Genomic DNA, 134,898 nt, shown 5'->3' with positions numbered 1-134,898 from the left:
TTCCATAATTTGCTTTATATTATGTATGTTGATATTAATGTGCCTTCGTATAAAATAATTATAGCTAGTCTATGAAACCACGGAGATTCAAGTTTTTTATAGACACAAATAGTGTATCTGTAGATTAAGTGAGCATTAACCCTCCATATCTTGATTCTAGGATTGCCCTTGAAAGGAACCTGTCTGATTTCAGGACGCGAGGTGTCGGATAAACAACCTTTCATATACCGAAGCAATGATCGCACGCGCACCACAACAACACCGCTACTTGATGCGCGCGCACGCATGTCGAACAGCGCGAACGCGACCGGACCGCGAGATATGTGACTTCGAAATTTAAATTTTGACAGTTCCTTTTTTAAATTTCAAACACAATGCGGTTTGTAGTGTTGTGTTTCAGTGTTTGTGTGTTGACAGTGGTGGGACAGGACATCGATGCGATGCGGAATATGCCCAAATATGACTCGAGATACGATTACTTAGATGTAGATGCATTATTTAATAGTAAAAGACTAGTGAGGAACTATGTTGACTGTTTGATTAATAGTCGCAGGTGCACACCTGAAGGAAAAGCCCTGAAAAGTAAGTTTTACTAAAGAATAAACTTTTAATACTGCACCAATACATACACAATAATAGTATAATAGAAAAGTTATAAAATATAATAATCGTGTATACACACTTAACCCTTTATTATTACTAGTGGTCGCACAGTGGTCGTGATTATCATTATTATTGAAAATATCAGAATATACTTTCCTATTTTCAATTCTTAATAAAAGAAAAATGGACTACACTGCATTGCTTTGCCTATTTACTACAACATACAGTATTTATATTTCTCTGCAGTTTTGAATTTATAGCATTCAATACAGAGAAATTTTAGGAAATTAAAATGAAGTGTCTCTCAAACTTAAACACATTATAAAAATTAAATAAAAAGTGCTTGAGTATAATATTACTTTAGAAATATTAAAAAATGTTATTTGACGAAGCCAGCTCTAAGACAAAATTAAATAAAATACTTATATCTTTAGAGAGCATGAATAATATTTATTTACTTGACCTTACACTTGACCAATTTCCGATACTACTAGACGGCGTTGTAGGAAAATGCTGTAATGATCGACGTAATTAATAAACACGGTCCGTTTTGATTAACCCTGTTCTTCCCATAAAAGGAAAAAGGTCATATATTGTACACATAGGAATATTAATTCATCAAATTTTATATCTCATAAAAAAAAACTGAATTTTAAACTGGCGGGAAAAATCTGTTATAATGCAACGCGTTGATGGCTAATAAATAGTACGTCTGCTTATGAATTTCAATGTTGATATAAAAAAAAATTCGTATTTAAAAAAAGTTAAATTTATAAATGTATACAACAGACAAGTATTATAGATAATTAAATACGATACATATGTACGTAGAAATAAGATAATAAATCTATTGTTCATAAAAAAGGCTAACCACAACTTACATTACTAACAATTTCTTCTCGCAGGGCCTGATTTGATGATGACAGGGGAGAGCAATCAGGGGAAATGCTATTCCCTCCACATGAGAGGGGCAACAGAAATTCCGACGTAATACAATAATAAAGATAAATATATACAATACAATACAATATGTAAATTACTTATAGCTTACTGACAGAAATTGAAATATTCAAATTAATTATCATTAATATAATTGTAAGGTTCTCCACGACTCTGTTGCTCCAGGACCTCAGATTCTGAATTCACGTAAAATTTAAAAACAGCTTTCACTGGTAACAAGAGTTCTTGAAACATTAACTCGATGATTCGTATATTATTTAAACTTAAAGACTAAATTATTTGAATGTTTAAAATAAAAATCATATTGTATTTATTTTTATATAAACTTAAGTCTGATGAATTTATTTTATAGTGTGCCATTAAAGGTATTTTAATTACTAAATAAATTAAAATGTAACAAATTAAATCTTTGATTATTTAAAATTAAGTAAGTCATTAAAGTAAAGAGAGAGCGAAATAATTGAGCTAGGTTACATTATGTAATATCTTAAATAAGTATAAATATTATCAAATAATTTTAATTTATACATATTTAGAATAATTTTATATTTTCATACGAATATAAATTTAGAAAAATATATAATACTGCGGGTTGGTTTTCTTTCGTGTTGTATATCGATAACAATATTTGAAAAATTATATATTTCAAATTTGAAATTCGCGTAATAAATGTTTTAGGTCGAAATAATTTAATTTAAAATAATATAACAAACTAAATCTTAAATGAAATAGACTATACTGTTAGAAATACTTCTTTATTCTAATACATTTAAATTATAATTATATACTTATTAAACTCATAGTGTATCCGTTTTCGTAAAAGTGTAATCAATTTTAGAACGTCATTGGTATGGCTGTATAAAATAACACAAGATGCTTTCCCGCGCAAACGATTATTAAAAAAACAAAAGAGAGTCGCGCATGGAACGATATTTGAAGAAATATTGTAAATTTCGATTTGTTAACTTCAGGGCAATAATATTTTATAAAAATAAATACATTTTACTGGCGTATTTATTAATACGAAGGTAATAGTGTATTCCATTCGAAGTAAAAAAAGATAAATAAAACATTTGTTTACTTATTCCATTTCTGTTAGCTCTATATACACGTGCATTAACTAACAATTCTTGATTAATATATTTTTATTTATAACAAGTCTAGTTCACTTAATTATTTGTCCGATTGCAGTTTCGACGACATCCAAAAGGCCATTTTTTCGCAAATCCATATCGAATATAATAGATTATTCATGCTCTTGACCAATATTTTTTTTGATTTGATGTCAAATGTTAAATTTAATAATGTCAAATTTGGCGTTTGTTTTCTTATAATTGGCTATACCTACATACCAGCCTTTAAATGGTATTTAAAATCACGTTGTGCTTACTGATATAATTAATACTATTACGTTAACTGTAATATTATATTATTATCTAATTATTATGTACTGAAAGGCAAGAAACAGAACGCATAGATATTTTATAGTCCACGAGAAAAAAAGGCGGGAATTCAAGCTTCGCTGTATTCGACCACAGATAAATAATACAACTGTTGTAAATAAATATATGTTTTGTAATTCAATTAATTCATCAAGGTTATGTTAGCATATGTATTGCTAAAAATAATGCAATACATTTGCGTAATACTAAACTTAAATAAAGTTTATATAAAATAAAAACGAATGATTTAACATTATCACAAATTGTAATTAAATCTATAAAAAGTATAACAATTTATTTAAAAATGATTTTGGAAGGATAAATTATTTAGGTACTTACCAATAAATAAAATATTTACCCACACATGATAAAAGTGTATTAATAATTTTTTTTTCACTATCTTATACCCGCGACCTTGTACGCGTTTGAATTTAATAAAAAATATTATGTAGCCTAAGTTACTCCTTATTATATCAGTTATCTTCCTGTGAAAGTCCCGTCAAAATCTGTCCAGCCGTTCCAGAGATTAGCCGGAACAAATAGACAGACAAAAATTGTAAAAAATGTTATTTTGGTATATGTGCCATGTAAACGTACATATGCATTAAAAAGGGCTATTTTAATATTACAAACAGACACTCCATTTTTATTTTATGTAAAGATGGAAAAAAATGATTATTCACAAAATATGTATATGTTTTTATAATATGCAATACAAAAAGAGTAAAAGTAAAAGTTAATTTCGGAATTATTTCAAATGATTAAAATTCTTTACTATTACAAAGTAAATCAATAAAATCAGATTTTTTTTACCAGTGAAAAGAAAACGGCAATTTACAAGAATATTGTGTCCCCTATATATTTTGTGTTTAGAATGTCTTGAAGAAAGAAGTTGATTACTTTGAATTACTTTTAATTTATTTCATTTTAATTTTTCGATTATTTTCATCGATCCATTGAGTTCCTTAATATTTCAAGCTGCGAAATCAAATTCGCTCTTTTGCATTATTTATATTGTGAAACACAAAGTAACAATTTGCATTAACTTTTCTATAAAATTAAACATTAAATTATTCATAGTCACTATATAATTAAGTTATTTAATTGATTACGGGAATATCGACATAACATTACTTATTAACATTATCATATATAAAAAAGTATTGTTGAAGGAAAATATTAAATAATTTAATTAATGTAAATTAACTTGCTTATTAAAAAGATAAATTATATGTAAAATTATATGGAAATAACCAATACGTTTTCCCGTCAATAAATTACCTACGACTAGGAAACAGATCACTTTAAATTCCGTGAGGTACGGTCTGCAAAATAATGGGTGCTATTTTTAAGATACCATAGTCGTGTGTAATAAATAGCGGCACAGGTGTTATTAACTAATCCGTCTTAACGATAACATAAAAAAAACTACTACATACCTACCAAACATGTTAAATTGATTTGTGTAGGTGTATCTTATTCATTTAAACCACACTATAAACAGAAGTAAATGATAATTTCAAAAAGGTCATAAGTTACTATAGCTTGTTCCGACTACCTGTATATAGTTCCGAAAAGAGATTGCAGGTTTTAGTAATGTAATAATTGAGCCCCCTCTTGCGTTTATCGATAAGTGGATGCGACTTTCACAAACGTACGATTTCGCCAGAAACTAGTAACATTATAAGTGGACTGGAACTTCTTATCTTGGTCACCAGCCAAAGGTACGTTTTTATTAGTTTCGGTTGATTTCCTTACTATTTTTGATAATTTAAGAATACATTTTGTAAAAAAATAAAAACATTATCAATCAATCTATAATAATTACGTATATTAGATATAGAACAATATTTAATTATTATTAAGTCCTGGTCATTACATGTCAAAAAAGTAATAAAAGATCTTTCGAAGAAATTGGTCCGCACTCTAGTGATTTAATAGCTGCACCTTAATTAGCTAAAAGACTGAGCCTAGTACTTCCGAAACGTCATAGTCTTTCAGCGTCCCAGCGTCCTGAGAATTAGATAAAGGACAATTTACATTGTTTTTCGATAAATGTCACAATGACAGAAATAAAAAAAAAAACAAAATGGGCAGACGTTTTTATTATAATGCCTAACTGAAAATCAACTTAATATGCATAAAATTTGAAGTGTGATTGGGAGATGGTTTTATTGTATAATATTGTTACATAAGTAACTGCGCTTCACAGTTTCATACGCTTGAAATTTAAACTATCGACGTGACTAGAGTGAATTTCATGTTTTTTCTAATGAAATATATTTGTAATAAACAGCATTTTATATATGATAACTTTAAAGGTAAAGCTACTATTATCGTCACTATGTATTTGTCAAAATATTGTCTCACATTTTTTTTTTAAATTTGATATTCTTATTGTAGCTAGTGTCGTACACGCCTGTAATGGTGTACCACGCAGAATAAGTCTGATGTTCTATTATTAACTACTATTTTTATGTGTGTATGCCGATGGTGTGTCTTTTAAATAAATAAATATAAAACAAAGTCCCCCAGCCGCGTCTGTCAGTCTATGTTCGCGATAAACTTCAAAACTACTGAGCCGAGTTTCATGCGTTTTTCACTAATTGACAGAGGGATTCATAAGGAAGGTTTAGGTATATAAATTATTAATAAAAAAGCAACAATAAATATGTATGTATAAAAAATGATGTCCACAAATATAATTTAATTTATGTATTTATCATAGAACTCACTAATGCCCGGTATGTATGCAATGTCACGTTATTTTTAAATATAATATATTATCCACGTCACGCTATGTCAGAAGCAATCAAGCAAGTTCCTATATACAAAAATTACAGACTATCAATTCAATCGGATGAACCATGTGTAAAGGCACAGAATAGGCAAAAATAATATACGATATAGAAGTCTATGGGTTATATAAACACTTTCATAATATTAGGCTATAAGTAGTATTTATTTAATGTGTTTTAATTTTAAATACTCTTTTACGATCAGATAAAATACATAACGATAAAATAATCGTTGAATCAAATTATTATTCAATTATTGCTCTGAATATATAAGGCAATCATACCTATTTTGATATCTATTTACTTTAAGGTAAGAAAAATTAATGTAATCATTAAAAAAATATGTGACAAAATAATAATTGCAGTTACTGTAACTTATCGTATTTATAAATCGCGTTAAATCCGACCGACTAAAAATTAACTTTCTTAAAATATTATAATTACTGTAGCCAAAGTCGCATATTACTTTTGACATTTCACGATCGGGCTTGTTCTTAGAGATTAGGAACATGTTTGTACATGGTCACTTAGACAGATCACGTTCGATATTTAAACTTGTCTGAATTGTCAACGTCCAATCAACATCCTTTGCCGGAAATGTGCCTATAGCACGATGCATTGAAGCTCTGAACCTCAGCTCTATGCCTTTCATATCCAGCCGGGTCCCACCTCCTACTTCGGGTCATCAGTCCACTTGGACAGCCATATGATGCGTTTATCGAACCCCGATTTCCAGTTTAGGATCGCTGTTCCAGCGGCCATCGGTTTTTCATAATAAGTTGCCTTCCCACTGCCACTTTAGCCTACTAATTTTGCAAACTTCTCCGGATATTCTCATTGCTGATTTTATCCTTTGATAGATAGATTACAGAAGATTTAGTCACAAACGAAAGCGTATTGTTGTAATCTAATAAGTAAATAAGTAACATGACATGACATGAGTCGTGGTCCCGGGTTCGATTCCCGGCCGAGTGAATGTCTTTATCAATGTCATTATCATTAGTTTTCTATGTTTTCTTGGGTCTGGGTGTTTGTAGTACCGTCGTTACTTCGGATTTCGATAACACAAGTGTTTTAGATACCTACTTTGTTATCAGAGTAAATGTATGTGATGTTATTAAAGTTATTAATTTCGGGATATTTACCATGTTTTTTATTTTTGTTCGGTGGAGCTCGATATTTCGACATTGTCTACGAATGTCTTGTTCACGAGTCTCGTGAAGACTAATAAAAATAACCATGTTAATTTAAAATTCTGTATGTGATGTTGTCTCATATTTATATTTGTAGCAGCTTACTATAAATACACAACAAATAATAAAAAATATAATTAAAACTGATGTTAGTTTGTTACATAAATGATTTTATTAATCAATTAAGGCGGAATAATAAGCTTAGGCAACAATTAAAATAGAAATACATCCGTTAGAATTGATAAGAGTATTGTAAAATAAGATAATTATGTTAAAAAAATATAATTACAAAGTGAAGGCTATAATTATGGCAATTGTAATTCCAGCATATACATAAGTAAAGTCTGTTCCCGCGATAGTTACGGTTCCTCTGTACATTTTCCCTCGGTGAAATATCATATGACAATTAATTTGGAAAGTCGTATTTAAAATAAGGTTCTTATTCAATTCAGATATAATACGGTATAAACAAATATATATCGTTTATTCGGAGGAAGACCACAGAGGCGTGCACTTGAAGAGGCCTATGTCCAGCAGTGGACAAGAACAGGCTGATGATGATGATGATGATGGTAGAAACTAAAAAAAAATGGCAAATATATCTATAATTTTGCACATGTAATATACCTATATGCTTTAAATAGCTGTTTACTGCAATCAGCATCAAGCTTCTCTTGATGTCGCAGCTGGGAGGTAAATAGTGGCATCGGCTGAATTTTATAAATCAAATGCTACAACAGTTATATTATATGCAAGTATTAACCATGGAAACACAGAGGGAAAAAATGACGTGATATCATAATAACAACGAGGAAATATACAATTTTTATGATACCTGGAAAATACACTAGCTATACATATGTATGTATCTGATAAAATCTTTTACAAAATAAAATAATGAACTGATGACGAAAAATGTCTAACAAACTTTAAAGATTTCTTCCTTATAGTGTCTGATCTATTAGAACGGTCGTGATCATCATAGCATGCTATTTTGTTAGAGCAGATGTTGTGTGCCTCAAGACCATATATCACTTTTCTGCTGGCAGAGAGTCAAACACAAGTCACAAACACAAGCCCTCGTATTTTTTTCCAAAAAACTCTTTTTTTTTTTTTGTTGACGCAGGGTAAATCTTCATAGATACCCGAACCGGATAATTTAAAAAGATGTCGCAAAATTAGGCTATAGGCCTTCCAGTCAAAATAGAAGTACATTTTCTGAAGATATTTAAATTTAACAAAGTTTCACATTGCTAGACAAATGTTTTGCAATAAATGTGTATATATCATTGCTTATTTGTTTATATGTACATATGTTTGTGTTACATCGGATTAAGCGTTTTCACAATTAAGATAATCAATATCTTTTGTTTTCTTCTACTCGCGTTTGTCTATTATGTTTTGTTTATTTAAACATGGGTTTCTTGATTGACATTATTTTATCTTAAAAACTTTTAACTATTTTAAATATTTCAAAGTATCTTGCTGGCCACTTGATGAACACTGCGTATGCTTATTCTAGCTTATCGATACATATACAATACAGCATTGTAATAATATCACTTTAAATATTAAACTGTTACAATGTAGGTTTAAATAATCTGAGGATCATTACTTATGCCTTTTTTTACTCATAGATGAATCATTTTTATTGTCTGATATTAATTGCTGTACAGATAAATATTTATTAATGAAGATCTTTTTTATGTTCGTAACAATTTTACTAAAGCCAGCAGTTAACTTTGAAGCTTCCGGCAATATTTTTTTTTCTCATCCTTCTGTTAATGAAAGAAAATGTATGTGACCACATTACTCACAAACGCCACGCTCCATTAGCCGGTAGTATGTATGTTAACTTAAAACGTTATTTCATATATTTTCTCTCTAAATACGTATGCGATAGGAGTTACAAAAATAACTAAATAAATATTAAATAACAACAATTAAATGTATAAAAAGTACACATGTTATATTATATTTACATCCAGGATAGTCCCCATACTTAATTTTCTTCATCATTTAGATTTCTTCGACTTAGATAAACCTGACAATCATTTTTTTTTTAATATTAAATATACAACAATTGCCAAGGATAACTTGCTAGTAACAAAGAAATCTTTATATCTCATTATATTACCATCGCAAATGATCGAAAAACATCAGGTGATTAAACTTGACCTCAAAGCAGTGATATGTTGAAGAATATTTCAAGTTTGGATGTTATTACTTTTTTAAATGTTCGAATGAAAATATATCCACACACTGTGCCTTTTCTATTTAAGATTCATTTAATTTAATTTGAATATTCATTATGACAAAAAATGCCACTTCTATAACATGCTAGGCAGTATTATTATGTACAATGCCTTTAGTTCTATTATTGAAGTAACTAAAATTAAAGATATATTAAAAACATTATAATATTTTCAGTGTTGAGCTTAATATTTTCTGGCTTAATCCTCATTATTTCCGAAGAAATTCGAAGAAAAAAATTACCCCTAATCCTTGGTAAAATGCACGTACTGTAACAAATAGGCCACTCGACCTCTTTTACTGAGTACGGGGAAAAGCGGTGGGTTGAGGTATAGCTAGGGATAACTGTACACTTGTCACATGCCCTAGTTAACAATCAAATGAACTGGTAACAGTGCTAATGTTTAAATATACCGTTGTAAATACGACTACAGTATGATAGGAGATGTTAATGATTTAACACATTTTTTTATAACACTAGCTGTGCAAAGCAAGTTATTGTTGTAGCCTAAGTTACTCCATATTATACCGGCTATCTACCAGTACAAATCCCATCAAAATCGGTCCAGTCGTTCCAGAGATTAGCCGGAACAAACAGACAGGCAAAACTTATAAAAAACATGTTACTTTGGTATATGTACCGTGTATACCGTAAATATAACAAACAGACTCTTCAGGTTTATTATTTTTATAGATGAATATTTTAACTGAAACTTTGGTAAATTAATTTACTTTTCATGCGATTTCAATTAATTTATCAATGTATTGTCTTAATATTTATAGAATAAACTCTTACCCACTAAAACCCTTGCGATGGCCGTAATCTGCAGGTAATGAAAACATCGAAATAATTTTGTTGTAATGCATCCATTGCTTTTCTTTTTTTGTAGAATTCTACACTGCTGCCATACTACACGACTACTACACTGCTTCTAACTCAGTAGAAGGGGGGCTTTCATCTTTGTCTGCCGTTTTTTAGATTGCTTAAAAAGTCGCATGAGGCTCGAGTCTCAAGACATAAAGTCATCTCAGACAAATTGGTTCAGACTTCTACTATGGCTACGTCTCCTGTAGAAATAGATAAGGAATTCTTGCCTACTCCCTAATAGAAAGCTGTGACAGAGCCATACAGTCAATTCTTCTTATTGAAGAAAAAAATAGCATGAATTGTTTGTTATGGCCTCTGAAATGTGCATAAAAACCTTACCAGCCAAGCCCTCAGTATACCACGAAGAGGTCAGTGACCTGTATCCCACGTTGTAACTGATAGACCATATTGGATCTGTACTAACTGTACTGTATTGTACTGTATTGTACTGTATTGTATTAGTAGTATAAAGAAAAAATCAGACCAGAGACGAATGACTTACTTGCTTAAACAATCAAGAATCAAATATGCATGACTATTTGTATAAGATTGTCAACTTGTAAGGTCATTGAACAGTGAGATGACCTTTTTCGATCTTGATCGAACAATTAACACGAAATATACGCAAAGATGTATGTAGGCAGATAGAACTACTGACATATATTTAACTGTTTCGACTTACAGTTAATCCTTTTAAAATACACACAATTGTTTAAGATGAGAGAAAAAAATTAAAAAGGAAATTAAAGTGCAAAAAAACAAAAGGTAGGTAACGTTGTACATCTCTATGGGTATCTATATGTGTTTACGTGTGTGTAAGCACATAAAACTTTCTTTTTGGTAAAAACATTTCAGTTATAAGTACCCGCAACTCATTTATTTTAAGTTAAGGTAAAAGCTAAGCTATAACAATGTTGAATATAGTTATATCATATTGATAGGAAATAAAGCTTGTATTAAATGAATAGGTGATGCGCAAATGATTCAGATTACTAAGAAAGTGCAAATAGATAAGCGGCGTATCAATCAAAGGCGTGGGAGGAATACGTAATGGCGACCTTGTGTTAACTATGTCATCTAGCGGGTCCCAGCACAGAACACACTATCACAAATGGCACCGAGCTCATTTACAACAAAAAGCACATCTACACATAGCATAAAACTTAGTCGCTTACTGCTGCCTGTCTCTATATACATATGCTTAGATCTTTAAAATTAAACAACGGATTGTTATGCGGGATTTTTTAGTAGAGAGATTGACTGAAGGGGAAGGTTTATGTGTATAGTAGGTACATGCACAATATAGTAGACAAGCACTGATAATTTTAGAGGTCTCAACATTGCACCTGTGCGAAGCCGGGGCGGGTTGCTGGTTCATAATTAAAATGTCATTATTATATTTAATTTAAAAAATATATTACATGCAACCAGTATTGTTTTCGGTTTGCGACGAATAGTAATAAAAATTTAAAGGTCCTATGTAAATATACATATCTCACAAGCATGATTTTCCCGAGAAGGCTATAAGACCTTTTACTTTTGCTTGAAGTTATAAATGTATTTATATAGAAACATACTTTGTTTCATAAGATGCAGTTGCATTTTTTTATAGCTCCGACCTTCATAATTAATACGCATTTTTAGTCATATGTTTTTTGTTAAAATTAAAACAAACCAAATGTTGTCGATGAATTTAATGGAACAAGTAACATATATTTTTTATATCGTTGTATTTTAATATTGAGATTTACATTTATAATGTTTAATATCTGTCCGAAACGGTTCATGTCAAGACCGATTCCTGACCTCCGAATCTCCTGACTGAATTTCAATCACAGTGACAAATCTCAAACATAATCCAAATAATTTACTGCCATTTCATTTGTATTTTTTACTCTGTGGTCCCACATATGGCGAAATTGTAAACAATAGTTTCGTTGAACAGAATGCGTGGAATTTAGACTTATAGGGCATTTCACTTTTTATACGTGTTATAGTATGAAAGATCGGTTAAGTATTGTTTAGTAATAATCTGTCGCAAGACGAATTGCTAATACCCGTATAGATTGTTTGTAGTGATGAAATGAAATAAAAAATATGAAAATTGCTCAATTCGTAGTAGTGTTAGTGACATTATCTTCTCGTTAGCTTTGACTAAGACAGAATCGCATATGATTCAATTATAAAGGACATGTTATTATATGTGATATAACTTTTTCTGTCTCTTTCTTTAGCTGCAATAGTAAATTTCGTAATTAATATATAAAAACTGTAGGTATATATAATGCGTTACATTAGTAAATATGATTAATTTCAGCGCCCAGAACCAGCGCCCGTTGGTTGAACAAATAGCACTTTTTTTTTATTGGAAAATATATTTTTGAGAATTAAATAAAACCTCTGTAGTAATAATAAGGTATTATTTGCAATCCATTACGAAGGTCAAGGTTGAAAGAGTCGCAACATTTAATTTTGTCATGCGGTCTTAAATTTTAATACTAAGTGGAGCTATTGATAATTGTGGTACGTAATTTCTTTTAGATAATAAATAAATAATAAATAATAAACGTTTATTTCATCAATAACCAAGACATTACAATAACATCTCAAAGGTTGACTTCCTCTTTTGAGTGCCCTGAGCTCCCGTGCCAGAAGAAGTCGCTCTTCCTTAACACACTCATACTTTAATTCAAAGTTATAAGATGAAACAAGCTAAGAATTACAAAAATACATATATATATATATATATATATATATATATATATATATATATATATAATAGCTAAACGTAGAGCGCGTTCGCGTGTGTGTGTGTGTGAGAATGTGTGTGTGTGAGATAAAATCAAGTGATGAATAAAATTAAATAAGTTAAAATAAGTACGGTTATATAACAGTCGAACAAAATTCAGTCATTAGATAATTATTATTATTTTAAAAATATTTTTATATCATATACATACAACTCTTCATATATAATAAAATAAAACACAGCTTGTATTTTTTACTTCACTTTAATAATAATATTATTGATGTTTGTATGAAAAGATGGATGTATTTTACACAAGTGATTGTAAAATAAAATTACAATAATTTCGATAACATTAAAATCCTTGAGAAGTAACGGGACGATTTTAAATACAATTAGTTGTATGTGTATGTATTTATTTATTTGTGTTTACGTATGTGTTTGCGAAATACAATATAATCATTACTTGAATATCACTGCGAATGCAAATCGACCAGTCTAGAAGAATAGGTATTCGCATGTTTTTTTTTTTATAAATTTAACGGTAATTTTAAGATTCTTTGTATTATCTGTAACATTTTGAATTAAGAATCTTAATTAATATTAAAAAGAACTTTTTTGTTTCTTTACTTTTTTGATCGACGTTAGTTTTTTGTGTTTTTTGTTCTGAACATACAGAAAAAAATTAATTATCCTTGCTGCCCAATCTCAGGTATCAATCTTATATACAAATAATAATCTCACGTTAATTAATAATTATTATAACTTATTTAAAGTTAAAAATAATATAAATATATGTATCTATATGGTTTTAAGACAAAACATTTTAATATATTCTATGCCTTATTCATAGTAGTGATTAACGCGAGTTTTGAAAATAACTTGTAATCTGCATCTGAATTATATTTACAGTTCTATTATATACAAATATACAACTAAATATCACACTATTTATGCGATTGCCTAAAAACGGAGTGTTATATATATTTTCAGAGTTCACGTATATACCTACGTACTTTCTTCACCTGTGTCATTTTCCACCCTAACTTTAAAATGCCTGCATAGCGATTCTGTAATAATTATCGTCGTAATTCACTCATGTAATGTTGAGAACAGTCTTAACGTGATTAGTGATACGCCATTTTGTAACGTATATATATCATAATCAGTGTATAATTTACAATGATAATCAATGTCGCATAACACATTTTGGCTCGCTGCGACGAGTTTCGAGTTTATGCTTACAGAATATCTATACCTGCTAACCTTATTTGTATGTGTATCATTGAAATCCTTAAAAACCAAGGATCGAGAGTAGATGTATTTTTTTCTGTAACACTATTTAGTTTAATTATTTATTCTTATAATATAATATCATTCCAAATTACTAATCGAAAAATTCCTCCAAATTATATTCTGTTAAATATAATAATATGATCAAAAAAAAATTAAATATTTGATAAATTTACAAATTGCTGTATCGTATTATAATTGCAAATAATTACCTATATTATATAAAGAATAAAAAAAAATTACCTATATTATATAAAAATCGATGGACGGTCGTAAACGATTGAGATAATCATTTAATCAACAATCAAAATAATCTTGATATGAAGTTAAAATTTAAAAACAATGAATTATATTTTTTTAAGAAAATTTTGTAAATAGTAAACAACCCATAAATGTCATTCTACTGAGCAAAGTCCTGCTCGGACAAGAATATTTAGAAGTTATAATTCCATCACACTATGCTACGTAGATATACAAGTGTCCGAATGTCATCCGATATACATATAAATAGCAGTGGCGCCTACCCAGCTTTGAACCTGCTTCAGTCAAAATACACTTGTACCATCCAATTTATGTGTTACACATTGCGTGGCCATCTAATTTATGTGTACTATTTATACAACTAATAGATTTATAGATTTTAGTAACACTATTTAAAATATTTGATTGTATCACAATTACACGTGATTTAATTAATCGGTTTACATTTTGACATATCACAAAAAATTGTTTGCTAATAAAGGGTTAACACGTAAATTAAAAAATAACTGATATTAGTGAATTATAAACTGTTCATTGTGTTTGTTTATGTAATCTCACCTAATTATCGAAGCATTTGCAACGAGATGTTAATTAATAACAAACAAAAAAAAAACACTATTGAAATGTCTTAAACGTGAGACAATGCGTAGTTGATACAACGCATACAGGCAATGGTCCTACTTGAATGCTCAAAGAAGGTTGTACTTAAACATTTTTTTAGGAAGTATACTCAAATTCCATAACCGTTGAATCTAACAGTATATTATTTCTATAAGGTACTGGGTAAGTGAGGCACTGGCATAAACAACAGTTAAAATAATTCTATGACATGACGCGTTTGACATATAAAGTAGGATGTACAAGTATTATGAAACAAAATATTATGGAAATGTTACTCATAAACACTATTACAGCTTTAGTATACTTTTTAATTTTGTCAGGATGTCCGCGTGACCGACCGAGCTCGCTGTATACATTTTCCATGGCTCCATTTACCAAATTTCGCAGGACACATTATAGTGTACAAATTCTCCCGCCATTTTATTCAGGTCATTAGCCCCTTTAGGTCATCGGGCCGTATTATGTACCAATAAATAAAATGTATGTTTATATGTTTGTCCTCTGTGCGTCCCTAAGCCATTGATCCGATATTGATAAAACATGACAGGTTCTTCTTTGTACATTACGAGGGTTTTACTGGCCCAAAAAAAAAAACAAAAATTGTTGTTTGTATATATTTTGTTTCTTACTAATATTATAAATGCAAAAGTGGCCACTTGTTATACTTTCACAGCTAAACCTTTGTACGGAATTCAATATAAAAATTGGTATGGAGCAAGCTAGAACTCCAAAGAGTCGTATATACTTTTTATAACAAAACCCTACAATTTCCTTATCACGCAGGCGATACCGCAGACGAAACGTTATGCAAAGTGCCATAAAGCATAACGATTCAGGTAGATACTTACGTTTTCATACATCGCATTAGAATTTGACGTTTCATCCGCACCACCTAGATGTCCGAAACTCCATCACAGCGCTATTTTTAACACATTTTCTGCATCGCTACCGGCGTTTCCTAACAGATAAGTAAACCTTGAAGAAAAGAGCCTACACATTTATAAAGGCTGCAAATGTCTGGATGATGACTACCGCCATCATATGAGGCCTCGGATTATTTGCCAAAAAATTACATTAAGTTGTAATACAAGCTAATAAAAATAAATTCTAGGTATTGTATTGATGCCATACCATTTCTGCGAATATTCTTTAATCGTTGGGAGCGTAATGAGATGTGACTGATGTGTACGCAGTTTCTATTGTATTATAATATATTCGAATATCATCGGTACTTAACGCCTTGCTTTGTGACGAGGTCAGTAGATATTTTGGTCATCCAACTGTTCAATGACCTTACAAATTTGCAACTTAAACGATGTTGTCAAATCTTATTATATATTTGTTCCGCTTTATCGATTTGTCAATTATATGTTTATTGTTATTGATACAAATAATATTTTTAATGTAAAAACATAAATTTGTTATTCAGATATTAGCGAAGTTAAAATGCATTTGCATAATACCTATTGAACCAAACCCGTCTGGGCAGGTGCCACCCACTTATCATATATTCTACCGCCGAGCCGGTTTGAGGGGCGATTGAGCCAGTATAACTACAGGCTTAAGGGACATAACATCTTGTTCCCAAGATTGGTTTCGCATTGGCATTGGTGAAATTTTCCTGCTCATAGACACGGCCAATGTATAATAATATGTATTTGATATTTTTTACTGGGATAATAACCATTAATTTAAACAACCCAATGATATAAGAATCATAGACAAATTATAGTCCACAGGATTGAAACACAAAAGAAAAAGAAAACTTAGAATTATAATGGCAGCGGTAATACCTACCGAAAACATCTGATAAAAATTTAGATACAGATTTGGTTCCGTATATTTAGGATCAATCGGGCATTTTTAGGGAACACACGTGAAGATTAATTTCATTCAATCAATGAAATGACATGATGACAGTAGGATATTATCAGGACTTATGGTACGAAGGTATAAAAGTGTAGAATAAAAAATCTTTTCTAAGTCATTTGATTCATTTTGTCTTTCTGTATCCTTAAACTGAGAAGTCGCCTCTTGAACACGCCACTATAAAGTAGAAGTAGAAGATTAATCTGTTGCAAAATTTATTGTTTAAGTTGAGAAGTCGCTCGGTAAATACGTCACTGTTTCAAGTAGAAGATTAATCAGTTGCAAAATTTTAAGTAATTTTAAAATAATTTAACAAAATTATTTTTTTTAAAAAAAGTTTTATTAATATGAGTACTAGTTTTCGCCCGTTTGTCTTCCGATGTTGGGTAGAATCCTTGCTCGTGGTTCAAGCTTGCTTCGTCCAAGTTTCAACAAATTCGGTATTAGGAATTGGCGGCAAAAATGTAACTGATCGCAGACAGATAGACATAATTACTTTCGTATTTATATTGTAGAGTAGACTATCAAAACAAATATAACAAATACGAAGCAGGAAAATTTAAATAAAATGAACTAAAAACACACAAACGAAATATACAAAATTGGTAAGTTGTAAAGTTTTAATTGTCAAAAAAAAGGAATGATGTCGGAATTTTCTTATAATTTGAGTGGCGCCCCAACTTTAAGTAAGCGGGTATTTCCTTATTGCTAAAATTAAGATAAAAAAAGTCACAGTGACATTGAGAATAGTCTACTGGACAATTCAAGATCATATTATACCTACAAAAGTAACCCCAAAGAAATTGAAGATCGAAATAAAGGTATAAATAAATAAATAAATAAATAAATATTAACAATCCCTTCAGCTTCACCAATAACCAAAATAAGCCAGGTCCCTAGTCTAGTCCCTAGTTATGTCCCTAGTTCCCTGTCCTTGAATTACATTAATTCACTCACTTTTTCTCTTCTCCCGTTATTATGTACATTATTGAGTGGTAGAGTCAATTATGTGTGCGTATTAAAAGGTAATTCCTTAGACAAGATTAGACCATGTAGTCAAATTCAATTTTAATCTTTAAATATAGTGGTGTGGCAACTGCATACTAATTTCCATATAATACAGTGTATATGGAAAATGAATGGGGAAGATGGTCATCAAATTGTAAAAAATATATTTTTTGCTTGCTAATAAACAATAATCAGCTGAGATGGATTAGTGATGAACATAAATTAATTATAAACGGAGATGCACGCTCACACCCCAAGCATGTACCAGTGAATTAGTATTTATAATTGATTCTTTAAATTATCCTCTTTAAAATACTCAGAACCAAATCTTTTTGTTTCATTATTGCTCATTTTTTGTTACTTGTTTTATAAAAAGAAATAAATTATAAAATCTGTCTGAAAAATGCTTTTGTGTCATGAATAATTAACTAGAAAATGTAGAACTCAAAATTAAATTTTATTTTATTTGATACTTATTATAGACATTATTATCATTATATATATTAGAAGATAAGAAATAATTTATCAGTAGCTGTTATTTTTATAGTAATAAAGTTCTTCCTGTCCTTATCCAACGGGTATTCATTTTGTATTTTAATATTATATGTCGATTTTATATAATTTAAGATTATTTCAAATACTCGTTCCTCAGAATCGTGACGGCGATGTGAAACCATAACCTTCCTCAATAAACGAATTATGACTAAATAATGCAAAACGAATTATTCAAATTAGCCATTTGGTTCCTGAGGTTAGTGCATTCAAGTACAAAAAGAAGAAGTTGCGAGCGTTAAATAATTATAGACTATCAAAAATTTTGATTTTTTTTTTTTCATTTTGAATAGTTTTAACTTATTTAAGTAATATCAATTTAAAACAAAAGACTTATGTATGAATATAAAACGTTGCATCAATTATTAAAATACTAGTTGGTAATTATTGTTTTGACAATCGTTTGGTGATTGTTTAAATACCGAATTAATTAAAAATGCCTTAATTATATAATCAATATTTATAACCACGATATTAATGCTAGCTCATTAACAAGGATACCTTGCATTTGCTTGTTTTATAAAGGCCCAAGAACAATCGTTATTATTTTAATATTATTTAAAGAATATACTGCAATCGAGGTCGTTAGCCTGATCTAACTATAAATGTTTTTGTTTGAAAATCTCGTTGGTTACCATCTTAATGTTTTATGATCTTATATATCATTTTTAAACCAGAACCAAAAAAACAACTGTATTCTACCCGGTCATAAAATTACTTCGCTTGAGTTAAATATAATATGTGCAAAGTTAAAACGTTCTAGCTATTATTGGGGCCGCGTACATCTCAACTTAATAGCATGGAAACTACGTATAGCCTATATATATATTTCAATAGTAGGAATTGGTGCTTAGTGCATAATATAGCAGAGCTATTCGCATTTTTTTATATTTATATTGGACTAGCGATTCTGTGAAGGACCATATTGATCATACATTCTTTGTACAATGTATTTAAATTACCTAATTGGATTAGGATTAATGCTGTATTGATTAAAATCGCTTCAAAAATAAGCCATTATTCTCGTAAAATGTAAATAAAAGATAAAACAATGGTTATTGTGGGTTATCCGTAAGAGATAGACACCATTGAGGACTTTTTGAATACCTTATACGATGTACAATACTGTAGTACATTATTTTGATATTTCTCGTAGGGTTCAGTCAGCTTCACAATTTAAGCGCAAAAAAATGCGTTTATTACAAGATTACTTTAGGAATCGCTAAAATTATTTGGGTCTCTCTACTACATATACGGTGCATGTATAATATATATTTAGACTTTCCTATTGATTCAATCTATCTATTAAAAAAACCGCATCCAATAGCGTTATGTTATTTTAAGATGTAAGCATACATATGTAAATAAAATCATAAAATCCACAACAGCGCGATTTCTCAGACATTTTCTGCCTCGCACAACTACTTTGTGGAACCAGCTTTCGCCGGCGGTTTTTCCGAACCGATACGACATGGGAACCTTCAAGAAAAGAGCGTACTCCTTTCTTAAAGGCCGGCAACGCACGCCCCTGGTGTTGCAGATGTCTATGGGCGGTGGTAGTCACTTTCCATCAGGTGAGCCTCCTGCTCGTTTGCCACCTATGCCATAAAAAAAAAAAAAGAAATATATATGTAGAAACAGACTGAGGTATACGACTTTGTCTTACACTATGTAATGATGATATTATTTGTAAATGGAACCTATGTTTACCTTTATTCCGCATCTATTGGATTATTAAATAGATTCGATTAACAAAAGTACCATAATTCCATATTATAATAATATTATTAATCCTCATTAATAATTATAAAGTGATAAAAAAATTTGTGTTATTAGTAATAATTTATTTGCTTTAAAACTAACCATGAACTTTAATTTTTTAATTAAATTGCAAAATAAAATCTAATTTACGTTTTCATTATAATTGCAAACATTTGTCTCTGAAATTCACAAAGAAAATCTTCAATATTTTGAACTTCTTTTTAATATAATGGAAGGCTTTTTAATACATACGATCAACGATGGTTGATAGAAATGGCTTTCTGAGCGATAATTAATTAATAAATAAATCAAAGTTTGCAACGGTAAAAAATATATGAAGAAAAACAATATCAGCAGTATGTTAATAAATTATCATACTTTAAGGAAATAACTTTAATATGTACATTGATTGTGTCCAAAAAACATATATTTAATTATATAACACAATTGTTAACTCGAAGACTTTTTGTGCATATACAGTAAAGATTTTATTATATTTTTGACTTAATGATTTCAAGATTTAATGAGATAAAAACATCAAATTACGTTACCTACGTAATTACTTAATTAATTATTTGTTGTAGAAATCATGTCCGAAACGAAGAGATCTAATGTTGTCTTAGTTGTCTTTTTCTTAAATACTGCATACATATACTGCATACTACTTAAAATTAATATTCATGAAAGAATAAACTTTATTCATTTATAGAGTTGGAAATAATTATACTAGTTATTTTTAAGTGTATTTTATATTTTAATCATACGCGAAGATCTCAGAAACTAATCTAGACAGCCACTTCTTTAGCAGAAGCTGGGCTGTATACAGGTTATTTCTTATCTCTATAAATAAATGAAGAAAATATAGATGCTTAGATAAATATTCGTAATATAATATTATTTGTTTATGTTTGTTCTAAGCTCAAAACAAGCTTAGACATTTAAATAAAACTAGTTATTACGGATTTTAATCGCGTATATTAATTATTTTGGACATCCCGACGTTCCGAGCACTTTACAGCGTTCGTGGTCACGGGAGTCTACCCGTAATAGTAGTAATAACTAGTTTTATTTAAATGTGTAATAATCGCGAAAATTTAAGACAACATTAAGCTTAAACATGTTTGTACGTAAGATTTTTTTTATAATTTCTCGATAAATATAGTGTCAACGATCATTTTGAGAAAAATGTTATTAATGTCTCGTAGATGTCGTAGTTTGTAAGCTAACGTGGAAACTTCTGGAACAATACTCTTCGTTTCTTGTACAAGCGCAATGTTTGTCAAGGTGGAATTTTTTCACGTGTTTTTGATCACGTTCCTAAAGTTATCTTTCTTAAATCTTCTGAGAAAACGGTTACCAAAGACTCATATCTTATATTCTTGTATTTTGTTAATATTCCTACGTCCAAACACAAATAGATTAAGAAAAATAAAACAAATTTGAACGAACGCAGATAAAAAATATGCTTTCAAATATATATTTACGTCGCATGAAAGGTAGCTGGTCGATATTTGGCTGACTTTACTGACCATTCAAGGTTCCTCAGATCTCGTTATACTTTTAACAAACATGTTTTTTTTTTCTAATACAATAACGTTTTTTTATTACTTATATGTTCGTGTAATTGCCTAAGCATTTATAAAAAAAGTACATCGACATAATCGACATCGTAATATGGTGCCATTCCATCGTAACAGCTGGCAATTTCATTGTCACTGTTTGCAATTTATTATAATTTATTTATTATACCATTAATTCAAATCGAAACAAATCAAATCAATTTTATTCAAGTAAACTTAACAATGAAGCGTTTTTGAATCGTCGATAATTAAATACGAACGTTTCGGAAAGCAGCCTCTAATGAGAAAAAATGGCAACAAACTCGCATAGTTGCTTTTTTCGAATAAACAGATTTATAATGCTGTTCTTTACAATAATTAGTGTCCTGTGATGGAGCCCGAGCCTAGCTCCAGGCATTTCTTTCTAAAAAGTACTCTTTTGTTGATAAAATATGATTTATTTATTAGTCTAAGTAGTCTTAATGAGAGCAGAGATGGCCCAGTGGTTAGAACGCGTGCATCTTAACCGATGATTGCGGGTTCAAACCCAGGCAAGCACCTCTGATTCATGTGCTTAATTCGTATTTATAATTCATCTCGTGCTCAGCGGTGAAGGAAAACATCGTGAGGAAACCTGCATGTGACAAATTTCATAGATATTCTGCCACATGTGTATTCCACCAACCCACATTGGAACAGCGTGGTGGAATATGTTCCAAACCTTCTCCTTAAAGGGAGAGGAGGCCTTTAGCCCAGCAGTGGGAATTTACAGGCTGTTGTTGTTGTTGTTGTAGTTGTAGTCTTAATAATAATTACCTAATTAATCAAACCGAGTGTACCGAAAGTGACCAATTTCCTTCCACAGAGACGCAGGCTTACATTCCAAGTTCAAGTTCAATACGATTATTCAATCGCGAGACTATTTATTTTCGTGACTCAATCGTGATTCGTATGCAGGAAAGAAACAATTAGGTTCTCAGATATAATCAGAACAACTTACGCGACAGATTTATTTAGTTGACAGAGCGTAACATAACAAATTTTATTTTAATAACCGTTCGTAATGACTTCGCATGGGTTTACTCAATTAAGGCAAGGCATAAATGATATTTTTTAAATTAAGAATTGTACCATAATATAAGAATATATCTATATAACAGCCTGTAAATGTCCCACTGTTGAGCTAAGATCTTTAGCTAAGAGCTTTAAGGAGAAAGTTTGGACATTATTCCTCCATTCCTTTCCTCCTTCTTGCGTATTGATTGCGACAAGATTTCTTTGATATTACATACAAGTATTCTTTTGATTTTTTCCTTCACCGGCGAGCACGTGAAAATTTAATTGTAAACTAAGTTAAAAACTCGCAATAACCGGTCGCGATATAAGTATTTTACCCATAACACCGCTAACTCTACGGGGCTATAATTTGTCATGTAATTTTTTAAATATTTTGTATTGTTTTGTTTAATATATCAACAGAAATCTTCATTACGTTTAATTTTTCCTAAACCAGTTAAACTTAAGTTTACAAACGAAACAAAAAAATATAGAACAAGGAAATAAAACTCACACATTTAAAAACACAACATATTTAATTACTGTTAATAAAATCTCGCAAAAACTGAGTTAATTAAATGATATATTGTATGTTACGTGTTTAGACGAAGTCGTAATATATGTCTATTTGCAAAAATTTAATAATTACATAATAAAATAATATCCTATAAAACTCAAATAATTAGCATAAATATCAACGAAATAAAATAAAACTTCTGTGGTACAGTTACTTACGTCAATTATTATTTTCGAATGAACACTTTTTGAAAACTAAAATGAATATCGTTAAAAAAATAGTAGAAATAATGTTTTATTTTGTTATTTTTATCAATAAGGCTTTATTTGTGTCTTATTTTTTCATAAATTTATCTTTGTCTGAGTGTTTTATTCATTAATATGCTTTTAGGTTATAAAAATGTCAATGAATGCAAAAAAAACATAATAATATAATAAAAATAATATTATTAATAAGTTATTAAAACTTAAAAAAATATCCTTTACTCTTTGAACTCGCCAATTTAAATTTATGACAGCTTTTATTATATCACTTCGTTTTATAGCCTTCAGGAATGGCACCAATTTACCACAAATCGGTTTTTGATTATTATTTGAGCAATCACTATAAATATATATTTTTTTGTTCGCAGGGCTTTTGCCAGAAGCGTTAAGGACAAAGTGCATACGATGCACGGAAAGCCAGAAAAGGACAGCTGTCAAGATAATCAAGCGGCTGAAAAATGAGTATCCCGATGAATGGGCGAAGCTGTCTTCGAGGTGGGATCCAACGGGAGACTTCACGCGATACTTCGAAGTGTTCCTGGCTAACGAGCAGTTTAATACAATATCTGGCAACGGTAGGTAACTCGCCTCGGTTGCTTATCGAATGGCAGAGCATATCAGAAAAAAAAGGTTTAATAAATTAAGTATATAAAATAGAATGATTAGCTACTTCTGAGAGCCTAAATATTGTAAGTAGATAAGTTAGCTTGCATAATACCAGATTTTATCAAATTCGGTTCAGTGATTACTTTCGAATTTATAATATCAGCAACAGATTATACAGACATAACATATAATTCTGATTTCATACACTTCTATATAACTTATAACATCTTAAAAATAATAAAATACTTAAAAAAGGATTAACAGAAATCAATAATAAAATATCTAAAACGTTGAAATACGACATAATGTTTCATCTAGAACGTATACTTAAACGAAAAAACAAAAACGAAACCGGCAATATAACCTTCAGACATTTAGGAAATTTCCAAATTGTCCAGAGGATAACAAAAACAGATTAATCTGTTACACAATTTTTACGTGTATAGAAACCCACTTTTTTTGTCTTACTATAAAAATTACTCATCCATAATACCCTTATATTAATTTTTAACTGACTTCAAAAAGGATAAGGCTATCAATTTCAAATTCATTACAAATTCGTCTGTATTTTTTTTTATGTTTGTTACCTCATAACTTTTGACTGGGTGAATTATAAATCGACTTTTAAGTATTCTATTATTTTTCATTTTACTTAGGAGAACTCTACACAATATTTTGATCACGTAATTATTTTTTTAATTTTTAGTGCATATTTATTTGTTATGAAATAGTGTTTTGTTTGAAGTCGGTTTTTCGTTTTGTTAATTTTTTATTTATTATTTATATACTAGCTTTACCCGCCCGCTTCGCTGGGCATTAGTCTCAGAGAAATACATTTTTAATTTCGTAATTAATTACTGCTCATCAACAATGAACAAATAATAAAGAAACAACTCAAGAACATGCGAGATCTAATTCATTTAATATTCGTCATCTATTTCGTCTTCTTCAATGATGTTCTCGATAGGCTGCAGATAGGTCATAACACCCATAAACTTATTTGTCTAGATCACATCTTCTTTTTGTTGAATCCGGAAACAGATATGATTTATGAAAATATTTTTATGGTATAATCTCGATGTAAAGTTGGTACGATGAAAATTTTAATTAAATTTCTATAGTCTGTAAAAGTTTGCGTCACACCAACACGTCCTCTTTAATCCGGTAAATTTACCACCTTCTCAATACTTTCGAACGTACGTCAAAGTATCCTGAGCATATTCGTGCATACGTTTTTGGCTTCCACTGTATGAAGATCTGTACGAAGAGCCTGTCGTGAGATTATTTTGATACAGTCCGAGATGATGTCCATCTTCTGCTCGCAGAAACAGAATTGTATAATCGTAATAATTGTCATACGATTGATGTGTTTCAGCGACACCTTGATTGTTTTTGTGTCGCTTAGTTATAACATTACCTCGTTTTGTAATTTCTGTGCCGACAATTACAACTGTTAGTTCAGGGGCTATGGGAGCATTAAAATGCCTTTCATGCTCTGCATTCAATGGCGTTCTCTCTGCATTGATAATGACTTTGAATCATTTGTTGTTTCACCTTCTAGAACAGTTTTAAAATCTGTAACTAAACAATTATTTTCTTAAAGCATAATCCTAAATTTAGCGATGATTTCTCGATTAGTTGTGGTACTGAACATGCATCGAAGATCAATCTTTTTCTACATTGTCCATTAAATAAATGTCCAGAAACTGGGGATATTATTTATGGTAGATAATGGCAGAAGTGAACCAATCCAAGTGTATTGTACAATATTTGTTGCTCCAAATGATGTCATTTGAAAGCATGAATTGTAATATACTGAAGGAAATATTGAGACTCCTTAGTAGTTCCAATAACGTAGATAAGAAAAGATTCTGGTGGTTCAACAAGTTGTGGTAAATACATTTTGCCAGTGGAGTAGCACATACCAGCAGTTTATTTTAAACATCATAGCATAACAATGGGCATACTATATTAATTGAACCAATGATCACATCGGGATGCATCTTGTTATCATAACCTATATCGTAATTGAAGGCTGATTTATTGAGATTAGTTCTAGTTCTTGACTTAGTCTATTTTAATCGTTGATCATCCAGTCGTTGGGCTCGCTCGTCAGGTTTTTCAGTATCTCTTGATGAAGATGCTTGTTCGAAGATCTGAAACTCGATCATTACGTTGACCAACTGTTTTGGCAGCTCTCAAAGTAGAAATTTGGATTCTATTTGCTTCTATACGTATTTCTTGTTGGTGTGTTGTTTCCGTAGCTCTTTTGGATGACGCTGCGCATATATTTGTTGATGTTCTGATCTTTTGTTTCTTCAATGGCATGTTGGTTTCTATTTATATAAATAAGTAGTTTTTTTTGGTTATTTGTCTTAGGTTTACATTTTATACTAAAGATTCATTGTTATTGGAGCCATGAGTATACTTACCAATTATGATTATTGTTTACTTTCTTATAATCAAAACAGCTAATCACTTCTTTCCGTATATGTAATTTATAATTATTTTAAAATGACAATCATTATAGTTGTGATCATTTTATGTTTATTGAAATATGACGAAAATTAAGTTTGTATGCTTTTTGAATAGATTTCATTTCATTATTTTTTTAATATTTTATAATTATAGAAGTGCATCGTGATACACGTAAGGGCCATCTGTTGGTTACTTTTAATGTTACGGATGAAATAATCACTTTCTCCATACAAAAAATACTTGTACGTTTATTATTTTCATGACAATCGGTTGAACGGTGTAGAAATTTTTATATCGCAGCGCCATCTGGTGGTGAGTTACATCGATGGGGACATCATAATCACTTTCTCCATAAAACAGTAGATAAACATACCAATTTTCATAATACAAATACATCCACTTTTGTATATATAGATAGCCTATGATTTGCGCAAGTACATGTTTTTCCTGTATAAAAATTTTATAAAGATCGGTGCAGCTGTTCTCGAGTTTAAGCAGAACATACAGACAGACAGACAAAAATTACGTCAGTCAATCATGAAAAGAATACTTATGACGAATTACGACAAAAATAAGTGTACAGACAGACTCCAGAGATTTATATAGTAGTATAGATTTAGTATTCACGTGCGATAGCTTTATTATTAGCGTATTTCATGTATAACTTTGGTGTTTCTATACCGATTTCTATGATTCTTTAATATGGAATAGTAAATACTGTTAACTTTTTTTAATTTGGGATGATTGAGAGTGTTATAAACATAGGAATAGACAAATATAATCAGAAAGCTTCGAACTACTAAGCTATTGGGAGTGTCACGCGTTATTGTGAGTCAACCGTAAAAGATAGACATAGGCTGTCGTGGGTAATTTTTTATAAGTATAATTTTAAGGAGAACATTTCCGTAATACTTGATTTCTGTGTACCTTTAACCTTAACCTGAAGCTTAAAATAGGGAGTAATTTCTTCCGTTTTCCTAAAATCCAGGCTCCTACTGATTTTAGCGAGATGAAAAGTATACTATAACCAGATCAGGAGTATGAAAAATAATTGTACCAATTTTCGTTAAAATCCGTCGAGTAGTTTTTGTTTCTATAATGGTTATATGGACAGACAGACAGACAGACAAAAATTTTACTGATTGCATTTTTGCCATCAGTATCGACCCCTCATCACCCCCTGATAGTTATTTTGGAAAAATATTTCATGTACAGAATTGACCTCCCTACAGATTTATTATAAGTATAGATAGATGTACTTGGGTTCTTACTTAGTAGTAGTTGGCGCCAATCTTTTCAAAGCATTCTCATCTCTTATTCAAATAATTCTAAAGGAATTTAATTTGGATATAATCCTACAATACATAAAGGTTATATATAGATATTTAACTTATTTATTCCATAGGGTAAAGTTGGAAAAAATATTTTTTACCGGTAGTTCAAGCGTTGTGGTTATTTTTAAAAATCAGACGTTTTTATATTAGGTTGGGGAAAAAGTCTTTTCGCATATAGTATGTATGAACTTGTAATAAAATCTATTTGGCTATACCATTTGTATCTGGCTGGTTTTGGTATCATTAAAAAGTTTTAATTTTAAAGAAGGCACTTCCAAATTAAAATTAGGAATTTGTGTGATTTTCATTTGTTTTTGTTGTTGTTAAAATGAGTGAATCTAAAGAAGAAATTCGATACATTTTAAAATTTTACTATAAAAAAGGTAAAAATGCAACTCAAGCCGCGAAAAAATTTGTGATGTTTATGGACCTAATGCAGTATCTGTGAGAGTAGCGCAAGTTTGGTTTAAGCGTTTTCAAGCCGGAAATTTTGATATCAAAGATGCATCTCGCTCTGGTCGCCCCGTTACGGACAAAATTGATGCCATTTTTGAAAAAGTGGAGCAAGATCGACATATTAGTAGTTACGATGTAGCTGAAGTACTGGCAATTGACCACAAAACGGTTTTGACTCATTTGAATAAAGCTGGGTACACAAAAAAGCTCGATATATGGGTGCCTCATGAACTCACTGAAAGAAACCTAATGAACCGTGTACTCATTTGTGATTCTTTATTACGACGTAATGAAACCGAACCATTTTTGAAGAAGCTGATAACTGGTGATGAAAAGTGGATCACATACGACAAGAACGTGCGAAAAAGATCGTGGTCAAAGGCCGGTCAAGCTTCACAGACTGTGGCAAAACCCGGATTAACTCGCAACAAAGTAATGCTGTGTGTATGGTGGGATTGGAAGGGCATCATTCATTACCGCCCGGCAGGACCATCGATTCAGAACTGTATTGCGAACAATTGATGAGATTGAAGTAAGAAATTGAGAGAAAGCGGCCAGAATTGATCAACAGAAGGGGTGTGGTTTTTCACCATGACAACGCTAGACCTCACACATCTTTAGCCACTCAACAAAAATTACGAGAGTTTGGCTGGGAGGTATTAATGCATCCGCCGTATAGTCCTGACCTTGCACCTTCAGATTTTCATCTGTTTCGGTCTCTGCATAATTCCTTAGGCAGTGTCAGGTTAACATCACGAGAGGACTGCCAAAACCACTTGTCGCAGTTTTTCGATCAGAAGCCCCAAAATTTTTACAGCAATGGGATCATGTCACTACCAACAAGATGGCAAAAAGTTATGGAACAAAATGACACCTACATACTTTAGTCAAATGTAAATAAACTATAAAAAAAAACTTTTTGAATTTTCATATAAAATACGAAGAAACTTTTTCCCCAACCTATTATATCAACAAATACAAAGTATGTCATCATACTGTCGTTTTATGTACAATTGTTTTTACATATAAAATATATGTTTAATTTTATAATTTGAATCAATAAAATTTAAAATTTAATTGGAAACATGCAGTTCATATTTTGTTAGTTAAAAAATATACGCACACTAAGAGTAGGTAGTAATTAAATAGGTAAGTTATGGTTTTTGGTTGCCTTCTTTGGTTGAAACACGAGGTCAGCAAAAATTTGCTGCGTTTTACTGTTGACATCATCGTGTTATTCAACTAAAACATTGTTTTAAATTGTAAACAATACATCCATATCAAAACGTGGTACATCATCTTAAATTGTTTTATTAAATGTAGTTCTCGTGATCGCATCTCAAGTATAATTACGACACATAAAGAGCATTGTGTGTTTGAATGCCGAACGTGTTTTGTCGCAAAAAACTGGATCCGCCTAAAATAATGTATGACAATTTATCTTCTTTGTAAATAGATTCATAATTATGTTAAAGTTACAACAAGGATGGATAAACATTACTTATTATTAAGACAATAATTGTTTTGTGTACAAGTTGTATGTACTGGCTTAAATTAAAAAATAAAACTTAAAACAATAATAAAAACCGCATAGCAAGCAACTGGCATTTAAAAGAAGATCTACTTTTAACTACGATAACATGAAACAATTTTCTTTTTTTGTTTACAGCACGTTTTTGCACTAGTTATGCGGTTCTTTTTTTTTTAATAAGACGCCTAGCGAGCTATGGACCTGATGGGCCACTTGGCCAAGAATATGGTACACAATACAGGTGTTCATTAATATAAATTCTCATATTCTACCGATTTATCGGTGTGCAAAATATTAAACATGCCATAAATAACAATTTATATAACATTAACAAAAGCAAGACTACCATAAATTCAATCACATTAAAATAAAATAATAAAATAAAATTAAGGAATAAATAATTTAGATTAAAAAAAATAAGGATTACATAATAATACAAATAGTTTCAATATTTTCATCAATTTTTGTCACATAAATATTCATTAACGTTATAGTACAATTTATTCAAAAGCAAATCAAATACCTTTTTTTTAAACATAGTAAATGGTAAATCCTTTAAGTGGTCGGGAATATTGTTATATATGCGTATCGCCATACAGTATACATTTTTTTTATATAAAACTAACTTTTGTACGGGAGCATAGAGCTTATGTTTATGTCTAGAATTTGTACCCAATACATCACCATTTGTCTTAAATAAATGTCGATGTTTTTGGACAAACACACTTACTTCGTATATATACAGACAAGGAAAAGGAAGAATTCTTAATGATTTAAAGAGCGGTTTGCAACTGTCTAAACATCCTACACCACATAGCGATCTTAAACATTTTTTTTGAACTTTAAAAACTCTATCTGAATCTACGGAATTTCCCCATATTATAACTCCATATCGAAGATTGGAAGATACATATCCGTGATATGCTAACATTGCGGCTTCTTTAGTGGCTACTTTTTTGAGACGTTTTAAAACGTATACAAATTTCTCAATTTTATCACATATTGCATTCACATGTTCTTTCCAATTACAGTATTTGTCTACATGGACCCCTAAAAATAACGTTGAATTAACGTTTTCAAGTTTTGTATTGTTCCCTGATACATTTATATCTAAAAAATTACTATTCGATGTTTGAAATTGTATAATTTTAGTTTTAGATAGATTGATTTGTAGATTATTATTATCTAGCCAGTTTATTACTTTTGTCAAAACGGTGTTGGCTTCCCGTTCAATATCCTGTCTATTGTTACATTTTATATTAATTGTTGTATCATCAGCAAATAAGATACATTCGTGATTTAACGCATCTGGCATGTCGTTTATATAAATAAGAAATAGTAAAGGTCCTAGAACACTCCCTTGTGGAACTCCATAGCGATTTACCAGATAATTAGAGAAAAAAAATTGCCTTTTAGACTTGCAAACTTTTGTTATCAGCACACATTGTTCTCTGTTATATAGGTAACTTTTAAACCATTCGAGCTGTTGACCTCTAACACCATACCTATACATTTTTTGTAATAGTAAATTGTGAGATACGAAATCGAAAGCCTTTGTCATATCTAAGAAAATTGATAAAGGGTATATTTTTCGATTTAAACTTTCAGTTATACTTTTTATGAGTGTAAAGCAGGCTAATGTTGTGGAACTTTTTTTCCGAAACCCATATTGACAATTCTTTAATATCTTGAATGTTGTTAAAAAGTTATATAATTTATCACTCATTACCTTCTCGAAGATTTTTGAAATTATTGGTACTAAGGTAATGGGTCTATAACTACCGGTATTAAGCGGATCACCTCTTTTATATAATGGTTTTACTATAGATTTTTTTAGTCGTGATGGAAATATACCTTCTTCTAAGGATTTGTTTATTAGATGAGTCAATGGTTCAGCTATAATATAGGCGCATTCTTTTATAATTCTTGTATTTAGTTGATCGTAACCAACAGATTTTGTGTTTTTGAGTGCGGATATTATTTTAAGTATGTCAGACACATTTACTGGTGTAATGAACATAGAATTATTATTTATAGGTATATTTGTAGTATTTTTTGTCACTTTACAAGTTGTCAAATCTTTATTAGTTAAATCTATAAAATAATTGTTAAAATAGTCAGAAATTAGTTTAGAGTCAGTACATTTTTTATTATTAATAATTAATTCATTTATGTCATTCTTATCAATTGTATTATCAAATGACTTTTTTATGATATTCCATGATGATTTACATTTATTTTTAGAATTTATTACATGTCTTGTAGCTGTGATTTTTTGTGAAAGATATATACATTTTTTAAGTATCCTGTTGTAATTGAAATACTTTTTTTTGTTGTAATATTTATTACTCGGCGATAAGAGATATTTTATGTATATCTGTCGTTTAATTATACTACTTTTTCTTATTCCTTTAGTTATCCACTTGTTACGGAGTGCTTGGCGAGATATTTTAATGTATATAATGGGAAAACACAATTCAAATAATAGAGTTAGCCAGTCGTGAAAATTTGAAAATGCTTTATCAAAATCGGTTTCTGTGTAAACGTCTGTAAATGAAAGGGCTTTTAGATATTCCTTAAATTTCCTAACATTATCTTTGTTAAAATCGCGTCTTGTTTCAAACCAAAAAGTGGGATTTTGGTTAAGAGATGAATCTGGTAATACCTCTATCAACAGGCTCTGGCCAGTTTCATGATCAGATAAAGCAAGGTTATGAAGGTTAGCTATAACTTTATCATAGTTATGCCTGGCCACTATCGTTCATTAGCCACTTCACTATAAGAAATGTTTACTTTTAATTGTATTATGAGCTACGGACGTTAAGGCATACTTATACTCACTTTTGAAAAAGGAATCACGACTATATAAATGAATACAAGTTTTATGGTAGGACAGCTAATGAGGTTGCTTGCAAAAAGGTCTACAGCGTGTCAACTTATCTGTCGAAAAATTAAATTACTCGAAAGATAAAGAACATGAAAATCGAGATAAGTCAATGTTCTGATCGAACGAGACGATGATCTTTGTTTTTTTATTTTACCATAAACGATTTTCATTTTTAGTTTTTGTTGTTTATGGAATTTTGCATATCCAACTCGATTAATTCGATTGTAAAATCAATTTTGCATTAATCGAATTATTAGCTTTTTTTTGTCTTCATCGCTGTAATCGTAATAAACGTAATGAAAATTTAATGATATATTTTTTGGTTTCGCCGGTCAATGACATATCGCGAGTTTGTATTGGGTCATATTGGCTTCGATGGTTCATTATTTTTTAATAGTATATTAATCATAAATATTTTTTAGTGTAATGTATCTAAGATTAATAGTTATACACGGGAGTACGTTTAAATTATCTTTTTACTGTTCATCAAATTAGAAATGCACTGAATAGTTATAATAACATTAGACCACATAGCAATTATTTATTGTATGTACATGTAAATAAAATTCTTCTTCTTCTTCGAGTGCCACTCCGACTAGCGAAGGTTGGCAGTCAGCTTGGAATATTCCTTCTTATTCTTCGCGAGGCGAAAGAGATCGGCAGCACTCGCAATTCCCGTCCATTCTCGGATGTTGCACAGCCAAGACTTTTTTCTGCGCCCAACAGCTCTCCTTCCGGCAACTTTTCCCATCATAATGAGTGGCAAAAGTTCATATCTTTCATGCCTAAACACATGTGTAAATAAAATAACAGCACTCAAATTTTCGTCCGTCCGTCCCGTGACTCCTTTCTGCTATCGGACGATATTTTGATAATATTTTATAATTTGTGATAAATGAGCTAATAAGATCATTAATTTTTATTACACATAGGGATGCGTACTGTAAATTAGTTATAAAAGGTAGGTATGAAGGCATTTTGGTGACTTACCATTGCCCGAAGTCGCGACGAAAGTTTCTGGACTAACAATTTTCTCTCTGAATTTGTCATCGTCATATAAAACTGTATCTCTAACAATATTAATTAACATATAATAATCTAAGTCCGTTTAAAACAACAAATTAATAAATCAAATCTCTAAATAATATTTATTTCAATTAATTATTTGTGCCAAATTACAAAAAACTACCACTTAATATATTAATACCGTACATAAGTCAGTAGGTATTGCCTCCATTAAAAATAAACGATATAACATATCAAACATTCTTATGAATGGTAGGCAACGGAATATAAAATATATGGGTATCACTTAATCACTATTTATTCTGGTTAATATAAATACTCTATATTCATGGATTTTGTGGTATGTGCATGGTAAGTGAGCCAGTGTAATTAACACAATTATGTACTTGAGAATGTTAAATATAAAACATAATAAGTTCTGGTCGAAACTACTACGGTATATCAATTTATATATGATTAATGCGTTCCATTTACATATTATTATGATTTCTATATAAACAACATGCTGTACGGTATTTTTTTATCTAGCAGCGTAGTAGAATTATTGTATTTATCACAATCCAATCATACGTATGTAGGTATACCGCCTTCATGGAAGAATAGCGCTGCGTACTAACTTTTTTCCTTTTTGTCTATTTACTTAATTTTAATTGAAAGATTATTAGTAAACTAGTTAATAATTATATATTCGACGACCTCCATGGTCGAGTGGTGTGTACACCGGTTTTCATGGGTACGCCACTCCGAGGTCCCGGGTTCGATTCCCGGCCGAGTCGATGTAGATTACCATTACTTTTGTATGTTGTCTTGGGTCTGGGTGTTTGTGGTACCGTCGTTACTTCTGATTTCCATAACACAAGTAATTCAACTACCTTTATTGGGATCAGAGTAATATATGTGATGTTGTCTCATATTTATTTATTTAATAAGTAACCATCTCAAAACTAACGGACGCTAGACAAATGTTGTATTTTTAATATTTTAAGCTAATCGATTTGATCATAAACAGGTAACGAAGTACCGATGTCCCCGCCTACCTTACGACCAGTGACGACACCTGCTCCGACCTCTGACACCCCAGTAACGAGTGCCACTCCACCCCGACCTCTTCTTCTTAATAGGTGAGTTTGGATATTGTTTATCTAATAAAAAAACATTATACAAATACAATGTTTATGTAAAGTAGCGAAGAACGTTTCTTGGTGGTAGGGCTTTGTGCAAGCCCGTCTGGGTAGGTACCGCCCACACATCAGTTATTCTACCGCCAAATAACAGTACTCAGTACTGTTGTGTTCCGGTTTGAAGGGTGAGTGAGCCAGTGTAACTACAGGCACACGAGACATAACATCTTAGTTCCCAAGGTTGGTGGCACATTGACGATGTAAACTAATATATCTTACAGCGTCATTGTCTATGGGTGATAGTGACCACTTTCCATCAGGTGGCCCATATGCTCGTCCGCCAATCTATGTTATAAAAAAAATAATAATAAATTCATCAACCACTTATCTGAATGCCAGCTTTGGTGGTCATTCTCTAATAATATACATTTGACCAAGATAAACTATAATGAACTAATGCCCTCTCTATACTTACCCTCACTTTGTCAATCTGATGGTACGACAACCCGATATAACCAGTTAAACATAACCTGCAGGACCGGCTTTACTCGCTTTCTTAGGCACGGGACTTAAGTAAATGTTAAATAATATTTAAGTAGTAACTTGATGTTATTTTAATCATGCAGTTGTGTTTCAAATAATTCAAAATTCGAAAGTCCAGCGAAGATCTGATAATTCCAAAATGTACTAAAATAAAAGTCCATATTGTAAATGTAATTTTAAAAAATCCAATCCAACATGATTCTGTTGTCCTAGTGGTGTACCAGTACTTATCTTCAGTTTAATTACCAAGGCCGTCAAAATTAAATGTTTTAAATTTTCTAGCATTGACTTGATCCCGCAATAAATAATAATCCGTAAAAAATCACATGTTTTAACCACTGGAACATTTTGGCTTTTTTGCTGAGCGTACGTTAATTTAATTGTTTATCATTTTAGTTCGTTAAGATAATTGAATGTCATTTTTTTTCTACCAATTAAATGTTGTTTATCTAAAAACCACACAGTTGAAATTAAAAACATTAGGTAATCAACTATATTTTAACGATCTTGTTTTTCTTGTACAGATTAATCTCAAAATTTACGCAAAGTTTATACACATTCAATTTCCAAGTATTATGTATCTATACATATAAAACAAAATCACTTCTAGACGTCTGTACGCTGAGATTTGATCAGTAAATAGTATGATTCAAGAGATAGATAATACCTATATACATGTCCTATCCGAAAAAAACAAGTATAGTACGACACAACTTAGATGTCGGCAAAATTCGTAAAACTGATCACATCCGAATTGAGTACGCTATCCCAAATTATCAGTATTTATTTCTCATGCGAATATGATCTTTGCACAAACGTAATAACTTGTAATATCATATGACCGTAATATATTCGTCAATTTGACACGTCAATTTACATGCACTTGCTTTCTCTGACGCGAGAATCTATAGCGACGAATAGTGTCGAAAGGCGCGATAGGGAGCTATTTCTATTGGGTGTAAATCGGCAGTAATCGGATTTATTTTCATTCCATTAAATTTTCTGATGCTACATCTAATTTGTGTCGTACTATATTTTGCTTTGTCTGTATTTTCTTCTATCTAAAAATTTATATAGACGCTTATTGTACGTGTGTGAATCTAGCTAGCTAGCTAGCTTAGCTAGTATATTCTATATATTACAATAATACCTTTGACGTAACCCATCGTATCATGTACAATCACTTACATCGACAAACAATTTTTCATCAAATAAATCCTTGATATCGTTCCTTTCTTAATTTACAAGAAACGAGATTTCTCGCGCTAAGCTATGACAGGTTTTATTTTGATTACATCTGAAAACAAAACCAACCCTTATTAATATATTTTTTTTAATAATTAATATAAATTAGTTCAGTTAAAATTGGAGTTTACCGATTACAATTTCATTTTGTTTACGTTTCTATTTTTTTATACAGACGTAAAACCGCTCTCTTGTCGGCCAGTATCTTAATTCCGCTCTCTAAAGTTTAATTATTTGTTAGTAAATTGCAATAAAGAATTCTTCAAAATGAGACCAATTTGTAGTTGTTTTTTTTATAGCTATTGTTGTACAATCAAAATCAAATCGCCGTCGCCAAATATATAAGATGTGTATACGTCATACTAGTAACTCGTTAATGAATAATTGATATAGATAAAATATATATATTACCTTGGAACGATGAGGATGCGAGCACAAGTGCACCCTAATGAGAGCTGAAGGATTAATCCTTGATTCGTTGCAACCGGAAGGAGCCTGCTTAATGAAGATATCAAACTCATAGAAAGATTAAGGCCAGGACCACGTACGGGCAAAATTAGTGATATGGACCATAATATTTTTTTAAACTGCTTGTATTTACCTAACATTACCAAATTTATCATCAAAGGTGCCAACGATTTTTTTTTTATTTTTTTCCTCCTTTTGTAAAAAATGGTGAATGCCGAATATAGCATATTACTATCTAATATAATAACTATTATTTAATATTACCATTCAGAATATAAATAAATTTATAATATTATTTGAAATAATTTAAGTTGTCTGTTTTTAAATGTTGGTCGAAATAAATATTTTTAAAACAAAAATAAATATTCTGAATATCTATAATGTTATTTAATTATTATAAATAGCTAGAGAAGTTCATATAATTAAACAACATTATATGTTTAAGGAATTGCATGCACTTTTGAAAATACTACTTTTTGTCAAGTACTTAATCGTAATAATAATGTAAATTGATATTCTGTGAATGGGAATAAGTGGCTGACCTCCATATTACATTTAGCCGATAAGTTGTCCTTCTTTAAAATAAAACTTTTACTACAATACGACCTCAATAAATCTATTGACGATAAAAATAAATTACGTAAAGAAGCGCATTTAAACACTATTTTTAAATATTGATGATCGATGTTACCAAATTTTAACCATTTAAAAATTAATTGGTGTATTTGGTAACAAGTAATATTTTAAACTTCCATTGTCGCATAGTGTCCATTTTTCATGAAAGGTAAATTGTTTTTTATTAAAAGCAAAACGACTTCAAAATAAAATATTGAGTTACATACGATACACACACAAGAGAAACGACTTCGGAGGCCGTTGAATTCTAAATATATACTTATACATATAGATATAACCAGAACAACATCTATAATTGTTACATAGTCATGGGTTCAGATTACTCGAAAATATGTTATACTCAGATACTCGAAAACTAAGCTTGTTGCATAACAATTATTCAGATTGTATAGTTTAAAATCGCGTGCGTTTAATAATAAACAGCGTGAACGTTCTGTTACCTTAAAACACAATTCAGTTTAACTGGTTTTATTCAATAAGTTATTATCTGTTATGTGTCGATTACGACATCTTAGTTTTGTTGATAACACAAACACTATCGTATATTTTGTTTGTTTAACTTTCCCCATTTTATTTAACTTATGCTGTGTGAGTCAAATCAGCAACTGAATTAAATAACATTTGTAATTTCATTTTGCACACAATTTCTACTAACAATATCTACTATCAAAAACGTATTTCTCAATACAATATTAAATTAAAGATAAAATACTTTATTTGTTTATTGATGTCTGGGCAGGATATATAAATATTTAATTGTAATGTACTCTAACTATGTTATTAAAATGGTAGAAAATAATAACCCCTCAGTTTCTTGTCGATTTTTCACAGCAGAATCTGCTTTCCGAACCAGCGGTGGTAGCTTTACATTTAATTTTACACTGTAACATTACGATTTAAAAGTGCTTTTTTGAGCCCACTTAAATAAAGAATATTTTGAATTTGATCATAATATGTTTGTACACGATTTATATAAATCTAGTGAAGACATATATTTTATTTTAATATTTCGAACGTACGCAGACTTCCGTGCACTTTCTGAGATTTGCTTTCATATATCTCGAATACTTTTCGATTCAAAATGAATCAACACAATTAATTTATAGTTTAATATGGCCTATTGTATTGAAGCACGTCACGGTAATGTATTGTATACTATTTCATTAAGAACAATAATAAGTTTGAGCAATTGCTTACCTATTTCACTGGGCGTAAATTAAAATAACAATTATTTAATTATCTGTTATAGTTCATACCTAAGTTAGTGTCCAGTTTCATTTGAATAACCTAATAGTATGTAATTTATGACGCATCTTTTGCATATATGAATGCAATAAATTTACACTGTAGACTTTGTCTGGTTATTATATTCCAGAATTGATGCACTTACGAATAAAAAATGAAGCATTTATATGATGTATACGAATGACTTTAACAGTTCGATAATTGTAACCCAAAGTATATCTAACTAATGTACCTACTTAAGATCGATAGCGACATTCAGGAGACAATTATTAAAAGAAAAAAAAATAGCTGATTCTTTCGTTAACTTTTTTTTAACTTATTTCAACAGCTATTTTAATTTCGATCATACATTTTTAATAAAATCGGAATAAAAAAATATAAAAATCTTTGAGATGGCTATGAAAGGAGAAAAGACAACGTTTATCATGAAATAGTTCGAAATGTACATTAAATACAGATTTAAAAATACAGTTTTTTGAAAATTATTTATGCGCGCTTTCTCCATCTATTTTAATAATTCAGAACTGCCTCGAGCTAGAGTCGATATATGTATCATTACACAATCACAACGTTGTCTTGCAAAATATCTCCTTGATATTTACAAAATTGATTGAAATATTTAATTCATTTTTATTGAATTGATACCCAAAAATTTAGTGAAATTAATATGTGTTTTAGAAATATAAAACATACCATTGCTAAACAAAATAGTTACGAAACCTGTCTAATCGGGTAACAGACGCAAAAAGGCACAAATTTATGGTTGTACATTTAAAAATATGTTTATCTTATAAATGAAATGTATGTAGGTACGTCACAATTTATGAAAAAAAAAGGTTTAAATGCTTACGCAAAAAGATAACTTAATTTTTATTTATTTATAAAAAAGCCTTATAGGACGAAAACCGGTGAAGTAATCTTTTATTGGATTTGATGCGATATGAAATATAAGTATTATTGTTAAATGATTTATTCTATGCTGTTTCTGACATCCATGTCTAATATGAATAACGAATCTATGACAGCCCTAACAGATAGTGCATAAACAATGCATTATAGCAACGCATTCCCACGTCGATTGCGTGCGAACGCAGCGGTGGAGAAAGATTGATTACTCAATAAAGAAATTATTATTACAATGTTTATATTCTATCACATACATGTTCCATTTAACAAAGAACATACTTATTATATACTAGCGACCCGACCGGCTTCGCACCGGTGCAACACTGATAATAAATATACTACAAAATTTGTTTGTATACGACATCACATTAGATACTTCTAAAATTGTCAGTGTTTCTTTACTATACTGTCTATATATTATATACAAAAACCTTCCTCTCAAAATACTCTATCTATAAAAGATATATCTAAATCGGTTGCGTAGTTTTAAAGATTTAAGCATATACTATGTAGTCATTACAGAAAGTTAATTAGAACTACAAAATTTATTGTCTTCGTAAAGTTCGCTATTTTTTATTTACGTAACATAAATATTATAACACTTACTGCAAAGATATGATAACCTCGAGATGATACTCTAACGTCATTTATATTTCGTTATTTCTCGGTTAAGTTATTTTTCCTTTTTTTTTTTAATGGGTAGGCAGACTGAGAAATGATTTAGTATGTGGTCTAAACCCATATATACTATCGATGTGATAGTAATATTAACTGTCCCTTATTACTTTATTATTAGCGATCGTCAATGCGCCAACAACTGATAAACCTAAAATGGTACTGAGTATAACGATAGAATAAACTATACATATGTATCTCATATGTATCTATACTTTATGATATAGCTGACGATGTAAGGAGTGATTAATATTTCTTAGCTCGCCATTGTCATTTCAAAGAATATGTTCTTGTTACGTGTGTGTAAAAATTATAAGTTACATTTTAAAGAATTACATACATTTCACTGAAAAAATACTGAATTTAAAATAAGTGTACATCATAATATTAAAGTTTAACTGTTTCCCTAGCTTTTTATACTTTCTGTTTTTGTTTTTATTTATTAATATAAGTCGTTATTTGTCTGCATCAATTTTAAGTGGAAACTTAATTGATTTATGTTTTTCCTATATTTGTTTGTTTTTACTATAAAATGCAATATAGTGTTTGTGCCTATAAAATAAAAAAATATTATTCATTGAAATAAAACTAGCTATAACGGATTTGAATCGCGTATAATAATTATTTTTAACATCCCGACGTTTCGAGCACTAAAGTGCGAAAATTTAAGACAACATTATATTATTCATTTATAGTTGGATAGATATCTTCCATCCACGTAGAGTTTTAAAAAAGATTGTGTGTATCAGGGTACTAGTTCAGGCAATATAATATTATATAAATTAATCAAATTTACTTGCCATTATAATAGATGTAATATGTTGTATTGTTGTATATTTTAAAATTTTCAGGTTTGGAGGCGAAGATGAGGTAATGGTCGGCAGTCCCTCTTCAGCTGTCACGACTCCTCGACCGACCCCAATTCTCACAACTAGACCAAGCACGATGAGACCAACTGTGCCACCGAGGTAACTAACTGTATAAGTAATAATTAGTAAACATACCTATCATTATTTAACCAAGATTTATGATAGTGAATACTTAAAAATACTTTTAATATTGATTTATTATCCAAACGAGTATTGATACGAGCTACGCCATGAACTCATTGGCAAATGACAAAAAAATAATGGTACTGGTCTAATCGGAAAAAAATACTGGTCTTTTATTTATTAGTGAAACGAAAAAGCAAATTAATAAAATGAGACACCATATGTAAGGATGAGGGCTACGTGTTTTTTAGAAGTACGTAACTAATAATAATAATTATTTTAAATAATTAAGTAGTATTGAAAAACCTAGATGGTCCAGTCGTTGGAACGCGTGCATCTTAACCAATGTTCAAGCCCAAGCAAGCTGATTATAATTCATCCCGGTGGTGTTAGTCCAGTCATTTCGTCCGAAATAAGGCAAATAAAAGAAAATGAATTTGGGGGTCTAATTTTTTGATATGTTGTAGGGGGGGGATACCTAAAAAAGCTTAACTTGTGCTTAAAGCTCCTAGGAAATCTTGGTCCAAAAACTCAAGTTAAGCTTTTTTAGGTATACAACATATCAAAAAAATTAGATCCGCAAATTCATTTTCTTTTTTGAATGTACATAATGACTGGACATATGTAGGAAAACATCGTTATGAAACCACAAATTCTACCACATGTGTATCAACCAACCTGCATTGAAGAAGCGTGTTAATATGCACCAAAACCTTCTCCTCAGGAAAATTACAGGCTGTTAATGTTGTTGTAGAGTAGTATTTACTTATAAAGAATGAATTCGTGTTAATACTGTAATAACATTACTGCTTCTTAGATATATTTATAAGATTTTTCTTTAATACTCTATAAGTAATATTTTCTAATTGTTTTCCCATAATTTTAATTTGTATAATATTTCCTGTTATTAGCATATAATTATTTATGATCTACGTATTATGTTATATAATTTTCCGAATTGATTATAATAACACTAGCGACCCGCCCCGCTTCGCACGGGTGCAATACTAATACTAAATGTACTACAGAATTTGTTTAGTTACGACATAACATTAGAAACTTCTAAAATGGTCGGTGTTTCTGTACTATATTATCCATTTATTATATACAAATAGTTTTATCTCGAATCACAGTATCTATTTAAAAAAAAACAATCAAAATCCGATGTATGAATTATAAAGATCTAAGCATACATATGGACAGACAGCGGCAAGCGACTTTGTTTTATACTATGTAATGATGAGAGACCAATAATACATAAGATGCAGGTGCGTATGTAATCCGATAGTTATACCAGTTGAAGTCAGGTTTAAAGGTTATTTATTTATGCATAAAATTACGATTCTAGTTTCCATTAAAATTAAGACGCACATTACAATCGACAATAGTGGTTCGTTATGTGCTAAATACATTATGCGATATTGAAATTAAAAAATAAATCACCTCATATCATAAAATCTGATCTGATTTACAATCAGATAGTGCAATCATTTGATGCCCTTTCGTAGTTTAGTCTTTCCAAAACAAAAGAGGCCTTAGCCTGGGCATTATTATTTTTTATATATTAAGTTACTAGTCAATAATAAATAAGTTAGTACTAGTTAGAAGTATTTAAAAAAAAAACTCAATGCCATGTAGCCCTTGCTTTTTTAATAATTTGTAAGAAAAAAAAAATAACAATTATGAATTTACCTTAACCCTTTTCTGTAGAATGTTTTAAGAGCTAAGTTTTTCTAGTGCATTGATTTGATATATCTTCTAAGCTTTATACAACGTTTTTTAAGAAAAGTAAATTAACAATAAAAAAACCTTACAATTACATTCAATGATAAGTATTTTGATGAGTATAGATAGGTACTCCATATGTAAACAGACAAATAGTATCAGCTCTTAGACAATATAAATAGTACGTGATTTCCTTCCAAGCATTTTCTTGACTCGAGATAATCCAACGGAACATGATATTCTACTTTCCAGCACTCTACTCAAATATTGTCTTAATAAAGAAGTGTACCTATTTTGTAGTGTATATCTAGTTATTTTATTTATATATTTAGATATAGTGTCGCACTAAAAAATACCTAAATAAAACGAACGAGCCAACTATAATATAGTGTTGCATATCGATAGTCCGCATTCGATAAACTATCGATAGTATTTTCACGTGTCAACACTATCAATAGTATCCAACCGTGAGAGTTTAAAGTAATGGTTTTCGCAATACTGTTGATACGATCAATATTATTGCGAAAACCATTACTTTTAACCAAAACTATCGATACTTTCAATTGTGTGACTATCGATACTATAGAAAACTATTCAGGATATCGACAGTATCGTTTTGATCAATACTATGATAGTATTGCTAGCTCTCTAAGTTCTGCAACACAACTTTATTATGTTAACGAGCGTGAGAGCTAAGCTTGACACTTCTAATAATGCTTTACTATTTCGTGTGCGTGTACTTAGTGGCCACCGGCATCGAAACTAATCTGACTTAGACGTATAAATAATGAAATATGTATATTATATTTTACTAAAGACTAAAAAATAACATAACTACCAGAGTTGGATACCTATATCATTTTCTTTTTAATTTTTAAAAACAGTTCGTTAGATAATTTATTTATCACTGCAATCTCTTTTTTTTTCAGACCAACACCAATAGCATGGGCGAACGTCGGTACAGGAACAATGCCAACACGGTTTACGATGCGTCCTACAAAAGATAATCTACCTTTACCATATTCGACCGCCATGACACTCATCGACCAGATCGGCATCAAGATCATCAGAACAACAGAACTCGTAACCGACATACTGAGGAATACTGTTCGGGCAGTCGTCGGACGATAACACTCAGACATTATAAAGTTATTTTTTTATTTGTAAAAAAGTGCTAAAGCATTGTAGTCATTCGGCCTAAAAAGATAAAAAGTACCTATTTGTTATGAAAAAAAAAAAACAATGTTTTGTTATTTACTTTCGTAGAAAATTTGATCTTTAAAATGAGAATCCGATACATGTAAAAAATATTATATTAATTTAGTTAAGTATACTTTTTAAAATACGAGATTATTACAACTTAGCATCCAGCCACAATAAGAAAAAATATACTTAATTGCAGATCATAGTTAAGTATAATCAAATATATATTGAATCAAATAAATACATCAAAATATTATAAAGAAATCGTATGACGAAATACATAATTAAAAACCTTTATCCAGACATAAAACTTTAAACGAAACATTTTCTTAACACATAGAATAAGCTTATGTAGCGTAACTAAGTATAAGTAAATTTTGTTAGATTAAGTTTTAAATTATTTGTTAAATTAAGAATTTATCGTACAATACTAGGTTTTAGATGAATAAATAATAAAATTAAAATAAGAATATGAATTTTAAGTCGAGCAGTGATCCAATAAATTTTTTATAATTGTGTATTTAAACATTTTTTCATGATCTTTTATAATTTTATAATATTTTCCCTTACAAAATCTTATAATTAAAAATTATCTGTTTAGAAAAATCCTATTTCAGGAAATAAAAAAAAAAATGTTTTGCTCAAGTGTGTAAACAACCACAGAAGATATTTTTTCGGTAACCTGTCTGAGAATTGTCCAAACGCATTTCAAGTTGTCGCCGTCGCAAGAGTCAAGGAAGGACAAAATATCTTTGTTTTTATTACATTTTATTTATTTCTATATATATATATATTTATATATGAAGTGCATCGCACACGGGCGGCACGTCCAGGGGGCGGCAAATTGAGCTATACATCAAGTACCTAATTCAAGTCATTATTATAATACCCACAAATTCTTAAGTAAAATAAATTATTCAAAGCCTGGTAAATATTGTACTGAGTGAAGTTAAGAGTCCGTAGACTGTTATCCTATAAAAAACAGTACTGACGAAGTTAGGAGAATCCTCTTTAAGCTTCCTTCTCAATTGGTAGATTAGGTATCAGTTACTTGTAGTAGGGCTTTGTCGTAGTGCGGCTTGAAGGGTATCGCGCAGTCAGGTATATTGGTGGTCAATGGTAAAAGCAGAGCTACGGGTGACGTCGAACCGAGCGCAAAGGTCATACGTTCGCTGTCGCAGGCGCAACGGGCTCAACGCAAATTTGGACAGCTGTGGGCCGCACATCGCCAATTGAAAAAGGCGATAAGTTGTAAGGCGATAAGTAATCAGGGAACAAAGGAAGAGCTTAAAATGGGCTTGAACAGGATCCCATGGGGGCGCCCCCTATCGTGGTTTGCGAGGAAAGTTCCAGACACACGGCGCTCCTGTGACGGAATCGCTACCGCCAGACTGGTTGGAGAGCTATTTCCGGGAAAATTTCCTTCCAATCTCAGAAATCCGTTGGAGCATACTTCCAAGATCGGGTGATCCTTTGGGAGGATGCTTGTCCGGCGTCTATGAAGCTGCGTCGGTTCTCGGTCCAATACTGTGGAACGTTGGTTTTGACTGGCTCCTGCGGGCATTGACCTCGCTCGGGTTGATAGTATTGTCCTACGCAGACGACGCCCTCATCACGGCGACGGGGCGAACCTCTCAGAAGGCGGTCCTAGGCCTAGGCCTAGGCCTAGGCCTAGCTGAGGTCGGAGTGTCGCTCACGGTGGATCGAATCGAGATGCTGGGCTTGAGGGTCGCTGTAACTAAAACGGAGACCTCCTAATCCACGGCCCTCGCTTAGGTCTCCTCGAGGAGCGTCTGTCACCCTCCAGGAGCCTCGGACAACATTTTGTCCAACTCATCTTGAAGCTCATCAATGCCAATGTAGGGGGACTTTAAATACGTTACCTGCGTGCGCTCTTTGGCATTGTATGGTGCATCTATTTGGGTGGACTCACTCAATGTTGGTAACAGGGCTCTCATCTTACGGGACCGTGGGAACAGTACTGGTGACTCGCTTCACCGAAGAAGACCGGGAGAAAGTGTCTTCGCTATGGACGTCTTCTCCTTCCGCCATAAGTGTACCGTGTTAAGGGGTCTTTGTGAGAAATCCCTAGGAAGTGGAGCCCCGCAGAGGTGAGCCTACGGTCAGCACGTCACAAACGATCTCGTGACGTTAACCGAAAAGACGGAGTGGGCTGGTTTTTTTTAAAAAAATAGGTGTACCCCCCGCCCCCCACCTCATGTGGAGGAAAAGCGTTATGCGTTTGGCAACAAAAAAGGGCGGCATAATAAGTATTGCACGCGGGCGACAAAATTGCTAGCGGCGGGCCTGTGAAAAAGTAAGGATAGATCTCACTCCCATATTGATCAAAATACTCCGATCAAGAAAATATAATTGTTCAGTCTTATGATATAAAACGCGCACTCACGTAACCGATCTGGGATGTATGTAGAAGCCAATATAGGATACACGTAGACATTTAGTTCCTTTGTTTAACTACGTTTCCATAATCAACGATATATACTCATGTATGTATATTACCCGACATGGCATTTTGCAGCGACTTTTTTTCAAACATGAAAACATTAAACAAACGAAATAATATATGGGTTAATCCCGCTTGCACTGTTTATATTTACTTATCTAAATAAATTAACTTGCAACTAAATAGAATATAATGTACATAATAACTAACAAAAAAGGCTAGAGTGACATTTTGGATACTTTAAGTGAGGTGCATTGTTGACCTTGTTAAAAGGTACTTCAAAAAATTACAATGTTTATATGCCACTTATCATCATGTGACCCATTATCTACCTTCCTGTATATAATTCCTGTATAATAAAATATAATTCATTATGTTAAGCAGCGTGTAAGCTATTATATTCAGCTTTCATACTTACTATACACTAAATTATTGATTTTTATAGAATATATTTATATCTACATGCGTAGATATAAATGTTATTTGCCTGAATAACTTAAAATTAATCTATTATCATGCCAGGGCTGTCAAAAAACTACCAGGCCCGTCGTAATAGAATGCAGGTGTTGCAAAAGCTCATGGCGCCGATCGCTTAATAAGTCTTGTACCATCAGTGAGGCGTCACCAGAGGCGTTTCTTTAAAATATTTCTTGGGAACGAAGAGATACCTAGTTAAAACACACGTTTGCTGTATAAATACTGGATCTGTATATGAAATCTATGATGTGAAAATAATTCATTAATTTCATGGACACCAGTATTATTTATGGAAAATATAAATTTAAAAAGACAGACTTAGTGGAGTATAGATAAATGGAATATAGATATTCTTCATAGCAAAATTATTTTTTCTCTTCATAAGCTTATTTTATTTTGTCGAATCAGTTATCAGTTATCAAAGAATTTAATAAACTAACTTTAAATACCTATTTATAAAATGATATATATTACAACATTGTATTGTAATTTTTATCAATTGAGTAATATTTTTAACTAGCGACCCACCACGGCTTCGCACGGGTGAAACACTAATTCTAAGTATAGTCGAAAATGTCATACAAAGTTATAGCTTTTTGTCATTAGACAATACAAACCGCTATGTATCTGCCTATTAAAAAATCTAAATCTAAATCAAAATAAACTTTATTCAAGTAGGCTTTTACAAGCACTTTTGAATCGTCATTTTACAATTAAGTGAAGCTATCACCGGTTCGGAAAGTAGATTCTACCGAGAAGAACCAGCAAGAAACTCAGTAGTTACTCTTTTTTAACATTTAAAAAATACAAAGTCATGTTAATTAAATTATTATATATTAAGTATGTAATGTCTTCGATATTATTTTTTTAAAAGGCGTGCTGCAAAGGGCCTTATTAATCTATATTAAATGCACAATTTATTTAAGGTACTTTATTGCAAAAAGGAACATTCATTAATTACTATTGGATGAAAGCGAAAGAGTGGGTCTGTCAATAAACTTAACAAAAACGAAAATAATGTAAATTTTTTTCACAAACAAATATAATAAATATAAATAATGAGCAAATAGAATACGGATAGGACATGGACGTACTTGTGAGGAGGAAGAAAAAGACCTTAGTCGTAAGCTATAAGAGACAAAAAACCGCGAGCCGATTTTTTTATAATGTACTTTTGTATAAACAAGGGCAGCAATAATGTATTAATATTATTATTATTGCATAAGGATTAATGCTGTATCGCCTAAAATAGCTTCGAAAATAAGCCATTACCTACTGACATAAAAAGTAAAGGATAAGTTATGGTTATTATGGGTTATCCCTAAGAGATAGACAGACCTATAGGTAGTACCATCGCGGACTTTTTTAAAGGTGTACAACATTGAACTACATCACTCTTATAGAATTCAGCCAGGGTTTGAAATTTATGCGCAAATGAAATTGTCTGTTTGTGACATAAAATTAAAACCGATAAAATTATCAGTGTTTTTCTACTAAATAGTGCATGTGTATATTCTCTTGAAACAATATTTATTATAAAAAAAAGCACCACAATCTATTGTGTAATTTTAAAGATCTAATTATACACAGGGACACACAGCAGCGGTATGCGACTTTATTTTATACTATGACTATAATAATGATAATGAGCTTACGACATACACACATTCGTATGTTTGTAGGTACATTCTATAAGATTTTTAATCGGGTTATCAATAGATCATAGAGACACAGTAATCTCGAAATTTCAATATCAAGTTTGGTTTTATTATTACTTTGTTTTAAAGATATTATGTAAATTCTTAACTCAAAATAAGATCGCTTTCTATTAAAGGAGAAAGTGAAAGTAAATAAGAGTACTGGACTAAAAAATCTGGTTAAGTAATTCACTTTCATTTATCGCGACACAAGCGATTGTTAAAGTTAAAGCATCGATCGAGTTTCATAAAGATTAAAACAGTAAGTAAAGATAGAAGATACAGTCAGTGAATGACCCACTGAAGAGCTGAGAAGGATCGGGGCTTGGCATGAAATCGTTTATCAACACGATCAAACACAAAACAAGATTTGTTTTTAACCTATAATCTCCAGTTAAAAGTTAAAACTTGACACTAAATTATTAATTATTTTTTAATTATTCATATTTAATTATTTTTCCAGCAGTAAACAAAATAAATCAAAAGTAAATTATCGAGACCATAAAGCGCTTACAAAAAAATAAATGCGGGTATAACAAGTGCTAAGTTAATGGTTTTTTAACTTTAAAGTGATATGCATAAAGTTGAAATTCTTTTTTTCTAACAAGGGCCTTAGTTAATTACGAAATTCCATTAATTTAACTCCGGTTATGCGCTCAAGTTCCTATGTCGTAGGCTTGGGGAAATACGAATTGACAAGTGATATCGAGATTGCGTCAAAACTCAAGTAGGTAGGTACGAAAACCGCTATCATAGACATGTAGTAGTTTTTGTCATATAAAACTAATTCAATGTCATGATAGACTTTTGAATTGAGCGTATGTTTGTTTTTTTTTGTTTTATTAATTTATTTTTTCTATTATATTAAAATGTCCATTAAATTGTATAAATTGACTTTACACTATCAGTTTTGATTCATATCTATATATATTTTTTTTTTCATTGAAATAATTGTATTTCTTTTCCATTGAACGAATTGTAGTCAATACATGTATTAGTTAATTATATTAATAACTTGACTGCACATTATGGTCGAGGTCAAATTAAAGCCTCCACACGAAAACTATAAAATAAATTAAGACTAAAAGGGGAATTTTTGTTTCCACTTTACAAGGAAAATTTATTAAATACTATATACAGATTTATTTGAACCATTGTTTTGTGTAAAATTTGTGTATGAAAAAATGATTACAAATATCATAAATTTAAAATACATGGTTGTATTTAGAAAATGTAATTAACAAGGAATTTTAATTATAAAGAAAATAATTACTTGCTTTAGCATTTATTGTTTATATCACATTGATTTGTTATAATTTGTATATGTCTAATAAATATTTTAAATACAATGCTTTGAGATTGTTCCCATTTAACGACTTATACATCTTATTCTTATCACATAAAGACATAAAAAGCAGTTTGATAACCATTAACTTGAGCCAAAACAATATTGCACAACATTAATGATGAATATTGTCAGATCTACGATAACTTATAACATCATACATATAACTTAATAGATTTACTGAATAATTAAATCAGTAACATTGTCCTTTGTGACCAGAGCTACGAGACTACCGCTTGGCGGCCTTTCCTCTCCCTTTATCCATTTATCAAACAATTGAGCTACAAAGGTGAGGGGTGTCCATGAGCCAAAGTCTGCTTTCGGCATCCATTTCCTGTTCATTTCTGTATCCAAGGTAACTGGTAATATAGCAACTGCAAGGGAATTTTCTGGCAATCCAGAATCCTTAGCACCTAGAGATTTGGTCAGTTGATGAACCGCTGCTTTCGCTAAGCCATAACCAATCATTCCTGGTGTTCCTTCTAAAGCAGCTTTCGCTCCAGTTAGTGCAACAAGACCCCCTGGGCTGAGGTACTTGGAAGCAACAGTGGCAGCAATTGTGGAACTCCAAACTGACTGCCGCCACATGAGATCGGTTTGCTTGCTTAGATCCTTGGCCGCGTTACCTCCGGCCCAGCCGCCGGCAACGCAAATCACTGCATTCACTTTCTGGCCTTGTAAAGCTGTTTCTAGTTCCTTAACCACGTGTTCCTCCTGTTGAACCCACGAAGCATCTTTAGGAACCGTGATGTTGACATCCGCACTTTCGTTTGGGTTGAGATCGACGCTCGCCACCCAAAAGTTAGCTTTCTTGAAGTGATTCACGCAAGCTGCGCCTAAAGCGCCCCGTCCACCGTATACAACAACTCGTCCGCTAGCCATTTCGACGTCTTAATTAATCGACAGTTCTCAAGCGACTCAGGCAACGAGTCTGCGCAAGATAATAAGAAGCCAATAACGCCGAGTAAAGTAACCTCGACTCTCACTTTTTATCAAACAGCAGCACAGATGACTATAAAACCGCAAAATTAATACAGATTGTGTTAGCTACTAGAACGTGAGAAAATTTTAATTCAAATCAACTTAATTGACAAATCTTCTCAACACAATTAATTCAATTTAATAAGTTATTTATCAATTGATAGTTTTGCATTTGCATTACAAAGTAACTATTAATGTCATACAAGATCAAGATTTGCTAGTGAAGTTCATTTGAATCAAACGCTAGCTGTCAAGTTACAGGCGAGGGCTGCCAGCACAAAAATATTCTTTCGTAATTATTTAAAATAAAAATTAGATTTATTCACCATATTATTTAACAATCTTAACTATATAGAAAGTCATGATGATGATAAGTACGATTTATAATATAATCAATTTAAACCATACATTATTTGTAATTTTGAAAATGTGGCTTCGGTAAAACAAAACTTGTCTATATTTGCCTCGATATTTATCAAAGTATAACTAGAAACATTCTATGGGTTACTGTAATATTAATATAAAGTAACCCTAAAAATGTTACAGATTTGCCAACTTAAATTTCTATTGTTTTAAAATTTGATATTGAAAACAATAATCATTAATCATTTTGTGTTTTTTTTTTTTTGCTTAAAACCAATAAAATACACTGACGAATTCGCAAAGAGCTTCAAAGTAAAGGGTTTCTATTTTAACTAGTATCAATGATGTTCTAGTAAACAGGTATATCATTTACGCGCAAAAAGTGAAGACTAGAAAACGTCCTAATTGGGACGTTTGCCTTTAGTCGTTTTCATTATAATTATGCCAGTAATACGTTTTAATACATCATAATTATGTAGTAATACGTTTTGCGTAATTAAAACATCTAGTTATCCCTTTTACTTATTATTTTTATCAAGCTATCCTTTTTACTTGTAACAAAATGTAAAATAAACGGTCACCGGCGCGGCACACTTTTTTCTGTTGTTTAGTATGGGTATAACATATCTGTTTATTAGAATATCATTGACTAGTATGCAATCTGTTTTAGATTAAACTAAATGAAAATGTCAGACTGTCCAATAATAATTATATATTTTTTTCATAAACAGAATTAAAGTTGAGAAATAAAATGTAGGTATGCATATTCTCGAGCTTGTGTGTTATTTAAATCAATTGATTTGATTTTATTATTTTTTCATTTGTGATTTAATTTTTTCTTTAGGGCTTTCAGCACTAAAGGGTATCAATCACACGTTTAACCAGCAAGTGTTCCAAAGCTGCCTGCAGCTCAAAGACAAGATCGTTTAAGATTTGCGCATAAACATCTTACTTGGACTGAAGAGCATTGGACCTCCATATTGTTTCCCGACAGTTAAGAGAAAACAAAATTTTTGTTAAAATAAATTCATATATACAAACATGCATACAACATAAATTATTACGTCGCTGTTATGAAGTTAGCCAACCAAACGACGGATTTCAATTTCAATTTGTATAAAACGTTTGAATACTTAGTTAAATTTTTTTTTCAAAGACATCTTGAACATTGCAGAACATGCAACTTATGAGTCAGTCAGTGTATTTGTAAATCAGCTTTATATCTATGATAATAGTCTTTCCATGGTCCGAATAGGCTTTACTCTTGACAACATATCCGAAAGGGAGTAAATGTATACAAAATTTATAAATGCGAATAAAACACTGTCTGTCTGTCTGTTACGATTTCACGGTTAAACTACTGAAACGAATTAGATGATATTTTGGATAAAAGCTTGGATCCGTTAAGTTAAGACGTAGGTTATTTTGAGGAACATATACGATAGTAGTTTTGATATATTATTATTGCAAGCACAAAAACCAAAGACGCCATTTAATTGCAAAAATAAAAGGAAAGAAATATTTTTAAAACATTTAATAACTATATAATAAGGTTCATAAATTACAATTTACAGAAACAATACAATACAATATGAGTGAAATGTTCTTAATAATTATTATTATACTTGAGTATTATCACGTGTAACGGAATAATATTGATAACTTAGTTACTTTATTTGCTACTTAGTTAATATTTTAGTATAAAAGAGGCACAACATAAAATTAAAAGTACTAAAAAGCGAAAAAAAAAATCTAAAAAAAAAATTAAACAATAATCGTGGTGTCAAAAGCTATTGAATAAAAAATACAAATGACGACGTTAAGTGTGGAGGCTATAACTTTAAACATCAGGGAGAGATTATTCAACATTTCTGCTTTGCGCTGTTGAGGCTCGCGGTTGATATCAAAGATTAAAGCAAGAATTGCAGATGCTACTGCTGAAATAACCTAAAAAAAAAGCAAATCATAAAAATACTAAATGATAATAGGTGCAAGCCTAAACTTAACCTAAAATAAATGTTAAATCTTTTTAAACTATTAAAGTTCGCTAAAGTGATCCTGTTCGGAGAGTGCAGGATCAAGGCCAAATGTCATTTTGATGACGTCACAGAACACGACACAAGTCATCATACCCACTGATGTATGATATAGCCAATCTGCTATTCTCTTCTGTTTATTACTATGATCTCCATTCAAAGCCGATATGACTAAGGCCAGGACTCCCGCACTCACCTGCGTCAATAAAATTTCATATATTTCTTATTTTTAAACAATGGTCAATTCCAATTTTTAAGCGATTACAATTCCTTGTATCTATAGCCTATTCCAACCGAATGAAGATAAAAAAACTTTAGAGTTACCTATTTCATATGGTGTGCTTTACTGAGATTTTATGATTAATAAAACCTTTTTTTATTCCGATAATAGTATTGTTAACGCCTCAAACGCAGTGATATTCCAATAAACATATATATTATACCCATACTAAACAACAGAAAAAAGTGTGCCGCGCCGGGGACCGTTTATTTCACATTTCGTTACAAGTAAAAAGGATAGCTTGATAAAAACAATAAGTAAAAGGGATAACTAGATGTTTTAATTAAGCAAAATGTATTAATACATAATTATGATGTATTATAACGTATTACTGGCATAATTATGATGAAAACGACTAAAGGCAAACGTCCCAATTAGGACGTTTTCTAGTCTTCACTTTTTGCGCATTAATGACATATCTGTTTACTAGAACATCATTGCTGAAACGCCATTTTTTTCGCATATTCTTAGTGTATGTCACATATCAATGATACAGCATCAATTTGCTTTCAAATACTGTTTATTTGGCTTTACTCCTATTATGGTTGAAATAGATTATATAGACAATTAATTACAGTTTATTAATTAACTGTTTGTTTACCAATATTGGCATCTTTAATTGACAAATTTTGGCTTATCTTATTTAGAATTGTCATATTCAATGTATTATAAAATTCCTTACTATTAACCAGTTTCATTACTCTGTCTTAAGACTATAATAACCTAACGATTGATCAAGGTTCACTCAACCTAGATCTTTGAAATACTCTTGTTAAAATTTTGTTAAAATTACATTTAACTGGATGTTACATTTCCTTTCCTAATATATTCATTATTAATGTACTTTAACCGTTCAAGAATCAGCGGATTATTCGAGTATTCTATACCAAATGCTGATATAACTATATTCGTAACAGATATTACAAATATAAATATAACTATGACATCGTTGAGAACAATTGCTGAGGGCTGGTCGCTGTCGTCGTTCAGGTCCAAGCCGCCAATTACAACGAATAGTAATCCAACAAGAAGCTAGAAGGATCAATATTGATATAAATTCCAATAAAATTAAGATATTAAAACTATGAATAAAATGTTGCCAGTGGTATAACGTTAATATTTATCTAAAACTACAACTGTCATTATTATAATTACAAGTAAATTAATTTTATTAAATAGGTATAAAACATAATATCGTTAAATTTTAAATTAAAGATCACGTGTCAAATTATGCATACATGAAATAAATAATGAAAGTAATTATATGTACATTCTGTTCGCCCACGAAATGTTCTCCTTTCGGTATAACATTACGACCCGTGTTGTACTTGTGTTGTACCTCAGTGTTTTTATTAAAAATAATTAAATAAGATAGCGGTAACGTATCAACTACTGTAACTATTATAGGCACGCTGAGTGATTAAGGTTTTTCAACAATGCGGAAACGTAACTGTCAGTTCGAACCCGGCAAAATATTTAACAAAATCAATTTCAAACATAATCAAGTTCCATATATCTTGCAAGAGAGGAATCAAAAGCGGAAACAAGGATGTTCAACACGGTGACCACAAACGCAGTCGCTGTGGTTGCGTAATTAATATTAAGAGCAGATGTCCGATGCTGAGGCTTATGAAAACGGCAATCTCGTAGCAAGTTCAGTGTTAGCAGCACTAGACCCATCGCCACCTACAAATCTCTTATTTTACTAGACCTATGTCATGATAAATAGTATCAACTTTTAAATCGGTGTTGCCATTTTTTCGAATTTTGTTTCAAAAATGTATGTGTACATATTCTTAAATGGAAGACAAAAGGAAAATAGTTTTTAAACTTAATGGCGATGATAATGAAAATTATTTCCGTAATGAAGGAAATACACTTAACATAGGTCTATGGAAATAGAAAAATTACATCAAAAGTTACCTCACCTGTAATACTATAGAGATGGATATAAGAACAACTAGTAGCATATAAAATTCGTGCTTAGGACCAACTTGAAGCACGTATTTCAGTTGCGAAGCATTTGATGTTAACAAGGCAATATCCAGCATTCCTTGCGCGACAGTCTTCTTCGTCGCGTACCGGTTAGCGTCAAGCCCTTTAACCTGCAACAGAGACAAGGGCGTATTTAGGGGAGGGCAACCGGGGCAACTGCCCTGGGGCCTCCGCATGAGAGGGGGCCTCCACATGAGAGGGGGCCACAGTTTTCAGCAAGTTAACAAATGCTGAGATATAGTCAAATTATAATAATGTTGCTATTTAATATTTTAAAAGTTACCGATACGAAACAATTCATAGCTTACTGATTGAAAAAAAACTAATTAATTCATAATAATATAATTATTAGGGTGTTCACGCTTCTGTTTGTCTAGGGCCCTCACTGCTTTGTGGCCCCGTGGCCTCCACACCTTAAAATCCGACTCTGAACAGACAATGCAATATTTTTAATCGAAGCATATTCCAAGACGAAGATACTTTTTTATATGAGACTGTATCCACGACTTCGCGCGTTTGTTTTAAACAAAAAAGCCAGTATTCTAATTTAAAAATTAGAACAGTTGGAAAAGTGGCTGTGACATTAAGGTACAAGGTTGGCAATTCGTAAGGTATTATAACAAAAAAATTTTCAAAATTCAATTTTGGAATTGTCTCTTAATTTCAACAAGCATCATCTGTAATTTTAATACTAACTGCCCAACACAGCTTCTTATATAACATATTATGTAAAATGTTTATACAAATATTGAAGTAATATTTTGTTTCTTTGACCCAAGGCCTTTTTGGACCGGGCAGGAGTATAAAAGTTTTATCACAGTCGTATGAATAGTTGAGGATACATGAGAAATATACAAATAATCATTTATATTTATTGAGAAGAAGATTAGTGGAACTTCGAGGGTAAGGTGTGTTAAGTGTTACTAGCCTTACAGACATTTAAAATTTCAGTTTTGACTTCGCAAGAATAATAAAATTAATTATTATAAACAAATAATGTTTGTAAAATAAATTTGATCAGATCGACGATTTAACTAATCGTCGTTCTAATCCAATTTATTTTTTATTACAATTTATTACACCGACAATCGACGCTTTGCTTTGCTTTATCGTTTATTATTCCACTTTATGAGAAACAGAAAAAAAATAAGACAGACACACGCACGCACTAATGCTCGCACGTACGCACGCACGCTCCGACAATTTTTCCTTCAACAACGTAATATGAATATGATATAGCCATCATCTCATCATATCATCAAGACCAGAAAGTGCGATACTGCCAAGTCCCTCTTGAGAATTTTACAATGAGGAACTAATGAGGCAGCTTTCGTATGGGTTTGCATTGTACAAAATTACTAACGTATAAAACCTATCGGAGTAGTTATGTGACTAGTGTTAGTGACTTTATTATACATTTTATGTGTCACATCCATACCTTACCTCAAACAAATATTTAAACATATTTAATATTTTTTTATATCTATTATACAAATAAGTACATACTACAAAAGTATTTCTACATTTTTGGCGGTGTGGAGCCCTCTCTAGGCAACGTATTGCATTAAACTCTAAACTACGACATTAATAATGATTACGCTCATCTCCTTATCTTCCTAAAACTGTACTAAATTATATTGTAATTAGGATCAAAATCCAAAGGTAATCAACATTGAATAGGATAAAACTTGTTTTCGAATATATTTATTTAAAGAAGTTCCCAGTAGCCTATTATCATTGACTTATATCAAGATTATTATGAATAATGTCTTATACCAACTGATAAACTTGAATTCGTTGAATTAACACGAATCAAACAACTTAATTCGATATACTCAACTCGATTATATCCTTCACCGACTAGATTAAGATAAACTATAAATACAAATGAAACGCATGTAAATTCAGCGGTGCTTGCCTGGATCCTAACCCTTGGCGATCAATTACAAACCATATGTTTTATCCACTGAGCATCGTCATTCCGTCGTACACGATCTATAAACTAAGAAAATCTATGATCTAAGTACACTTATTGCATAGATTACGCCATATATTACACTACAATAAATAGTTCTATATCTTTCTTATTGATTTTAAACAGCAAGACAGCAAGTCAATTTAGATTATCTCTTTTTTAGAAACAGCACCAATGTGTAATGTTTTAATACAAATTTTACCGCTTCACAGATTTCCGTCGTCGCATCTTGATTGTTCGAAACATCATCTATATTCGCTTCCTTTGTACTTAAATCGGCCTCACTTTTACTTTTATTCTCGTCCATATTTACGTTCCTACTTCTCAATTATTTAAAAATATTTAATTCACTGTTTGTACAATAGCAGTTTGCGTGTAAATGAGAACTAAGATTAACGCGTAACATTAAACGGAAATCATCATTAGGTTTCCTTTGAACAAGGCCAATAGAATTAAAAGCAATTTTCGAATTAAGCATAATAGTTGTTAAATTAAAAAAGGAATTCATGACCAAATATAAAAATTATAATTATTTGGACGTGGTAAGTCTCTCGGTATAAGTAGGTATAGGTATATATTTGGTATAGTTATATGTGGCAATCTCCGCGGCAATATTCAATCAGAAAAATAAACATTCTAAATATATTATCTACTTAATTTTGCGGAAAAGTGCAAGCAAAATTGATCATTAAATCTTTGGCAACCTCATTTAACCTTACGGGTCTCGGAAATTACTTTAGGCTTAAACCATCCGCACGTTAATATTATCAGAAAGGTCTAATAATAGTAATTATCAGTCGGTTCGTCCATCCGTCTATTATAATATATAAGAAAAACTCTTAAAACCTAACAATTGTAGAATAAAATGTTTAAAAAAAATTAAGTCGTTTTGAAAAATTATTATAATAATGTGCTTCAAAACTTATTTTGGATAAAATTCATAGAATAGAAGTCGGTTCAGTTTCCTTGTGTAGTCAATTCATATTATATAATAAACTACGAAACATTTGAATAATGAAATCTAGTAATTGATACTGAACCTTCAACTTAAACACTAAAAAATCAATTAAGCATTCGACCGTGTGTAGTTTACGTTTTGATATGTTGTAAAAATGTTGATTATTCATTATAAATTAAAATAATTTCGTTTTTATTTTCTATTACAAGTAGGTTTCACTTCTTACAACAAAGAATATACATTAATGTAACTAAGCGCGCGTTTAAATAAAATAATTTAAGCAGTTACTTTCAATGGACAATCTCATAACATCTAGCCCTAAACAAGTGTGCTAAATCGGCTTAGAAATGGTATTTCGTATGGGTAAACCTTAGAAGTTTCAGTCAACTTCGCGTAAATTCAAGAAAATTACACATTCATTTATTATATTTCAAATGTTTTTCAACCACTCACCCCATTCCTCAAGCTTGTTGGGAAAATAGATGCCATTTTGTCTCGCGGGTAAAAATATAGAAACGATAAAAATAATATTGTTTAGATTCTCAATGATTTCAATCTCAAAAAGTCTCTTATGACTATTAAGTAAGATTATTTAAATTTTTCATTGTGTTGCATGTGAATCTAAGAGACAATGCCAACTGCAAATACTAATGGTAAAATCGATGTCGTTACCTGACAACGACGAAAAGCAACATAAAACACTTGATTTATGTTTTTGAAATTAAAATGTTATAATTAATCGCTGAAATAACATATATGATATTATATATGTGACTTTATAAAACTGTAGGGAATAAAATATGTATTCTTGTTAAAGTATTTTTAGCTTCAAATGCAATACAATTCGAAAAATGCATACTGTTTTTTAATTAATAGAACTCTTTACTGAAAGTTAAAATAAATCCAAGTTTTGAAAAAAGAAACAATCATATTATTAGGTACTTTTAGCATCTAGCTTGCTAGGTACTTTTCTGTAAGATTTTAAATTGCGGAATAACTTTATGAGTGATAAAGAACATTAGAATACTACAGATAGGAAAATAATAAATAAGAAAAATATTTTTAATTCCATTTGTATATAGGTAGTTAAAATCATAAAAACGGTCAAATATATAAATAACATAAAAACAGGAGTAAATACTGCTTTCTTATATAAATATTTAGACCTTCTCTTGAACCCACAAATAAAGTTTAGTCACATCAATGTGAAAGTTTTAAATAAAAAATAATAACCCAAGTACATAAGTAATAGAGAGAAGTTACATCTTACAATTTTTTAAAACTTGTAATCGCGCTCTTTTATTATTATTTTTTTTATTTTCTTATTTCTAATTAATAACTATAACTTTTATACTTATATTAAACAAAACATATACCCTTAAAGTATTTATAACATTATTAAATATATTAATAACTTTATCTTAATTCATAGAATGAAACGTCCGAACTGTTCTTCCCGCCCGCCCGCTCCGCGTCGTTGATGTTGTGCTAAAAGTTGTCTGTCAAACAAAAATATTTCCATATCTTCAATGGCATATTTATTAATTTTAACATTAATACACTGTATTTTTAATTTAGATATATTGTACTAGCTATGTGGAAAATATTATTAAGGGTTTCAAATTAATTTTAAAAGTGTTTAACAAGTGAGCAGCAAAGTGGATTCGATTGTTTTGTTTTGTGATTTATAGGCAGTGCACATAAATCTACCAGATGTTGCCTTCTATGCCAATTTTATTTACAAGAGACAGCCAAGATGCATTTGGAAATAAAATAGAACCGAGTACAAGTTATTTTAACAAAAGTATTCAAGCTCAACCCGTCGTTCAATTAGAGGTGAGTCAGTGCGTGTTATTTTGTAAATTTTTCTTTACGTTAATACTTGATTTATTTATTGATTTTTCGTGTATAATTACAATGTAATAACCCTTGAATATAATAAATGTAGAAAAAGTTAATCGCGCCATTAAGTATTGTAAAAATAAACGATCATTAGCGATTCATATTTGACATGGTGTCTGCCATCTTACTTTACTGATAATCTATTTTTTTAATTATGATTTATTTGAATCAAGGCCCATTCTTCGAAGTCAGAACACAAACAACAAAATGATGTACAGAATAATGCGAAAAATAAATCGAATATTAAAAAGAAAGAAGAACAAGCAAAACCTAACAGTGATGACAAACCATTGGAAGCAGGTAAACAAGTGCAGTTAAAATAGAAAGTTATGTAAACTGTTTAACTATAGTGATGCAAAGGAAATATATGAAATATATCTTTCAGAGAAGTATTCAAGAAATATTAAAAGTTTCCTCAAATCCCTAATATTAATAAGATATTATAATTAACTAAATTGACCCTAATAGTAACCAAGCAATGTAATGCCAATCATTGTTACAGTACAAACTGTTATAGTATATTAAAATCTATTATTATGATAAATATATGTATTGTAATTATTTCAGCACTTGTTAAGGCATATTACACAAAAGTTCAATCAAGATTTGCTTCTCACTCATCAGTTCCTACGAACAAGTTTGTGCAGTTCAGAAATATTTTGAAAACATTTGATCCATCGATGGAGACACCCATAGATTTGTTTAAAAAGATTGAGCAGTTGTTCGGTGAGGAGCATAAGGATATTGTGGAGGAATTCCTTCTATTTTTAAAGCCTGGTCAAGCTTCACAAGTGGGCAGGTTCATGGATCATTTTATGCTGACCCAAATAACAAGATTCATTGCTCTGTTACAAGTGAGTATTATAAATGTTATGCATAACAGCGATAAATTATTTTCTTATGTTCTAAAATAAATTGAAACTACATTAAAACAACTATCTATAACTTCTAGAGAGGGCTTCATTTTAAAATGGGAGTTGTACTGAATAACTCATTGTGCGTGACACATAATATAATGAGTTTACTCAGTATGAAGACCACTCAGTTATATATTGGTTTTATTTTATAAAATAACCTACAGTAGTCTATAAATAAGTCTTTATCTTAATTTAATAAAATTTCAGTATACTTTAGAATGAAATCATAATTTTGTTCCATACTTAACAATATTTTAGTTATTTTTCTATACAGCTAATAACAATGCATTCTGCGAATGGTAAAACGGTTATCGCATATAACCTTTATGTAGATTTATATCTTTTTTTTCTGTGTGTTATGTACTTGAAAAAATGTTATCTGAGGAAATATCTAATAATTCATGGCTAACAAAATAACCTACATATAAATTTTGTTTCATACATACATATGTACGAATTTTATTAGATGTTTGATTTAATTATTTCTTTTGCAATGTACATAATGTTTGTTGTATTTAATACAATGGATATTTTGAAGTTATTATATGCAAACAAATGAACTTTTTATTGAGTTTTCTATTACTTGGTGGTAGGACTTGCCTTGGTGGGTACCACCCACTTATTGTTAGTTCTATTTTCAAACACCAATATATAGATGTGTTCTGATTATAACTACAGACACGAGGTGCATAACATCTCATTTCACAAATTTCAAACAACACCAATCTAATTTTGTTTATCTGCGACCGTTTAACATGTAGTGGTGCATTTTTAATTTAAGCCGAACAAACAAAGAGTTTGGGAGGGATTTGTGCAAACTCATCTATACGAGAACAACAAAATCATCAGTAAACCATCTGAGAAACAGCAAGCAATCTTCATATTGTCAGTTTTATGTTAAAGTATAATCAGTATCATATTATGACATTTAGTACTACTACTAATAGTCTTCAGAAATTTTTGGGAGACCTATTGGATGACAATTTTAGTATGTTACTTATTTCACAACTTATATAACTAAAAACTGATGCTAATTTCACTTAAATGTGATCCAATGCATCCTTATTCGATCAGTTCAGTATAAATATATTCATGCATTAAATATGTAAGTGTCTATTAGACACTTAGCTGTTTTTGTTGCATTTCAATTTCAAATATTTAAGTGCCTTGGCAGTAAAGTTTGTGTTGCTTGTCTTTTGGTATATCTATGTGTATATGGTATATCAACGAGTGCGTTCTGCCCGTCATGACATACGGAGCCGAAACGTGGACACTCACGGCAAGGCTGGTCCACCAGTTTAAAGTCGCTCAGCGTGCTATGGAAAGGGCTATGCTTGGCGTTTCTCTGCGGGGTCGCAAGTCATCGACATAGCCCACCGGATAAGTAAGCTGAAGTGGCAGTGGGCTGGCCATATTTGTCGTAGAACCGACAACCGTTGGGGAAAACGTGTTCTAGAGTGGAGACCGCGTCTCGGCAAACGTAGTGTAGGACGTCCTCGGGCATGGTTGAGTGACGATTTACGCAAGACGGCTGGCAGGAGCTGGATGCGAGTAGCCCAAGAATGATCTCAGTGGCGTGCTATAATTGGAGAGGCCTATGTCTAGCAGTGGACGGAAATGTGCTGATAGATTGGATTGGATATTATTACAAAAATATTTCATAGTTTTATGGCAAGGAAATTTATCTCTTGATTTTGACATGATTAATGATGATTGACTAAGCTGAAGCCCAGCTAAATACTATACTGTATATAGGCATACATCCTCTGCCATATATTCAGTGGCGTCATATCACCTCTGAAGGTCATTGATCCCCTGATGACAGAGAACTGTCAATATTTGTTTATCCGCGATCTAGACGCAAGGACTCACTTGTTCCTAAATAGTTAGAGCCTTCAATGGCTGTAACCATAACGGAGCATACATGACAAGCTTTATCAGCAGCTCTATCACGTTTCACTACAGTGTGCTGAGTTTATCAAAAATTTTCTTCTTTCCATATAATCTATATCTATATATCCATATATCTCTCTTCTTCTCCATATAATCTTTTTATTGGATTTATTTTTCAAATCAAACTCCGAATCCGAGGGTATTCGCTGAGCTACTTGCAATTTAATCTCATGGTTGTTATTTTATAAGAAGACAAGACATTTTAGTTTATTCACGCTTTTATTTTTATACATGTGGTACAGACGTAATCCATTCTTAACGAAGTTTGCCAACCTCACGTAAGTTGACTTTTCTGGCATTGTCCAATTTTGACTGACAAAAACGCCGAAAAATCTCGTTTCGGTGATGTTTCAATTTGGTATTTTGTCAAGTCAGGTGTTGTCGGTTTGTATAACATGTCATCTGAAAAAAATAGTCGATGTCATCCTGACTGAGACTAAGAACTAGCGCGCACTGCTAATTTTTGTCACGGTGACTGTTTCGTCACTCTTGTCGAGTCCATGAATATGTACGGAGGTGCGCGCACATTACGACGTGACATTTGTGTCTGCATCTGTACATATTCACGTAATTTATATGAGTTGTATTTTATTTTTTCAAAATAAGAAAAAGATCATTTCGCTCCCGTTTTTTGATTGTAACAAGATGTCAAATTCTTGTTTTATTGAAATAAGTCGATCTTTCAGGTGACTTGATTTTTCAAGCTGGTCTATATCTCAACTAAATAATTCGTCAAGAGATGGCTAAAGTAATGTAGAGTAAAAAAGGTGCGCTAATGATCAAGCCATTTCTAGATTCACCATTGACTTGCTTACCCTATTTAGCTTCGAAGTCACATACAAACCTATTTGTGCCAGTGGCATGTTATTGTTTTCTATTATTTTTCTGCAAAAGAGACATTTGAAAATGTATTGAGATGTATGGATCGGGTTACGTGAGTTTCGTACCCACTAAAACCACTGCGATGGTCGTCATAGGCAGGAAGTGGAAAGGATGTTGGATCATCTCTATATCCGCGGCTTCTATGTGATATCTTTTGCAGCACTCGTCACTTACCGAGGCTCTCCTCAGGCGAAACTTCCCCTCCCCCCACTCCTCGCTATTACGTCATCCTAGTTGCTGTTAATCTCAGGATCTAATAGAATTCACAAGAGTTGGAGTTGAATCATTAGCAATTTTGGAATTTGCCTTGCCTCGAAAAGCACTTAAAACCGTTATTCCTCCATCTGATCGTATTGGATTGAAATTGTGAAGGAATAAGTATAAAGAGTATCTGTCATATCTCTACACTAATATTTATTACTAAAAATATTCACCATCCATTAAAATCTGGCCAATTTGACAGACAGAAGTAATCTTCCTACATCTCGCTACTTACAAATATATGTATATACGATAAGCTGATTGGTTAAAACTATCGAAAACAAAACCCAATAATCTTTCCCAAACCGAAGTCGTAAAAAAAATATCTTAAGGGTTTATATATAACACATAAAGTTCGTTTTATAATTTATACATAATATTATAAAGTAATATAATATTTTTGGTAAAAAAGTTATGTTATTTTAGCGTTAGTACTTAGTACCCATAATTAAAATACCATTGGATTTGGGTGGGTTTTATGAACAATGATAGATAGGACACGAGGCAATACAACTTCATCGTAGATATTCATTTTATTTTCATTGTTTTATTTCACGGTCTAACAATATTATGTTAATTTAAAAGTTGGCAATGTATGTTCATGGTATATGATTTATTATGAAATAAATAAAGTCGGTTAAAATAGTATGCGTAAATAACAAAATTCTCGATGAACTAATTCACTTTGAATGAATGAAAATTGATTTGAAATGTAAATTTTTTCGTCACTGGTAAGTAAAGTTACGAGGTGATTATCATATGTCGTTCTATTATATGACTTAAAATTATTTTTAAGAATACTGGCGTGTTATGTTGTTTGCATTTTGCAGTAGGTATTAACATTATATCGGTACGGTTGGATTGAAATAGAATTAGGAACTAATCGTAAATATTATATATTGTTTTTTTTCAATTGCTTTTTTCGAATCATATTTACATAGTATAAAACAAATTCGCTCACCGTCTGTCTGTCCCTGTGTATGCTTAGACCTTTAAAATAAAGCAACGGATATAGTGATTCGAGAGGAAGGTTTTCTTTGTATACTTTTAGTTGATAATTTTAGTTTTGATAATACAAATTCTATAGTATATTTAACACTGCTTTGCACCCGTGCGAAGCCGGGACTGGTCGAAATCAAATATTTGAAAGAACACCATTGAATTTATTTTATCATGAGCGGTTGTTTATTTCCCGTCCTCCGATGGATACAAAATAAGTACCTACTGCGTGTCAAAATACATTCAGTGTTAAATACATAAAGGCTTGTGTACAAGCACGTCTGGATTGTTGTGTTCCTCTTAAAGCAGATTACCAACGTTGCTAATGCATTCACGATATAGGTGTGGGTAAAAGTCGGTGCCAATATCTATCGGTAAGTCACTTACCATAATAGACCCAATTTTCCAGGCAATTACTATTAAATAAAATCGGCACAGTATATCAGTATCTCTTCTACAATTAATGATGATCCTTGTACAAATTGCGTTTGTGCGTAAGTGAAAAATATTAAATAATATTTTTAACTGTCAATTATTGTTAAAATATTGAGCTTCATTAAATTTGTAATTTAGATTAATTCAATTAAGTTTATTTGCGTTCTAACGTATCGTGTTCAAGAGTTTATTTATTTTTTTATATACATGTATAGGTAAATTGCATCGATAATGTCTTGCATCCAAATTGATTTTAATTGAAATCGCGTCCTTGTCCCTTGATCTTCTGTGCCATGAATGTTGAATGAATGAAATGAATGAATGTTATATTTTGCAGTGCCGTGGTTCTGTACTATTTTTTGCAAACATTATAACTGTACGGCAACTATAAAAAATGTTTAATAATTTAGCTGTTATATAAGTTCGTGCAGGAATATCTATACGACCTAAAATATATTAAATTTAGTAGGGCTCTTTATGCCCGTGTGTCTGATAGAAGGATCCAGTACGTCAAACTCGCCTATCTAGTTTGGGCGAGTTTATTAAATTTATCCAATTTATGGTTTTTAGTAGGTATAGTTTCTAACCATATGACTTAACATTGTTTTTTAAAAATCTATAATAAAATATTTTTCTTCTTAACTGTATTGTCTATTTATAAAAATCAAAACTTTACGTCAGTTTCTTTCTGTTATCAAATATTTAAATAGTATAGGACCGAGAACTCTACCCTGCGAGGGTAATATTCAATAGATGTATTTTGCTACCAGTTTTAACTTTTTACTTATCCGTAAGATAAATGTAAAATGTAGCCAAGATGTTCTACTGAAATATATTTCGCGAGAGAAGTATTTTTACCGTGTAATCTACTTATCTTTAGAGTTAGCTTGTTGAATTATTGTATTATTAACGCATACAATGACTGCGTACAATTAGTAACAATCTTTAAATGTAACATTGTTGGGGCAAGAAGGCTTCCTCATCCTTTGAGAAGGTTTTGGAACATATTCCACCACGCTGTTCCAATGAGGGTTGGTGAAATACACACGTGTCACATTTTCTATGAAATTTGTCACATGCAGGATTCCTCACGATGTTTTCCTTCACCGCTGAGCACGAGATGAATTATAAAGACAAATTAAGCACATGAATCAACGGTGCTTGCCTGGGTTTGAACCCGCAATCATCTGTATAAGATGCACGCGTTCTAACCACTGGGCCATCTCGACTCTTAAACATTTAAAACATTATAAACACAAGCACATGAAAATTCAGTGCTTGCCTGGGTTGGAACCCATCAGTTAAAATACATTCGTTCGAACGACTGGGCGATATTGGCTTTTAATAAATCTAATATAATATACATTTATTATTTTTAGACAACGTTCAGTCGCAAGCCAACGGTTCTGAGGAAGATAATACGCGCAATCACAACGAGTATCAACAGCGGTAACAGTTCGGACCTGAAGTCGAGGGTGCTGCCGCATCTCAGGTCCAACGCGCGGCTCACGCAGATGTTCAAGGCCCTGTTCCCAGACGAACGCCCGCCAGACAGGTGACATAGCTAGATTTGTACATTATGTTTTATATTTTAAATACTTAAAACGAGTCTGTTGTCTTATTGACGTCACTGATGTCGAAACGTTCCAAAATGGCACCTAACAAAAAAGAAATTGAATGAAATTATAGTGAATTTTAAAATACCCCTAAAATTATATTTTTAATGAGTGAAATGTTATAGAAATATCAAAGCAATTTCATCCGAAGGAAATGCACCAAATTTTATAGAAATAATATGTTTCTATATATGTAATATGAATTTCGTTCACAGCGTTTACGAAACTGGTACAGATATTCTACAAGAAAGTTTTCTAACCTCCGACAAGGGCTATGACGTCTGGGAATTCGAAGAAAAAGACAACAAAAGGAAACCTGAAGCGAAAGTTCTAGATTCTGAGGCAAGTATTTAATGTATTAAGACTTAAGCCTTGTTTAACTACTATTTTTTTCCATAGACAATTTACTACTTTTTAACTTATTCCAGAATGTATTCATTGCGTTTATGGTATTTATTTTTATTTTACTATTTTCAGTACTTACACGGACGGGTTTTTCTCCAACACGGCAGATTTTTACGCACAGCATGTGTTACGTATCCTTATAGTAAAGAACCTTATAGAGTTCACGCAAGACGATTAGCCCCTAATCATTGTCTCTCACCGCCCGAATCGGATTCGGAACGAGCCTCGCCCAAAAGAAACGCAAAAACGGTCTGCAAGATACCGCAGAAGAGACCGAGAAAACAACTCAAATCACCGACGAAAAACGTCAAAGACGTAAATGATAACACGAAAAATTCCATCACTACCTTGAATAACACAAGAATTAAAGGAAAATCACATTCGAAAAGCAAACACTGCAAAAAAGAAGACGTCGCTGCGAAGAAAAAAGAGAAAAACGACCCAAAAAGTCCTTGCTCGAAGAAAGACGAGGCGTCCAAAGTGAAACAAACGAAGGTAGATGTTCCGAAAGTAGAAAGCAGAAGTTGGACCCGCGACGAAGACAAGACGATGTTGGAAGTGCTAAAAGGAGAGCCCGGCTCCGAGCAAGTGTTTTGTCGCATAAGGGAACAACTCCCCCACCGCACCACGACAGAAATCAAAGAAAGATTTTGTCACGTTATGAACTTACTGCAGAAAATGGCGGTCGGTGACGTCACATAGCTGTAGTCGATCTGAATTTATTAGTGCTAAGTGAAAGTGTTATTTATAATTTTATATATTACAAATAAACGTTATTTCTCGTAATTCTTTGGTCGTGGTTTATTTTTTTGTTAAGTTATCATAAGTCATCCCCTAAAGCCGAAAATCATCCAGTTTTTGTCAACTCCGCCGTGTCGACTGGTTTTTCTTTACAAAAAGAAAAATTTCAAACTTTGAACCTTGAACAATCCTGAATGAAATACACCGAATTCATTTAATTTCCAATACGTCATCATAAAAGTTGTACTCACTACCTAAGTCCTCTAGTCAAAATTTAAATTAACAAATTCATTTTTATTATTACAATTTTAATTTGGTGGAACTCGATGTTTCGATAAATAAAAAATTTGGTAACTATCCCGTTTTAAATACTTGTATTCCTATGATAAAATTAAACGAAGTATATTTATCTTTGAATCATCTCGTATTATGGAACTGTACAATCCTTACACAATATTTATTAGAAACTCGTTTACTATTTTCAGTTAAATTCAAATAAGCTATTAGTTTCTCATTACCGTAACAACTTTTCGATTGTTTTTTTTTTTCAACTAGTTTTCGTATATTCAATATAACGCTGACTAGGAGCCGACATTAATTTTAAAATAGTATTCTTACCAGAAGTAAAATGACTCGTACAATTATTTTTTGTATATATGTATATATTTATTAAATCATACCGATGTGATTAATTTAATTAAAAAATTATTACATTTACTATAGGATAATAATTGAAAATGAATTAATCATAAAAGTTACAATTTTCTTTAACAAATATTTCCTCTAATTCTGGAGCGTTATCAAGCAAACGTCTCAAGGAATGAGCTCTATCTTGGGCAAAAGAACTGATGCTACTCTGAAGTTGCATCGAAGAAACAGATCCATCTACAAATTTAAATTCATGTGTCTTATATAGCTTTGGATTTTTTATCAGGGTCTGTAGTACTTTATCAGCTTCTTCGTCTGTGAAACAAGTACACATCAATTCGAATTCCTGATCCGAATATTGCGTGCTAACATCTTTTGTTTTAGATTCCGTAGAAACACCCACAACTTCTGGAGGTTTTCGTCCTCTGCTTCTCATAACTAGCTTTTTTAGTTTGTCCAATGTACATGTTTCGTAATTTGGCAAATCCGGTGCATTATATGTTGACATATTTCGCATATAATCAGGGAGATGTTCTTTCAAATCTTTTTTAACCCGTTTGGCACATTGACATTTCGTGGGCACCATATATTGCATAAAACTTTCCCACTTCGGCTCTCGTTCGTGTTCGAGTTCAATACTTCTTGGAATGATTTTTGGACGATAATCTTTCTGCTGCCGTACCTCTATTTCAGTCGACTCCTGCACAGCTCGACGAGACGTTTTCTTGTCTGGGCTATCGCAGTAACATGTAGGTATTTTACACACGCAACATTCGATTTGAACATGTCTCGGATTAGGAAATTCTTTTTGTAAGAGCTGCATTAAAGAACTCTCCAATTTCAGTGCTCTCACCTGGTCAGAAGACGTACTTTTGATTGGAATATCATATTTGTAGTCACGGTCATCAATTAAATCTTCGTCATGTCGACTTTCTATTAACTGTTGCACTTTTTCGGCAAAGTTATAAAAGTTATCACAAGCGGAGTAAATACATTTTTTATTAACGACAATGACAGGCAGCTGCGATGCACTAGAGGTACAATGCTTAGGGCACAGATTGTCTTCTATCTTTGGTTTATATCCCTTATCACAAAACAGGTAGAATGGATGCGGTTTCGGAACTGGAGTGGTGAAGGTATCCTCTTCGGGGATGAATATGCTTTCGACGCTTGGGTTTTCCAATGTTTCGCTGAGTTGTAATAGCATTAATTTTTCCATGTTTATAAAGAAATCTGCTTGTTCTGGCAAGGTATTTAAGCAATATTTCACAAATTCCTGAAATCTTTTTACAACATGGCAGACTTTCTTTTGCCAAATCTGAATGAATTGTTTTCTTCTCACTTCTTTTTCTTTTGCAAGATTGATTTCAAATTCTTGCATTTTCATTTTTGCAGAAAATTCTTTAATTTTCTTCTTATGATCATGCTTCGACAACTCAATCTCTTTTTTACATTCTTCCCGTTCTTTTAACGCCACATATACTTGACACGCTAAATTCTGACATTCCAAAATGACGCGGAGCTTTTCTATTGCAACATGTTTTTCGACATTAATGTCATGAAGTTTGTTTCCCATCTGTGTTTTAGAATTTTCTATTGCAGATATGAATTGCTCCTTTTGCTTACTTTTTTCTTTCAGTAGTTTATTTGTATATCTGTCGTATAGCATTGTAGCTTGTTGTTTCAAAAGAGTCTCGTATTGAAAAGCCATTTTATTGAACGCTTCTTCCTTGACACGCTCGATTTCTTTGGTAGCTGCATCAGACAAAATAGCTTCTATTTTAGTTATGGAAGTTGCATACAATGTCGTGAATTCATAAAATGCCTGTTGAATTTTCGAAGTATTTTCTTTAGATTGTGCTTTCGAGATTTCATCCCAGTATTGGCAACAACTCCTCTGAATCATTTCCTTCCAATTTCTATCATTTTCAAGTAAAGCATTCCGTTTTTCTTCTTCCATTTCTTCACGGTGTTCTTGGAGTATTCTTTCGCCGAAATAGTCAATGCCGATAAAATTTAATTTTGACAAATATTTCCTGTGAAGGGGTTTCATTACTAATCTTCCTTGTAGTAGATCTGCTGGTGGTATATACCAGTCACTCCCTCCGCCTTTCATCGGGGGCTCGAGACCTGCGAGTACTTTTAGTTTCGGTGACATCGATTTAAAACAAACATTTTCAAGCATTGGTGTCATTTTTTCCTTCATAACGCTCTGAGTTGGAACTTGCTCATTTTTAAGATAATATTTTCTAAGGTAATAATTTTCACTCAATTTTGGCATTTTACAATTTCTTATTAATTGATTTATTTGCAGTGATTATATTTGAACTCTATACACTTTCTGCTATAATATAAGAGCTTTTATTTTGTTTCGGTTCGTATAAAAATAAAAAATGTGACGTTTGTTTTTTTTTCTAATATTTTTATTTAACAAAAATTCAAGTTTACTTTTTATTTAAAAAAAAATCAATTAAGTGAAAACTCTATCGTGGAAATAGTCTACGTAGCCAATTATATAGGTAAAATATTGTTCCATTATATTAAATTATAAGTCAAAATAAGATAACATGCTTTTAATATCATGTGTAATATTTGTTAGTTTACTCGTGAATATTTAAGAAAAAAAAAAATTGTTGGTGACCGAAATGCCAATTCTTAGGTAACTAATTAAATTAAAATAAATAATTATTACAGAGTTGCTTAGTTCGAAGTCCATGTATTACATTTCTAGGAGATAAATGAAACCCAAGGTTCGACTATAAAAATCTTTTATTTAATAAAAATCACTGCGATATCGTGTATGTCGACAGGCGCCGACGTCGCCAACGCAAACGATCTGCCAGTTACAATATACCATAGGATCAAACGGGCCCGACCGAGCGGGTGCATTCGAACTGTAAGACTAACATAAGCGAACGAAACTAACGAGCGGATCACGAAATAAATACATTTACATATTCATTCAGAATCGACGGCGGTCGGACCGGTCGAGCCGTCGGGAGTGATACTCTGCCTAGTGACGTCAGCCTAGCTGTAGAGGTCGTCGTCGCCGCCCTCCTCCTGGAAGGTGGGCTGGTCGCCGCCCGACGTGCCCGTGCCGCCCGCCGCCGCGCCGCTCGTCGGGAACCGGAAGTTGGTGCCGAAGCCGCGCGACTGCTGCAGCGTCTGCGCGAACATCTCGTACTTGCGGATGTCGTTGTCCGACACGGAGCGCCGCGCGAACTTCATCGCTTCCTCGAAGTGAGCGCGGCTTATCTCCGGAACGGGATCCTCCTCGTCCATCTATGAAGACAACATTTTATAATAACGATTATTTTAATCGATAAACAATCGATTACATTCGATTTTATTTGGTGGTAGGGCTTTGTGCAAGCCCGTCTGGGTAGGTACCACCCACTCATCAGTTATTCTACCGCCAAACAACAGTACTCAGTATTGTTGTGTTCCGGTCTGAAGGGTGAGTGAGCCAGTGTAACTACAGGCACGAGGGACATAACATCTTAGTTCCCAAGGTTGGTGGCACATTGACGATGTAAGGAATAGTTAATAATTCTTACAGCGTTAATGTCTATGGGCGATGGTGACCACTTACCATCAGGTGGCCCATATGCTCGTCCGCCAACCTACACCATAAAAAAAAAAAATTTCATGTATTTGATAACAAGTTAAATATAATAGAATAATCCATGGAACGGGAACACTACAATAATAGCCATAATGTGTTTAGATTAATATGATTGAAATGGTTAACATTTTTGCTAATTTGGTGCCTTTAAACAAAATATGTACGAGAATGTCTCAAAAGCAAGAAATAAGCAATAAAAATAAACTGACGTCCATGACAGCGGCGGCCTGCTGCTGCTGACGCGCCCGCTCGCGGTGTATCTCGGCCTCGATGGCCTGGCGGATGGCGAGCTTGCAGGCGCGCTGGCAGATCTCTGTCAAGTCGGCGCCACTGAACCCTTGTGTGACCTGCGAAACATTATACATCGTAACTATTGTCGAATAGACAATCTTAGTTTTCATCAGTGTAAAAATATAAGGTACATTCAAATGCAATCTTACAACAACAACAACAGCCTGTAAATTTCCACTGCTGGGCTAAAGGCCTCCTCTCCCTTTGAGGAGAAGGTATGGAACATATTCCACCACGCTGTTCCAATGCGGGTTGGTGGAATACACATGTGGCAGAATTTCTATGAAATTTGTCACATGCAGGTTTCCTCACGATGTTTTCCTTCGCCGCTGAGCGCGAGATGAATTATAAAGACAAATTAAGCACATGAATCAGCGGTGCTTGCCTGGGTTTGAACCCGCAATCATCGGTTAATATGCGCGCGTTCTAACCACTGGGCCATCTCGACTCATTTAATTTTAATCATAATCAATCGACCGATATTCTTATAACAGCAAGTTATTTCTTATTTATACCTTTGCAATGTAAGACAAATCGACGTCCTTAGCGATAGGTGACTTGCGAAGGTTGGCGCGGAGGATAGCCTCACGAGATTTCTCATCTGGAAGTGGGATGTAGATGAGCTGGTCCAAACGGCCGGGTCGCAGAATTGCGGGGTCAATGATGTCCGGACGATTTGTGGCACCTGAAAAATAATAGAAGAAAGTTTTTAGTTTACTAAAAAATGTTTCCTTTTACGTCAATGAAACAAAAAAATCATTTACAATCTAATCTTAGGAAATCCTGTTATCGTGATTTTAATCGTTCCGTTTACCGAGAAACGTTTAATAAGAATATTACCCAAGCTGAGTAACTCAATTTATGTCAATAGGCTATTTGACAATGCGAAAAATAAATTGTGAATTATTGTAATCAGTGTATATTATGAGTTTATAAATGGTTATTTACTAATGAAAGTTGAAAATAATACTTAATTTATTCAAAAATCCATCAATAAAAATGCATTTTTTCAAACGTTTGTCACGTGACACAAAACATTGACCGGGCTTATGATGAAGTCACTTTCTTGTAAACTTTGCTTTTCTACCATATGTACCACAGATTAAAATACAGGAAAGTGACGTCACCGACCCCATTGCAGCGCCATATTGTCCAAGTAGCGTTTTTGCGCGCTATTTAAATATGGAATTTTTAATGTGATATTTTTTGGCAAATATGTACTAGAAATAAAAAAACACAACTTGTACTAGGTTCCTCAACTTCTACTAAATAATATAAAATGTTTTTAAAATCCAGTCAAATAGCTAATTGACAAAGACAATATTTACCAATAATGAAGACATTCTTCTTGGCGCCCATGCCGTCCATCTCGGTGAGGATTTGGTTGATGACGCGGTCGGCGGCGCCGCCGGCGTCCGACACCGACCCGCCGCGGGACTTCGCGATGGAGTCCAACTCGTCGAAGAACAGCACGCAGGGAGACGCCGAGCGAGCCTGACGGCGAAATGCTTTGTGTTAGCTTCATTTCAAACACCATGTATATGTTGCTAAGTTAATTTTAGGTAAGTAAAAGATTCTTTGTGAATAAATATATATATGAGCGACCAAAGACCAACTCGAATACAGAAAAGACCACCTATGTACATGAACATGTTGTATAACATCATGCTCCAAGTTTATATGTACTGTGTATACCGGATACTTCATTGCTATGTAGTACATACTACATACACACATTTTTAACTTATTCTTTTTAAATTCCCCTAATTTGTGTACTTTACCAATGTCATTTTACGATAAAACTGAATGGCGACATGACCACATTCTTACAGTTAACATAAGGAATATTGCGAAACTCGATTTAATTTAAATAAATATAAAATGATGTTACCTTATCGAAAATATCCCGCACGTTAGCCTCAGATTCACCAAACCACATTGTGAGCAGCTCTGGTCCCTTCACCGATATGAAGTTAGCCTGGCATTCATTAGCGATAGCCTTAGCCAACAGTGTCTTACCTGTGTAAAGATATGCACTATTATCAAACAGCTTAAAAGCAACCTTAGTTGTTACTTACATTGTCACTAAAAACCTTTATTATGTCAAACATTGCTTGAGACAAATTTTCGAACAACATAAGTTGTATAAATTATAGTAATATAGAGAATATGATTTTAGTCTTTTTTGCCAAGCTTCTGATACAATATCTCATGTAATCCAAATAAAGTGGGACAATAATGTCAGGATTATCATTATATTTATTATCATTATACTTAATATATGTCGATTTTTATTGACATATGTTAAGTTCATATTATCTACATATAGAAATAACAGAAACATACCGCAACCCGGTGGTCCATAGAAGAGCACACCACGTGATGGCTGCATACCAAACTTGAGGAACTTGTCGGGATGTTCCACTGGATACTGCACCAGCTCTTGAAGCTCCCGCTTAACGTTCTGCAAGCCTCCGATGTCCGTCCACGTTACGTTGGGCACCTCCACGACCGTCTCGCGGAGCGCCGACGGTGACGACTTTGTCATCGCATACTGTGTTAACAAATAATGTCAAAATTACTTAATGAAACCTTAAAATTGAACGTCATCATAATTCTACCTTTAACTTGCTATATGAAATGGTCCTAATTTTTTATTTATTATTAAGTTTTTATGTTTTTTATTAATGTAGATGCTACTTACACGGAAGTTGTCCATGGAGACAGCAAGCGAGTTGAGCACCTCTGCGTCGATCTGATCATCCTCGAGGTCAATGAGGTCCATCTTCTCTCTGATCTGCTGCAGAGCCGCCTCCGAGCACAGCGACGCGAGATCCGCGCCCACGTGACCGTGAGACTCTGCTGCGATCTGGTACAATACAGCCGATAAATTATACAGAAGACTCAAAATACTATTAGTGCTGTGTTAACATAAGGAAAAACTATGTCTTCAAATCACACAATAAAAAGTTGTAGTATACATTAAGTATATTAAACAAAGTTCTTCATAAAATTTTGATAATTTACACCAACTGTGATGGGTCTAATGTCTTAAATGTATACCATATATACACATGCATGTTATATTTTTTTTCAAATTTATGAATGATCTATTAAAAGCCATTTAAAAAGAAGTTAGTCTATGTGACCTTTTCTCATAACACATTTATTATTTTAAAATGACTTTTCAGAACTAATATCAGAACCGATAGGTGATTGTTACTGATCTGACCTGTTCCAGATCGACATCATCTCCTAGCTTCATATTCTTAGTGTGTATGCGCAGGATCTCAAGTCGTCCGGTGGCGTCCGGGATGCCGATGTCAATCTCACGGTCAAAACGACCGAAACGACGGAGAGCCGGGTCGATAGAGTTCGGCCTGTTAGTAGCTGCCATTACTATCACGTGAGATGACTTCTTCATACCTGGATTAAACATTTGTTACATATAATAAAAAAATTTTAAGAATCAACCAACACATTAGGAAAAAAGGAGAGAATATGAGTTGCATACAGATGTGCTATGAGTAGTTATTAAACCAATAGGCTATTTGACTGGTTTATAAAATCTATTTTATATTAATTAGTAGAGGTTAAGGAACCCAGTAAAAGTAGATGTTTTTATTTCTAGTACTTATTTGCCGAAAAATATCATATTAAAAATTCCATATTTAAATAACGCGCGAAAACGCTACTTGGACAATATGGCGTTGCAATGGGGTCGGTGACGTCACTTTGCTGTATTTTAATCTGTGATACATATAATACAAAAGCAAGGTTTACAACAAAGTGACTTCATCATAAGCCCAGCCAATCAGGAGCGTTTTGTGTCACGTGACAAACGTTTGAAAAAATGCAATTTTATTTATTGATTTTTGAATAAATTAAGTATTATTTTCAAGTTTCGTTAGTAAATAACCATTTTTAAACTCATAATTCACAATTTATTTTTCGCAAATAGCCTATTAAACAATTGTTTTACTAAACAACAAAAGCCAATCGTGGACTTTAACCTTCTGTACAAAGTCCATTAACAACAAGGTTTAACTAATCCAAACAACTACAAATATAAAGTAGCCGCCTGAAACATAATTTCTCTAATAGGTTAATGTCCTCACCGTCCATGAGAGTTAGCAGCTGTGACACGATACGGCGCTCGACCTCGCCGTGCGTCTTCTCACGTTTGGGCGCGATGGCGTCCAGTTCGTCGATGAAGATGATGGCCGGGGAATTTTTGTCTGCCTCCTCGAATGCTTTACGCAAGTTCGACTCAGATTCACCGGCCAATTTAGACATGATCTCTGGTCCGTTGATCAGGAAGAAGAATGCACCTAGACAAAAAAGACTTTTTTTGTAGCTTATTCGGATATTTTATTAGAACTAAAAATTATATCCAATAAAATGAAATGATACTAAGATACATAATCAAAAAACACTTTAATTAAATACAGTGTAAACTCTATATAACGACACTGAACGGACTGTGCATTTTATGGCGTTATAGAGAGTGGTCGTTAAATGAAGAGAAGAAAAATCAGAATTAAAAAAATGTTTATTTTAGTCTATTGTTAGTAGTTATGTACAAGAAATATATATCTTATTTGAATGATATTGCGTATACTCTGTTATTTTTGTGTGACGCCTTTTGCTGCACCAGTAATTTTGTTGTCTATTTTTAATTATTTTATTTATATCTGATATAAAGAAAGGAATTTTGTGCTTTCGGAACTTCTTTAACTCTCGGTGGAGGCTCAAGCTCATCCGTCTCATCTCCTTCATCTCTTTGTTCTTGAACCTCAGTTTTTCTCACTGAATCCAAAATTTCTATGTCTGTGAGTGAAGCCGTTGTAAGCAGGCAGTTGTTTACTTCGATGTAGGTTTGAAAATTTACCGTATTTTCTGCCATGATGACCTGCTGAATCCACTCAGTTAATGGAAGGTCGTCGTCGCTATCAAACTCAAGTTCTGTTTCCACCTCATCAATCGTAGAATACGTATGATAACGTTGCAATCCGTGACTCCTACTCATTAGGCATGGTCACAGTCTACACGTGCAAGCAATCCCAATTTGTAAACAAATGAAGAAAGTTCCTAATGCGTGGTGCCGACAATAGAGTTTATTGAGGGCTAGAATAATAAAGCGACAAAAGAACGTACACAGATGCGCAGTTTTTTCTAATTTTAGCAACTTAAAAGGAAAAAAACTTAATTTTTATTTCTGAATTTTTGTCGTTATTGAGAGTGGGTGTGATGCTATGTAGAGTGTATCATTGTATAGAATACAAGCTAAACCAACTAAAACCAATTGATTTCGACGCTTTAGAGAGTTTGCCGTTAAATCGAGTGACGTTACATGGAGTTTACACTGTATAATATTATATGATTTAATTTCTACTAGTAAACTAATTAAAGGAATACAAAACAATATTAAAAAACACAAATACTATGTTTAAATTTCAAAATGTCTATAATTTTAATTCTGATTTTATTTACAGAATAGTTATTAGCACCATCTACTTGTACTTAAAATTACCACTTTTTTTATAATATACATATTTAATAAAATTTATTAAGCACCTGTCTCATTGGCAACAGCACGAGCAATAAGTGTTTTTCCAGTTCCAGGAGGTCCATACATGAGAATACCACGTGGAGGCTTCACACCAATAGCCTTGAAGAGTGATGGATGCCGCAGAGGCAACTCCACCATCTCTTTGATCTGAGCGAGCTGCTTACGGCAACCACCTATATCATCATAGCCCACTGCATTTAAGGCTTCTTCTTCTTCCTATTAAATTGTAAAAGAATATAAATATACTTAACATATAAGAACGAAAAATTTTAATGTACTCAATGCAACACAAATTCCATTTGAAAAACTTTTGTGATAGAAAATTTATTGAGTAAGATTATTGATGTTATACATTAACCATGCTACGACCCAGGATACACCTAGTTTAATAAATGGGAAACAATTTTGTTGACACTGCATGTTAACTAAACATTATAGCCCCACATCCATACAAATTAAAATATTGTTTTTACAAATATTTCATGACCAAACGAGCAAATGGATGAAATATCTTTTGACAGGTAGTACTTGCGACTTGCACAAAATCTTACCCCTACATATATAAATATTAAACCCAAAAATTATTAAAATTTAATTTACTTACTTCTCTCTTAATTGGTTCTCCCTCGCAGTGAATAACTGTGTCTGGTGCTACAATACAGTACGGAGCAGGGTCTGTCTCCACCACTTTGAACTCAACAGCACGCATGCCACCTCGAACCATAAAGGTGTCATCACGATGAATGGGCCGGTATGCTTCCATGAAGTACGGCTTCAGGTACACTTCGAATAAGTTTCTAAACCAGACCATTTTATATTTGAATATATTTATAAAAAGTTATATGTGTATTTAACAAATCATAAGGATTACAACATAAAGTAATGAAATTGCATCATGTAAAAGACAATGGCATATTTTTTTTTGTAATTTATCAAGTGTTAATTCAAAGGCTTCAAATATATTTTCCATAATATAAGTATTCACTTACCCAGTCAAACCTTCGACTGAATCATCAATTGGTAATATATGAACTCGTTTGCCATATTTAACTGAGGGGCAAGGAGCAATGGAAACCACATCCGAGAGCCGTACACGGAGATTGTTCCTAACAACACGGTTCATGCGGATCTTTTCATCAGGGCAATTGTCATCTGAGAGTACAATGCAGACAGTTTCTTTGCGGCGTTTGCCCTTCAGTAGTACGGTGTCTCCACGGAATAACTGTAGTTGTTCCATTTTAGCCTATGATGGAAAGATTTATGTGTCAATATTTTTATTTCATTAACACTTCTTACATGCAATATAGTTTAGATTGACAAACTACAAATACTGCTTACAATAATACTTAGATACAATATATGATTTATTTTCTACTTTTTACTAAGAAAACAATTATCCGAATATAACAAAGAATCTTATTAGAGGCATATAAATACAATTGTGGAGAAAAGCATTACAATTTTATTTTCAATATAGATTTATTAATAATAGCTAAAGTTTTGTAAGCCAAGACTCAATGTTTATAAATATAAACCATGTCTTAAGTTATAACACCTTATGAGTTCAATAATTATACAATAATGCATAAATGCAATAATTGAGTGAAGCATTATAAACCATGACTTTGCATATTATTTTAACATTTTTTTTATTTGTCCTGTAATATCTCTGAATAATAACAAAAATATAGTACTCTATTGACATTTAAAAATTATCCGTTTTCTTATTTCTTGAAATTATAAAATAATTTTATGGACCTGTAGGTTTTGTTTGAGACAGCCATCTTATATGCAAATATATATAATAGAAACATTACACTTAATTTTTGATAGTCAAAGTAATAATTTGGAATTAATTCAGAAATTGAAATGATAAAAATTTGTATTAATATGTAGATACAAATGTAATTTGAAATAAACTGTAAAAACATCCCATAAAGTGTAATTTTCATTAGTAATAATATAAAAGTTAAATAACGCATACTTAATAAATCATGTATAGTTCAGTAATTGCATGTCAAATTACATCTTAATTCTTCTACTTAGAACTATATCAGTAAAAAAAGACAAAGGATTGACCTGTGATAAAGCAACCACGGAGTTGTCATCGCTTACAGCTTCCTCGACGATCAGGCGATTTGGTCTGTCTTTGCGGCGCAAGATCGCGGTGGAAAGATCATCGGGGCTAAACAAATTTCAACAAATCAAGAGAAACGCCCGGTAGTAACTCGTCGATAGCGTTCTTATACAAATAATATATATTAAACAAAATTTGTTTATTTAATGTAATTATACTAGAGTATCAACTACATTTAGCATATTTTCGTGTTGGAATTATAATATATTGTCATATACTGTAGAGTTAGACATGATGACAAGCCAATTTTCGAATATCGGTTTCCATGATATTACAACATTTCTTTAAAATTGCATTAAAAATAATTAACTATTTAAATTTCAATCGATTACAGTCTTACCTCTTATTATCTGCCATTGTAATCACTAATTTAGCTTAAAATTCGTATGTATAATAATTATTTGTAACGCCGAATGTATAATCACTCTTCAACACTTTGTGAATCCGCTGTGCGTGACGTTGCCGTATTTCATTTGTTCTATATCGATAACGGCGATGTTGCAAGTTTTATAGTTTGTCTATGTCTTAGTCAAAGTTAATGAGAAATTTATTTTAAATCTTAAAATGCTAGTACACCATAATAATAAGTTTATTTTTGTTTCGTATATTTTTTTATATTTTAACACAACAAAACACTATTGAACAGTAAAAACCTCCCATTGCCCATTTAATTATCTGAATTTACTCACCATATTGAGTAAGTACCATAGACGGTTTTCTATGTTTTCATTTGCATTATTTATAACATTATTTAAACCACGTAGTTTAACTTGTGAATACTTTTAACTACACCTACTTATTTAGTTACTTGAATTTTTTTTCATTGGTTTTTTAATCATAAAACCCAACAATAAATATAACGTCTTAATTTCTTAAAAAAATATATGTTCATAGAAATATCAAACATTCGCATTCATTTTTAAGATGTATATAATTTTAAGGGTAATTCATATGATTCGTTTATCGTTTACTTTAAACCTTAAACATTGATACCAATTATTACATAATGCAAATAAAATGTTCATTCAAGATACTATTACTTTATTGACGTACTTTTTTCAATTCTTATATATATTTTATATTGTTATTCTGAAGAAATTTGTGAAAATAACGACGGAATGAATAATGAAATAAAGGTTCGAACATATACCATAGATATATAGCAACACTGAGTTAATCTGTCATAGTGAATAGGACAGTTCATGAGTTTTGAGTTGCCGAGTTTTTCAAATATTGAGTGCAACAATCTCCATGACTTGATTTGTTATTCTTTTTATCTCAAAGAATGGCTAATTAATACGTTGATTTAGAACTATATAGCAATTTTAAACGAATTCATTCATGTTCGAATACGAATAATACCACCAGCGTCGTTTCTGGTCATTTTATTTCGGTAGCTTTGAAATAAATTCCAAGTTTTTATACATTTTTTTAAAGATAAGAAAACGGTTATATTTTTAAAATAATCTACAAAACAAATTTTATACGGATTTCTTTTTGTTTTAAGGCATTTTTGAGGAGAAATAGTCTAAAAAATATTGAAAAAACACGTTTTCCAGATTATGCCTGATGAAGTAAGATTTAAAAAAAAAGTAGATTTATAAGTGCTCATAAAATCCTAACAAAAATATTCTGAATTATTTATTGCAATTTCACAAGGCATACTGCTTGCTGATCTTAATATAAGAAAGCAAAATTTAATTCAAACTCAAAATAATAGTGATCTTAAAATGAACTTCCATGAATCACTTTATACTCAAGGCTTCAGCAGAATCCCCATCACCGTCTCTGACTTGGGTCTACAGCATACACGGTTACAAATTTAAAGACAACAAAAACAAAGTAATTAATATCGATTCGATATTCGGTCAATTAGTAGCTACGGTAACTTTCACATTTTTATGTATTACGGCATCTTGTTTTATGATAACGCTACAGATATTGAAACTGCTTTCATTCAGCGGACAGAGATTCGCACTCCCTTCGTTGTCCCATTGTTGTAAACATATTGTTAAACAAGGGTATACAACAAAAACAACAACAACAACAGCCTGTAAATTCCCACTGCTGGGGTAAACCCCTCCTCTCCCTTTGAGGAGAAGGTTTATGGAACATATTCCACCACGCTGTTCCAATGCGGGTTGGTGGAATACACATGTGGCAGAATTTCTATGAAATTTGTCACATACAGGTTTCCTCACGATGTTTTCCTTCACCGCTGAGCACGAGATGAATTATAAAGACAAATTAAGCACATGAATCAGCGGTGCTTGCCTGGGTTTGAACCCGCAATCATCGGTTAAGATGCTCGCGTTCTAACCACTGGGCCATCTCGACTCGGGTATACACATTTTTCAATAATAAAGACACTATTTCTTTCTAAAATATTACAAAGAAATAGTGCCGATTATTCTTCAGACGAAGCGAAAAGGTAAACTAATAAATAATACTACTTTCCTTGACTTCGCAAAGCCAATACATCCTTGCTCGAAATAGGAATCGTTTCTATAATAAGATGCCACCGTTATTTTTAACTTGGCCCTTTTAAAAAAAGACTATATTAATAATAAAAAACTTGGTCATAATATTTTTTTGACTTACTCAAGGCGGGATTTATATTCATTTAATTTTTTGACATACTCTGTAATTACAATGTTGGATAAAAGGGTAACTACTGCGTTTCTAGTTCAGTTTTTGGCAGAATCTATTTTCCAAATAAATGGAAGTTTAACATTTAATTTAACACTCACATGACGACTCAAAAATGATTTTATAAGCATTAAGCCTACATGAATAAAAATATTTTTATTTTTAGTTTTGATGTTAGAGAATTTCGGATGATTTGATAATTTTTCCAGTAGTGGATTGCGATGAGCTGATGACGATGATGATTTTAATTTTAGAAAAAATAAAGACGTATGATTTGTTAACTCATTTTTACTAATTTCTTGATTCAATAATTGTCTCTTCCTACTTCCAATCAAGTTTCGATATCCCGAGTGAATTCTTTAACAGCATAACGTAACTTTCTTTCCAACTCTTTACGGTCCCAAGAACTTAATTTCAAAACGTTACCCAAAATAATCTCGTCAACAATTCTATCTGTTTCTTCATCGATATAAAGTTTATCACCACTGCCATAGTCCCTCAAGTTATAAATATAATCGTTGAATAGTATATGTTCTCTCAAAGTGAACGCCTTGTTCATAGCCTCTAAGAACTCGGAGCGATGACGCGTCTTTGTATTTAGCTCTTTCTTATAAAATAGTAATTCTTCGTGCAAATCTTCTGGATACATACGTGACAAATACTTGATATGTTTCGCTAGCCGCTGTGCATATTTAAAGTTTAGATCGTAAATATTGCGACTAAGAATTCGACAATACTTCGGCAACTTTTTCATCGGAAATTGAGTGGTCAATAGTTCCAATAAATTATGGAGAAATGTTTCGAATACGCCCGAGGATCTTAAAGCATTATCTTTTTTCATATTCGGTAACGATATCATTCGACCTTTAGGATTATGAGTATCTATTATTCCTGTTATGCTAACACTACAACTGTACTCGATAAAAATTAGCCCGAATAAAATATTTGTAAATGTTAATACATTCAACATTTTTACATTTAGCTGAAAACGTAATGAGCATTTGACATTGGTTTGCAAAGAATTTTAATTTCACGGTCCGTGAATTGTAATCAAGTTTTAGAATGTTTGCTAGAACTTTGTAACGTAACGATCCTAAAAAATATAGATGCTAATAAATATAGTAAATGCACCCTACACCTCTTAACGATGGATAACATGAATATTAAAATTGTGTAGTATATTATAAGCAGGTCACAAATAACAATAACAACAAACAAATTTGTAATTATACACAGAACAATACATATTTCTTAATGTGTAGTGTGTCTAAGTAAAATCACTTTTTGGGTGTTAATTAAACCATTTTTATTTTTTAATGTTAAAAGCACACATAAACAGAATTCTTTTTCCGGCGTCGTAGCGGTTGTAAAAGAGATGAGACCGATAAATATCATGCCTTATTCATTCATTCCCTTTCACATAATTCTTCGTTCAAAGTTCACCTTACACATCGTTAAAAATAATAAATAGAAAAACTATTAAACATTTATTCCTGTTATCCACATCTCAAGATTCAACGCTTTAATTTATGACAACAGAGATATGGGATAAACATCGTCGTATTGATCAATTAGAACAAATTCTAAAAAAAAAAAAGTAATTTCATTTTCAGTTAAAATATTACTTTAATTTCTTTATTCCGTATTTATAATGTGATTTCAGCAAAGTAAGCCAACCTTCCTGTAGTTTTTTATTTGTTTAAATTGTAGGTATAACAGTTTTTTTTTAATAATAAAATCAAAATAAAAAATATATTTAAACACATTTTTTTTAATCTTTAGTGTGAGAACTTTTCATTTCCTTAATATACTCAATTAGAGCGGCATGGAATTTAAACCTAATATTATCCTTGATATAATCATCTTGATTACTTATCGTATAAAATATTATATTTTTAAATATATCCCTGGTTGATTTGCTAACACCTTGCAATCGACTTCTACCAAATAGTTTAAGGCGATTTATATACACATCCATTTTAATGTCCTGTGCTAGGGTATATAAAGAATTTAGTAGTCGAAACAACTCCTTCCTTTTCGGTTTATTTCCTTTTATAATTTTCATGAAACCTCTTACTTTTTCTTTTATGTATTTACTCCTGTGAGTTGATAATTCCTTTAAATATTTGGCAAATTTTCTTATAATCACTTTCATTAAATATTCCGATCCCAAACCTTTTAGGGTTTTGCTCAATGTATATATGTATGTCGCAATTTTGGAACCCTTAAAGCGGTATAATATAACGTTACATATATTTACAATGAAACCCTGTAGAGATACATACATTTCAGACTTTGGAAACTTTGGTGTCGTGTATATGGTGGGACGATTCATGTATTTACTAGCATCAAAAATTTCAATACTTCTGCCGTTTGTTTGTAAATTTTTTATCGCTTCTTTAGATTCACTTTGTACTAAAACTACAGCAACAATAAAAATAGTACTATACATTACAAAATACTGCGTATAACAACTTCGTTACGTTTAGTGTAGAATAACTTAATATTACCATTGCATTTAATTATTTAAACCAACTTTATTTTTTACATTAAAATTTCCGAAGAACTCTCGAGTACATTTCATAATCTGAAACGTAAACATTTATAGATTATAACTTTTTTCGTATTATCTGTAAACAAAATTAAATATTAGTTTCAAACCAGGATATTTTTTAAGTTTTTACTATAATCGGAATATACTTGTATTTAATTGTTGTACTAAATTAATTAAAATATTTTAATATTACGAATAGTAACATTCTAAAAACTGGGAGTATCGTGTATATGTAAGATTAATTTTAATTGCATTTAAACATAGAATAATTTGTCGCCTAATAGCCAATATATATAAATGTATATAGTTTAATTAGGTCAATAAAATTCGTTATTATAACTTACTTGCCACGTTATTAGGGTAATTAACGCAGATAAAACAGAATTGCCGGTCATTATCACAATACAGCCAAATAACATAGAGTCAAATGTTGCCAGCGTCCACTCTTCTCCCCACCTGGGTTAAAATTATTATTTAATCTATTATATTAAACAATTACTATTATAACAAATAAACACAGACTTTAATACTTTCATTAAAAAGAAATCCATAAGGCCATAGATAGGTAAATAATATAAGTTAAATACAAAATAGTATACGTTGTCATGTACATCGTACATTATAGAATAGCGAAAAAGTAGTAAATAGAATAAAATAGCAATATTTATATTTAGTTGAAATATGTTATTTATTCAAAAAGATTTGAGATGTTAATACTATTTAATAATAAAAAGAGGCGGTTGAAGTACCCGAAACAAGCTTTAAGCATCATTTCTACCATTTTCAACGATACTATATTTTCAGGCAGGAACCTTATAAAATATATAAGTTTATATAACTAACCAAGTGACAGCAAAACATGACGGCGTTGTGACGTCACCATCGTAGAGTAATACACTAGTGCTGCCTCCCTCTCTTGCCACAAGTTCAACGTCAAATAACTTCTCAAATATTGTTCTCTCACTGGCTACCCAATTTAAACCATCCAATGCCTGTAAAGAGATTAAAATGTTCCACTTTAGAAACGTTCAAAAACGTTCCTCTAGCTTTCCTACATCTGTGGGTGTGATTTCGTGAAAAGGGACGAAAATGTGTAACAAGAAGCCTGAAATGCGTGCTATTTAATTAGGGTAATGGCCGCGCGAGGTACTAGAAAGCGCCGTTAGATTACCAAACAATTTTCCAAGAGGATATAAGGTTATTACCAAGAAGAGATGTTAAATGTTATCATGATATATATCATCAACGTCATATCATGTACGATGACTGTTTGTTGTAAGGCTCTGTATATATTTTTTTTGTATGAATCTCTTAAAAGATATTTCATGTTCTAAATTATCTTAATATGCTCGTACTCGTATATTATGATGTAAAACGGATTTGTTGTTTTGTCTATAACGAAATTTTTATCTTAGAATTGTGATTGTGGGCTTTCTGACGTCATATTTAAAAATTTTCAGTCTTTGTTTCGAGTAACTGATTTATTGGTAGATAATAATATAAGTATGTCAGTATATAATGGTTATTATATATATAGGTCAATTATAAGTATTTAAAAACCTATTTATTTAAATCAATATAAATTTCATAGACAATTATGTGATTTTTAATAATTGCTTTGCATTCTGTCTACTTATTACTTAAAGGTATGGTGCCTTAAAGTAATTAATCATTATATATTAAAGTATAAAAAAATTGAAATATTATAAAAATCAAAAGCACTAATTTTTACGGCCAATAAAAACAATTATGAGTTGTTATTTTTATCATATTTGTATTGTTCAGTCAACTACATAATATAATGGCATACAAAACTCAGTTTGATTGTATTAACTTATATATAAGGCACACAAGTAAAAAAAAAAAAACATACCCTTTCAAAAAATGCACTCAAAAACTGAGACAGAAGGGCACGGTTCGAATTGTTTTCAAGTTCGCCTAGAAAAAAATTGTTATTTATAAAACTGAAGACTTGAGTACCTCTAACTATTGTAACTATATAGTAACAACTTCTATTACTTTTCGAAAAAAATAATGAAATGTCTCTCTCCAAAAAAATAAAATACATACCGTTATTTGATAGTTTTTTATATACATTCCTGAAAAAAAACGATCAACGTTAAAATAACGCAAATAAGACAACTTTAAAAGAATATTAACTTTGATTAGGAGTATATATTTATGGTATAGTATTGGTATCGCATAGTTGTAACAATTAAAATTGACCTAGTATACTTTAAAAAGGAGCAAGAATGATACCGCAACGTTTTTAATTAAAAAAAATAAATTGAAGATTTTACTTTCCATCCCTGGGTAAACCGTTGAAGTAAAAAAAAAAAACACAGCTTCCCTCGCATTTATTGTAATAATATAAGGAACAATAAAAGTACGTATAACTTTGGTACGTCAAGAAAACAAATAAATTATTAATTAAAAGTGGGACAATACAAGTCAATCATATTATACATTAAACTTGTAAGATTTCAATCGAAACAAACAAAATCTCATTTATCAAAATTGCTTAAGGCATGAAGAGAGTCAGTCGAGGCAGTCAAGACAATACTCCATCCTTTTTATCTCAGATGAGACAAGAGAAAGATATTTCCCGTGGGACAAAATACTATCTAAATGCTGTGTCAAATCTAGAAAATTGACAGTTCTAATGTGACCTCAACGCATTTCGTTTTGCAACCTCAGCTACAAATTGTCATGTTACTCATAAAAGTTAATGTAACGTTAGTTGAGAAGGGCTACCCAAAAACAAAATATCTATATAAAACAGACAAAACAAAACAGTTTAGTGCAATTTCAGTACAAAGTTGTCAACAATACGTTACCCTTTTTTAAGTATAACAAAAGGAAAAAAAAATTCAAAACATTCAAATTAATAAATGTTTTCCTCAAATTCATTCACACACTAATATACATTAGTATGTTCTACGCATTTCGCTATTGTCCTACGAGAATGGACGTCTTATGTGAATTGGGCTTATTGCCTTTTTGGTTTTGGGGCTCATTTAATAAAAGTGGTTTGAATCAACATATCTATTCTTTTTAATATTATAAATGTGAAAGTAACTTTATCTGCCTGACTGTCGCTCTTATACGATCAAACTGCTGAACCGAATTTGATGAAATTTGGTATGAAGCAAGCTTGAACTTCAAGAAAGAACATATGCTACCCTTTTTGCCTAACACATGACAACCAACAACATAAAAGGCGATCGAAGAAGCGGGCAACTACTAGTATACTATATAGGTTTCCTAACGATGCTTCCCAACACTTAGTAATTCTAAATTAAGTCTCTATAACTTTAAAGGTGTAAATTTACTTATATTTCAAAGAAAATAAACTTACCTCAACTGAGGCGAACAAACAACACGACACGTTTGTAAAGCGTGGACGCTCGGCCTGAAGTCTATTAAATCTTCATTTCTGAAAAAAAAAAAAAAAAAAAAACATTTATAATTTCTTATTTTCGGTGTCGGTTTGATTTTATGAAAATAATATTGAATACCAATATTATGAACCATGTTTTTGCTTTTAAAATTAAATATAAAGTAAATAAAAAGTTTTATTCCTTGTGAGAACATAATTAAAATTAAAAATACAGATAAATAATAGTCTGAATATACTCGTGTAAAAACTATTGAGACTCACCTTCCATCCACGTAATGCGCGTAATATTCATGCTCAAATACTAATAATGAAAGTTCCAAATCAGAACATATTTTCGTCAATTTGATTGGGGCAGATTTGATGAATTTTTCGATTAAGAACCTTGTACACAATAGTACTGTATAACAACTCCACCAAGCTACGGACGCAATAACCCATTTGTATCCTTGGCTCTTTGATAAATGTACAGATGTTTGCTCTACAAACTGATGTAAATGTTAAAATTACAATTATTTATAACAAATTGTAAATATTTTTATTACATATATTATTAATAACTTACATATAAAATAAATGAAGTTTTTATAGATTACATATTTTTTTTTTAACAACAACAACAGCCTCTGAATTCCCACTGCTGGGCTAAAGGCCTCCTCTCCTTTTGAGGAGAAGGTTTGGAACATATTCCACCACGCTGTTCCAATCCTGGTTGGTGGAATACACATGTGGCAAAATTTCTATGAAATTTGTCACATGCAAGTTTCCTCACGATGTTTTCCTTCAACGCTGAGCACGAGATGAATTATAAAGACAAATTAAGCACATGAATCAGCGGTGCTTGCCTGGGTTTGAACCCGCAATCATCGGTTAAGATGCACGCGTTCTAAGCACTGGGCCATCACGACTCAATTTTTTTTAATCAAGTATAAATAACTTACATGTAAAATAAATAATGTGCTGACAGCTGTAAAGCCCGGTGACACTCTTCGTTTCGTTTGTTTTGACATCCATTCTTTAGCCAAGATGGCTTCCTTCCAATTTTTTGACTTATTTTGGATGGATGCATCTATTCGTAATTTTTTATTAACATTGTCGTATATACAAATTTATAATTACAAGATAACAAGTTGTTAGTTTTGTATGAAATTTATAGAAAGTAGTTAAATTGTCAAGTATCATTGTCTTTGATTAGTTACGTTAACTAAAACTATATAAGCGGGATTGATTATTCGAAAACACTTCCTATTATACACGCGAAGACGTGAAAAGTTGGTTTACTATCACGAAACAGTCAAGGATTAATTAAATATTACTATTAAGATTTCATTAAATATATTTTTTATACATACCTTTAATCGGAGGATTATATTTCGACCAGTCTATGAAGAATATGTCACACCGACATTGGTTCCAATTTATCCAAATAACTTTAAGAACCTGCGAATATAAACACATTTTCATTTCATATAAAAAAATACATAAGAAAGACTAATTCAAATTTCGTAACGTAGTTTAAGCCCTAAACAGTCTCCTCGGATCTTTTTTCCATAAAAATCGATTAGCGATCATATTTAAGAAATATCACCAAACCATGAATTTTCACGAAATTTATACCGTCCTCTTATTAAATATAAATTTGATAGTGATTGCCAATATTAAAAATAATATACTTAAAAACATTAAAAATAATTCATACTGTTTGCATGTACCGTTCCTCATTTTACCAAAATACGTGGAAAAACGTTTTGTTGTCAGTTCGTGTTGGTAATACTACTAATCTTAAAAAGGAAGGCATACATTATCGAAATCGAATTTATCTTGTTATATTTTTATGATAAAAATTTCAAACCTTTAAACAAATGACGCTATAAACTACCGCCTCTATAGCCTGCTCCTCGGCTTGGGACAGCGGCAGAGTGAGCGCGAGAGTCCCCGCTTCAGCCACCAGTGCGTGGAACACCGATATTAACATCGCCTGTCAGACGGTACAATAGCTCAGTGATAAAGTTAAATCCATTTAGGTGTATTCATACCTTTATCATTTCTTAATTATATAAACATATTATCACTAGATATTATAAAACAAATAATCCCGCATCTGTCTGTCTGTATGTTCGTGATAAACTCTAAAACTACTGATCGGATTTTCATGCGGTTTTCAATAATAGAAAGAGGGATTAATAAGGAAGGTTTCAATTGATAAACGTGTTGGAAAAAGCAACAAAAATATTTAAATAAAAGGTAAACATTTTAAAAAAAGTTTGTCCACCCGTGCGTAGCCGGGACGGGTCGTTAATCATGAAAGAATTTACATCTGGAAGTCTAAACCTAGTAACATAGATTCTAAGTTATTTTTACTAGACACAAATGGGGAAAAGCTTATTAACCGTTGAAGTGATATAATAACTTACGAAATAAAGAGCATCGGCGATACAACTCGACAGCAACGGCATAACAACAAACCAAAGCCCTCCCCGCCTCAGGACTCCCCGCCATTGTAGTAAAGCGTACAATGTCATCAAGGATCCAAAAACTCCTCCGCATATCTATAAAATGCATTACATATAATGTACTAAGCCCATAGCTAAACCTTCTTTCTTAAACCTTGTTTATCTTTATATATAAAATATTTTTTGAATAATTTTATTCATTCATGCTTATAGACTTAAAAATTATTTATGTTTTGTTTGAAGATATAATATTGTTAGGACTTAAATACAATATTTGACCAACTTAAACAGGCTTGTAATACCAATTACTAATAATTATTGGAAACTGTTATATTATGTAGTTCTTAATATAACATTCCTGATAGTTATTCTAGATATGAGTTGAACTTAATTTTCTTTTAGTGTTCCCTTTATTTCTCACAGGATATTTTTTTAAACTTGCAATGATTGTTTGTTTATTTTATATTAATTTAATCTATTGTATTGAGTTACAACAAATATGGTTATTATTCCAAGATTTTAAATCTTACAAGTTAGTTTGTGTGACTTAATTCGCTAAGGCTCCAGAGGAATGAACTCTTTATCGCTTTAAACTATAGTTTGGACATTTGTATGTAAAATACTTGTTTTTAGACTATTATTTTTTGTCTTTAATAATGAAACAAAAAATTAAAGAACTTCTTAGTGAAAATAACAGCTCCAACTTTAGATCCGCACTTACTTTAATACTATACTATGTATATATATGTATATACTATAAAACTATTAAATAAAAACGAAAAACATATATTTAGTTAAGCTATTTTATCACTTGAATATGTTTACATCAATGACCGTATATCTCCTGTGCTCTACAGTGCATGATCTATTAAATTTTTCCCTTAATTATTCATAGTCTAAATAATGTAAATATAAACATGTGTTTTAGCACTGACTTCCAAACCTCGTAGGACGCCAGCCGTGGGCATTTTGTGCTCAACTCTGAGAGATGTCGTGACGATATCTGTCAGAGGCGATTTCGTAGCGTAATGAGCTTCGATAGTCATCTGCAAACGTAGACCATACGTAGATGCATCGCGCTCTATCCTATAAATAAGAACATTATCAAAATATTATTATATGAATATATACTATATGATGACTCTGATTATAGCTAAAGCTTTGCCGTTAAAGGAAGCAAGCAGAAGTCTATTAAGCATCTTCTGTATGTAGTGTTCCAAATCTTTAAAACTAGGCAACGGATTTTAATGCAGTTTTCATCAATAAACAGAATGATTAAAGATAAAGGTTTTTATTTATAATACACGCATATTATAGCAGAGAAAAGTTAATAATTTAAATTTTCCTAGCCGAAAAAAAAACAATGCTTTCGTTGGTGCTGTTCTGTAATCTATAACTATTGTTGTACCCGTGTGTGCTGGGACAGGGTTTATTCGATAAATTGGACGTTGACCAATCCATTAGTAGTCGTGACCACATCACACTTAATAACGTGGCCTTCGTGCTGCTCTTTATTTAATCCATTCAAAGTAGAAAGAGTCTTTTATATTATGCATATGTTTGTCGTCTCAATAACGACGCTCTGTACTTACTTTTTCACATTCACAAGTCTTGTGATCAACCGGTGATCATCTACTATTATTATTAGTATTGTAGTTTACAAATTATATATCATTGATTTTATTTAAAAGACGTTGTCAGCAAAATATCCTTGATTTATAAAGTACCAAAGGCAAAAGCATGCTTTTAATAGTTTTAATGTTGATATATTTTGACAATTCGTAATGATATAACATGTAATAAAAACATTGTTTCATCCCTGTCTTGGCCTGTGGAGATTTTATTTAGGTAGTACTGAGCAAATGGGCTATCTGATATTAGTTTACAATTACTCATGGATATTGAAGCTTTAAGAAATATTAAAAAATTACTTGGTGGTAGGGCTTTGTGCAAGCCCGTCTGGGTAGGTACCACCCACTCATCAGTTATTCTACCGCCAAATAACAGTACTCAGTATTGTTGTGTTCCGGTTTGAAGGATGAGTGAGCCAGTGTAACTACAGGCACAAGGGACGTAACATCTTAGTTTCCAAGGTTGGTGGCACATTGACGATGTAAGGAATAGTTAATATTTCTTACAGCGTCATTGTCTATGGGTGATGGTGACCACTTACCATCAGGTGGCCCATATGTTCGTTCGCCAACCTATACCATAAAAAAAAATCCGAGAGCTGAACGTGTATGATGTGTATAAACTTACTCACGTTATTTGAAACAGAAGTGTTCGTAAATAAACCGTGTTAGTGGTATTTGTGACCGTTGACAGTGACTTATTGAACAGGAAAAATTTTCGAAATTGTTTCGAAGGCCATTTTCCTTTCTGGAAAATAATTTCTTGAATTATAAAGATAATATTTAATTAAGCTCTGCGTCGAAAATTTTTACTAAGCGTACGTACTCGTACTTATACTTAGGTAGGAGATAGATAGTGAATGAGGTTTAATTCAATATATTTAAAGATTTCAAAGCTCGTACATTGTATAGGTTTGCTTTATTTCAGATATATTGCCTCACTAAGTACTTTAACTTTTTATCTTTTTTTTCGATCCAGCAAAAATGCAACTCATCGGACATTTTTATTTCTAAAAGATAGAAGGAAGTAAAAATTTATGCATTAGGTACATACCTGGATATCATAACCATTTGGTTTTATTAGTTTAATTGAAAGCGGTTCTAAGCTCGTTTCAGACAATAGGTATAGTTCAAGTATGCTACCAAAATCTTCCTCTGTGAGTTTACTTACATTTTTTACACAGTCATATCTGGAATAAAAAAAATCCTAATTAAAAGTTCTCAAATTACTTTATTCAAAGAGATAAAAAAAACTGCCAAAACTTGTTAAAAAGGTTGCGAACATCTCAAGCGTAAAGACAAATTGGGTCTTTTGAGTTGTTTCGTTTTCGAGAAACTTTAATATAGTATAAAAGTAAATTAAAATACAACATATATAATAAATAAAAGGTAATATAATATACATCGATTTTTATATCTATACATAGTTTATAAAAAAAAAAAAAAAATAAGTTTGTGAAATTAAATAATTTGGTTCGTTCTTTCATATAAATAACTCATTTTCAATACAGCTTATCATAAAAAAAAACTTAAATTCACGACTTTCTACATTGTAAGTGAACACTAGTACACATCCAACAAAACTGTATACCATTCATTAACAGAGTAGTTTGTATTTGTACGCGGACGTTATGCAAATATAAAACAAACAAACAACACACACAGGGGAAGGATGCAAAATGACTTCCATATTTAAAAAAACAGTAGATACATATGTATTTGAAATGAAAAGTAACTCATCTGTAGAGTTATTCTGTAAAACAAACTCAAAACTCACCGCTAAAAACGGTCGTGAAATGTCTGAAAGGTATATGAGATAAAGACTACTCTGTCATTTTTATAAATAATTAAGGATACATGCTTTATATAGTATATACAATCGGGTTCAAAAAATTTCACGAAAGGGATATGAAGTGAGTTTTTTATAGAATAACACTACAGAGAAACATCTTACTAATTTATGGATATGACTTGAGTGTTTTACAAACGCGTTGTACTGACGTTTGGTGGATATTCAGGTAACATCATTTCAGCCGAATTTTCGTCGAAATATTCAAAAGCCGAACAATATATGAATTATATAAATTCACTGTAGTTCGCTAGGCTCGAGTTTACTTTAAACGTTGATTTTGTAAGCGATCGCTTTTAAATATATTTAAGCTTGGGTTAAGCAACGAACGTTATTTTTTGGTTACCATAATCTGAACACTGCCTATCTTAATTGAGCACGCATCAAACTTAACCAAGCAACAAGATTTGACAGAATTATTATAATTAAAGTCACTTTTTTATAAGAGAAAAAAAAGTCAAATCTCAAGTTGTTTGATTAAATAAACAAATGATTCTATTGTTAAACGAAATAGAAGCTACTTACGAAAAATCGTCGCCAATCTTAATGTTGATTGGTGGGAGACATGTATTTGGACGGTGATTTGTGTCTAAAAATAAATCTAATCCCCCAACCTTGGTGTGGATTCCCGTTGCTATTTTTAAAATATCCTGTAATAAAGATTAAATGTCAGTTGATTTAGCTAAATGATAATAAAACAGAATATATATTTACCTTTTAAGATTAAATGATTAATTACGATACCATTCTTTTAATTTCATTTCGATTATTCGATTTCGTGTAAAGTATCTTTATTGTTATTTAATAACAATAATCTATATCAACTAAAATATTATAAGTGTGTAAATCTGTCTGACGGTTTGTCACTACCATACCGCTTAATCGAATTTGATGACATTTGGTATGAAGTAAACTTGTACCCCAAGAAAAGACATACCATTACGCATTTATCAGTTTGATCTTAAGTGCACTCCGTATCGTATTGTTTCACCCGACCTTTAAGGGTGGATACAGACGCCAGACATTGTGACGACAATAATGTCGTAGGCACAATAATCTTGAGTAGTGTTTTGGTAGAATTAAGACAACAGTCCTTTCATAATTACAGACTACTTTTTTGCCTAACACATGACAACCAACACCCAAAAAAACGAACGAAGCCGCGGGCGAAATCTACTATATAATATTATCAACAAACACACTTACCTTTTCTCGGTCTAAAGAGATGAATGGTTTACTGTTTTTCGAAGCATCTATCGTTAGCAACGGGAGTCCTATATTATATAAAAAAACCTTTAAAGCAAGTGCAATATAAGAAACGCAGTAATAGGAATTATATAAAATAAAATTAGTGTATTCCATTTTATTATATGTTAACAAGATATTGCTAAAACTATATTCAATATTAATCTTATTGATGTGAAAGTAACTATGTATGTCTACCGCTAGTTCACGACCAACGGTTGATCTTAATTTGATGAAATTTAGTATGAAATAAACTTGAACTCTAAGAAGGGATATAGGCTACTTTTTATTCTGACTCGTGACAACCAACAGCCTAAAACGCGAACGATGCCGGGGCTGGACTACTAGTATTAGAAATAAATTGTAGTAATGTCTTAACATAAATAATCGGACTTTACTAATTAAGGTACATAGTATTTTACAAAGTGACTAATTCATGTCCTTATATAATATAGAAAATATTACCTTACCCTTAAATTCTCCTATATTAGGTTGAACCCAAAGCCTACAAGGTCCTCCGGGGTCCAATGAATAGAAATTACGAACGCAAGCGCTCGCTAATCTACGACACGCTCGAAAGTCTTGTTGCTAAAATGTTTATTCAGATATTTATTTAACTATAACGACCAAACTATCATACTATATTTATATTACAGTTACAATTGAAAACTTCTAAACTTCACTTTTCTTTTACTCTTGAACATATTCCATTTTTATTTATTGCATACAATTTTAATTAAATAGGTATGTAGATTTATTATTATCTTTTGGGATAGAAAATTCTAATGAAAATCTTTTCATAAATCAAACTTACCGTACACAAATATTCCAATTTTACTATCTCCAATAGTTCATTTGGATGCAATTGATTTTCATTGTATTTAGGTCGGCTTAAAATATATTTCTTCGGTATACATCTTCCTCTTACGATTATTTCGTGTTTTTTACACGAACAAGCCTCACATTTGACGCAACGGTTCTCAAAAACTTTGTAGCCACGAGCGCACTTAATACACTGGACCTCTTTCATTGGAGAACCATCGAGTAATTGTGTCACTGAAATATGTGCACTTAAATCAAATTATACGAATATCGACAACGTATTCGAAGTTTATTTATATTAGGAAACCTTTCGAAGTATAAAATTTACATTTTTATTTTAAAACAATTCAAATGTGTATTAAAAATAGAAAGTTAAAATCAGATTTTATCCACATCCTTTTTCTGTTTCTTTAATAAATAAAATGTGTAAAAATAAAGTTCTCGTGCAAATATATTATTGAAAAGTTTTTCTTAAACCAGTAAAGTATCCCACCTAAAATGTGATCCTGTGGACACTTTCTGCAAACCATACGACCCGCGGAGCTTTGACATCTTCGAGGAACACAAGCAGTTCCATCAGAGGACACCACTTCGGTGATGTTACATGGCTTACAGCGGGCAATATTTGTCGCTACACTGTGCTCCTCACAGCTACATGCAAAACCTAACAATTATAAAATCCAATCAAACAATCGTGTTTAAAACCAAGTACTACTTACTTTTATAAATAAGTAGTACTTGGTTACTTATTTTTATAAATAATAGTAACATAAAGAATGCTTGGAGTAATAGGTGCACACGGCTGACACAAGAAATCTATGAAACAAGATCTTGGCAGCACAAGTAATATGACAATAAGTAGGTAAATATAGACAAAATTAAAGATAACGCTCGCATGTCAGCTCGTATTATAAACATCCTCCTTGCATTCATTTAAGTACGTATATAGAAAATGTATAGTAAATCATTTGTAAAAAAAATATATTGTTAGAAGGCATATTATTCAATACAAAATTATACAGACGATAAAAAGCGTGGAATTAATACTTGTTAACTTCCAGGTAGGATATATTACATATATATACCTACATATATCATCGTATTTTTAAATGTTGAAAAAGATAACTGATATGTAACTATTGAGTTGCTTGCCGGTTATTTTCGGTAGAATCTACTTTCCGAACAGATGGTATCTTCACTTAATAGAGTTATTAAATGACGATTTTTGATATAAGAAATTAGGAAGTCTTTTACTTTAGTCTTCTGTCCATAAATATTATTAAAGTAATCGTTAAATATGTATCGTATCAATCACAACCTTTTAATTTACTAAATATTTTTAATATGCATCAAAGAAAATTATTTCATGCAAAAACTGTAGGTATAAAATTATCACCATTAACTTACCATCAGCAGATGTGACTAACGATGCATTAACGGGACAATCCAAGCAATCCATCAAACTTGGCTCATAAAACTGACCAGACTTACAACTTCCTGGCAATTTATAACCATCGACATAAATATATAAAACAAAAACAATAACAATTTTTTTAGCAAACGATCTCATAATCATAACGCTTAGCATTCAGTTGAGTGATAACAATGTGCTATTGCTAATAAATATTCCCAAAACTTATTGCAACATAATCAAACGTCAAAGAATTACATGAAACAAAATTATATTACATGAATTGATAAGAAACAACACAGGGAATCCGTATTAAGGCGTAATAACACGCTTTGCTGCACGGGATGCCATTTGTTTACGTAATTTCTGAAAGGGGGTTGCCTGGTGACGCATCTGTTGGTGGGGGTACACAATCAACCAAGAGTAAGTAGACATATCTCTTTAAAATGAGCTTTAAAATTCATATTTGTTTTAAATAAAGAAATTTAAATATAGCTTTGATTCTTACCGTGAATGAATATATTATACTCAATATATAATACAATTTTATAACATAACAACGTTTAGCCTAAATAACTGGGTGTAATAATAGACGTAAGTGAGCACTAAGACAGCCTTTTCAACCGACTTCAAAAAGGAGGAGGTTATCAATCGTCAAATCGTCTGTATTTTTTTTTATGTTTGTTACCTCATAACTTTTCACTGAGTGGACCGATTTTGATAATTTTTTTTGTTTGAAAGGTAGTGCTTCCCTTGGGGTCCCATTTCAATTTTATTTTTTTCTGATGATTAAAACTCATCTGATAAAGGTTACGTCATGGATAAAAGTTTATATGAAAATACATCACTTCTGATATTATTACAAATATGGAAATCAGTATTTTTGCTACAGTCACTTTTTTTTAATTCATCATCTCAGAGGGTGAAACTTAGGATGTAATCTTATATGGAAATTTAAATTAAATTATTTTTATAAGTTAGAAAAAGAAGAATTGGTCGATTATCTATATATATCATAAAATTGGCGTGTCTGTTTGTAATATTAAAATAGCCCTTTTTTATACCAAAACAACATTTTTACAATTTTTGTCTATCTGTCTATTTGTTCCGGCTAATCTATGGCACGGCTGGACCGATTTTGACGGGACTTTCAGTGACAGATAGCTGATATAATAAAGAGTAACTTAGGCTACAATAATATTTTTTAGTTAAATTATAACACGTACATGGTCGTAAGCACAGCTAGTTCTATTTATAAAAAGAAAACGGCCACTTAGCCGTCTCCGAAACTTTATCACTCAAGAATGTGAAATTGGGAATTTAATTTTCTACAAAAGTTCTCATTTTTTGTTTCGCAGTTTGATATAGGAGATTCGGCTTTTAGATTTCTATTTTTGAATTAGAAAAAGTCGTTATAGCGTACTTATTTAAAACTTCTTTACCCTCCTCGTGGGATGAAAGTCCGTATGGAAGGTCGTCTATTTTCTAAGTTTGAATTGTTATTAAGGCTTTGGTTGTCTTTGTGTATATCAGATTGACTAAATGGTCAGTACGGACATCAAATAATATATTCAATTCAATTTAGCGACACTTTTTCACGTTTAATCAGTAGAAAAAATATTTTAAAAACCATATTTATAGCAGTTTTAACCGCATACCCAATAATATCAGATAAAAACTTATTTATTAATATCATCACCAAACGCTTACGTCGTCGCCAGGTACCAGCCAAAAACAACGATTTGAGAAACATCTCTTTTAACGGGTACCACATATTAGCCTCTAGCCTTTAGACGAAAGATTTTTTATCAGACCTTTTTGGTCAGATCAACGATAAAATAAAAGAAGGAAAGAGATTAGCTATGAACGAATACCTTCATAGAGATTATTATAATTTCAATACAATATAAAATAAAAAATAATGGTAAAAACATTTAATAATGATGCGCATAAATGCAGCACAATAGATCCAATTGTAGGTTTTTAATGCATTTTCATTCGCCATTACCTTTTACTTTTTTAAAGCTTCGAATAAAAGACTTTAGAAACAAAGCATGATTTATAACTTTTACATATCTGACGGGCGTTTTATCATCTCTTTGACTAACGCTTTAAAAATGGTTAGTTGGAATTCTCAAATGCTTTACCATGGTCTATTTTGAGCACATTACGACTATTATAATATTTTTGCACATTAGTTATATATGTGCAAATTTGGAAGTAGAAAATGATGAAAATTTAAAGCATACTGATGTCATTAAAAGTGCAGTAGAAATCGCTAATAAGAATTTTGAATATCGAACACCGACAGTTATAATATCACATGATGTAGAAGAATCAATTTTAAACCAATTCATCAAGTCCTATCGTGGTACAGTTACTTTGGAGAGAAATGATAAAGTACCAACGAAACAGGTAGTTATTTTAATTGAATCGTATTTGTCGCTTATAAGTATTCTCGGAAAATTAAAACCAGATCTAAGAGGGAAGACCATGCTTCACAGCGATGCGTATTACATTATAGTTGTTATCTCCTATCCACATAGACTTCGACGTATATATAGCCTTCTTTGGGGTTACTATGCTACCAATGTGGTAACTGTCGTCACTAATAAAGACAAGCGAATAGCATTGTTTACGTATTATCCATACAAAAATCATTTGAACTGCCAAAATTTGGAACCTACTCTTATTGGCTTTTGGGGCGACACTGCAGTAATGGAAAAAGATTTATTTCCAGATAAGATGATTAACATGAATGGTTGTCCACTTTATATATCAACCAATAAACTATATCATCCAGCAACAGAGCAGAAAATTCCTTTAGAAATAATCAAAAGAGCTATAATACGGTACCTTAGGGACATCATGAATTTCACGCCCATTATTTCAAGCAGGGATTTTCTCAGTATCGATTCGGATGGAGCCAAGAATTGGTCTGAAACTTTAGATGATATCTTAACGGGTAACTCTAATATCTCAACTTGTAGCATCGCACCTGGAATGGATAGAGTGGGCATATTAGACTACTCGGTGCCATATTTTAGAATAAGTTTAGCGTGGCTAGCGCCACCCTTAGCTCCAGGACCGATATGGTGGCGTCTATTTTCACCACTAAACGGATATTTATGGCTCATACTTTTACTCGTGATACTCTTTGTTAAATCAATACCGTTCACTCTGAACTTTAAACGTATTAAGAAGTTTTGCTTTAGGAATTTTAAGCACGCGGATAAATTACACAGCGTAGTTATAAGAATTTGGGCTGTTTTAATGGGTCAACCCATTAGAGTTGAGCCGAAGCGTTTTAGAGATTTTTATATCCTGGGTCTTTGGATATGGTTTACATTTGTAGTGAGAAGTGCTTACCAAAGTGTCCTCATCGGAGCTCTGAAAACGGATGTTATAGTTGGCAAATTTGTGGATTTGAAAGATGCTTGCGATAATGGATACAAGTTTGGAGGCAGAGCGGGCGTATTGGCTCATTTCGAACACGATACATTTATACGTGAAAACTTTGAAGTTGTACCCGAGAAGGACTTCGAAAATGTTTTTCAAGAAGTTTTAGAAGGCAGAAAAAAGTTCATTATTGCCCTGTCACTCGAATACGTAAAGGCGTATTGCATGTCTCAAGGTATAAATGAAAATGAATGTGGCTACATCCTTCCTGATTCTATAATGAAAATTCCCTTAGTGATATGGATGGGTAAAAATTCACCTTTTATGAGGCCACTATCTCTGTGGCTCATACGTCTTTTGGAAAGTGGTTTGTTAGAAAAAGATACTGTAAAGATGTCTACCATCACTACAATAAAATCAGTCGAACCAAGTGCTTTGAATAATAAACAAGTATTTAGCTGCATTTTGTGTCTCCTACTTGGATATTTGGTATCGGCAATAGTATTCATATTTGAGGTAATTAAATTTAAAAGTGATAAGACGGGTATATTAGAGGAATCGAAGAAAATGATGGTTATAAAATATCAGAAACATAAAATACAATTTTCCAATTAAATATAAAAACTAGACGTACAAGTTTGAAGTTATTTCAATAACTAATAAAGTAATCACAACTTTGAAATGGGTACTTTGAATAATTATATTTATTTTGTTTTTATCATTAGTCTTATATCGACAGATGTCGATGTAGATGTTAGAAAGATTTCTAAAACATTTAATATTCCTCGATAAATAACTTCTACAATATAATTATAAAAAAAGGACTTTTTAATAAAAGTTTTTTTTCTAATAATTGTTTGTTAAGAATTTAATTTGTGTACAGGAATTATGGTTTAAAATAAAAATGCACATTGCTACCACTAATATTTTATTTGTAACTTATGCGAATAAAATTTGACTAGTTCTTGAGATCTAACGAAACAAAATAAGGTTTTTGAATAACATTGACAGTGTATCTATATTATACTACTCTTATTACATAGTTCTTTGTTAAGACATAGACACTAGCAAGCCGTACATTATTTTGCTATATAAAAATATATTTTTATATAAATATTATTTGTATCTGTTATTCAAGCTATAATTTTTCATATATTTAAAAGTCTAAAACGCTTCTACTTACGATTTCTTTGTTGTAAAATTTTTAATACGATTACAAAAATATTGTATATCTATTCTATTATTTAAATGTAATAATATCATGGGTACAACAGATATCAAAATTACTTTATAACTGCTATACTAAAATTTGTCTTAAGACTACTTTCCGTCATTTGCTAGTTGCTACAATTGAAACAAAACGTATTTATTGCTCGCCGGTAGTTAACTAACGAGTTTATAAGTCATAAAAATAAAAGGTTAGCCTTTTCTTAAGGGAATATTATTTGTTGTAAAATATCAATAACGATGTTCAAAAAGGATGACTAAAAGTTTCAGTTGCAAGCAATAAACATTTAATGTATTTCAGTTGCTTCAATAATATATAAAATCTGTATAATTTACTTAATACGTGTTGAAATAATAATAATAACATATTTTAATAATTATGTATGTTATATAGACATGAAATGCAATAACAAGTTCATTTAATGGATAAAATGTTCATTACCTTATGTATCATATAAATATAAATCATACCTTTGCATTTAAGATATGACCTGAACACAAGAAAGTAAGATTATATGCACAGAGTAGATAAAAACAATAATAAGAAACACGCAGATACTCCTATGCTACTTACAAAATAAATTTAATTAAAAAAAAAAACGTTCTTTTATTTAAAAAACGATCGAAAATTAATTTGTGGACATGTATTCCTATGCTACTTACAAAATAAATTAAATTAAAAAAATAAATAAATGTTCTTTTATTTAAAAAAAGAACGAAAATTTATTTGTGTTCTAGTTTAAATTGCGTTGTACTAGCACCAAAGGTTTGTGCACAATTTCAGAACAATTGGTTCGATAAAACTGGTTTAAATTTCAGCAGTGCGATTCTGTGAATTGATGTCGTATATCACTTGTGAAACTTTGACAACCGATTTACAGCGTTTCGACATTTTGATATGGATTGATACGTGTATCAATTTTCTAATTACTAAACGAAATTTTCGACGAAATTTTTAAATTTTATTCACCTATTGCCGTATAACTTTCGAAAAATAGCGATATAATAGCGAAAAAAAATATGCGTTGATTTAGTATCAAATTCTAATATATCTATTTTTCAAAATTAATATTTTCTGATACCTCAATAACCACTAACCTAAATATAACCAAATTAATATTATATACATAAAATAAAATAATTTTTATTAACCTTATAAAACCATAGTTTGTTATTGAAAATATACATAAAAAATCATATTGCACCAAAATCTTACTCCTTATATTTATTTATTTTTAAAAGTATCACTAAATCTCGTCAATATAATATATCCAAAAAATATCTAAATCTGTTGACAAATAGGAGAAGATGAGAATTGAAACTGCCATCGTTGTTGTTTAGTAATAAAAGATTATGTAATAATTGATTAATTGACGAACATTCATTGATGACATCTCTACAATTCCTTAGTCTATAAACGTTTAATGTATACGACACAACTTAGATGTAGCGTCGACAAATTCAATAAAACCGATTACTGCCGATTTACACAACCAACAGAAATAGCTCCCTATCGCGACATTCGACGCTATTCATCACTATAGATTCTCGCGTCAGTTCAAAACGAGAAACCAAGTGTATGTAAATCCACGGGTCAAAGTAACGAAGCTATTGGGTCATATGATATTAAAAGTTATTACGTTTGTGTTAAGATCATATTCACATAAGAAATAAATATTGATAATTTGGGATAGCGTACTTAATTCGGATGTGATCGGTTTTACGAATTTGGCCGATGCTACATCTAAGTTGTGTCCTATTAAACACGTGTATTAACAATTACTACTGTAATTGGTTTTAATCTTTATGTCACCATGTATCAATGTATTTTATGAATTACTTATTCAATAGATTGCATTTTAATAAGATGCCTGAATCATAAGAATGAAAATCAAAAGAATGTTTGATTAATAAAAATATTTTTATTTAGGACTTTTTTTCGTTATGGTCTCTCTACTCCAGTTATTAATGGCCTCTAGTCTATTAGATTGTAATTAGTGCAATATTCGTGTTCAGAGACTGTAAATGTAAACTTTATCGCTGAGTCTAGCTAACTAGCTCTCTTATATCAGATCACGAGCAATGTCGTTAGGTTTTTAATTAACGTAGCCTTAACGCGCATTGCAGAACGGCCTTGATGCTTTTTCTTTTATCACAAATGAACTTGTTTAGATTAAACCATGTTATGTTTTCTTTATAAACTCTTACATAATGTATATAGTGGATAACGATATACATATATGTATACAGTTGTGTTCAATTAAAATGCTTAATTAATTTAATAGAGATATCACGGAATTATACTGCTTGGATTTATGTTTCAATGATTAAGTTTTTGCGCGTGGGATTTTATAGACAAAATGTACGAAATAATATTAATAATACTGAAATATTAATTAGGTAAGCACCTATTTATAATGGTGAATAAATTATTAGATATAAATTTAAAACAACATCTAACAGAATTTGATATTTGAACATCGTAACTTAATTTTTTGAATACTAAAATATCAATCAAAATTTAATTTATTACAATTTTTTTCTATCTTCATATCAATTTAGGCAGCCAGCGTTGGCGTATCGACTACCAAATACGGCGTGTGTAGTATCGGTGGCTGTGGGAGCGTCGGGAACAGGATAGGGTACTGTGGTGGAGGTTGCGGCCCCTGAGCGACCAGCCTGGCTTCCTGTTCAGAGCAATGTAGCAGCCAATGCGTCAGCATCCGACCCCTTCCTTTGAGTTCGACCTCCCCCCGTCTCTCCACAACAAATGTACCCCATTGTTCCAAGAGAATCCTCGTATTCTCGCTTAAGTGAATTCGTAATGCTACAAACATATTAAAATTTATGTATTTAAATAAATAAACAAATATGAGACAACATCACATACATTACTCTGATCCCAATGTAAGTAGCTGAAGCACTTGTGTTATGGAAAATCAGAAATAACGACGGTACCACAAACACCCAGACCCAAGACAACATAGAAAACTAATGGTAATCTACATGGACTCGGCCGGGAATCGAACCCGGGACCTCAGAGTGGCGTACCCATGAAAACCGGTGTACACACCACTCGATCATGGAGGTCGTCAATCATATTTTAAAAGTTACTGCCAGTATTGTTTCTCTATTGAGGATTTTTTCAACCATTTTGTAATGTTCACATAAAATGACAATAGATAGACGACTCACGCTGGCCAGTGGACTCCATGCGGCTGGCCGTGTTGACGGTGTCCCCGAACAGGCAGTAGTGCGGCATCTTGACGCCCACGACGCCCGCGCACACCGGCCCCGAGTGCACGCCCACGCGCACCTCACACACGCACACAATCACAAGTCTTACACTTTTGAGGATTTATTAAAACAAAATAGTTCTTTTTAATTAAATAAAAAAAAAATATTATTCCTATTATAAATATTTTCCTATCCTAATCATTTCAGCTTTTAAAGTATAATTATGCTTAAAATATAAGCGCTAAATAAATGATAATGTTTCTTAAGACTATTTAAATACGATGATACAAAATTAATTTAAGAATAATATTCTAATTGAAAAAGAACCCCTATAAATTAAAATTTTATAACATACTAGTGGAACACTTCATTTAGAAGAAAATTAAAATCCATAAAAAATTACCTCCAACCGATGCGCCGGTCGATGTCTTACTACAAAGGTGCGCACAGCCTCCACAACTGCCAACGCCATCAAACAAATTTCCCTTGCATGCAAATCCCCATTTCTTTCTGGCAGACCCGAAACCACCATGTATGCGTCACCAATTGTTTCCACCTTAACCCCGAAACATTTTGTCAAATATTGCACAATGTACGAATTAAGCAGCCACAACAGACTCGGTTTAACTAGCGCATTAGAGTAAATTCAGACTAATGTTGTCTTAAATTTTCGCGATTATTACACATTGAAATAAAACTAGTTTAAACGTTCGTGGTCACTGGTAGACAGTCTACTCGTGACCACGAACGCTGTAAAGTGCTCGAAACGTCAACAACAACAACAACAACAGCCTGTAAATTCCCACTGCTGGGCTAAAGGTATCCTCTCCCTTTGAGGAGAAGGTTTGGAACATATTCCACCACGCTGTTCCAATGCGGGTTGGTGGAATACACATGTGGCAGAATTTCTATGAAATTTGTCACATGCAGGTTTCCTCACAATGTTTTCCTTCACCGCTGAGCACGAAATAAATTATAAAGACAAATTAAGCACATGAATCAGCGGTGCTTGCCTGGATTTGAACCCGCAATCATCGGTTAAGATGCACGCTCTCGAAACGTCGGGATGTTAAAAATAATTAATATACGCGATTAAAATCCGTTTAAACTAGTTTCATTTCAATAAATTCAGACTACAAAATATAAAAAGACAAAATACCTTTAAATAAAACTAATTAAAACGGATGAATCGCGTATATTAATTATTTGAAGTTTCAAATAGACAAATGTCATCTTAGTCTACCCGTGACCACGAACACTGCAAAGTGCTCGAAACGTCGTGATGTTTAAAAATAATTAATATACGCGATTCATCCGTTATAATTAGTTTTATTTAAATGTGTAATAATCGCGAAAATTTAAGACAACACAAAATACCTTATAAACATCGTAAAAACCGATGATCCTATCGAAGGTGCTGTAGAGATCGTTGAGGAGGTCGACGACCTGCATGGGCGTGGAGGCGGCGCAGAGCTCCGTGAAGCCGACGATGTCGCTGAAGTACACCGTCACGCTCTCGAAGCTCTCGGGTTGCACCACCTCGCCCGCCATTAACTGCTGCGCCACCGGCCTTCGTATACACAAGAACAAGTGCATACCATACAAACAACAACAACAACAGCCTGTAAATTCCCACTGCTGGGCTAAAGGCCTCCTCTCCCTTTGAGAAGGTTTGGAACATATTTCACCACGCTGTTCCAATGCGGGTTGGTGGAATACACATGTGCCAGTATTTCTGTGAAATTTGTCACATACAGGTTTCCTCACGATGTTTTCCTTCACCGCTGAGTACGAGATGAATTATAAAGACAAATTAAGCACATGAATCAGCGGTGCTTGCCTGGGTTTGAACCCGCAATCATCGGTTAAGATGCACGCGTTCTAACCACTGGGCCATCTCGACTCATATTCGAGTATACCATAGTTTCTCAAAATTTTAATTTAAAAATAAAATAATAATGTATCTTAAAATGGTTTATCAAACTTTGCTATTCCATTTTCATTTAATAACAATTACTTACTGAACAAAATTGTCGTTAAAACTGCGATTTGTAACTTTTTTATACTGTCGACTGAAAATCATCGAGGTAAAATATAATACCCTATTGCGGTGATAAAAAGTTAGATCAAGAACAAAACGCCGTTATTTTGTTTCAGAACAAAGATAAAAAACTTCGATTTATTTTAATTACATAAGGGCTTGGACAAAGATATCAGATTATGTACCTTGGCAGAACTTGATACAGTAGTTCCTCTGATCTTTTCTTTTCCAAAGACAACTGTTCCGTTTTCTCTTCGACGAGCGATTCGAGATTGTTTGCGTACTGCTCCATACGTCGTAACAAGTCGTCCATCAAATTGTCGCAATAACCCCTATAAGTATGAGGTTTATTTATTTCAGCTGTGGCATTATTATTTAACGGACTATGATTTCAATCTAATAAATAATAAATATTTTGTTAATCGTACCTATTTGTATTTTATAATATACATCGTTCTGAATAGCGCTAATATTACGGCTTCGAATTCAATTAATTTGTAACTTGCATAATACTTTTCAGAAAACATCACAATATCTTAAAAATCGGATCGAAGTGTACTTATTATTATCGAATACCTTACTTCCTGTATGTATGAGTTTTATACACGGAATATATTGTCTTAGATACTTATTTGAAACTAAAACTGGCGTGGCGTGGCGTGGCTTGACTCAACGACGACCTCCATGGTCGAGTTGTGTGTACACCGGTTTTCATGGGTACGCCACTCTGAGGTCCCGGGTTCGATTCCCGGCCGAGTCGATGTAGATTACCATTAGTTTTCTATGTTGTCTTGGGTCTGGGTGTATGTGGTACCGTCGTTACTTCGGATTTCCATAACACAAGTGCTTCAGCTACTTGCATTGGGATCAGAGTAATGTATGTGATGTTGTCTCATATTTATTATAATAATAAATTATAACTTTGCTGCATTGTTTATAAATATAGGGAAATTTGTATGTAGAGCCAACTAACTTGATGTAGTTAGCGTTGATGGTGTCGAAGGAGGGTCGGTCGTCGGGCGCGTCGGCCCAGCAGCGCGCGGCCAGCTCCAGCAGCTCGGCCGCCGCGCCGCCCGCCGACCCCACCTCGCCCACCACCACCGCCGGCCGGAACGGCGGCGACTCGTGCGCGCTCACGCGGGACACTATCTCTGATGCAATTAGCAATGGACATTACAAACATAACACATATATCTGATGACACCCATGGGCATCGGCTTCGTGTTAATCTATTGTCTTAGTTATGAAATTTAATTTTTATAATAGCTGTCTAAATTGAACTCATAAGGGAGAAAGTCATTTTAAGTACATTAGGCGCACGCTTTCACCTATTGTGTGCTGCACCATCTATGTAAGCTTCTTTACAGTTGACTCAACTTTCGAATTGTCCAACATCCAACATGAATGGCATTTGGCCAAGAGGATGAAATCATAGTAAAATTCCGTAAATGCCTTCTGTGGGATATATACAAATAGAAGATTTAAAACCAATGAGTCTAAGTTTGCTCACGATGTTTTGATTAACATTCATTAGGAACTTATATCAAATGAAATGAAATCAAAATAAACTTTATTCAAGTAGGCTTTTTTACAAGCACTTTTGAATTAAGTGAAACTACGACCGGTTCGGAAAGTAGATTCTACAGAGAAGAACCGGCAAGAAACTCAGTAGTTGTTTAATTTATTATCATTAGTTTCAGTGTAAGCGTTTGTAAATTTAAAGATGTTTTTATATTTCATAATAAAACAATCAGAATTCAACTCATGTGTACCTTTGTTAGTCATAGAATCAGTGTAGTGGTGAAAGGGCCCAGCGCGGAGGACAATCTCCTCCAGAATGATGCCGAAGCTATAGACGTCGCCCTTCTGAGATGCTACAACCCCCGGATACACACTGCCCGCTACCAGCTCAGGCGCCGTCCAAAGCAACTCTAAATGTGATATAACACTTTGATGTACTACTAATTATTATATAACTAGTCAGTATTACGGAAAACATAAACTGATGGTCTCAAGCCCGAATATTTTTTTACATGAACATAAAGCTGCCTATAGAGTAAGTCATTGATTTAATTAAAACATATTTTTTTTAATCTTTATAATTAAACATAAAATAAGTAACGATTTATACATGAACGTATTCAATAAGTTGTCACAGACATTTGCTACATTATTTAAAACGAAGAAATATAAAAATATAAATAATAGTTAAATAAAGTATATTTTTAATTTTTATTAAATATATTATTTATTTTACACACGGTTTTTATGAATCGAGTTTTAGTTACGATATACGTCAATCTGGTTTACGAGTGCTACGGGTGCTACGAGAGCTACAACCCGATTCAATACGTTACGTAAAATTCAATTTCCGTTTCGTAAGTTTGAAATGTTCTTGAACTTTTCCATGGCTATATTCGAAGGTGAAATATAGAAATATTATACAAAACCTTCTCCTCACAGGGTGAGGAGACCTTAGCTCAGCAATGAGAAATTTACAGGCTGCTGTTGTTGTTGTCCTTTAGAAATGAGTAGATATTTATTTAAGTGTTTTTGGATATTCTACCCCTAAGGATTGAAATAAAAGTTGAAAATTCGTGTATAGTTGAAAATTCGTTAGTCTTGAGATCCGTCATTTTTAAGTTAAAATATTGTCGTGCCAATAATGTTACTGAGTGATTTAAGACCTCCATATGCAACGGCACCAGACTAATAATTACGGCACTCCATCGGAATGTCATAGGGGTTACAGTTATCACTTGATGATGGATGGATAGATGAGAAATAGTGTAATATAATAAAGTTCAAAAGAGAAAAGTTTGCGCTTAAAGTCAATCAACAAAGCGCAAGGTCAAAGCGGTCTTAAATTAACGTAATATTTTAAATTAGTCTGTGACGTTATTTATAACCATATTTTACGCGAGCAGAGCCGCGGGCAACATCTAGTAATATATATTTAAGAACTTTACTTGTATTACGAAATAATTATAATATTGTGATACCAGAAATTAGCAGTAAATGTCACAACAGACTAGCAATATCCTATGACAGACCAAATATACTCAGCGCTCTTTAAATAATATAGTAATATGAGCAAATACATTTTATCAATCATTTATCTCAGAGCACTCGTCTATAGTAGAGTCATTCAATAGAATTTTCACTAATAGGCTATTTGACTGGTTTTTAAAATCCATTTTATATTATTTAGTAGGAGATAAGGAACCCGGTAAAAGTTCCAAAACCCAAAAAAGTGACTTCATCATAAGGCGGCCGATCAGGAGCGTTTTGTGTCACGTGACAAACGTTTGAAAAAATGCATTTTTATTAATTGATTTTTGAATAAATTAAGTATTATTTTCAACTTTCGTTACTAAATAACCATTAAACTTAAACTCATAATATACACTGATTACAATAATTCACAGTTTATTTTTCGCATTGTCAAATAGCCTATTGGATCTTATATTTCATCTTTCATCCTCATCATTAAATAAAAATAGGTACAAATAAATACATACTATAATAGTAGGCGTCGTCCTTGATCAAGTCGGTGGGGGTGCACAGCGTGTTAAGACCATAGTCGGATATCTTGAGCACGAAGCGTCCATCGATGAGGCAGTTGGAAGATCGAAGCTTACCATGCGCACCCAACCCGCTGTGTAGGTAACACATTCCCTACGTGACGAAAGAGGATGCACTTTTCAAAACATAACATTTCTAAAGACATGATAAAGGAAGAAGTATTCCACTACTAGTTACAGTTTAATAGTAATATAATTTCATAAAATAATTACTTCTAAATAATCACTTAGACGGCTAAGTGAGAACAATACACACATCAGATATGCCACCGTCCAAACAGCAATATCTAGTATAATTGTGTTCCGGTTTGAAGCCAGTGTAATTACCGGAGCAATCAAAACAATATCTCACTTCCCAAGGTTGCTAGCGCATTTGCTATATAATATAAACATATATTTAAAAACAGGCTAGCAATGCCCCAAATCAATTAAGAAATTTATAAGATTCCTATTTACCCCTCTTTTAAAGTTTATCACTTGTGTTAGGAGGTAAGGCAATAGCCCAAGTTTCCCGTAAATCATTGTGCTCTTGACGCATATATGTGTATATTAATCATTCCGATTTCCGTAATAATCACTTAACTTCAGGTGGCCTATTTCTCCATCCGTTAATTTTAAAACGTTGTAAAATAAATTGTTTCATATTAATTAAATAAAGCCTAATCCATATAATTTATATACCAATGAAAGACAATCATAAAGAGTCAATGGCGTAGAAATGTTTATAACATCAACAATTCACTAGATCCCAACGAACAAATGTGGTTTACGTATAAATCCAATCCGATATCATAAAAAACAATCTAAAACAAATCTGATGAATCCCAAGTCTGTTGTATAAAATATAGATACATGCTCACAGCGATGGTCGGATCAGACCGGATAACGGGAATTACGTCAAAGGTCACGGATGCGTCGGATTATAGAGATACTATGGAACTTTGCTACGAATCCCACTCCGACGATGACGCTAACTTAGTAATAGTTCGTGTCTCGAAGTAAAATACAAGTATACTAAGTTCAAACAACTAGACTATCTCACTGACTCATTTTTTAATCAATTATTTATCTTGTAGTTCATTATATAAATTATTAAGTAAATAAATGTACGATGGTAATAAATCAAAACAGATCAATCAAGAGCAATTTTTTTTATTTATCTTTTAAAGTTAAACGTGGCATGAATAATAAATAGATTCAAGTAATATCAAATCGAACTAATCGAATACAAATCCTGTCTGTTGCATAATCATCATATTCAAACTAAGTACACACTTTTTTATAATTTCATATAATATTATAACATTTTCGAGCACTTTGCAGTGTTCGTGGTCACGGGTAGACTACCCGTGACCACGAACACGAACACGAACACTGCAAAGTGCTCGAAACATCATATAATAATTAATATACGCGATTCAAATCCGTTATAATTAGTTTTATTTAAATGTGTAATAATTTGAATCCGATTTTTGAAGGACTGTGCATAAGCGCATCTCAGTAATTGGTGTGCAATAACAATAACATCCACTGGAGGTGAATTCGATAATGAAATCTTAATTTTAAGCTGTTACTTAAAGTGACTAACGTTCTGAAATTAAAAATGTATACTGTCAACAGTGTCTACAATCATCAGATTGTATTATACATGTTCATAAAATCACCAATCCATTAATCCTATATACAACAATATTATTACCGTATTACGTAATAAATTTTCACAAGATTAAACTTCGAGTTAGCAGTTAAACTTGCTCAGATTATAAGTCAAAGTCATAAAATTTCACCCTTGGTTTATTGTTACAACAGACAGGGCAGTACGAGGCGTCCTTATCAGTGGACCGGCTACTTCATAGCTAGTAGTGTTTGATATTGTGTTCGTTGTTTAACAATACTTGACATGTTCGACGTTTGTATGGAATTGAACTTGATTTATTCTGAGATTTTCTATTTATACGTGACTTTATTAGAATCTTTTGAAGCGAATTAATGTAGGGATATTTTACTTTGTTAGATACATGAATAATTTGTTTTATCTATACTTACTTACGTAAAATATAGTTAATTATTTTATTTATTATATTTCCTCCAAGTTGGTCCAGTTTTTAGAACGTCATCTTAACCGATGATTAAGGGTTGAAATCCAAGCAAGCAGCACTGATTTTTTATGTATTTGTGTTTATAATTGATGCCGTGCTCGGCGATAAAGGAAAACATAGCGAGAAAACCCGCATGTAACTAATTTCAATAAAATTCTGCTACATGTCCACCAACCCGCATTGGAGCACCGTGATGGAATGTGCTCCTAACCTTCTTCTCAAAGGAAGGAAAGACCTTAGCACAGCAGTGGGAAATTTACACACTGTTGTTGTTGATGTTGTTGTTTCACATTTCCTCAAAAATTAGACACTCATATCATATTAAAAAAGTTTATGTTGTTTCCTAAAAATGATTTTTCAATGTGAATGGTCAACCTACCATTCCATGACCGAAAATGATTACTTCTCATAACGTAGCAACAAAAAAAATGCACATATTAACAAAATAAACAAATTAATATAATAATTATTCACTTACTTGAACGATATCATGCACCAAAGAAGTCCTGAAGTTCCAATCCAATTGTAGTTCTTCATTGGCGAGAACATCTTTTAGAGAACCCTTCGGACAGTACTCCGTCAGGATGAACACCAGAGGACAATCGACGCATGCGCCGATGAAACGCGCAGTATTCTCATGAGAGACATTACGGGCCTTGGTAAAATGCAGAAAAGGAATAATTATTCTGTTCGTTCTAATGTTTTATAACCAGTTGATGGCCTTAAGAACGTAATACAAGGTCAATGTGGGTTCTGATAAACAAAAGATTCGATAGTAAATTTTATCGAGAAACATTGGTAACGACTCACATTCACCAATTAATATATACCTATACCGATATGGTAATTATCTACAATAAAGTAAACTCCATGGTCTTTACCATGTACGCCACCATCCCTGAGATACACTGTATAACAAAGCCACTCAAATTAACCAAGTTTTTGATATAAACATAACATGCAACACACTTAGTACTTTTTTGTAGTCGTCACTGTGGATCTTTATATGTATATGTTTGTAAGAATGACAAATGTAAAAAAGTGCTAACAAATCTAATTATTTAAAAAAATACTATATACAAACGTATATAGATGCATACAAACATTAGTAATACTATGAAAATAAAAAGCTTGGAGAAGCATTTTACTTAACTGAAAATATTTTATTATGTATTTATTTATCATATTTAAATGAAAAGGGTGAAATAAATAAGTTACTTGTTTTATCTCCCATAGTAGCTTTTTGTTCAAATCCAGTTTTTTTCTATGAATTTTCTTAACGGCTACGCGGTTTCCTTTGTAAAGACCGACCGTGAACGAAGACAGCGTGAGAGCCGGACCCACGCCCGTCGTTGAATTACTTCGCGTACTCCAGCCGAGAGACAACTAAAGCAAAACATCCTTGATTAGTTACATATTTCTGACTATCTGTGCCTGTGACATTGTTCGCGTTTGAATTTAACAAAAAAAAATATTATTGTAGCCTAAGAGACTCCTTATTATATCAATTATCTGCCAGTGAAAGTCCCGTCAAAATCGGTCCAGCCGTTCCAGAGATTAGCCGGAACAAACAGACGGACACACAGACAAAAATTGTAAAAAAATGTTATTATGCATTGAGTAAAAAGGGCTATTTTAATATTACAAACAGACACTCCAATTTAATTATTTGTATAGATTACCCTTTATCCAAATATAAGAAAGAATCAAAGTTAAATGATGTATTAATTAAAAAAATTGCGTTATTTTTTAGTTTTGTGTAGAATGTAAGTATTGGTATTTATATGTATAGAAGGAAGATTGGTACATTTAATGCTTACATCGTCAGTAGACAAAATGAAACGCTGAAGCGTAAAAATTGTATTTTCGTAACCAAAGTACCATTTTGTTATTTTAAGCCTTTCTTCCTTCCACTAACAATAATATACTGTGTTGATTCAGACAGATATTAATAGATCATTGATATAACGGTATATATAGTACATAAACTCGTTTATTAACTTTAACATATTTTCCTTTATGTTTCTATTACAAAACATTTCAATCATTTTTAACCGACTTCAAAAAAAGGAGGAGGTTCTCAATTCGTCGGGGCCTTTTTTTTTTTTATTTTTTTATTTTTTATGTATGTTACCGAATTACTCGAAGATGGCTGGGCCGATTTTGACAATTCTTTTTTTGTTTGAAAGGGCATGTTTTACAGGTGGTCCCATTGTCAGGAGATCAGGATCTGATGATGGGATCCTGGAGAAATCGAGGGAACTCCTCAAATTTTATAGGCACACCTATAGTGATTTCGGTTTTATTCAAAGTGCCTTGGTCATATGCTCACGAAAAGTGACATTTGATGAAGTGGAACTGATGATGAAGACCACAACTGGTAATCAGAACCTATTAGTTAGTAACTATTTTACGGGTTTAGTTCTATTTCTTTAAGATAGTCGTCAAACAAATGATGTTAGTAAACAAGCCTATGATGAAGTCTAGCTGATGGTGGACTACCAGGAGAACTCCTCAATGATTAACGGCATTGCATCGCGAAAAATGGTATTGTCTAATTGGCGATGAGCAGTTAACATTAGGCTATTGTAACTAAGGTAACGCTTAATTTGAGTTGCAGTCCACATCGTATTGAAACGGCGTTGAGTTATGTTTAGAGTCGAAAGCCGAAATGTCCTGAGTATAATAAAGTGAATGACAAACACTACCAATTGTAATTATAAATAACAAAACAACACTGAAAAGCAGTAAATAAATTTTTATAAATAAAAATAAACCGCCTTCAAAAATGAACTAAAAAGAAAAAAATAATCAGTTACATCCATATCCAATTTACGATTTTTTAATCACCTTTTGAAGTCGGTGCCAACAAAGTAAATAAATTCCTTTATTGAAATCATTTAATTTGTATCGATAGTAAGGTTTGTCTAATGGTGTCATCTATACAATAAATAGATTTAGTTTTTGTATGTATGTATTATGTATTACGTACCTATATTAGCAATGTTGGCACCGACTTTGAGAGGTGATTAAAAAATCGTAAATTGGATATGGATGTAACTGATTATTTTTTTCTTTTTAGTTCATTTTTGAAGGCGGTTTTTTTTTATTTATAAAAATTTATAACTTATTGTGTATTCTACTAGTAAATTTATTTTGTTGGGTTTAATGATAATACATCGATGGTATTTTAAGCCAATAAATAATATTATACTATATATAAAACAACTAACTTCAATTGTTGTTTGAAAATCACTAACATAATAGTGTTAAATGAAAAATAACTTTTCCCTTCGATTTATTGAAGCCTGTTGACTTTAATTGCTACGAAAATGGAACCATACAACATAACGCCAAACTGTAAACGAAACAATTACGCAGGTTACTGAAAACAATGATTACATAAAATTAATTAGCAATGTTTCGAAGGCGAGTGAATTATAAAGGTATTTCATCATCAAAAGCCATTGTTATTTATTCTGGGAAGACAAATAAAAATTAAATGATTTTGAAAGTTACAATGAAATTGTTACCACTTGGGAACGATTAAGAAGCTTAAGAAATTATCCTTTTAATTTTTAATTTAATACTAATAATTTAAATAAACATAAATATTTAACACTGAAACTAGACAAGGGAAGCGGAGCGTTAAACGTACAGCAGTTATATGGCATGGCATTGCCAAGGTCGGGTTACATTTACCCATATTGACGATGGATCAAGGCTTGTACAATAGGCCCATGTTTACGGAAACAGAGCCTTGTACAATAGTAGTATAAAAAGGAAGGTGACGATGATGATGATTGCTAAGCCGCTTCACTTTATTACCTAACAAGAAAATGTTACGATACGGTGATCATACTGAGCAAAAAATAAAGTGAGTACTTATTATACCTACTTTACTAAGTACCATACTATCTCCTTTGTATGTTTTTCAGTTGAACTTGTGTCTAAGTATAAGACTAGTTGAGTAACGGAAACCCAATATTTGTTATTCCTAATGTTACGTCTATTTTGTTTTCATTAATATTTGTTTTGAGAATCATTAAAATAAAAATTATTTAAATTAAATATATTTAACTAATTATTTTGTGTTAAAAAAAATCAATCGTTGTACCAGAAGACATATCAAAGAAATAAGTTACTGTGATTTAAATTTCAACTCAAATTAAATCATATAGAACTATATATTATAATTATAAATACTACCTTGAGCACTTCGTTAATGCTGTGCAACGCAGGACTCGAACCTAGGCCTGTTCCGACTTCCACCAGCACTTCCTCGGGGCGAACTCGCCACGCTGTGTTGTTCAGCTCAGCGTCTATACGCACTTGCCTACATATGGATAATTGTTATATTTTATTTTGTCGATCGTTTTACTTTAAAGAACTGAGTCGAGATGGCCCAGTGGTTAGAACGCGTGCATCTTAACCGATGATTGCGGGTTCAAACCCAGGCAAGCACCGCTGATTCATGTGCTTAATTTGTCTTTATAATTCATCTCGTGCTCAGCGGTGAAGGAAAACATCGTGAGGAAACTTGCATGTGACAAATTTCATAGAAATTCTGCCACATGTGTATTCCACCAACCCGCATTGGAACAGCGTGATGGAATATGTTCCAAACCTTCTCCTCTAAGGGAGAGGAGGCCTTTAGCCCAGCAGTGGGAATTTACAGGCTGTTGTTGTTGTTGTTGTTACTGTAAATGACAGGTTACTTAACAATATATAGATCAGGTCATTACGTATAACTCAGTTCCCATACCATCTAACCAAAAATAATGTTAATATCTTTCTGTATTATATTATGTTTAAAAGCAATACGCATAACGAGAAATGTAACAGCTTGTAAATATTCTCCTCCTAGGTAGAGGCATCCTTTTGAGGATAAGGGTAGAAGCTTATTACAACACGATTCTTTACGGGGCAGGTTTTCTCACGACGGTATTATCAATGACGAGTACGAAATAAAATATACACTAATTAAGCAAAGGAAAATTTAATGATGTTTAATCGCCTTTGAACCCGCAATCTTGTATTAAGATACACAAGTTCTATTTATGGGGCCATCTCGTCTGTATGTCTGATACATAATATACATATACATAATAATTGATATGATGATTTTGTTAAATTAAATTGTTAAAAAATAAGAGACATAACGAGAAAAATAAAGCTGATTCTTTATAATAATTTCATATTTTTCTGTTCGAACTTATTAATATCAACAAAGATTAAAAAATGAGATTTATATTTTAAAAGATAATTATGTATTATATTTGCCCGGAAGACAAACAAAAGTGAGGCCGTCTACAATATTCTTAGACGTCAAATTATATTAGAGCTTACTTTGCGGCTATTAATCACAATAAGTAACAAAAGAAAAATGAAAACGACAAATAAAATTACGCAAATTATAGACCTTGGCCTAATAAATTTGGTAGGTAATTATTTATAATATATTTACATGTGTAGATAATTTATTGTCGTTTTTCTTAAATACTTTCAACTTGTAAACTTTCTCAAGATTATCACACAGCTAATGTTGTAAATAATAATATTTGCCCATTTATTTGTTCCAATATTGAGACGACTGGGACTCTTTTTATGTCACATGGAATAAATAAATAAATGTTTCCGCAATAGCTGTTTTAGCGATAAGGCGGCCTCTTGTGCATTTACTTAACGTGTCCTAAAAAAATTTATTGGTATGATAATAATACAGAGTAATTTTATTTGATAAATAACAATATATATTTTTATTTTGTGTTGTTCCTATAAATTACAAATACACATAGATTATTGCTTAAAATATCTTGTTAGCTTTGCGATACTTACTTGTAGGCCACACAAGCGGCTGTTACCGCGAGAGTTAAGAAAACGGCCAGGCCAATAAAGCAATATATCAAAACAGCCTGGGCCTCTGAGCAGCGTGAAAATGAACGATAAATTACAATTTGCCGCGTCTGAACCACTCCACATAGCTACTTTTTACGCGTTATAAAATTTGGCGTAAAGTAAATTCACGCCAAAAATATTATAAATTATACTTTCATCTTTTTATACCAAAATGAAAATGTAATATGAACGAGATAGAGATATATCTGGGTACCTTTCAACGTGGTGTGTCATGTTAAGCCGTGATTTTATAAAAAATAATATATTTGCACATTTATGTCTACAATCAAGGTCGTATCAAATTGTAGAAGCCGATTCTTTTTTTGACTGTTAATTCAAATTTAACATTAGTGTCATAACATGAGATACGCTTTGATAAGGAAAAAGGGAATGTATATTTAAAACCTATTCCATTTTATCACCCAAATCAGTGGAGAGAGAAAATTTACTTTCCTTTTTGTAACTGTGAATTATTTTCAGAGTTCCTAAACATTTCAACATCTCCACAACGTAATCATATACGAGTATAGTATGTCAACAGTCTCACCGCCCTGACACACGGGGTCGGTCCCGAGGAACCCGCAGCGCGGCTTGTCGGGCGGCGGCGCGCGGCGCCCGCCCGGCCAGTGGATGGCTTTGCCCGCCACCGGCTTGTAGCTGCTGTTCAGACCGTGATAGAACGCGACCACCTTGGGATAAATATAGCACTACGTTACTACGTAGTAAGGTAGACCACATAATGTATAACTTGCAAATTATTGAAGTTGTTCTTCTATTATAGATATGTTATTTTCAAATTTTTAGATTATAGATAGTTATTATTAGTAACATTGGAAGATTTTTAACCGATCAATTAAAAATCAATCAGAGGCGTCATAGTTGATCGAGAGGTTTTATTTTGTGTTCCTTTGTTCTCTGTTTATTTGTACACTATTTATTTTAAATTTTTTATTGATTTAAGCATTAAATTTAAAGTTGAACTAAAACACTGATTGGGAATTCACTGGCCCCTAAGATACGGGTTTTCCTAGTTTAGGGGTACAAGGCCTATGTGAGATATGTATTTTGATATAAGAACAATAAATATATTTTGATTTGATTTAAAACGGAAGGCACTCTGGTTTGCGTTATTCAACGAGAATACAACTCATAAAGTGTAATAATAGTTTTCAATTAACGAAAGTTATTACAGTGTTTAATGCGACTGACCTAATATCGATGCCTTTACTAGAGTATATATAATGTTTATTGCATCGTTATTAAATGTTTGTTTATTAGAAAAGGAATGAATCCGTAGTAACTTGCTATTATTATGAAACTAACGCCGTTTGCCTTAAATACAACCACTAATTAAATATGTAATCATAATATCGATTTTCTTTATAGAAAAAATGACATTTTAATTCTCGTGCTACACATATACTAACCTCAAATTTTCCAGTAACGGGATCGAGATCCAATATGGCATAATCAGCATCTCTATCACCTACAGCATCAATACGCACGTGACCAGTGATTCCTAAACGTAATAAATAAATGAATTTAGCATTAAATAACATTGATAAGCAACTGTAAACTTTATTATTTCAAGAAGACTACGTAAATATATTTATTCCAACATTAAGAGTAACACACATACATATCTATATACATAAATATTCACCGTGAAAATCTCTGCCCCACATTCGACGTGTGATGTTCCTTCCATCTCTGATGTCTCCGCTCTCCGTGAGGGTTTCGTTCAACGCCATACCCAGTAAATACACTCCATCATAAAACGCGCCTATGAAGAAGTTCACCTGCTGACAGTATCGTGTATATAATATAATTGTACAGATTAAACAGGCAGGAGACAATGGGACAAAAGAATAAATATTAAGTAAATTGCAACAAACTTTTGAAGAAATATCGGACTTACTTAAAAAAACTTACTTACGAAAATGACACACGTTTGTTTCAGATATCACCACCTGAATAATGTTAAGTCTGTAATCTCGGTCGTAGCGTTCAATCTCCAGCGTGTGTTCTCCACGTAAGTATCATTGGTGAAATAATCGGTGCCTTCCCGGCACAAGTTAGGATATAAAGAACAGCAGAAAAACAAAAAAAAAACATATTTATTAAGTATTTGTAAACTTAGTACACAGACCTCTTCACCATCGGAAAAAGTATAGTTATAGTGCAGTTTGGCGCGCGCTCGCACTGTGTCCGCGAACTCATCGAATCGGTCGCCGGTGGGAAGTTTAAGCGACACGCGCAGCAGAGCCTCGTAGGCTGCGCGCGCGGCTGCATCCCGCTCGTCGCCTGCAGCCCACCCAGTTTCTCCCCAATACCCGCCCTTATAAAAGAGCGATACAATTAATAAATAGCCCGAAAGAACAAAATTCGTCAAATTAAACGTCTGCCAAATATTAACTAGACCATAGACAAACAGAATTTAGTGATACAATATTATATTCAATAATATATGATATGTACAAATATAATGTTCAATTCAAATTATTTTTTCACAAATATAAAAAAAATAAGATTTATATAAAATTTTAGAGTTTTAGAAGCATAGAGAAATTAGCACACCTGAAATATTTCAACGTCCAAAAAGGCCCAGTCTCCCCTCGTCATACCCAGCGAATGAGCGGCCAGCAGGAACTCACGTACCAAAGAGCCACGAACACTCAGGATTACCACTGGCAGTGGAAGATATTATGTTCGTGAATATATAGGTACATAGCAGAATCTCATTCAACTGAAATCCCATTCTCTGCGATATTTTCTTTCGCCGCTGAGCAAAATAATTTTAATAAAGGCAAATTAAACTCATGAAAATCCTGACGCCTTTAGATTAAACCACTTTCGGTTAACGTAATACGTTCATACTCATTCGTATTACTTTATAAATCCTAAAAAAGTAAAGAAAACATTTTCTTACACTGCATGTAGAAAAATCATAAATAAAATATTACGTCGAAGAAAACATTTGTGTGTGAAATTGACGAAACATGATTTATGATTTCTAAGAATAACAAGTAAATAAAACTTATGGAATAATTTATGGCGTAAGAAAAAACTAAATAAGAAACACATTTGTTATGACTTATTGAGAATTATAATATAATGCCCGCTGTCCGTCCAATTTCATACGGGTATCACTAATAAGGATTTAATCTCGTGGTATTATTTTATCCGTACAATCACGCGACCATAAAAAATTAAATAATAACTGTATCGTCTCCCTGATTAAGCTCTCAGTTTGAATATTATTTATAAAAATGAATGTTATATAAACTTACATATTATATGAATGTGTACGGAAAATTATTGGTTACAATAATTGAGCAACGAGCACAAACATAGAGTAAACTTTATAACTATACTATAACTATACTTTTAAACAAGTAACTTTATTCTTGAAAGCTCGTCGCGAGTTCGCATGGAATAAATTAAGATTTTAAATAATAATATTTTTTTTAATAATGATATTTAAATATAGATATTAAAAAAACATTATAAAACAATCATACGCCCATACTGTGCTAATTTATTTCCTCGCGTACAGCTACGTCTTCGTACGAGCTCATGCTAATTATGCTGCTCTTTTATAAAAGATAGCTTAAGTGAGCAAAGTAGAAGCCTAGGCCACTTTTTCACCATTTGCCTTGGGGAGTAAGTTATACCTAGCTGTGCCTGTTGCCACTGTTTTTGATTGACATCTATATAACAATAATTCTGACAATATTACACTAGAAAGTATGTACGAAATGAGATCGTTTGGAATGAAAGTCCTTTTAGAGATTTTTGCAATTGTGACGATGTTCTGGATGAGCGATTTATTAATATTATAAATGTGAAAGGAAGTCTGTCTGTCTATCGCTATTTCAGGAACACGCCGCTGAGCCGAATCTGATGAAATTTGGAATGAAGCAATCTTGAATTCCAAAATAGGCAACTTTTTTTACCTGACACATGACAACCAACACTCTAAAACGTGGACAAAGCCGCGGGCTATTACTAGTAGTAAATATTACTGTTGGCGTTAGAGTTTAACATGATGTGTGGGTGGTACCCAATAAGGATGAATTGCTCAAAGCCCTACCAAAATGTGAAATACATTTGTTATTTGTTCTATACTAAAACATAACAGACATTTGTTTGTTTAAAAAGACTTTTTATGAGAATTTTGTCATGCGTGACCAAATAGTCAGAATGTGGGATTCACCTAAAAGATACACGAATTCGAAATTTAAATTTAGAAAGTTCCAGCAATCATTTTTTTCGTGCATTTTTTTAGTAACATATACCTACTGATTCAAAAATATTTAAACCAATAAATAAAACAAATACCTACTTTACGTATTTTAATTTCATAAAGGCTTTGGACTTTACGTTTAATTTACCTAACCACATTAAATGACAATTGAAAATGTTTTTCATATAATTATGACTTACTGTAGGAGTCTCTGCTTTAAATGTATACTTGTGTAAACAAAAATATTCAATACTACTAGGCACATATGAAATATCAAAGAAGGTAACAAAAACGACGTAAACGCCAAGTTATTTGTAAGAGACGGAAGGAAATCGTGCGTAATGAACTTCTATGACCTTGGTAAAATATTTTGCTGTCTCTTATATTAAATCGTTCAATTGTACCAAAGTGGCTCGAGCTGGTCAATAGAAAAGGCATTGTCTTTTATAAAGACAATGGTAGAACAAATGACTAATTACTTTATAAAAAGTTGAGACAAGTTTTCTGAGAAGTTTTAATTTATTCATTTTATAACCAACCGAATATTACACAAACCTATAGACATTTATTTCTTTTTCTAAAAATCTCGTTTAGTGTTAGAAATCTTAGTATATTTTGTTAATTAGAGTTATTTTAAAATATAAGAAATATGTTTTGCAATTTGGTGAAAAACGCTTTTAATTTCCCATGCTTGACCCAATACTAATAATTACAATAGTTCATTTAATAGCACCTCGAAACAATGAAAGCAAATAAAACAAAATAACGGATCATACAAAAGCAAAATATATAAGCGATCGTAAAAAAGTAATAATCGTGAGTTTATTTCCAAAAACTAGAATACGTCAGACATATATCAGTATCAATATAAACTAATCACGTCTTCTTACCTCTTGCGTACATACTGACATCCTTAAGAAGCGCCTCGCAGGACTCCCTCTCATTCCCATCCAACTCCCTCACAGCCTTCAGCACGCCTTCTTTCCTTAAGCCCCACTCTAGGCTCTTGCCTGTACAACATTAATAACAATAAACAAAACCTTTGCCTACTGAAGTAATACTTGAGTCTAAAAGACCAGAAACAATGAAAGCCCTCTTTATAGTATCTTAAATATACCTAATAAATATTAATACAGAACTAGGTAGCTAAAAACTACGATTTATGACGGTATAGACGAATTTATTCGCCAACATATTTTACCCTGCTTAGTCATACATTTGCTGCTGAGTGCTTAATGCACACCAGTAATATTACGGCCTAAATGACAACTAAATATAAACAAATAATTTAAAAAAAAATACTAGACACTTATTTTTAAAAAAAAAGGCCTACGTATACTCTATACGGATTTTAGAGTCTGTTTAAGAGAAAAGATTACTGGTTGACCAAGCTTTTTGCCTATAATTAAAAAGTCTATATGTGCATATTAATATTATACCTACCAACAGTTAGTGAAAATAAATCGGATTTATCAAGCAGTAGAGCGACGTGAGTCCAGCCAAACCGCTCGAAAACGCTCGTGAAGACGCGCGGCAAACGACATTGGCAATACGACATGCGTGTCAGAGTCGGGTACTTGCCCTTGTCGTTAAACAATGTCTGAGGCTGCAAATGGTATTTTTAATCTGTTAATTGATTTGACAGGACTATTAAAATTCTTCCTGCTTTATCTTTTTCCCCTCGAATAAGAAAGAAAGAAGATAAGGTAAGCAATACATTAAAAATGTGATATCATTGTATACTTACCCTGGTACCTTTGCGTAAATTTCTAAGTCTGTGCATACGACTAACGACACTGGCTGGTGCTGCTAATTCTCCCTCAGACGGAGGCTAGAAAGATTAGTGAATGTCAAAATTTGAGAAATAATTACAATCGGTCAAAATTTATGTTTCTAAATCTTCTCATTTTAAAATCACCGGTATTTATGTCTGTATTTCAAGCTCAATGATTAAAGATAATCTATATACTAATTCAGAATTTTTGAGTATATGTATGTCTATGTAGTCATTGTATTCGCAATTTTCATAAAATAGAATAAACCTACGTGACATATGCCCTAAATAACGAGATTACGTGCGAAATAAATTGTACCAGGAGGAGCAACAAAAACAATAAATGTTATACATATATTATACATATTTGTTTTGATAAATTTTAGATTTAACGATGAAATACATTTTCTAATTCGAATTACTTTTTAATAATACTTATTATATAGTTTATGTAGTTGTTAAATAAAACAATAACTAATAACGATAATATATATTATAATAGATATAGTAGTCACTTTGTCATAAACAATGGAAAATAAATTAATGATGTTCTTTATTGCGTTTAAAGTACAATTTTATCATCGACGATGTTTTGGAATCACTTTAATCACATAACCGATAAACTATTTGTTTCTAATACCTTAGAGAGGTGTTCTCCTGCCCCATTACATTTCAATCCAATTCCATTACCTGTCACCTCAATGCCAAGTTCGCGGACAACATTCCTGTCCTCGGTGGCTCTCACACTGATTTGTTTGTACCCTTGACCACAAGGGATTAGTAGAATGGAGTTGAAACGAGTAGGTAATCACTGATGCCGAGATAAAACTTTTCTCTGAAAAACTATTGAATCCCGTCGCTTGACTTAATATATTTTAGCTCCATTTGCTATGCTATAATATATCATTTGTATACGTTCTGTTTTAGTTAATTAATTCCATAGATTAAATACAAAATCCTACAATTCTAATTAAGGGGCTCATCAAGGGCGCACAAGGACTATCGGTACAAATCGTAGAGAAATTAAAAATTTTGATAGTAGATATAGTATGAATTTCTATCCTAAGGAAATAAATAAAAATACTTAAACAAATTTTCAAGATTATTTTTGTTTTAGTTAGTATAATTATCCACGCGTCTTAAGTTACCGCTTGACCTTTACAAAACGTAGTTAAGTGATTAGTGAAAGCTAGGAGATTGAGCCTTATCAACTCAGGATTTAAACCACGGGGACCGATTTAAGTAGACTTTGGGGCTTCATTATACCGAACGATAAGAACATCTTTATTTAACATGAGCACTTTTTTCAAAAGACCACGAATCGTTACGTCAGACAATTAGAGGTGATTACATGAATTTGGAAGGCAACATCTTTAAACCTGAACTTTTATGATTTGGAAAAAGACTAAATTTAATTCAATAAAAATGTAAACATTTCTAATGCATTACGTACTTCACGTTATCTAGCTAATATTGTAAATGAGGTATGATTTGTTTGTTTATAAATTTGACAGAGCTGTTAATCTATTTATTTACAGATTGGCAACGTAAATAATAAAAATTATTCCCTATATCATCAATGGGCTCAAGCCTTGGGAATTGAAGTCAAAAATATGGTGAGTTGGTAGTAACTAGAAAGACGGCCTCGCACAATATCATAGTGACAAATGGTTATTATATAATTAGGGATGTAAAACATACAATTAGTGTCTTACGCACTGCGCGCACTGATAACTTTTGTCACGGTGACGGTTGTCGAGTCCGTGAATATATGGAAGTGCGCGCACATTACGACGTGACATTTGTGTCTGCAACTGATCATATTCACGGATTTGATAAGAGTGGCGAAACAGTCACCGTAACAAAAGTTACCAGTGCGCGCAGTGCGTTAATATATAGCTCGCTCTTATATCTTCATCAACAATCAACAACAGCCTGTAAATTCCCACTGCTGGGCTAAAGGCCTCCTCTCCCTTTGAGGAGAAGGTTTGGAACATATTCCACCACGCTGTTCCAATGCGGGTTGGTGGAATACACATGTGGCAGAATTTCTATGAAATTTGTCACATGCAGGTTTCCTCACGATGTTTTCCTTCACCGCTGAGCACGAGATGAATTATAATGACAAATTAAGCACATGAATCAGCGGTGCTTGCCTGGATTTGAACCCGCAATCATCGGTTAAGATGCACGCGTTCTAACACTGGGCCATCTCGACTCAATCTGTACTAATATTATAAATGCGAAAGTAACTCTATCTCTCGCTCTCTCACGACCAACCGAATTTGATGAAATTAGTTATGAAGCACTCTTGAACTCCAAGTAAGGACATAGGCTACTTTTTGCCTGACACATGACTACCAACCCCTTAAACACAAACGAACTCGCGGACGACAACTTGTATACAATGTACATATGTCGACCTATATACAAAGTTTTTTATAAAATTATACTTCTTGTATCGTTACCTTCACAACATCAACTAAGTCTCCATCCTGCATCAGAAAATGGCAAGATACGTTTACAATTATAAGCCACATATCGGCAATTTATGTCAATTGAAAGCTTAATAAATTAATCCTTCGAAGTCCATCGCTTTTATCGTTATTAATTAATAACTTTTCCTTCGTTAACATCCGGGTTGTAATCATTTATCGTGTATGTAATATGTGCGATGAAATCCAACGACATATTGCTTCTTGCTTGCTTTCTATTTTTAAATAAAATAATACCTCATAAGAGTTTTGTCCTCGATATTCTTTCAAATAATATAAAATAATTATAAGACAGTGTAATACGTTCCATTTAGTAAGAAGACCTATATTTTTAGATCAAGATAAGATCAAACGAATAAAAACATTTAGAGTTAATATTGAGAATACGGATAAAGAAAATAAAACAATAGAAAAGATAAAGGACCGGACTTAACTATGTTTTATTTTGTTTAGTTTGTGTACAACTTGATCTTAATTTATTTTTCCAAATTTTCTTGTAACTAATAAGCTCAATATGTGAGAGGTACCAATTTCCACGATTATTACTATTCAGTAGTTGTTCTATATACATAGCTTAAAATCTTTAAAGAGCCTTACTTAAAATACATCGTATATTACACACTTGTAACAGTTATGTATTATGTAAACGTGATGGCAGCCGCAGATGTATAATAATCTATAGTTTATCTGTAGAATTCGTTAAGAAATAAAATATCCTTAAGGATGCTATAAGATATAACATTACTTGATCTCCCATTCCAGTAATGATGGGTGTGTTCCAGTAGGCAGCCAAGCGGGCAACAGGCTCTAACGCGAATGCACAGGCGGGACCAACGAAGGCTATGACGTCGTCCTTAAAGTGCATGTCCGCGGCCAGGCCAGGGGCGATCGCACCGGAGCAAGACGGGTAGCTGGTAACAATTGTTTTACTTAAATATGATAAAAGTTTTACTAGAACTATAAAATTGTTTCAATAAAAACTTTAGTAAACTAAGTACCTATAAAAAAACTAATTCAATTTGTTATTTAACACTTAGGTTCTGTTAAACACTGTAATTAAACATTAACGGAAACGATTTTTATGATATTATTTAACTCTTATGATTTTCTGGGCAACAAACAGACTAAAGATTTTCTAATTATTTGAAAGTAATGTTATTATATCTGGCTTGCAAGCTCTTATAACACGATGGATCAGTGTTGTCTATACATTACTATTCAACACACGAAAAAATATTTTTAATGTCCGTAGTAAAATATTTTAGTTCACAAACAACGTGTCAAATAATACGACGTGTTTTAAACATAGAGCAAAGTCGCCCGTGAGAGGAATAATAAGTGAAAATCTTTTATACTGAACATTTTATAGTATCGTGGAGACTCAGGCTTTTATTAAAAGTAATGTATTAAAAAGCGATCTTATCGCTAAGAAAACGATCTGCTCCTAACAACCTTCGGAGAAAGGACATAATATTGTGTAGGTCCTCAAAAGTTTATTTACTTAATTCATTTCATCTTAGGTAAAAAATTTTGCTAGTACAGGATATAGGTATAGAAATAGGAAATTTTTAAAATCGTTTCGTAATGTAGAGACGTACTATGAAATTAATGTGCGGAATTTCCATTTGAAGGGTGGAGCTTCAATTTTCATCTTTATCTAATCGACCCATCATTTCAGCATTCCTTATTTTCTGCTCAACAAACCCAATATGTATTGTCAGTTATGGATTGAACAAACATACTCCGGCATAAACTTACTTAGATATCAATGTATACACGAATATAAAGTTTTGAAATAAAGAGACAAACACGTGTCCTTTAAATTAATTTTTAAATATACCTATAATATAGTACAAACATTAGTTTACTTCATCACTATAACGGCACCACATAAGTATATATATGTACCTGTTGCAAGAGAACATGGTATAGCTATATATGTATTTATTGTTTCAGTATAGCACATACAATGTTAAGAATATTTCATTTGAAAATTTTAGAAAATATATATTTTATTCGCTTTTAAAAAATTCGTAGTCTAGTAATCAATATGATTGATCATGAAAGGCTTAAGGCAGATTTCACTCAAGTTCAAACGGATCAAGAGGAAATCTCACGAAATATCTAGAAATAATTTTAAGATTTTCTACAATTTTTACTCTTATAATTTTATAATAAGTTTATTGTATTATTTATATTAATACTATAGATACATATTTGTTAATATTTGATAGCCATACTTTACGCGTGGAAACTTGAGTGTCGATAAATGATGTACAACATGTAACTTTTATATATATTCATTAATATATTAGATTATAATGTCCTTACTGACGAGAACCATCCAATTAACAAACACGACTTACCTGCCCTGTACTTTTTGCAGTTCCACGTTATGATGAGCTAGAAACTTCTCATTAACTTTATCCAGAGCCAGGTCGACAGCTGGACCACAACGCTCCAAATCAAACGGCGAATCTAATCTCGAGGCCATTAATACTCCTATTTTGTACACTGTACGATCAGACAGGCATAAAGACAACATTTGATGTATCAGTAACAGCCGAGACAGTTTTATAAAATGCATCTTTTAAATTAAATACGAATATACAAAACACGTTTCAACGTATATTTATCTTATGCAATTATTTTTAAACTTTTATGTCGAAGAAATATTGAACTAGAAGAGGAAAGTCAAGACGGTTCAGTGCGATATATTTGTAAACTTGCAGTTTAGCGCCTGAATGCTGAAATGGCGGAAGCGTGCGATTTCCTGAGAGACGAGCGATAAACTGACGCTGGTTTTTGATACAGCAACTTGTGAGAGTGACGCAACAGGTCGCGTTTCCCGCCATTCCCCTCCATTAACCCTTGATGAGAGATCATGAAATTAATGCTCTCGGACCCATTACAACTTGAATACGTTTTAAGCTTTGTCCCTCTATAAACAATTAGTTACAGATTATGTGAAATTATATGATCCAGGCGATTGAAATATAATTAAAAATAAATATTCAACCATTTTAAATTGATTTAAACATACATTTAAATGAGAATTATTAGATATATAAAAACAAAATATTTTAAAATTTTTATGTTTTCATTACCTATTGTATTTATTTATTCAAATAGTAGGCTACTATTTGACTGCAAAGTCTTAACTGTAGTCACTAATTTGTATCTTGCTTAAGATTTCTGATTAATTGATCTGTTTCTTGTTAACACGTTCACTGCCACCTAAATTTTTCCTATGCTCATAGCGATGCCGCCATACATAATGCCGCGAACACGCTAAGCGTGTCCCCGGCATCGCTAGATAAATTGTATGGACAAGCGTAGCGTGTCCACTGGCACAGGAACAAAAAAATGATAATTTTTTTGTTAAAACGGTCTTTGTTAGTTAATATTTCTTGTGTTATGCAATAATTAAGGTGTTTAGAATAATGTTGTCAGTGTTTTATCCTGGAATTATGACAAAAAACCGCTTTTATAGTAAGTAAACATCATAATGTAATCAGTGGTTGTAAAACTTTTTAATAAATTCCCACATATCATATTTATATTGGTGTCGAATTTGATATATACTTTTTATCGCGTTATGATTTAGTTCGCATTTCAATAAAAAAATTGTTCATGATATATACTGTTACCTGTTATCTACTGTTGTATCCCTGCAAAGGACGCGGGTCAGTTTGAAAGTAGCAAGGTATAATCAAATAAAATAAAATAGAACTTTCAATACAAATTAAAACAGAGTTTAAATTTCGCTTCATAAAGTGTCCATAAAAATCCACTTTCTTTTTTTGTTTTCTCAAATACATACTTATTAATTTCTAAAATCAATTTTTATCTCACTTGTTTCGTTCACTTTCTTATTAGTTGCTAGAAATGTTCAAAGGTCATAGGATATCGATTCGGTGCACATGTCTTGATATAATAATAAAGAACAATTAAATAAGTAATAATTAATAAACAAATAATTAAAAAATAATCAAGCTTCTTGTAAGCTAAACTCGTTTTATTGTTTCATTACTTCAATTCTTGTAACACGAATTTGAAATTGACATGAGTTTACATTTTTAAGGTAAATCAGCCTTATTTAGTGTTTAATTTTATATATTTGGTGTATGTATGTGGTAGTTAATGATTAATCGAACTAACATATAGGTACTTGTAATACATAATCAGTATCAACATAACACAAAGTAAGACAATTTTGTATAAACTTTGTCATTAAATAGGAATGGCAGAATTACGGCTTATATAGTTTTCAACCGACTTCCAAAAGGAGGAGGTTATCAATTCGATTCAATAACTATAACTACATTATATAATCGTAAATCGACTTTTAAGTAGTCTAATATTTTTCATTTCATTTAACTTAGGAAGACTCTAAAAAATATGTTGAATACGCAATTATTTTTATTACTTTTTCGTGCATATTAATTTGTTTTAAAATAGTGTTTTGTTTGAAGTCGGTTTTTCTTTTTGTTAAAATTTTTATTTATACTACAAAGGTGTATAAATTTTTATAATAATAGATATTTGTACAAAAAAAAAATGTAACAAAGTTCCGCAAATTTGAAAAAACAATAACAAAATTAGTTCAATTTTCAACAAATTGGTAATAAGCCATAAATAAAATGTGGTTTGTTGAAAAAACAGTTTGACAATCTATGATTATCCTTAATAAGTGAACAAGCCTAGCGTGTCGCCGGCATTACGAAAGACATTTTTTTGTAAAATAAAAAAAAAATATTATTTTTAACGGGCCACTTAAAAACTCAGTAGCTTATCGCTTGAAGATTGCACACAATTAGTTTGAATGAATAATTTAGCCTAGTTTTTAAGATATCACTGAAATTCTTAGAACAAGCCTAGCGTGTTCGCGGCGTGGCTATAGAAATTCGCATGAACACGCTAGGCGTGTCGCTGGCACTGAACGTGTTAAGTATTTTGTATGTACATACAACATTGACTATGAGGCATTATAATAAGCCTAAATGACAAAGATTTACGAAAAGTCGCGGAGGGCGGGTAGTGTATTTATATAATTTATATGTATACAGTATAAGCTGTAAGGTTAGCCACAAAGCTTCGAGATGCCGGCTGTCGTCATTAAATGCAAGTTTACGACCTGTATTGTTAGTGCGAAATATTATGAGGATAATGGCTGTTATAACTTTAACACAACATTGTGAAAGCATTTTATATCAATATGTTTTCAGAAAA

General features: G+C 31.9%; 8 protein-coding genes across 9 annotated transcripts; 2 read left to right on the top strand and 6 right to left on the bottom strand.

Annotated features, from left to right (window-relative positions):
- Nucleotides 1-213: 213 nt before the first annotated feature.
- Nucleotides 214-44,934, top strand: LOC124537386. Its single transcript, XM_047114217.1, has 5 exons — nt 214-582; nt 23,992-24,198; nt 34,951-35,062; nt 41,632-41,748; nt 44,427-44,934. Exons 1-5 carry the CDS (start codon nt 375-377, stop codon nt 44,626-44,628), a joined length of 846 nt encoding a protein of 281 aa, XP_046970173.1. The 5' UTR covers nt 214-374; the 3' UTR covers nt 44,629-44,934.
- Nucleotides 44,935-50,607: 5,673 nt separating this feature from the next.
- On the bottom strand, nt 50,608-51,845 carry LOC124537443 (dihydropteridine reductase). The gene has a single exon (XM_047114282.1). The coding sequence runs from the start codon at nt 51,563-51,565 to the stop codon at nt 50,861-50,863; it is 705 nt and encodes a 234-aa protein (XP_046970238.1). The 5' UTR covers nt 51,566-51,845; the 3' UTR covers nt 50,608-50,860.
- Nucleotides 51,846-53,722: 1,877 nt separating this feature from the next.
- Nucleotides 53,723-58,717, bottom strand: LOC124537489 (ninjurin-1). 2 transcript variants are annotated; one of them, XM_047114353.1, is made up of 3 exons: nt 58,516-58,708; nt 56,272-56,448; nt 53,723-53,974 (listed from the first exon to the last, which is right to left on the bottom strand). In XM_047114353.1, the coding sequence occupies exons 1-3, from the start codon at nt 58,618-58,620 to the stop codon at nt 53,792-53,794; spliced, it is 465 nt and encodes a 154-aa protein (XP_046970309.1). In that variant the 5' UTR covers nt 58,621-58,708; the 3' UTR covers nt 53,723-53,791. The 2 variants fall into 2 exon arrangements, with proteins under 2 accessions (XP_046970309.1, XP_046970310.1); XM_047114354.1 differs by lacking the exon at nt 53,723-53,974 and adding an exon at nt 55,130-55,375 and having other exon boundaries at nt 58,516-58,717.
- Nucleotides 58,718-60,724: 2,007 nt separating this feature from the next.
- On the top strand, nt 60,725-69,423 carry LOC124537488. Its single transcript, XM_047114352.1, has 6 exons — nt 60,725-61,107; nt 61,347-61,473; nt 61,741-62,027; nt 68,000-68,175; nt 68,452-68,578; nt 68,714-69,423. The coding sequence occupies exons 1-6, from the start codon at nt 60,985-60,987 to the stop codon at nt 69,341-69,343; spliced, it is 1,470 nt and encodes a 489-aa protein (XP_046970308.1). The 5' UTR covers nt 60,725-60,984; the 3' UTR covers nt 69,344-69,423.
- A 716-nt stretch (nt 69,424-70,139) lies between these two features.
- LOC124537467 lies at nt 70,140-72,403 on the bottom strand (the record flags this gene model as incomplete). Its single annotated transcript, XM_047114323.1, has 1 exon — nt 70,140-72,403. A coding segment is annotated over exon 1 (2,172 nt), but the record flags the coding sequence as incomplete, so codon positions are not given.
- Nucleotides 72,404-72,781: 378 nt separating this feature from the next.
- LOC124537224 (transitional endoplasmic reticulum ATPase TER94) lies at nt 72,782-82,157 on the bottom strand. The gene is made up of 14 exons (XM_047113988.1): nt 81,996-82,157; nt 81,598-81,703; nt 80,508-80,761; nt 80,123-80,315; nt 79,524-79,734; nt 78,065-78,277; nt 77,179-77,372; nt 76,651-76,815; nt 76,293-76,500; nt 75,838-75,965; nt 75,275-75,440; nt 74,462-74,631; nt 73,865-74,002; nt 72,782-73,312 (listed from the first exon to the last, which is right to left on the bottom strand). The coding sequence occupies exons 1-14, from the start codon at nt 82,010-82,012 to the stop codon at nt 73,058-73,060; spliced, it is 2,418 nt and encodes an 805-aa protein (XP_046969944.1). The 5' UTR covers nt 82,013-82,157; the 3' UTR covers nt 72,782-73,057.
- A 3,929-nt stretch (nt 82,158-86,086) lies between these two features.
- Nucleotides 86,087-102,686, bottom strand: LOC124537577 (meckelin-like). Its single transcript, XM_047114451.1, has 21 exons — nt 102,523-102,686; nt 101,377-101,453; nt 99,663-99,752; nt 98,749-98,919; nt 98,248-98,489; nt 97,899-98,021; nt 96,714-96,838; nt 95,394-95,529; nt 94,972-95,087; nt 93,644-93,794; nt 92,670-92,804; nt 92,108-92,233; nt 91,608-91,695; nt 91,197-91,324; nt 90,520-90,743; nt 90,217-90,294; nt 88,929-88,957; nt 88,732-88,796; nt 87,702-87,850; nt 87,203-87,314; nt 86,087-86,891 (listed from the first exon to the last, which is right to left on the bottom strand). Exons 1-21 carry the CDS (start codon nt 102,684-102,686, stop codon nt 86,823-86,825), a joined length of 2,598 nt encoding a protein of 865 aa, XP_046970407.1. The 3' UTR covers nt 86,087-86,822.
- Nucleotides 102,687-105,517: 2,831 nt separating this feature from the next.
- LOC124537390 (atrial natriuretic peptide receptor 1) lies at nt 105,518-132,389 on the bottom strand. The gene is made up of 22 exons (XM_047114223.1): nt 132,033-132,389; nt 130,412-130,577; nt 127,145-127,228; nt 126,841-127,003; nt 126,288-126,407; nt 123,729-123,838; nt 123,301-123,489; nt 122,815-122,950; nt 122,579-122,670; nt 121,699-121,840; nt 121,092-121,176; nt 119,463-119,589; nt 116,472-116,639; nt 115,732-115,908; nt 113,092-113,248; nt 111,343-111,501; nt 110,544-110,721; nt 109,756-109,902; nt 108,907-109,099; nt 107,933-108,085; nt 107,488-107,608; nt 105,518-107,119 (listed from the first exon to the last, which is right to left on the bottom strand). The coding sequence occupies exons 1-22, from the start codon at nt 132,251-132,253 to the stop codon at nt 106,851-106,853; spliced, it is 3,357 nt and encodes a 1,118-aa protein (XP_046970179.1). The 5' UTR covers nt 132,254-132,389; the 3' UTR covers nt 105,518-106,850.
- Between the last annotated feature and the right edge of the window lie 2,509 nt (nt 132,390-134,898).

The sequence above is a fragment of the Vanessa cardui genome, chromosome 18 (assembly GCF_905220365.1).
Source record: "Vanessa cardui chromosome 18, ilVanCard2.1, whole genome shotgun sequence".
NCBI lineage: Eukaryota > Metazoa > Arthropoda > Insecta > Lepidoptera > Nymphalidae > Vanessa > Vanessa cardui.
This window is presented reverse-complemented; position numbering and strand designations above follow the sequence as displayed.

Excerpts from the sequence above, each read along its gene's own strand:
- LOC124537386 (XM_047114217.1), top strand. The coding sequence starts at position 375 with ATGCGGTTTGTAGTGTTGTGTTTCAGTGTTTGTGTGTTGACAGTGGTG. Across the intron at positions 24,199-34,950 it reads TAATACAATATCTGGCAACG|GTAACGAAGTACCGATGTCC; the intron begins GTAGGTAACTCG and ends GATCATAAACAG. Across the intron at positions 35,063-41,631 it reads CGACCTCTTCTTCTTAATAG|GTTTGGAGGCGAAGATGAGG; the intron begins GTGAGTTTGGAT and ends TAAAATTTTCAG.
- LOC124537443 (XM_047114282.1), bottom strand. The coding sequence starts at position 51,565 with ATGGCTAGCGGACGAGTTGTTGTATACGGTGGACGGGGCGCTTTAGGC.
- LOC124537489 (XM_047114354.1), bottom strand. The coding sequence starts at position 58,620 with ATGGACGAGAATAAAAGTAAAAGTGAGGCCGATTTAAGTACAAAGGAA. Across the intron at positions 56,449-58,515 it reads CGACGGAAATCTGTGAAGCG|GTTAAAGGGCTTGACGCTAA; the intron begins GTAAAATTTGTA and ends TCTCTGTTGCAG. Across the intron at positions 55,376-56,271 it reads CCATCTCTATAGTATTACAG|CTTCTTGTTGGATTACTATT; the intron begins GTGAGGTAACTT and ends TGATCCTTCTAG.
- LOC124537488 (XM_047114352.1), top strand. The coding sequence starts at position 60,985 with ATGTTGCCTTCTATGCCAATTTTATTTACAAGAGACAGCCAAGATGCA. Across the intron at positions 62,028-67,999 it reads GATTCATTGCTCTGTTACAA|ACAACGTTCAGTCGCAAGCC; the intron begins GTGAGTATTATA and ends TATTATTTTTAG. Across the intron at positions 68,579-68,713 it reads CGAAAGTTCTAGATTCTGAG|TACTTACACGGACGGGTTTT; the intron begins GCAAGTATTTAA and ends TACTATTTTCAG.
- LOC124537224 (XM_047113988.1), bottom strand. Across the intron at positions 76,816-77,178 it reads ATGATGTCGATCTGGAACAG|ATCGCAGCAGAGTCTCACGG; the intron begins GTCAGATCAGTA and ends GTATTGTACCAG. Across the intron at positions 76,501-76,650 it reads TCTCCATGGACAACTTCCGT|TATGCGATGACAAAGTCGTC; the intron begins GTAAGTAGCATC and ends TTGTTAACACAG.
- LOC124537577 (XM_047114451.1), bottom strand. The coding sequence starts at position 102,686 with ATGCCCACTCTATCCATTCCAGGTGCGATGCTACAAGTTGAGATATTA. Across the intron at positions 96,839-97,898 it reads TAGGAGAATTTAAGGGTAAG|GATATTTTAAAAATAGCAAC; the intron begins GTAATATTTTCT and ends TCTTTATTACAG. Across the intron at positions 92,805-93,643 it reads GCGTCCTACGAGGTTTGGAA|ATATGCGGAGGAGTTTTTGG; the intron begins GTCAGTGCTAAA and ends TGCATTTTATAG.
- LOC124537390 (XM_047114223.1), bottom strand. The coding sequence starts at position 132,253 with ATGCATTTTATAAAACTGTCTCGGCTGTTACTGATACATCAAATGTTG. Across the intron at positions 122,951-123,300 it reads CTTTTTCCGATGGTGAAGAG|GTGAACTTCTTCATAGGCGC; the intron begins GTCTGTGTACTA and ends TACTGTCAGCAG. Across the intron at positions 116,640-119,462 it reads GCATTAACGAAGTGCTCAAG|TTGTCTCTCGGCTGGAGTAC; the intron begins GTAGTATTTATA and ends GTTTTGCTTTAG.